Source organism: Polyodon spathula, chromosome 7, assembly GCF_017654505.1.
Source record: "Polyodon spathula isolate WHYD16114869_AA chromosome 7, ASM1765450v1, whole genome shotgun sequence".
Classification (NCBI taxonomy): Eukaryota; Metazoa; Chordata; class Actinopteri; order Acipenseriformes; family Polyodontidae; genus Polyodon; species Polyodon spathula.
Genome location: NC_054540.1, coordinates 42,002,856 through 42,147,034, shown reverse-complemented (window position 1 = coordinate 42,147,034; position 144,179 = coordinate 42,002,856). Strand labels below are relative to the sequence as shown.

The following is a 144,179-nucleotide window of genomic DNA, read 5'->3' as shown; positions in this document are numbered from 1 at the left end:
GCCAGTGAATCCCACTGCTGACACCACGTGTGGAAGGGGTGTGGGTAATTCACTGACCAGGAGACAGACAGGTGTATTTGGGAAACACCACACAGGTGCCCAGTTTTATTTTAGACCGGTTCTTATTTCTCTCCGGCAGAGGGCACTGTTGACCGTGGGCTGCCTATCAACGATGATAGACAGCACCACGGAAATACCACAGCTGGTACACGAACCGCAAATGCACTCGCAGGTGCTCAAAGAAATAATAATGAAAACAGAAGGCGAAAAGAACAAGGGAAAATAAAACAGTAATAAAACTACAAATAAAAGGTGCTGCACTCGGCAGCGTTATCCCGGTCGTCGCTACCCGCACGACCCGGATCACCGTCCTACTCTCTCGGCTATCTAGCCTGCTCTTTCACAATACGCCAGGGTCTGCCCAAGGGTTCCCCGCTCTCTCTCTCTCTCTGTCTCGCTGTGGTTCTTTATTTTTCTCCCGGCTGATTCCCGGTCCCGAATCAAAGCTTCCGCACCCTTAGCGCGTCTAAGTGGGCAGACCTGAGGAAACAACAGAGCGTTATTTTATAGGACCGACAATCACCCAAGACCCGCCTCTCGGCCATTCAGAGAGGGGGAAAGTCCACACACCCACTTTCCCACCTCCCCGTGTCACTGCCATGACTCACAGGCGGTTGTTGGACGACTGCCGCCCTCTTCCTGCAGCCCGTGAACACGCCAGCAGAGTCAGCACAGATCTCTCCCTGTTACATATCCTTCCCCTCAGAATGACACCACCGGTTCATTCGAAAATCTTACACCCCCATGCCTTCCCGAGAGAAAAAGTCTGCGTTTTGATGCAGCTTTCCTGCTCGGTGGACTACCCTGAAGGCATAGGGCTGCAAGGCCAAGTACCACCGTGTGATTCTGGCGTTGCTATCTTTCATCCGGTGAAGCCATGCTAAGGGGGCATGATCTGTAACCAGGGTGAAGTGTCGCCCCAGGAGGTAGTACCGGAATGACTCGACTGCTCATTATACCGCGAGACACTCCTTCTCGATGGTGCTATAATTTTTCTCGCGGGGAAGGAGCTTCCTGCTGATATACAGGACCGGGTGCTCGCTTCCCCGAACCTCCTGAGACAACACTGCCCCGAGACCTGTCTCTGACGCATCCGTCTGCAGGGTGAACCTCTTACCAAAATCCGGGCTGCATAGTACTGGCTTACTACACAGCCTCCGCTTCAAGGCGAGAAAGGCCCTCTGGCACGACTCCGTCCACTGAACCGTATTTGGGGCAGCCTTCCGGGTGAGGTCTGTCAAGGGAGCAGCGAGCGTAGCGAAACTCGGGATGAACTTTCTATAATAGCCCGCTAGTCCCAAGAAAGAGCGCACCTGGGTTTTGGTTGTAGGAACCGGCCAGTCAGCCAAGGCTTTCACCTTAGCAACTAGCGGTCTGATCTGGCCGCCCCCTACTCGATACCCCAAATACTCCAACTCACTCTTCCCAATGGCACACTTCTTTGGGTTAGCAGTGAGCCCCGCCTCCCGCAAGGATTGCAGCACCGCCGCTACCTTACACAGATGACTCGGCCAATCCTCACTGTGGATAACCACGTCATCTATGTAAGCAGCGGCGTACTGCTGATGGGGCCGCAAGATGCGATCCATCATCCGCTGGAAAGTGGCGGGGGCTCCGTGCAACCCAAAGGGCATGGTCCTGAATTGGTACAACCCGAAGGGAGTCGAAAACGCCGTCCTCTCTCTAGATTCCGGAGTCAGGGGTATCTGCCAGTACCCCTTCGTTAAATCCAGTGTCGTCATAAAATGAGCTGTGCCTAGACGCTCCAGCAACTCATCTACTCGGGGCATCGGATAAGCGTCAAATTTCGATTTCTCATTGATTCGTCTGAAATCAATGCAAAATCGAGTTGACCCATCTGGCTTATCGACTAAAACGATTGGACTGTTCCAGTCACTTTGGGACTCTTCTATTACCCCCAGTCTCAGCATTTCGTCAATTTCCGCTTTTATTACCTGTCTTTTACGTTCAGGTATACGGTACGGCCTCTGGCGAAACAGCGCCCCTGGCTCAATATCAATGTGATGATGGGCTACTCGAGTCTGCCCCGGGACGGAAGAGAACACGTCAGGAAACTCCGCCACCAGACTGTGAGCCTGACATTTCTGCGTTGGTGTCAGATTCTCAGCAATCTGTACCGATCCTTTTCTTGCCAACACAGAAAGATCAGGTCCCAGGTCCGTGACGTCATCTGCATGCGCCACTAACAACGCCTCTGGTTGTAACCAAGGCTTTAAGAGATTAATATGATAAATGTGTTTCTCTGTCCGTCGCTCCGGCTGGCAGATCTCATAGTCCACCTTCCCAACCTGGCGTGTAACCTCAAAGGGTCCTTGCCACTTAGCCAAGAGTTTCGACTCAGAACTGGGTAATAACAGAAGTACCTTATCCCCCGGCTGAAATGTGCGCAACCGGGCTCCTCGGTTATACTGTGTCTCCTGTCTGTGCTGCGCCTGCTGCAAATTGTCATGCGCCCATTTTCCAACAGACTCAAGACGTTTGCGCAGGTCCAACACATACCGGACTGTATTGGTCGAATTGTCCTGCTGCTCCTCCCACATCTCTCTGACCAGGTCGAGCACACCCCGGGGTCTCCGCCCATACAGCAGCTCGAATGGTGAAAACCCCGTAGAAGCCTGGGGAACCTCTCTGATCGCAAAGAGAAGAGGAGGAATCAGCTGGTCCCAGTAACGCACATCACTACGAATAAACCTGCGCAACATGTTTTTAAGGGTCTTATTAAAGCGTTCCACCAAACCGTCGGTCTGAGGATGAAACACCGAGGTCCTAATGGTCTTAATTCCCAAAAGCTTACATGTTCCGCGGATTAGCCGGGACATAAAATTGGTGCCTTGATCGGTTAGTATCTCTCTTGATCGGTTAGCATATGACATGGTTTATTTAGATTTCCAGAAAGCTTTTGACAAAGTCCCGCACAAAAGATTAATTCTCAAACTGAACGCAGTTGGGATTCAAGGAAACGCATGTACATGGATTAGGGAGTGGTTGACATGTAGAAAACAGAAAGTACTGATTAGAGGAAAAACCTCAGAATGGAGTGTGGTAACCAGCGGTGTACCACAGGGATCAGTATTAGGTCCTCTGCTATTCCTAATCTACATTAATGATTTAGATTCTGGTATAGTAAGCAAACTTGTTAAATTTGCAGACGACACAAAAGTAGGAGGAGTGGCAAACACTGTTGCAGCAGCAAAGGTCATTCAAAATGATCTAGACAAGATTCAGAACTGGGCAGACACATGGCAAATGACATTTAATAGAGAAAAAAGTGTAAGGTACTGCACGCAGGAAATAAAAATGTACATTATAAATATCATATGGGAGATATTGAAATTGGAGAAGGAATCTATGAAAAAGACCTAGGAGTTTTTGTTGACTCAGAAATGTCTTCATCTAGGCAATGTGGGGAAGCTATAAAAAAGGCTAACAAGATGCTCGGATACATTGTGAAAAGTGTTGAATTTAAATCAAGGGAAGTAATGTTAAAACTGTACAATGCACTTGTAAGACCTCATCTTGAATATTGTGTGCAGTTCTGGTCACCTCGCTATAAAAAAGATATTGCTGCTCTAGAAAGAGTGCAAAGAAGAGCGACCAGAATTATTCCGGGCTTAAAAGGCATGTCATATGCAGACAGGCTAAAAGAATTGAATCTGTTCAGTCTTGAACAAAGAAGACTACGTGGCGACCTAATTCAAGCATTCAAAATTCTAAAAGGTATTGACAGTGTCGACCCAAGGGACTTTTTCAGCCTGAAAAAAGAAACAAGGACCAGGGGTCACAAATGGAGTTTAGAAAAAGGGGCATTCAGAACAGAAAATAGGAGACACTTTTTTACACAGAGAATTGTGAGGGTCTGGAATCAACTCCCCAATAATGTTGTTGAAGCTGACACCCTGGGATCCTTCAAGAAGCTGCTTGATGAGATTTTGGGATCAATAAGCTACTAACAACCAAACGAGCAAGATGGGCCGAATGGCCTCCTCTCGTTTGTAAACTTTCTTATGTTCTTATGTTCTTATGTTCTTTGGGAATTCCCACCCGGGAGAAAACCTTCACAAGCTCGTTGGCAACAGACTTAGCAGACATAGATCGGAGGGGAATTGCCTCTGGATAACGCATAGCGTAATCCAGAATGACAAGTAGGTGGGTGTATCCTGCCGCACTCCTTTCTAGTGGCCCAACTATGTCCATCCCAATACGCTCAAACGGAGCTTCCACTAGGGGCAAAGGCACCAGAGGGGCTCGTGGAACGGCTCTAGGGCTGGCTTTCTGACATTCCCCACAACGCTCACAAAACCGCTTAACATCGCCATCCAGCCCCAGCCAGAAGAACTGTGCCACAAGCCTTGCTTTAGTTTTATCCCTTCCCAAATGACCAGACAGGGGAATAGCGTGAGCCAGCTGCAACAAATCCTCCTTAAAGGGCTGAGGAATGAGCAACTGATGACGCACTTCACCGGTCTGGGGTAATTTATCAACACGGTACAGTAGGTCTCGATCAATTTCAAAGTGGGGGTACGTGGCGGCGCGTCTGGGCTCGACCACCCGACCATTAACCACCGCTGCTTGGTCAAAGAGCCTGCCCAGCACGTCGTCACGCCCTTGCTCGAGTCGGAAGTCACGGGAGCGAGCTAAGAAATCAGCTCCCATGGCTTCCAACTCGGGGTCAGGTCGGTCCCGAGCAGAGGCAGCCGAGCCAGACCCCTGCGCTGGCTCCGCGACCTCCCCCCCCGGACTCTTCACCAACCGCCCCCACCTGAAACTTCTCCGACTCCCTCCATTGCCAGCCCTCATTCTTAGCGATCCGACGCTCCCGTTTAGTTTTACGGGGTTTAAATCTATGGCAAAACCATTCTGGATCGCGAAAGGGAAAAATCTCTCCAATTACTTCCTCTTTCTTAGCCAATAAAGAAGACGGGGCTGTCAGAGCAGCCAACCAATCTTTAAACTGCTCACAGTCCCGTCCCAGAACTACTGGTACCGGCAATCGAGGACATAATCCTACCTGCACCTGCGTCACCTGCTGGCCAATAGTCATACACACATTTATCTTGGGATAGGAGCGGACATCCCCATGAATACATTTAATATGCACCCGTCCCAATATACGTTTATGCCCCGGTGAGACTAGGCTCTCCTGTACTAGAGACTGACCACACCCTGAGTCCAGGAGAGCCTGGGTTTTTGTACCATCCACTGTCACAGGAATAACAAAACCCGTGTGCTGAAGCGACTGAGGTAATTGAACGTGCCTACCTGGTCGGCTGAGGTCACACTCCATCACGGGGCAGTCCCGGGAGAGGTGGCCCACCTCCCTGCACGTCCAACACCTCGGTGGGCTGGTTTCTCTCCCCGAAGTTTTGGAAAGAGGGGGAAACACTGGAGCCATAAAAGGGGCTCGCCGATAAGGCGTCCGCGCGAGACCCCGGTCCGACACTGCAGCAGCCCGTGGGTATCCCCACCCTGCCCCAGTACCCGGGCCGGGAGCTCCCGCCGACACCCCCCGACCAAATCCTGGACTACCCCTTCCCCCCAGTCCCTTCGCCCTTTCCGGGGCCAGTTGAGGGGACGATCCAGCAGCCACACTCCTCCCGGGCAGTTTCGCAGGCGTTGGCTCCGCTGCCTGGTACTGCTCGGCCAGTTCGACCGCCCGGGCCAGCGTGTCCGGCGCCTGCCGCTGGACCCACAGCCGAGGTCCCGAGGCTAGACACTCCAGGAAGCGCTCCACCACGATCATTTCCACCACCCTGGCTTTGGTGTTTAGGTCAGGATTCAACCAACCCATGGCGTAATCCTTCAGACGGTGGGCGATGGTTCGTGGGTGCTCCCCTGCCGCAAATTGCTCCTCCCGGAATTTCTTCCGGTAGCCCTCCGGTGTGGCCCCCACACGATTTAGGATGGCTGCCTTCAGCCGAGGGTAATCCAACATGTGCTCCGGGGACAGCGTCCTCGCAGCTGCTTGAGCCTCCCCGGTGAGTTGGGGCAACACATAGCTAGCCCATTGGGCTTGGGGCCATCCGGCCGAGATCGCCATAGCCTCGAACACTTCCAAGTAGGCGTCCGGTCGATCCTCGGCCGTCATTTTGGTGGGTCTCTGGATGGAGTGGTCTGGAGCTGCGGGTCTAGCCGCCCCCTGCACTGCCGCGGTGAGCGTCTGGCGCAGGAGGTCCATCATTGCGGCAAACTGAGTCGCATCCATCGCTAGTCTGCTCCTTCTATAGTTGCACTGCTTGGGGCAGTGCCAGTGAATCCCACTGCTGACACCACGTGTGGAAGGGGTGTGGGTAATTCACTGACCAGGAGACAGACAGGTGTATTTGGGAAACACCACACAGGTGCCCAGTTTTATTTTAGACCGGTTCTTATTTCTCTCCGGCAGAGGGCACTGTTGACCGTGGGCTGCCTATCAACGATGATAGACAGCACCACGGAAATACCACAGCTGGTACACGAACCGCAAATGCACTCGCAGGTGCTCAAAGAAATAATAATGAAAACAGAAGGCGAAAAGAACAAGGGAAAATAAAACAGTAATAAAACTACAAATAAAAGGTGCTGCACTCGGCAGCGTTATCCCGGTCGCCGCTACCCGCACGAACCGGATCACCGTCCTACTCTCTCGGCTATCTAGCCTGCTCTTTCACAATACGTCGGGGTCTGCCCAAGGGTTCCCCGCTCTCTCTCTCTCTGTCTCGCTGATTCCCGGTCCCGAATCAAAGTGTCTAAGTGGGCAGACCTGAGGAAACAACAGAGCGTTATTTTATAGGACCGACAATCACCCAAGACCCGCCTCTCGGCCATTCAGAGAGGGGGGAAAGTCCACACTCACACTTTCCCACCTCCCCGTGTCACTGCCATGACTCACAGGCGGTTGTTGGGCGACTGCCGCCCTCTTCCTGCAGCCCGTGAACACGCCAGCAGAGTCAGCACAGATCTCTCCCTGTTACAATGGCACATTGGCCAAAATAAATAGACTGATGAAACAAAACCAAACAGTGGATAAAGAAACAAGTACCCTGCTGGTACTTCCAGCACGAAATAGCAGTTGTTATTTTACTTTAAAGTTTACTCCCTACTTTCTCTCCCCCATTCTCCACTGTCGCCTGGGGTCACCGGTTCTGCTTCACCTGGGGTCGCTGGAACTGCTTTGTCTGGGGTTGCTGTCAGCACTGCTTTTCCGCAGGAAATACTGTGGCCGGAGCCCAACAAGGGGGAGCTGCCAGCTATGAAGAAGGGGGATTGGTCAGGAGACCACCCCCATGGACACCTATCCGGATGCCAGGATTGCCTTGGCCACTACAGCTGTTGTGGTGGGAGGAGTACCCCCCACCGTGGCCACCACCCTTGGTCCATTGCTGACCCTGTTCCTGGGCCGGGACGGTGAACCGGGACTTTGGGGACTGAGGGAGGAGGTGGCCTTTGGAGTCATGTGTGCTGTGCACAAGGGGGTGCATGTGTGGCAGAGTGTCCCGCCCCTTTGATTATTTTGCTATTATTATTATATTGTTATATTTATTGTTTTGAGACCGGCAAAAAGCCGGTCTTTATATTGTGTAGTCGTTGGGAATCGGTTAAAACCCCTTCCATACTACCCTTGTGGGAATGTGGCTGGAGCCTTAAGGTAATTATCAAATTAGGTAATTAAGGCTCCAGCCACAGATTATAAAAAGACACTGTGAGGCGAGAGTATATTAAATGGAATATCCAGACAGTAATTTATGTGTACAGAAATAAAATACTTTATTTTTATTATCTATACACAACAAAATAATTAAATAACAAAAGAAAACAAAATGGTGTGAGGGAAGGAGTGCAGGAGTGAAATCCAAAACAGACCGTGATAACTCGTCTTTAATCGTCTTCGTGGCGAACCATACATAAACAAAAAAAGACAAAAGAAATGTTAGTGTTTTTTTTTTTTAAATCCCGCTGCACCAAACTAGTCTCTCCCTCCACCCGTTACTCCTCCTATTTTACTTTCGGACCAACCCCGAACACAGTAGTACGTTCCCTTTAGTATGTAATGTCCCGCCTCTGTAGTCAGTGGAACACCAATCCCCAACTGACAAGTGTCCTTATCCTTCACCTGACTCCAGTGGCTGGAATTTACATACTCGTACTTCCGCCCCTCACCAAGGTGCCGCCCCTCAAAAGATGACTTTTGCTATGGTCACGAGATCTTGGTAAGGGAAGTCCCGAGTTGATTTGATGCCATCTACTGTCGGGAGGCTGAATCACAGACCGAAATCCCTTTGACTCATCACAGATGCACTCCATGCTCATTAGGGGAGAAGAGTGTCCGAGGAGAGACGCAAGTGTGGAGGACAAGAACAATTGCTAAGCGTGCTTGTTATTTGTGTGTTTATTTGTTTGGCCAATACCCCTTTTTGTTTGTGTTGTTGGTTTTGTTTAAACCTTTATTTTGTTTATTATTTATTAATAAAACACTGAGCGTCCCTGTGCCTTAGTTTTACTCGCTACTTCCTGAGTCTGTGTTTCTGGTCTGACGTCACCCCTGCAAAGCCATTCTGCTCACAAGCTGATAATTCATTTTTAATGATGATGCTTCAAATACAATGAATATAATTTGCAATGCCACTTCTATCTCTTAGGGACTGATTCAGTACAAAAATAAAGCACTGCTTTATGGCCCATGCAAGTTCCTAGTTATTTCAACTGTGCAAATCAGTTCAGTGTTATGAGCTGACAGTTTCCTTTTCTTACCCTACAGAATTTGTCAAGGCCTGGTTATTCAACACCTTGGCTCCACAGACTCATGAAAGGAAGGCAGGGCATCGTGGGGAAGAGGACTCTTCCTCACTGAAAAGAGCCTCGCTGAAGAGCTTGCTTTTCCCACAAGAGGAAACTGCCACTTCCTTCAAAAGGCTTTTACCCTTTAGTTTACATATCATGCCTTCCGTGTGTGTTTTAAATATTCATTGAATGAAACGTAGATTGCTGGAGGCCCTTTTTCAAGTAACATAAAGTATATCTAAACTATTTGCAGTCCTATACATTGTTTAAGAAGCACAGGCTACACCCCATTGACTACATTGCATATCATAATGATTTGAATTTGTTCCTCTTTGCTGAAAGACATTTCACACCTGAAAGAAACAGTGAGACAACTAATATTAACAATGATGCCTGTTGTGCTTGACATGGGATACTCTGTATAAGTAGACAATTGTAGAATTAGGCATCACTGTTATTGAAAATAGGTATTGCCTGTCTAGTTTGTTTACATTCTTCAGATTCTAAGCTGTGTTTTGCTCAAGCTACAGAGATATTTGTTTCATGTTCAAACATGCTGCACCATATTTTATTCCAAAGTTAAACCAGGAACCATTACATGGTCAGCACTGTATCAGCATGCTACCACCTTCTTTTTTTAAAAACCTATTACAATATTGTTATTGGATTATTGGTTCCAAGTCATGTAAACTCTGTATTTCAGAACTCTGCGATGTCAGAGCCAAGCCATTGCACCTTTGTCATTGCTGAGGGCAGGGCTACAGCTTGTTTATCTTCTGTTTCATTGAGCATAGTATTGTCCTTCCTCAGTGATAAGATGGCACTTCCCTCCAAGTTCTTTCATTGGATATTCAATCAATCAATCAATCAATTAATCTTTAGTTTATAAAGTGCCTTTCATAGTGAACCACCATCACAAAGTGTTTTACAAGATGCAGTAACGACAACAAAATCCATAATGCTTTAAATACACAGAAATGCATAATACATGATATAAAGTAAAAAACAATGCATAAAATGCATTAAATAGGGAAAAATGCATAATACATGATTGTGACAGGGCTAGGAGCCCTGCACATGAAAAGGGGGCAGGGCAAAGCCCTGCTGTTTATATGTGTTGCATTTTATTATTTGATTTAAAATGTATTGTTTATTATTTAAAGAAAATGATTGTTTATATTAGAATGGGGTACCCCACCCCTACATATTTTTGATGTATATTTATAGGACAGCAAAGCCGTGTGTTTGTTATTGTTTAGAAGCGTGGATGGGAAGCCCCATCCACACAAAAACCTTGTGCAGAAGGTGACTATCTCCGGAGTCAATTCATTGATTAATTGTTGCTAATCGGGAGATGGTCACCTGTATAAAAGCCTGCAGTGCTCTGTGTTACGGGTGGGTTGTTTTGAGGAGGAACGTATGTGAGAGAGACAGAAGAAGGAAAGCAAAAACAAAACAAACAAACCGACAGTAGAAACAACTGCTACGAGTGCTGGAAGCTCCAGCACTGTATTTGTTTAGTTACAATTATTTTGTGTTGACTTGTTTTTGTTTATTTTATTTTGCTCTGTGAGCATTTTTTTTGTTCAAATCTTTTATTTTTAAATAAACACGGTGCCACCTCGCCTTTGCACTACAGTACTTTGTCAGTTTATGTTCCTGCATCTGGCCTGACGTCACCACACAGCCATCTGTGTCACAATGATATAGCAGCATAATACATGAAATAGTAACAACAACACAGCAGCTAATAGCAGATATCAGGCTTAAAGAGCATGGAAAGCAAAAGAGAACAAGTGGGTCTTGAGAGTTGATTTAAAGCGAGCTACAGTGAGAGCATCACGCACCAAAGCTGGGAGAGAGTTCCAAAGAGTCGGAGCCATGAAGTTAAACAAGCGTTCTCGAAGTGTGGTGCACTTTTGCTTGGGGATAACATGCATGCCAGAGTAAGAGGACCTCAGGTTGTGGGCAGGGACATGGCAGGTCTGCAGGTTGAGGAGGTACTCAGGACCTACTTGATGATACTTGTACTTGATGGTATTGTAGGTGAGCAGGAGAGTTTTGAAAGTAATCGTGATGGGGTGGGTGATGTGTTCATGCTTTTTATATCTGGTAAGAGTCAGCAGCATTATGAACTAGCTGCAGTCGGTTTATGGTGCATACCGGGAGACCATCATAAAAAGAGTTGCAGTTGTTGAGTCGAGAGGAGAGAAGTGCATGACAAAGTATCTCTGCATCCGTGAGGGAAAGGTAGGGACTGACTTTGGATATGTTTCGAAGATGATAGAAGGAAGATTTGACCTATATTCTTAAGTTTTAGATCCTACTAGGAGTTCAGATTTGCTAGTGTCCAGCTGAAGAAAATTGGCAGACATCCATGTCTTGAATGCAAGCCGCGAGCTGGACCATGGCAGAGGGGCTTCCAGGGTCGAGTTTTAAGTAGAGCTGGTCTGTGACGGCTCTAGGGATTGACCTGCTCTACTGTACAGCATGTTTTCTGAGTCATTGGTGTGGCTAGTTCACTCTTTGGACACCAGTACAGGGTAATGACAGACCTTTTAGAATTTTAAGGCATCAGGTCTTAAATGGAGGAAAGAAATCATTGCAAAGGAGTCAAGCATGAGAAGAGGCGCTTTGCATATTTGTAATAATATTATATAGAGACTTCCATGCACTGTTATTATAGATGTTAGTTTTGGTTTCTATTTATTTTATTTATTTATTTTTAGTAGACACCCTTATCTAGGGAGACTTACAGTTATTACAAAATATCACAATACAAAGTATCACCTTACAGAATATCACATTACAATAAAAGCTGTTATAAAGTACAATAAAATCAGTAGAAAATAAGATCAAATTCAAATAAGAGCAAAGTAAAGAATATAGTATACATTTAAGAACGAGTTTCACTTTTAGCCAGCTTTCATCTTTCAGATAGCATAAAACAATGACGTTATATGTAATATGTAAATGACATTAGCACATGCCAATAACACAGTACAGAAGAATGACTGTATTTGACCCGTTACTTACTATTAGTATTGCCTGCGATAATGCTGCATAAGCACAGTTTTTTACTAAATCCAGGATTGATTGAAACTCACCCTAAATATCTACCTGACCTGCCATAGCTGCAATTAACTGAAGTTCGGGAGGTATATTCTTATGTAAAGGAGCAGAGGCTGGGTACAAGCTAGTGACTACATGAAAGAGCCAGACTCGTCTGCAGTTTGATTATCATAGAGCTTTCAACCTTGTCTCACCAACAGGGGTCTGAATTGTTATCAGTAGATCACAGAGCATTGCCTGTTACACAGAGCTCACAGAGCATTGCCTGTTACACAGAGCTCTAACAGCTCCCAATGTGGAATTCTCAACAGGGACACACATATTTGTATCTTTGTATCAACACTATTACAAGATGCTCCCAGCTTGCTGTAAACTCACAGGCCTGACTGTGTTCTAAAAACACCTTTTGTTGTATTTTTATTCTCAGGTGTTTTTTGTTTTGTTTTTGTTTTTTTTTCATGTGAGAAAACACAAGCTGACTCATAGTTAAGCATCTGTTTGAATAAGCCACCAAATTAATCTAGTACAAACTCTTCTAGAGTTATGAAAACAAATGATCGTTATTTCAGGCATGAAAAGCAATGACTTGTGGGAATAAAAATGTTTAACCCTTTTTACCTGTACATGATAAAAATAATAAAAAATGAAAAATAGTATACTGACCATAATTATCAATGGTTTATGCTGTTGTGGTCAGGTGCAGTGAATGAAGCAGGTCCACACAATCTTTCTCCCAAAACAGTGCTTGTTTTAATGATAACAAAAATAATAACAAAACAACAACACAAATAAGTCCACCCCTTTACCAGCAATGGCATTGGGGGGCACGCAGCAGCTCTTCTTAGTTGAAAATAAAAAGTAAACAAAAACGGGACTTTGTCTGTCCCCACATTCTCCGTGCACGCAGTGCTCTTGGTGCTGAGAAGCATGGTGCCGTGAGTGGTACGGTACGGTGCTGTGCTGTGCTGTGCTGTGCTGTGCTGTGCTGTGCAGGGACGTGCTCTGTGTTTTACCGGTCCGCGGCTCGCTCCTCCTCTGCAACACAAAACACACGTAATCCCAAAAACAAAGCAATACAGGCTCCAGCTGTCTATTTTCATTATCAGCGTAAGGGGATTTTTGACGTAGCTGCTCCCCTTTGTACCCAGCAAACTCCTCCCCACAGTCACCGCGTTGCCATGGTTTCCCTAATAGAGGGCTGCCCCGCAGCTGACTGCAATGGAATCGTCCTGAATACTTGTAGCTACACGCCCCTCCTAATATGGTCACCTTCCGGTTTCCACCTACCACCGAGGTGGCAGCTCTAGGAGGCAGCTTATCTTCCCCCTTACACAGTGCCCTTTCTAATCGGGAGGGAGATTTACAGCATTGATCTGTTCTCTCTCTATCACATATCTTACCCCCCTCAGAGTGATGCCGAAGGAACACTCAGCCAACTCTACATTCCCCAATCGTCCCCCCTCCCTTGAAAAAAAATCTGCATTTTGATGCTCCTTACCCGCACGATGTTTCACAGTATAGTGGAAGGGTTGCAGCGCTAGATAACACTGAGTTATCCGAGCGTCATTGTCCTTCATAGTGTGTAACCACCTTAAAGGAGCATGATCAGTGACAAGAGAGAAAGAACACCCCATCAAGTAATAGTGAAGAGTGTGAGTAGCCCATTTGATGGCTAAACACTCCTTCTCAATGACGGAGTAGTTAATTTCCCTAGGAGCCATTATTTTGCTCAAATAAATGATAGGGTTTTCCACTCCATCAACTTGTTGGGACAGGACCGTCCCCAGACCAATGTAGGAGGCATCAGTCTGAAGGATGAACTCTTTGCTGAAATCTGGTGAAATCAGAGCGGGCGCTTGACAGAGTCGCTTCTTAATCATGTCAAATGCTTCCTGACACTGCCCTGTCCATTTAACAAATTTTGGAGCAGCCTTTCGGGTGAGATCGACCAGGGGGTTGACTAAGGTTGTATACGCGGGGATAAAACGGCGATAATAGCCGGCTAACCCCAATAGGGATCTCACCTGTGACTTGGTTTTTGGGATTGCCGTCTCAACCAGTGCCTGGACTTTGGAGGCAATAGGCTTTACCCGGCCATTACCCATATTGTAGCCAAGATATTGGGTCTCTTGTTTGCCAAATGCACACTTGCCCAGCTTGGCTGTTAGCCCGACCTCCCTTAGAGACTGTAGGACGGCTGAAAGCCTAATAATATGCTGCTTCCAGGTGGAGCTAAAAATCACTACATCATCGATGTATGCAGCTGCGTACTGATGATGAGGAGCCAAGACCTGGTCCCTCAGTCTCTGAAAGGTGGCGGGAGCTCCATGCAGCCCGAAGGGCATGGAACAAGCCATCTGGGGTAGAGAAAGCAGTTTTCTCTTTTGAGCTCTGAGTGAATGGAATCTGCCAGTATCCCTTCATCAGATCCAAAGTCGAAATTAACTGCGCCTTACCCAGTCGGTCGAGGAGCTCATCCACTTGGGGCATTGGATATGCATCAAACTTAGAGATGGCATTAACCTTCTGGAAATCCACACAGAACCGAGTGGAGCCGTCCTTTTTGCCCACCATCACGATAGGACTGCACCACTCGCTCCGGGAAGGTTCAGTGACTCCAAGCCCAAGCATATCCTCCACCTCCTTGCGAACGGGACCCCTGCGACTTTTCGGGATCCGGTACGGTCTCTCTCGGACCCTGAAACCTGGTGGAGTAACAATAGCATAAGAAATAACATTAGTTCTGCCGGGCAAATCAGAAAAAACATCACTAAACCTTTCCACCAACTGGAAGAGCTCACGTTTCTGATCTGGAAGTAACTGTTCTCCCATCGGAATGTTAGTTGTAGCTAATGGATTGACAGTGGGACCAAAATCCTCTTCTAAACTGTCGCCAGCTATAAACAGGGCCTCCCTTTCGTTCCAGGGTTTTAGCAAGTTAATGTGATAAATTTCTGTCTTATTTCAGCGATTGGGTTGTTTAATTTCATAATTCACATTACCAATTCCCTGTATCACCTCATATGGCCCCTGTCATTTTGCATACAACTTAGACTCCAATGAAGGAAGTAGCAGCAGTACTTTATCACCTGGCCGAAAAGTTCGAATTCTTGCTTGTTTGTTATACTGCTGCTCTTGGCGATGCTGAGCTAGTTTTCTTGTGCCAAACGGCCAACCAATTCCAGGCGGTCTCTTAACAGGATTACGTATTTGACTATGTTTTTGGAAGTTTTTGTTTGCTCCTCCCATCCTTCTTTCACAAGATGAAGAATGTCCCGTGGTTGCCTCCCATACAGCAGCTCAAAGGGACAGAACCTGGTCGAGCTCTGAGGCATCTCTCTCACTGCAAACATTAGGTAGGGGAGGAGTTTAGCCCAATGTTTCTGCTCTTGGGTGACAAACCACTTCAGCGTCTGTTTTAAAGTCTGATTAAAACGTTCCACCAAACCGTCTGTCTGCGGGTGATAAACAGAGGTTTGAATGGACTTAATTTGCAACAATTTATACAATTCTTTCAAACATTGTGACAAGAAGTTTGTTCCGTGATCAGTGAGGATTTCTTTTGGAATCCCTACTCTTGTTATAATTTGTACTAGCTCTCGAGCAACTGCTGCGGCACTACTGGATCTCAGTGGTACTGGCTCTGGATATCTGGTCGCGTAGTCCACCACTACCAAAATATGCATGTATCCAGAGTCAGACTGGCTCAATGGACCCACTATGTCCATAGCAATGCGTTCAAAGGGAACTGAGATCAGGGGCAGTGGGACCAGCAGGGCCGGGCGAACCCGTCCCGGCGCTACTTGCTGACATTCCGGACACTCCGCTACATATCGCATCACCTCACTATAGACTCCCATCCAATATTACCCTCTACATCCTTCCCCTCGATAGACCGAACCTGCCCCCAGATGTGTGCCAGCGAAGGATCATTTTTTTGTTCCAACGCTAGGTCCACATCTCGGTCCCAGAACTTCGGGATATCGAGCAGAGCTACAGTAGCTTCAGCACTGGAGACCTCAGTAACCCGCCCCCGCAGGTCGCACTGAGTCCCAATTCCCTTTCCCTTACATTTAACAGACTCTGAAGTTTCCCCTACCAAAACCCAACCTTGTCTCATTGACATTCCTTCACATTTTTCGACCCTTCGCTCTTTTTTTGTTTTTTTTTTGGGCGAAACCGGGAATAGAACAAATCAGCTTGCAGTGGAAATATTTTCCCCAATAGTTTTCCCCGCTGCTCCCATGGTCTTACCGGAGACCTAAAATAACTGGATATGGCAACTTTGCAGCCACTGCCACGATTACGCGGCGGGTATGACATCCAATCGTCACATCTAATTTAGTGAGGGGGTAATCCTTGTTATCCCCGTGAATACAGGAAATGACCACCACCCTGCGTGACCACCAAGGTACCCCCGCCAACAGAGCTTCTTCAATTAAATTCTGCCCACATCCTGAGTCCATTAACGCGTGGGTACTCACATCACCAACCCATACATCAACAATGCAAGGCCCCATCCAATCATTACCCCCGGACTTACCTGATGCTGTTGGTAAGTAATGGGAGGCTGCACCACATTCCATCGCCGCCGGACAATTCCGCGCGAGGTGGCCAACCTCATGGCACCGGTAGCACGTGGGGTGAAAGGGCGCCCACGGAGCTTGTATGTCCCGCTGCCAATTTGGCAGTGAGGAGGGGTTCTCTGCTCTCACCCCGCTGGGGGTCGACCTCACCCTCCATTGGGTTTGGAGGAAGGCCGCCCGTGGGGTGTTGATGAGAAGGAAACCCGTGGGGGGAGGGGGTGAAGTGCTGTGGGGGTCCTGTCCTTGGATTCACCATCCGGGGTCGGTTGGAGGGAGGAGCGGGGGTAACTGCCATGGGAGCCGATGACGACGCATCCTCATACCCCTCAGCCAATCAGACTGCTGCCTCTAGCGTGGTGGGTCGATGCCTGGTGACCCAGTTCTGGGTGTCCGGCTCCAGCATCTTCAAAAACTGCTCTGTAACAATCAGCTCAGTGATCTTCTCTGCATTGTTGGTGCCGGGGCAGAGCCACCGGGTCACATGATCCACTAGTTGCTGGGCCACCACGCAGGGTCGCAGTCCTGGGGGTCGCTGGTACTCCCGGAACCGGCGGCGGTGTGTCTCCTCTGTGATGTCAAGCCACTGGAGAATGGCTGCTTCACCTGGTTGTACACCAGGGCTTGCTCATGTGTCAGGGCTTGATAGGCTGCCTGGGCCTCTCCGATCTAATTTGGGCCCAACTGGGTAGCCCACCACTCCCGAGGCCACTGAGCTGCTGTTGCCTGCCTTTCAAAGGCAACCAAGTAAGCCTCGGGGTCATCCTCCAGTGACATCTTCACTACCCTTACCCTTAGTAAGGGTACTGCTGGTTGAACCGCTGGTTCCCTCCCTCGATTGGCCTCCAGGAACAAGCCATGCATCCTCTCCATCATGGCCGTCAATGATTGTTGATGCCTCCGCTCCTGCGCCTCCAACAGCGCTGCCAATGAGGTTGGGTCCATTATAATCCCTCTTCTTGACACCAAGTGTGGTCAGGTACAGTGAATGAAGTAGGTCCACACAATCTTTCTCCCAAAACAGTGCTTGTTTTAATGATAACAAAAATAATAACAAAACAACAACACCTTCCGGTTTCCACCTACCACAGAGTTGGCAGCTCTAGGAGACAGCTTACCTTCCCCCCTTACACAGCACCCTTTCTAATCGGGAGGGAGATTTACAGCATCGATCCTTTCTCTCTCTATCACAGCTGTATATTCCTGGATTGCAGTAAAACAAACATATCCCTTTTCATGTTGTCTATTCTATTAGTCCTCCAAGCCTATAGTGGGTAGTGTCAAGCAAAGCCAATTAGAGCTGGAACCTCTTAGAGCTAAGTTTGATTATTAAGAGCCCTTGCCCTAATGCAAGGACCTGATTGATTGCTTTGGGCTGAAGCCCAGATTCCAGTAGCGTGGAGAGTTCCAGTGTGCTGATCACAGTGAATCATCCAGTGTCTTCTCCAACCCCCTTTTATTAACAACAGCAGCATTCCTCTCGGCTGCCTTCACACTTCTGATTTACCCAGTGCATCATCCAATGCTTTCTCATCCCCTTTGTAAAGCAGCATCTTTCCTCCCACCCTAACCCTTCTCACCCCCTTTATAACAGCAGCATCATTCCTACCCTAACCCTTCTCACCCCCTTTATTACCAGCAGCATCATTCCCACCCTATCCATTCTCACCCCCTTTATAACAGCAGCATCATTCCCACCCTATCCCTTCTCACCCCCTTTATTACCAGCAGCATCATTCCTACCCTAACCCTTCTCACCCCCTTTATTACCAGCAGCATCATTCCCACCCTAACCCTTCTCACCCCCTTTATTACCAAAAGCATCATTCCCACCCTATCCCTTCTCACCCCCTTTATTACCAGCAGCATCATTCCTCCTGGCTTTCCTCAAGCTTCTGATTCGAACAGCAGCATCATTCCTCCTGGCTTTCCTCAAGCTTCTGATTCAAATCCCCTGCTCTGATTCAGGTTGCGATTTGGTCGAGTACGTCGTCAGGAGAACATGATGTCACACATCGGCTGTCTGACTTAACCGTTTGCATTATGCGCCTAGAGTGTTTTTTCCCCTTTGTTTTGACTTCGGTCCATTGATGGCTGTCATTCGGACTCGAAGATAATATACCGTTTGAATACTATTGGATACTAGTATTATTTCTTTTTTTTTCTTTCCACGATTTTATCTTTAGATGACTCTTTTGGAACTCCTTGATTTCCCCTTGTATGCTACTGAACCAACACTTACTTGTGCAGATATCATACAGCTCAAATTCTGATGTAGGTGGTGCAGCAGAATAACGCTATCTTTCAAAGCAGAACCCTTACACTCAGAAAGGTTTAGGTTTCAATCTGCATTAGGGTTTCATGTCCACTTGCAATTCAGCTTTGACAGCCTCACCTGGGAGAGCCTGCAGGACCTCAATAGAATGAGGTACTCTTTGCAAAGCTAAGGGGCAGCTCTGACTAACAGGTTAAAGCTACTGTGAAAATAGCAGTGCAAGAATTCACATTTTATATATGTCAATTACAAATCAACCTTATGAATCTGAAAATGACCTACAATCTTTTTGTGGACGAACAGTCAATGTCTAATTTTGGCCTTTAGTGATAATAAATAAAAAAATAAATAACTTTCTAATAGTGGTTCTAACAGTCTTTGATTTTATGGTGTTGCCTAACAGTGGGCCAAGCACTGCAATCAGATGGAATGGTGATGTACTCTAAAGTCACACCCTGCGCAGACACTGTGATTACTGGGGTTTTCAGCACAGATCAGATTGCCATTGACTTCCCTTTTTGCTAATTGCAATTTATTTTACTTTTTTTAATTTCATTTATATAGCACTATGTCATAGAACCAAAGGTGCCTTATAGAAAACATAATACACACCATAATAAAACATTAAAATAGCATAAAAAAGATTATAGTAAAAATACAAAAATAAATACATTTCCAATCATGTATATTTAAAAAAAAAAAGACTATAATAAAAAGGCCTGTGTATATAAATAAGTCTTCAATCTTGATTTAAAAACAACAATACTCGTAGCTTCTCTGACAAAAAAGGGCAGAGCGTTCCATAATGTAGGAGCTTTATAAGAAAAGGCCCTTTCTCCCACACTATTAGTATATACCCTTGGAATAACCAAGTGCCCTGCATCCTGAGATCTAAGATTACACTTAGGAATGCATGGGATCAACAGCTCTTGTAAATAACTGGGTGCTAATCCATTAAAGTTAAAAATAAAATTTTAAAATCAATTTGAACCTGCACATGAAGCCAGTGTAATGAGGCCAAGACAAGAGTAATATGTTCACCTTTTCTGGTTTTAGTTAGAATTCTTGCAGCAGCATTCTGAATAAGCTGCAAGTGAGACATAAAATACTTTGGAATCCCGGAAAAAAAGGGATTCTTGATGAACCAAAGGCATGCATTAGCCTCTCACCACAGATACAGAAATAATAGATCTAAGTTTAGCTATATATCTCAAACGAAGAAAATATGCTTTAGTCATTTTTCTAATATGGGACTCAAATGATAGAACAGGATCAAAATGACCCCCACATTTCTTGCTTCAATTTTTAGTTCTGAGGAAGGCTGCTAAGATCTATTTTATAAAAATCAACATTTTTTAATTGGTGCTGTGAACCCACCATTATGACCATGTGCAGGGTACAGTACTGGAGTGCTGGTTCTCTGAACAGGATTTGTTTAAAGCTTACTGTATTTATCAACAGTATCTGTTATCATAAAATGGGTCTGTATTTGTACTTCCAAAAATACATTTAAAGTAGTGTTACACAAATAGAAAACCAAAATTGTGATGTACTCTGTGTATTCATTTAATCTGTGGCTGGTGTCAAAGCATCCAGTTAGCACTAGTCTTGGACTGCCTTAACCAGCTGTATAGATTAATATCAGTTTCTAAATATAGAGGGGCCAGATTTCCAAAGTTCAGAACCTGGACATAGATTAAAAATAGGGTGTGTATTTGAATATAGTGCTTTCTATCACTATTACTGTTTTCACATTAAAACTAATAAAAAACAACAACAACAACAACAACAACAACAACCTCTGAGTCTGACTACTGGACAACTACTTCCACTCTGTGGCCAGGCTACACTATATGTTATAACCTTATGTTTTGCTATTTTTCCCTTATCATTGTGCATACTTTTAATGTAGTGTAATAACTCTGGAACATATTGCTTTACACGTGAATAGGCCATGGTTAAGGCATTATAACACATACACTCTATGTTCCGCAGTAATTTTCACAAGAGGAGATTTTTAGGTCACTGTTCTTTCACTGCAAGTAGAGCAAGTGTATTAATCACTGTGGCATCAGTCTTGGTGTGAGCACAGTAAATCATTTCATCATTTAACTTGTGAATTATTTTCGATGTACAGTCCATCGACTTAAACCTCTGGTTGTGTTTTACAACAAGAAACAGGAATTATTTCTGTAGATCACTGTTAAGAATACATGTTTAAGTATTGACCAGTCTGTTTTTCTTGTTTCCTTTGACGTTTTTGCTCAATTAACCTTTAATATGGTGGTTTCACTCTGTCATCCGGACCTTTTGTTATTTTTTTGTAAGTTTCTTCCACTTCCATTGGTTATCAATCAATCAATCAATATTTATTTCTTATATTGTGCCTTTTGTGATAAATCACCTCAAAGTGCTTTACAGATTAAAAATAAATAAATAAATAATCATGTACCAAACAATTTAAAGTAATAGTAAAAGATAAGATGATAAAATATAAGGCGTGCTATCTGGGGCGGTTGCAAACTGGGAGTTTTTTAAGGTTTTGGGAAAAATGTTGGGACAACAGGAAAGTCAATGGGAAATGGAGACAGTCAAGCTGGGGATGTTTGGTTGTCCTTTAATAATGTAAAGCCATACATCATCATACCTTATCATAAAAAGCGTCTGATGCATGCAACTTTAGTAATGTATACCTCTTTCCAATATATCATTTTAAATGATGACAATAATCTCTCAGACAAAGCAACACCTTAACAATGCATTTCTATTTTAACTACAGTGTTCCCACACAATCCTATACACTTGTGTTTGGCATTCATCATTCCTTCTACCTTGTATTTTATACATCAATAAAAAAGATCACCTTATCACTAGGTTTACATCCAAGCTTCCATGTCATTTATAATAACTACAATACAATCTTGGTCTTTCACTGATCCAGTTACCACAATTACATATATTTTCTAATCATTTCTTCAAGCTGTTGATGTGTTATCTTTTATGATCATATTTTAAAACATTGAATACTATATGGAAATTGGTAAAAGAATCAGCAACACCTCAGTGTCGAATTGTTTGTGAATAAAAATATCAGAACCATTATGATAAACAAGGAATTGCAACAATGCAGTATAGTGTATAAGACACAACATAATGAGCAATTTCTTAATTGTTTTCAATAGATCATGCCCAGAAATTTTCTGACCATGATTGTTTTATGGTCTCTCATGGTATGGCAATGACTGGTTGTAATTTACTTTATAGTCTGATAATGACAATGGAAATGAGTTAAACATGATTTGGCTGCGGTGCCATATACTGTAGCAAGCATCGTCTAGCAACAGTTAATCATGCAAAATCAGTGCTGACCAGGTCAATAGTCTGTGGTTTAACCATGGAATAAACATGGTGTAGCATACTTTCAACATGATGCAATACGGACAGGGGCATTGTGGACATTTGTGGTTATGTCCGGTTAGAGAAGTTTGCCAAGCAAAATCCCTTTGTCAGGGTGAAAGATCTGAAATGATCCAGTGCCTGCTCCTCTCTTCAGAAAGGTCTACTTCTATCACAAGCATGTCTGTATTAAATAATTCAGTGCCTGCTCCTCTCTTCAGAAAGGACTACTTCTATCATAGGCGTGTCTATATTCCAATAATCCAGTGCCTGCTCCTCTCTTCAGAAAGGTCTACTTCTATCACAGGCATGTCTGTATTCTGCCTTGGTATTTCCACTTGATTTCTAAAGGGAACAATCAGTAAAAGTTACAATCACATTTCAAAGGTCAGACAGAATAAAACAAAGTAAAAATACATTCCATCACCTCCCAATGACATAAGCAGACTGAAGGACAAAATGCAATACTACAATCAAAGGAACATGACTCCGTCTAGTTTAAAAATATCTTGCAAGCTCATGGTAAAAAAATGAAATGTTAAAAAGCACATCCAGTAAAAAGGCAAGGCCCTTCCTGGATTTGTGACTTGCTTCCTGAGGTAAGACAGTGCTGGTTCATTACACTCAGAATCACTTAGCAGTATGTAGCTTGTTCTGCTACAGACCACATTCCTTTTGGGGCTTCCAAAGCAAAAACATTAACTGTTTAAAAAGAACACTTGTGTCCCTACAAAATAAGTCTTGTGTGCCTCAGAATTAAGTGTGAACTGTGCATGGTTGTGGGACAGTGCAGTTGAATGCCTGTCGTGGGAGAGGGTTATGCTTTGCATGCTTTATGACTGTACAGTTAAAGTGTTCTAAATCTGGAAGTTCATACTGTACTAAACAGATCATGCTGTACATTGATCATTAATGTCCTGCTCCAAGGCAATCCAATAACATGTTGCTGTGGAAGTCGCTTCATTTGTTGTGCATCTTACAGTTGATTTGAGAATGAATTGAAAAGCTGAATGTGTTCATATGCTAAAAAAAAAAAAAAAAAAAACTGCCTTGATTCGTGTTTTCATGGAGCAGAGTATATTGCATTTTGTCTCAGCTAAACTTGTATGTTGAAATTACCGATGACCTATGATATCTTATCAGTTAAAGTACAATGTGTAAATCGACTCTAACTTCACCCTAAGTGATAGCATGTTTGCTATTAATACTCTGCTCAGAAGAATGTATATGCTACTATCCATTTTTCCAGGACAATGACCCCTCAATAGAATCAAACCAGATGTAAATCATTGCATCTGGAATAAGCGAAAGAAATAGTTCTTCAAGTACAACAAACGTTTGAAGATTATTTAGGAAATATATCAACAACAGAAAACAGCACATGGTACAGATGCATATTTTAACTGATATGCAGTTACCCATTGATTGACGTTACCCACTGACTGGTTGGTACCCATTGAATTATTGGTACGCACTGGCTTTTTGCTCTTGTGTAAAGGTTTTTTTGCACTGCAGACTGCAACCTGCCTGCTGTCCTTTCTGTGTTATTTAAAATAATAATAATAATAATAATAATAATAATAATAATAATAATAATAATAATAATAGCGGATATTTTGCTGTCCTGGTTGTGCATTTTTCACAAGCCTCAACATGCTCACCAGCAGGTTCTCTTGTTTATAGATGTTGTGTGTGTGTGTGTGTGTGTGTGTGTGTGTGTGTGTGTGTGTGTGTGTGTGTTTGTTGTTATCTTATCACTTTTTATTGTCTTTTTGCATACGACTGTTAAAACATTTTATGCTGGCACTTTGATAAGAAGATTACAGTAGTTTTTACCAAAAACAAACAAACAAATACAAAAAGAAAACAAAAAGTATGCATAACTTTTATTCAGGCTCCTGTTCAGCAACAATAGATGAGCCCAAGAATCGAGCTCGTGGTGCATGTTGATTGTTCCCCTATCTGGAAGCATCACACAGGGGCTGTGATCTCTTTCCTCAGGCACGGAATTCTTAACTCCCAGGTGAATCACTTGTGAAGAATTCAACTTGCGTCTGGGAACTATCCAGTACTAGGGCTGACGTCTGACTACAGGTAGCAGACAAAAGTAATGACGCCACGAGGTCAATCTGGTTTCTGATTTGGCTTTGAACTGTGTTATGTCGCTTTAAAGATATTTAACAAAAAAGGTTTAAAAAACAAAAAATGCAGGTGTAACTTTTATGTACAACACAGCCATCAGAAAATGATCGCAAAAAGTGACGCAATCCACGGAGGAAGTTCAAAACCAGTTTCCTTTTAGCAAACTGGACATTCCTGATTTGATCGTCACAGATATCATCAAATGACTTTGTAGAATCCTGTACGCAAAAGAAGCGTTTTATCCAATGAAAGCAGGCATGGGCGGGACAGATTCCCATTCTTTTTTTACTTTTGTGTTCTGTTGGTAGGAGACGGGTGGAAGTTACTGGTGGAGTTGGAACGTTAACGGAATATAAGGGAAAAGAGTAAGATTTCATGTTTTTCTTATATAATATCATTAAGGGTGTGTATTGCGACTTATTTGGCAAAGGTCTGTTGCTTGTGTGCAGTGCAGCAGGCAATGAATCGGTGTTGGGGTACAGCAGGTATAGCATTCTTCATCTCGCTTTCTATGGATCACAAGTTTTTCCACGTCTCTTCTTTTGGTATAATAAGTATAGGGGGGTGTTGGTCTGCATAGCCAGATTTCTATAAATAAATCAAGAAATAATCCGAATTTAAAATATTACAAACTATTATTTAGTTGCATATACAGATAGTATTTTGTATGCGCTCCAATCTTGCCGTCTGACTGTAGTCTGTACTCAGTTCAGCGAGCATGTTGAAATTGATCAAAATGAATTTAGCAATCGGAACGTGTCAGCAGTAGCCTATACGGAATCCGTGCTTATATGTTAGGTCCTGTAATAATAAATATGTCTCTCTGTAATACATTTATGTAAAATGAAGAAAGCGGCTGTGTTTTTCTCTCAAGTGTGACTTTTTTTTTAAGTAGCGTGGTTTCGAACAGTTGATAAAATAGTTGTAGTTTGAGTAAAAACGTTGAAAGGCTCGGAGCTCTAGTACTGTACTGCAGTCAGCAGTGTGTTTGGGCTGCACTGTGTGTGTTTCTGACTTAATGCGTTCGAGAAAGTATGTTCCAGCGTACTGATAGTTTTGCAGTGCTATCTATCTATCTATCTATCTATCTATCAATCATGTCAGGGCTCAAAGTTGGCCAAAATCCTTAAGGCATCCAGCTCCTAGCATTTTAAATGTTTTCGAGGATCGTAAATTTACAACAGCGGTCGGGGGGGGGGGGGGGGGGGGGGGGGGGGGGGGGGGGGGCAGTTAAAAAATACTATAGTGACGCTATCAACACCCAACCCCCACCCCACCCACCACCCCCCACCCCACCCCAAATCTCTGCAGCCGCGCTTCACTTACTGCACCTTGACTGCTTCCTGCATACGCAAGGGCCGGTGTTGATCTAATAACAATGTGGTTGGTTGTGTTTCACGCTATTGCTTCAAAGGTTTACTTACAATTACTGTTTGCAGAGATTATGCGAGTTTTCCCTACTCTACAGTAATACTATACCGCTTTGCACCATATGTGCTGGTAAAGGGTGTTGCCTTGTGTGCTCTTTTAAACTCAGTAGGGAATATACGTCGCATACCTTTATTGTTGTACCCTTATGTGTGCTGTACCTTGAGTCAAGCATCCCGTATTACTGTACCAGAAAGCAAGTCATTCTGGAGGGTATTGCAATATTGACCACCCTGCAGAGTAAATGCTTAGTCGTTAGAAAGGTTTGCTACAGGTTGCTGTTTTAATAATGAAGATGTTTATTCTAGGTGAGTGCCCATCTGGCAATCTGTCAATAAAGCTAACTCTAATGTGTAGAAAGAAAGACTTTAGTGCTCTAGTGCAAAAGGTAACAGGTTACCATGAGAAGTGTTTTGTTGTGTGTACCTGTTTGAGTGGAGTTAATATAAAATAAGATCTAGTAATCTTCTGCTGTAGCGTGAATGTGACCTAGCAAATGCAAATAAGGGATGAACACAAAAGCACAGATTCCGTGTGCATACAGGTCTAGTCAATCCATTTACTCCAAATCCTGTAATTTCTGAGGTTGTTGTAGCTTTCTACTGTGATCGTTTATGAAAGTAATATCCATAAAAAACAGCCCTTTATCTAAATTCACTGCTGATACTGCCGTTTATTACGCTATCAGTAGTAAATAAAATAAAACCTGATAGCATCTTGGGAAATACTTGGTGGTATGCTAGTCTTAGTATTGTTTCTCATTTCTTTTTCTTCAGAAAAGTGATGGCAAAGGCTTTGATATCCCTAATATTAGGTTGTGTTGAAAAGTACCCATAGATGAAGTTAAATATCTGGTGCAATATAAAAATACATGCAATTTAAGAGTAAAATCATTTTTTGACAAATTAAATTAGGCATGCTTTATTACATCAAAATAGGCATTGTAACAATGTAAGTGTGTTAAGAATAGTACTAATGTAATAAATGGGTTATTCCATGGCTACTCAACCAGAAAATGGGCATTTTGTTGCCCAACTGCCTCAGATTTTGCTGGAAAAATTCACCCGGGGGTTTTCGGACCCGCTGAGTTGAGAAATGCTAATCTTTTTTTTTTTTTTTTTTTTTCCCTCAAGCTGTGACATGGCAAAGGTCAACCTGGAGTGACCCTGATCAGAAGAATCATCCTGGGCTTAACTTAGATGCTACCATCATGTATAGCACCTCGTTCCACCCGTAGTGAATAGGGCTGATGTTTAGTTTGTTCTGTTTGTAATTGTGTGTCTCAGGCCAGCCCCTTGTGGTTAAATGAACAGTAACACTAACCCTTAAGGATTGAGGCATGGGAAACCATGTGTTGCCAATGCCACAGCAGTTATATCGGTACTCTGTAGACATAGAACACACTGGATTATTTAGTTAAAATTTTGCAACATTAAAGGTTCGTTTTACAATTTAAAAAAAAAACAAAAACCTTTAAAATCTGTGTTTTTTTTCACAATTGTTTTATTTGTTTTTAGAGTCTTCATTCAAAATATGCATCAATCTGTCTGTCACCCTCAGTGAACACAATGACTTCCTCTATAAATCTTTATTCTAGCCTGCTTGCCTCCTATAGATTGTTTGACTTGCGATTGGGTGTAATCTGATGTTGCTGTTCTAATAATGACAGTGTGATGGGGTGCCTCTGTGTGTGCGTGCACTGCTTCTCTTTCCTGGGGCACAGCCGCATCATGTGTGAAGATCAGTAGCACTATGAAGTGCTGGAGTGAAATGCTGCCACACCCACAGATTAGTGCTGGAGTGCAGATATCTCCTGTAGACCCTGGAGAGGGATTTTGGGGTGGCTGGCTGTGAGCACATCTGCCATGTTTAAACAGTGTTGATTAATTCATTTTGAGTGCACACTGAACAAGTGCAGTTAATTCAGCTGGAGAAATACAAATAAGGATGCTGGCATGTGCTTTTTTTATATAGTGGTTACTTAGTTCCCCAGGGGTTGAACTTGGTGATTAGAAAGGACTAAAAATCGGGATCTGCCTAGCTACTGTAAAAGCAGATATTGTGTCTGAGATACAACATAAGAACATAAGAACATAAGAAAGTTTACAAACGAGAGGAGGCCATTCGGCCCATCTTGCTCGTTTGGTTGTTAGTAGCTTATTGATCCCAAAATCTCATCAAGCAGCTTCTTGAAGGATCCCAGGGTGTCAGCTTCAACAACATTACTGGGGAGTTGATTCCAGACCCTCACAATTCTCTGTGTCAAAAAGTGTCTCCTATTTTCTGTTCTGAATGCCCCTTTTTCTAAACTCCATTTGTGACCCCTGGTCCTTGTTTCTTTTTTCAGGCTGAAAAAGTCCCTTGCGTCGACACTGTCAATACCTTTTAGAATTTTGAATGCTTGAATTAGGTCGCCACGTAGTCTCCTTTGTTCAAGACTGAACAGATTCAATTCTTTTAGCCTGTCTGCATATGACATGCCTTTTAAGCCCGGAATAATTCTGGTCGCTCTTCTTTGCACTCTTTCTAGAGCAGCAATATCTTTTTTATAGCGAGGTGACCAGAACTGCACACAATATTCAAGATGAGGTCTTACTAGTGCATTGTACAGTTTTAACATTACTTCCCTTGATTTAAATTCAACACTTTTCACAATGTATCCGAGCATCTTGTTAGCCTTTTTTATAGCTTCCCCACATTGCCTAGATGAAGACATTTCTGAGTCAACAAAAACTCCTAGGTCTTTTTCATAGATTCCTTCTCCAATTTCAATATCTCCCATATGATATTTATAATGTACATTTTTATTTCCTGCGTGCAGTACCTTACACTTTTCTCTATTAAATGTCATTTGCCATGTGTCTGCCCAGTTCTGAATCTTGTCTAGATCATTTTGAATGACCTTTGCTGCTGCAACAGTGTTTGCCACTCCTCCTACTTTTGTGTCGTCTGCAAATTTAACAAGTTTGCTTACTATACCAGAATCTAAATCATTAATGTAGATTAGGAATAGCAGAGGACCTAATACTGATCCCTGTGGTACACCGCTGGTTACCACACTCCATTCTGAGGTTTTTCCTCTAATCAGTACTTTCTGTTTTCTACATGTTAACCACTCCCTAATCCATGTACATGCGTTTCCTTGAATCCAAACTGCGTTCAGTTTGAGAATTAATCTTTTGTGCGTGACTTTGTCAAAAGCTTTCTGGAAATCTAAATAAACCATGTCATATGCTTTGCAATTATCCATTATGGATGTTGCATCCTCAAAAAAATCAAGCAAGTTAGTTAGACACGATCTCCCTTTCCTAAAACCATGTTGACTGTCTCCCAGTACCCTGTTACCATATAGGTAATTTTCCATTTTGGATCTTATTATAGTTTCCATAAGTTTGCATATAATAGAAGTCAGGCTTACTGGTCTGTAGTTACCTGGTTCAGTTTTGTTTCCCTTTTTGTGGATCGGTATTACGTTTGCAATTCTCCAGTCTGTCGGTACCACCCCTGTGTCAAGAGACTGCTGCATGATCTTGGTTAGCGGTTTGTAAATTACTTCTTTCATTTCTTTGAGTACTACTGGGAGGATCTCATCCGGCCCAGGGGATTTGTTTATTTTAAGAGCTCCTAGTCCCTTTAACACTTCTGCCTCAGTTATGCTAAAGTTATTTAAAACTGGATAGGAACTGGATGGCATATGGGGCATGTTGTCAGTATCTTCCTTTGTAAAAACTTGTGAAAAGTAATCATTTAATATATTTGCTATTTTTTTTTCTTCCTCTACGATTTTGCCATTTGTATCTCTTAAACATTTAATCTCCTCTTTGAATGTTCTCTTGCTGTTGTAATATTGGAAAAACATTTTGGAATTGGTTTTAGCTCCCTTAGCAATGTTCATTTCTATTTCTCTCTTGGCCTTTCTAACTTCCTTTTTGACTTGCGTTTGCAGTTCTGTGTACTCTTTCTGTGTACTTTCTTTTTGGTCCTTTTTTAATGCTCTGTAAAGTGCCTTTTTTCGCTGAATATTTTTTTTTAATTGATCTATTAAACCATTTTGGCAATTTAGTTTTACATTTAGATTTGTCTACTTTAGGGATGTAATTGTTTTGCACCTCTAGTACTACATTTTTGAAGAACAACCATCCTTCTTCTGTGGGTGTTTTCTCTATTTTACTCCAATCTACTTCTGTTAGTCTCTGTTTCATGCCTTCATAGTTTGCTTTTCTAAAATTGTAAACCTTAGCTTTAGTCTTTACTTTTGGGGATTTAAAAAACACTTCAAATGAGACCATGTTGTGGTCTGAGTTTGCCAGTGGTTCTCTGACCTCTGTTTTAGTTATTCTATCTTCGTTATTTGAAAAGACTAAATCAAGGCATGCCTCCCCTCTAGTGGGTGCCTTCACAAATTGTGTTAGGAAGCAGTCATTTGTCATTTCCACCATTTCTATTTCATCCTTCGCGCTACCCACCGGGTTTTCCCATTTTATTTGGGGGAAGTTGAAATCCCCCATTAGTATGGCTTCTCCTTTGCTACACACATTTCTAATGTCATTGTATAACAGATTATTGTGCTCACCGTCTGAATCTGGCGGTCTATAGCATGCTCCTATTATTATGCCTTTTGAATTTTTGTCTGTTATTCTGACCCATATTGATTCGGTTTTATTTTCTTTGTCCAGGTTTAACACCTGGGCTTCAAGACTGTTTCTTATGTATAGCGCTACCCCTCCTCCTCCTCTTCTGTCCTGCCTGTCTTTCCTATACAGTGTATACCCACAAATATTAAATTCGTCCCCATCACTCTCAGATAACCACGTTTCTGTAACACCTATCACATCATAGTTACCTGTTAGTGCAGTAGCTTCAAGTTCTAGAATTTTGTTTCTGATACTTCTAGCATTTAGATAAATACATTTAATGGTTGTCTTACCTGAGTTGTTGTTCTTGTTTTGATGCGGTCTCCCTTCTGTTTTTTTGTTGATTTCTCCCCTCTTCCTTTCTAGTTTAAATGCTTCCGAACCTGCTTCCGAAAGCCAAAGAAATGGGTAGCAATGCACTTACTTCCAAGAAAGGAGCAGAGTTGGAGACGGCTACTGTAACTTTGATACTGTCAGGCTTAAAAACAATGTGTAGTGCAACAATACAACAGATGAAGATAATGCAAAACAGATCATTGTTTTTCAGCTGTTGATGTATTGCTTTCCTGAAAAAGGTCAACAAAACTAATTGCAGTAATGCATTACAGCAAGATCTAGACGATGATTAAATTGGGAGTCAGACCTCTGGGGGCAGGGCTGTCTGCTTAGACTTCACTATATTAATTTAAATTAAAGGCTGTGCAGGCTGAAGTTTCGATAGGCACAGTGACCTGATGCACTGTCCCAGCCATTGAGGATAAGTGCTGGTGTCACAGGAAATAAGTTACCGTTTGCCTTTTTTAGCCTTTCTACATATGCACAAATCTTAGAGTTTAAAGGAAATGTTTAAATGAACTATTTCTGTCTGTGAACAGATTATTACTGCAATCTTTCCAATGTATCTAGTTAATTGTTTTACTCTTAAAAATGTTGTCGGGATCTTTATTAAAAGCTACATTATATGTGGTAAGAATTGGAAAGACGTCGTTATAATATTAATAACATGTTTTTCATATTATTATTTAATAATAGGTTAACTTTAGGCTACGTAGTTTAGAGATTACATTTAATCGTTGGCTACTTTACATTATTGGTTTTCTTCCATATTTGCAAGTATTAGTGAAAGAGATAATTATAATACATGTATTATTTGGTATATGGGTTATGACATAAGCAGAAATAATTTGTCATGCCATTTATTTTTTTGTGCAATTATATTTGTGCTTAAAATGTAATTCTAATAGATCATATTATCTGTTATTTAATAATAGGTATTAAGTTTAATTCCCACTTTACTAAGACATGGCAAACTATCACCAGAGTTGTCATTTTAAATTTATAATCGGCACTGATATTTATAGTAGGTTTTCTTTGTACAAACAATACAGCTAAATGAATACATGTAATTGTATGTGTTGACACACTGTATCAGGAACCATTGTGTATTTGGCTTTGCATTTGCGATTTATTTTGATGTGCAATTATATACTGCGGTCAAGCTATCAGCCAGTTTTGAAATGTGGGGACTTTTATTTTAGCAGTGAGGATCAGAGCTTTTGAATGGGAGAGCTATCTGGATTATTAGTACGGCATTTAAGCTGTGTGAGTACATCCACCATGTCACCTAGGATTATAGATGTTCATATAATGTAACTGCACTTTAGGACGGTATGTATAGGACCTATACACCTTAAAACACCATCTTCCACTAAGAACATGCACATTTTCTATATTAAGAGGTTTAAAGATACTCAGTGAAGAATCAGTGACAATGTCAAAAACATTATTCTCTACATGAAGAAAAGTGTTTGTACCCACTTTCCCACTCAATTTATTGAAAAGGTTCAAAGTTACCAAGCTATTTACCATGAAAATAATATAACTATTAAAAGTGAGCGTACATAAACACTTTTAAACACTTATTTGCTTACCCCACAGTATATGACAGCAGTGTTTCTCAGGGTCTCAATTCCTTATTTATAGCCTGTATACTGTGCACCGAGTAACCCTTTTTAAGTTTAAGTTTTCTTATGCTAAAATGTATTGCAAAAACCATTGCCTGTGATGCCTGGAAGTTGGGCATCACAGGCAATATCATGTATTCTGTCAATTTAGGGTGGCCACGCCTTGACAATGATTCTGATTATATTGGAGTGGTCCAAGTAACTAATCTCCCATCATTTAAGTAAATCAAAATAGTTTAAATGAGTACACATACTGTATTTCAGCAGTAAACCCACGTCCAGTAGCTGTGGTTTTCTGTTTACTGTAGGTAATCAGTCATTGAACCTGTACTTCCATATCCTTCCTGATTTAACCAGACCGAACTTGTAGTACTGTCATGCATTTTTAGCTGCACCTGTGTTTCTTTGCCCTGTCTCTTTGAAACAGGTTTAAACAAGGAGCAGTGTTAGAAGCACAGTGTAATGTGATATTTACTGGGCTTCACAGTATGACTCTGCAAACTGGAAGTGAAATAGAAACCCCAGAGGTATGTCCATGCTCCAGACAGCAAATACAGTAGTGTGACACACGGAGAGTCAGGTTTCAAAGAAAAGGTGCCACCATGTTTATCACTTTAAAACACACTATTTACAATTGACAGATCCTGAGAGGAGCGCATATTAAGTCCTGGTTCTTTTAATACCACAGTCCTGTGCTTGACCAGTCATCAGCAGCTGTAACGCAGGAAACAGCTGTGCTTAGTCTGACAACAAAAAGCACAACGAAAAGTTAAGGCTTTTATCCAGCCCCCACACGCTCTCTCTCCTCTTGTCTCAGGAACAATGTCCTGACCGGTGGAGAGGCTGCCCCTTTTGTACACCTTGACTCCTCCCCATACCTGATTTACCTGGGCTTGGAACAAGGTGTACCTCGCTCCTCTCCTAGCAGACCGACACCTACAGAATGTTAACCCCGTAGTTGCCAGAGCCTGCTTGATGGACAGGTCCCCGCTGCTGCCCCTGCTGATGGGATGTGACCTTTTCACAGCAGGGGCTCTTATCTACCCTGTCACAAGTAGATATTTACTTACATGCCTACTGTTTGGTTGTGCGAATTTCAATACTGTAAAGATTCATAAATATAGAGCCTGGTCCTTGGTGCAAGATCACTTCTACTTATTGGATGCACACATCAAAGTAGAATGCTGTGAACCAAGTTTTCTATTGAAATACCTTAAAGGAGTGAGTGCTACATTTTCTTCATCAGTTCCTTTTAACACATACTATAGTATAATAAAATCCCATTCACTTGAATGTTTTTGTGTTTCTCGCAGGACAGTGGGTCCTATGCAATGATGGCAATACATGTTTATTTTTTGTAAGGTGGTGAGGGACATTGAGAGGAAGGGCTGCAGTGGCTGTGCGGGATTGTTTTAGTCCAATTCTCTTATCGCTTTGCAGAGGAAGCTGATGTCATGTTTGTGGTTCTTTTATTGTGGTGGCTGGAGAGCCTTCAGTTCTACTTCCTGGGCAAGAGCAGAGTCACGTGATAGTCATAGCAGAGCAGTTTTACTGACAGCAAGGCATGAGTTCATTCTTTGCACAATACCAGCCCGTTATTGTTAAAGTTATTTTTAGCAGTTGCGTTGTTTACAGTGGTAAGAAATTAGGACGTTTCTGAAAACATTCGTGTGTAATGTGTGATAACTCCAGACTGCTTCAGTCCTCCCCATGGGTTCACACTTGGACACCAGTTTGGGTGCAGTGGTTGACAAAAGGGGCTGTGTTTATTGGAAGCTTAATTAATGTAGACATTAACTGAAGCTGGGCGATGCAGTCCTGCTCTCTGTTAACCCCAAATTTTATCTGTTAAGCCTCCATCCTAACCCTATAGTACTGGAGTTCATTGTTACATTTTCCCTACTAAACCTGGAGTGGAATGGCCCTTCAGGACTGTGACCAGACACCCCTAAACCCCTTAGCTTGTTGCATAGTGTAGGCACAGTGAGTTTAGAGTAAATACCTGGCATAGATCAAAGTGCTTTGTGACACAGTACAGTCACAAAGTGTTGCAGTAAAGGGCTGCACTGTTTTTACATTGCTTGTCTTGGTAGTTTGTAGGAACAATAATAATTGATCATTTTAATATCTAGGTTGATTGGTTCTCTCAATAATAATATTTAAAATTGACGTTTCAAAGATATAGGATTTACTATGAACACACATTCACGCGCAGACACAAGGAATGGTTAATCAGTAGTAGTATTTTATTAAGTACACAAATAATAAACAGAAATCGGAAAAGTTAGAAAGTAAATCTGTTAATCTCTAATCACAAAACACAATTCCAAAGCTCTCACTACATTCATGCTTGACTAGAAGGCAGTTGAAATATGACACCACCTTTCCCCTAGAACATCAGCAGCAGGCACCTGTGACTTAGCTAGTATCTTGCTCACACACACACACACACACACACACACACACATGCCCCGAATCCAATGCACAGTACATCTGAGATAATGCAGACAATCTTAAGAATATATCACATTAAGCTTATTAAAAGAAATTGTTCATATAACAATGTGAGGTAGATTACTTAGTTCATCAAGTTTCACTAAAAGTTATTTCACACACAAGGTGTGCAAACTAAATAATTAATAGTTCAGTTCTATGTGAATGTGTTACAATTAATTAATTTAGTTCCATGAAAGGAAAATACAACTGGAATTATACTCAACGGTTCCTTGAAGCTTAGACTTTTGGTCCGCTGGTTTGGAAACTCAATCTGTTGAAGTGTCCACTACAAAACTCTCCTCTCAGCAACAAAGTCTCCAATCCCACTTTTGGATCAAACTCTGCAACAAGGTTTCAATTCTCGATGGAATCAACAAACAGCTGCAACAAAGTCTCCAGTGCTCGGTGTAGGATCCACAGCAGCACCCATCCACTCTGTCCTCTTAGTTGAATCTTTAGCTTCACATGTAGCAGGGCACAGTTTCTTTTGGATACTGTGGTGTTTAGGTGTACAGCAGACCCAGACTGGTTTGTCAGACAACAGTCTGTAAGTTTTACAGCAGTCTTCTTGTCGGGCCTCAGTCTCGTTGCTTGTGGTCGTTGACTCGCTTACAGCTTGCTTCCTCGTCTTGGGTCCGTTCCAGGTAGAGTCCAGTCTTGATTCCGTTTTTAGGCAGAGTCCCGGAGTTGCAGTTTTCCTTAGCAGAGTGACGGCACCTTGTACAGCATTCGATGTGGAGCGTAAAATGTTCAATTTTGATTTGATTTTTGTAGTCTCTTTCACTCTGCTGAGTAGCCACGTTCATGAGATCATTTCTGTATCTTGCCTTTTCAACTCACGAATCTTAGAGATTTGTCCATTATCTGCTTCCTTTCATCCCAGCTTGTTGTTGCAGTTGGAACTGGTTGACATCTATACTTTGTCTTCCTTGCACCAAACGTTTGTGTTTGCGGTTTTGCCGTCTCTTCACTGTCCTTTCAGCCTCACCCAGTCCAGATGCCCTCCTCCTAGCCCTGGTCATCATCATTTCAGTATTCCTGCCAGGAACCAAGAGACCCTTTTCTTAAGACACAGCAGTTTGCTCTTTTTCCTAAGATACAGCAGTTTCATTAATTAATCTGTTCACTGGAAATGCTGGCCCAGGCTAAGCAATCATGTCTCATATTCTTCTAAGTTAACCCTTTGCTGCCCAGTGTACAATGGATTTGACATTGGGTCAGTTTACTTGAGTGGCTTGTCTTGCGTCAATGGCCAATGCATGTTCATGTTGGCAGGGAAAGCTTGTGAAAGTGCCCTTTTTTAACGTCTTTAAAGTCTTATTTACCTGTGAGAATCACAGAAATGCTTTTGAAATCAAGGCCCACTCACACATGGAAACACGAGTGTCTCATGAAAATGTTAACTAGCTCACACAAGTGCCTCATCTGAAGCCACAGAGGAATACGTAAGTTACCATGGTCGAAAGAGGGCAGCAGGGAAGTTAATTTTTGGTTTGCAGTATTTCCCTTATCGGATTGATGTTGCAGATAACCCCACTTTTTTTCTTTGTTTTCCCTAAAACTTTGCATAATGCTAATCATGTATGGATCTACAGTGGCTCTCAAAAGTATTCACCCCCCTTGAACTTTTCCACATTTTATTGTGTTACAACATGGAATCAAAATGGATTTAATTAGGATATTTTGCCACTGATCAACACAAAAGTCCATAATGTCAAAGTGAAAAATAAAAACGTAAACCAAGGAGGTGAATACTTTTGAGAGCCACTGTAAATGTGTTTGTAAAGTATCATACAGATGGTATTTACCAAGTTTCTGTTTAAAACTATTACTAAAAATGTTTGATAAACTGCATCGTGGGTTTGTGAATTCAGGTGGTTACAGCTGCTGTACAGTATGGTGGTTACAGCTGTACTTAAGAATACACTTGCAAATAGTTCCAAACAACTGTCAGAATGACTTTATTGTAAAGTACCGCTAAATATTGTGTTTAAATGTGTGTAACTATACTGTCATGCAATTTCTCAGAGTTATGTGTGAACAAAACCCGTGTCCACCCTCCACTTACATCCGGTGTGACTCGGGTGTTAATATTCATAAGGGAAGAGGATATGATGAGGCAGCTTGACACAAAGCACAACCCACTCTGAAGTAACTTAAAAAAAATGATGGTGATTAAGTAGATTCAAGAAAATGCACAGAGTCCTTTTCTTCAATCAGTTGCCAGGTTTATTGAAATATGCAGGGAGTCTGGTCCCAGGTACAGGACAAACAGAATACTCAACATTACAATGTTTGCATGACATTAAATACCCTTCTGTATAGATGGTCCACCTCCCCTTTCTCTGACACTTAACCAATGGTCAAGGTAATTTAATTTATTGTGTGAGTGTGTGTGTGTGTCTGTTTGTGTAGTCTAGTGTGACAACCTCTAAACTCAGTGCATTCTTCACACTCCTGGAGAAAAAAGGTCCATACACCTGCCTTTTGTTGTCTTCTTGCGACCCATTTGATCCCAGTGGCATTATCTCTTTTGATCTCTGAAGTCTTTAGAACCTGTTCCCTTCTAGTCCACAGCATTGTTATCTCGTTAGCTTGCAGTCATTTTTGGGCAAGAGTTTGTAGACGCAGCGTCTCTATCAATGGTTAGCAGTACATGCAATTTGAACCAAACAGTCTGCTATCTGCAATATTAGTCTTTTCAGAAAAGAACACCAGTATAGCTCTGCTAGTCCACATGCGTAGCAAACTCCTAATCAATTCTTGATCCATGTTTTCCAACACACTCTCAAAATAAAATGTTGTGTGGAAATTTTCTGACTTATTTCTTGGGACTCCAACAATACTACTCAATTTTCCAATACTTTATTTTAGCAGAAGCAGTCATACAAGTACAGCACAAAAGATGATGCTCTATTTAGTATAAAGAGATACAAAATAAGCTAATGAAACACAAATGTGGTAGAAAATAAGTACACCATCAAGGTACAGAAATAAAGATAGCAGTGCATCTCTAATAGCAAGACCCTCTTCATATCGCTGTTGTGCAATTCTTGCTGGAAGCTGAGGTAGCTGTTCCTCTGCTTCGCTCACTGTCAGCAGCCACTGATGCCTGAACACCTCCTTACATCCGGGCACAGATTGTGAAGGATACAGCAAACTATAATAATTTAGGGAACAAACTTGTGGTTTGCTTCAGTAGTATCTGCCACCTCGCTTTCAAGAGCCCAAACACCTGTTCAACCACCACACGGATTTGGCTCACTTTATTATTAATAAAAATATCCCTCCCCTCACAGATGTGTGAAAAGCAGTGTGGGTGACAACACTAAAACAAAGTATTAGAAAAACAGGCACGATCCTTAAAACAAATCAGATCTTTAATAATCATCTGCATGCTTGATACTTGCATTCTCTCTCGTGAAACTGTTCTCTGCTCATATAAACAGTATTTTGGGGACTTTCACGGTAAACAGCACAAGAGTCGAACTGGGCCTTACGCATGGCTAAATTAAATATGACCCCCCCCTCCCCCTTTACTTCATTGCACTGCATTCTGGGAAAAGTAGGCATTTCCAGGAAAATTTGTCTTTACATGTAAATGCAGAAAGGTACAGAAATGTCTCGAGAAAAAGCAAACACTCATGTAAATAAACCCATTGAGAACATAGGCATTAAGTAGGTATTGGAGCATACCAAGGACAGTAAAGGGTTAAAGTGTAAAGATTTCTGTAGCCAAACTAGCCTTCCACTAATTACACAATTTAGAAAATCATCGCCTTCATCGTGTCTACTGTACCGTCGGTCATAGACTGCTCTGTTTCCTTTCAGATTGACACCCTAATGATGGTGTGCCCCTTTTAAACTAGAGGATGTAGGTGACCAGGCATAATCAGCTATTTATTTATTACTTTTTTGCTAAGTCTGCCAAGCAAGCATGACTCATTTGTAATTTTTGTCGCCTGATAAAACATGCTAGCTAGGCTTTAATTAAAGGTCTGATTAGATTAAATATGTTATCTACTTTAGTCATTGGTTTACGTAAATTTAAACAAAGACAGTATGGCCATGTACATCTATTTATAATCCATATGATTTACTAGAGCCGACTCTCTCTTGGGAGGTAGTTATTTTTGTATTTTATTTTTGTAACAGTCATTTTACAAAGTTACAGTCCTGAATGTGAAATGTGTTGGTCTTTTCAGTGTTGTGCGCACTGACTGGAGCACAACGAGAAACAAATCCCCTGCATCGAGGCACTTACAGCATTACAGCATTAGCCTATTTAAAGCTGTCCAAAGAAGGAAATGTAGGGTTATTTTTTAACAGAGATTTAACTTGAGGAGCTGTGCTTGATTTTGTGATCGCACAAGATTTGAGATTAGAACAAACTATAATGAAACCCTGTCAACAGCTCTTTCAGAGAGGTTGTATGACAGTTCAAATGTGTTCAGTGGGTAGATCAGGGTAATGCTCTCTCTCGTTGCAATTTTCAGGAATTCCCGTGAGTTTGACACCTGAACTTAAAGGAACCATATTCTGTACAAATTATTATTATTATTATTATTTTTTTTATTATATAGAAATACAGCAGTCTCTGCATATAGGAGCACCTTCTAAGAGAACACCCTTGTGGTGAAACTGATTTTTCTGTAAATGTGCCGCCTAAAGGAACATAAAGTCTGAATCGGACACAAGTTGCCGAGCAGTTTGGTGTTTTCATTTCTGATGAGTTGCTTCACCATTCTGTTAAATCATTTTCTGTATGTCTTGAATATTGCGCCTTTACAGGTATTCATAACTCATTTAGAGCTGCTGCTGCATTTAACCTGTGTAGGGGTGCTGTGTTCATTTAGTTTGACAGTTAGTTTCTTACCGTTAGTTAGTCTGTTACTTTATAGTTCATTAACATACACTTGCCTGGGGGTCAAGAAGAGCTACTTCCTTGTAGTGACCCCTGGGCAACGTCTCTGACGGCAAAAAGCTTTTAAAATCGAACTTACCGTGCAATGCTTAAGCAAAGCAGTGTTGGGCTTAGTTAGTACTTGGATGGGAGACCACCTGGGAATACTGAGTGCTGTAGACTGCATGTTAAGCTCATACGAATATATATATATATATATATATATATATATATATATATATATATATATATATATATATATATATATATATATATATACATACACACACACACACACACACACACACACACACACACACTTGCCTGTTGCTTTTCTCTGACTTGCTCTATTCATTTCATATGTTGATGCACGTGCATCATGACAAGTAATATATATTTATTTATTGATTCATAGTGTGTCTAGTGGTCAACTTCGTCTTAGAGAACACTTTGCCTACTTCCCAAGGGGTGTTCTCTTAGCTGGAAACGACTGTGCTTATATTTCTCATCGGTTTAATGACACTTTTTTGTAAAATTCTCAGTTGCTATTTCTGCCTGAATTATTATTTTGCTAGACTTACTACACAGATGGAAGACTTCTGTTGCATACTGTAGCAGTTTCACCCATTCCAGGTTTTAATATGTACTTGATTTGAAACAATGTATAAGGTAACAATCTCAGGGGTGTCTGTTAAACTCATTAAACCAGGAATGGATCCAACTGCTATGCAATGGGAGTCTAATTTCTACCTGTGTTACTAACCAATGTCCTTTTTCAACACGGGTGCTACATCTGAAAAGACTACTCATTTTTTTAAATGCTTGATGGACGTGGGATGAGGGTGTGAACCTGTAACCTACCCCCTCTAACTGCTGACAATCCTGATTTAACAGTGAGTTTGCAAATGGAAAATCTATACAAAACCAGAGTTTTAAGTAGGTCGAAAGATTGTTCGAGACAAGAATGGAATTTTTAACTGCACTTACGTGCCTTATTTTGTTAATTGCAGAAATACAAGAAAAAATGAGAACAAAAACCTAACTCCCATAGGAGTACTAACTAAACTTTTGGTTCTTCCTAACTAACTATCACACTGGACAGCTAAGCTGTTGACCAGTCACAAAACCCTTTATATTCAGATTACTAAACAAACGCAGACAAAAAAGATTTACACACTACTTTTAAAAAAAACAAACCGAAAAAACCCACACAGGTCACTTCAGTGACAGCCTGCCTTCACACAGACAGAACAAACATTTTCCTCTGTTTTTAAATACCTGCTACAGGCAGGTGACAATTAACTAACAGAAAAAATAATTACACCTGTGGCTGTGCAAACACAGCCACACCACATCTTTTTTGTGGCAGGGACAGAAATTAACCCTATCCCTGCCAAACTCCCAACACTTTCCTTCCAGGCAGAGATCTGATCTGCCACAGTAAGTAAAGAAGCTACAGCTGCATACTGCAAAAATGCATGTTCCTACATCATCTAAAAACAAAGTGCTGCCATTGTCACTCGTTACAAGCATAGCACAATGGAGAAAAAATAATTCATTCAAAATAGACTTGAATATTCAACCAAACAGAAGTCGGAAAAAATGAGGTTCAGACCAATAACAGAAAAATGTAAGGAGACTTTTTAAAAGAGCACGAAAACACAAAGAAAAGAACACTTGCTGATTGTAAACCTCAAAGTCATCTTTGCAGTCAGTGGGAGAAACAGAACTTCACCAGATACCAGAAAAAGACAGCATAGCAGCCGGGGCAGGGAGGCGTGGCCCTTGTGTGTGCCGGTATTGTACAGCAAGACATTGCACTGAGGAACATGTTCTAATAGAGCAATATCCCAGAACTAAAGAATACACTGTGTCGGCCTTACTTTACCCAGTGAATTAACTACTTATTTCTAGTGAATATGAACATCTGTTTTTTTGTATCCGAATGCATGTTAAAAAATATTTGTTCAGGTATTTGTCCCAATTTAGTGAATTCTGACCCAGACATTTTATTGTGAGAGAATAATATATTCTGACCCAGACCTTACCAGAGATCACGTTAATGCAAAATTTTGCATCCTAGATGCAAAATAAATCCATTGGACGGAAAAAATACTTTGTATTTTCACGGGACGCACAGAATGGAAAGGGACGCAGATATGAATATTCGTGGTAATCTATTACACTGCAGCAATGACCGTAAACTACTTACCTGTTTTAAAAAGAAAAACTCTTCTGTAATAACAATATCAAACTTTAGCGTCCACACTGAAGTATCATTTCATGTTTAGTCGGGCATAATGCTTGCACACAGTGTTATTAGAATAGTTTGGTTACAGTTCTTAGCAGCTGAATGAACATTGGAAATTAACATGATAGTACCTCATCATGCACTATCATTTATTGTAAAATGATGCGTTATGTCCCATATTAACAGAGGTTCATAATGCTAAGAAATAAAAGTATTTTTAAAAAAGTAGTGCAAACACACACACAAGTAGGGCTTGAAGTTTTCAGGTTTTTTATCAAGTGACAAATTTAGCAGATTCTGTTTCATAATTAAACTCCTCAGAAAAAGCTGATCATTGCTAAACAATCTTTGCTTTTACCTTGATAAGCCTAATTCTGGTCTCTCTTTTTAATTTTATTTTACAGAGCTGAGAAATTACTTGAATTGTTTATCCCTGATTCTACTTAGCTTTTCATTTTTCAGTTGCCTAATTTAACATTGTGCTTTTGTTATTTTCTACACTAGTTTAACAGGGATGCCCTTTTTAAACATAAAAATGAATAGCTGGTGCAGAGTGTACACTGACGGGAAGTCAGTTGTCAGTCAAGTTTTTTTTTTTTTTTTTGCTAAGTCAGCATCTTCAGGGGATTCTCATGAAGAAGTCGCTCATCTGCATCCCAGCCATCTGCTTCTGACTACGAGTACTGCAGTGACCGAAGCAGTTGCAAGCAGTAGTAATGCACAAAAACGCAAACGAAAAATACATTCTTATAATTTTGAATGAGAGATGAAGTATCCATGGTTTATCAAGACAGCAAGATGTACTTGTGTGAAATTGCTGCTGGGCAAAAAACAAACAAACAAAAAAAAAAACAGATGCACGGTTTTTTCAAGAATACGTAGATAAAGGCAACAACCACGGTTTGGAATCCTGTCTCGTCGTCATGCGAATGGTCTACTGTTAATATATATAACAAAGAAAGTGTGACTCTGTTTATGTGTGTATCTATACAAACACACACACACACACACAGATTTTTTGAACTTCTACATGCCATAGAGTTTAAACGTTCATAAAAATGTACCAAAATGCACATCCCTGGAGTTTATTAGCCTTTGTGTTAAAATGTATATTTGATGGATGGGACGCAAAATTTTGGGCATGTGCGTTTCAGGAACACACGAAAAGAAAAGTGAAATAATAATGTATTCTGACCTATACATTGTTACTGTGAGGTCATATATTTTGACCCAGACATTATTTTATTTATATTAAACGTGTGCAAAATTAAATGGTAAGAAAGTGCTGCCAAGAGAAAGGGCTCCTTTTAATTGTCATACTGTACCCTAGAGGCCACATGCTTCAGTGCAAGTACAGGTAAGATCAATAAGCCAGCTTGGAATGACTTGACTTGTCTAGTCTCATTAGCTGTACTCTGTGTTCAGACCAGCAGCAGGGTGGGCCCAGTGCAAGCATCCTTATGCTGCACCCCCTCAGCTAGGGAGTAACCCTTCTGATTCATGCATCACACTGTCAAACACATCTACAGCAATGTGACACCTTCAAGGAGAGCAGTTACAGAGTAACCCTTCTGAGTCATGCATTGCACTCTCAAACACACCTACAGCAATGCGACATCTGCAAGGAGAGCAGCTATAGTAGTTGGGGTGAGGGGGTATTGTGGTGTGGTTAGTAAACAGTGTAACTGTGATACTGCTTCTGCTGGCTACTGTCCACACCCGAGTTGGAGTCTGTAATGAGATGCATGCTGTAGTGATGTTGATTATGGTCTTGCATGTTTGACCTACTAACGAGAGGCCCATGCTTTATGTAATCCTTCCAGGTTTCAGCAGCATTGTTGCTGCATGAGCTCAGAATTGTGCAGAGTTTGAATCTGGTCATAAGTATTTTGGAAGCAGTAGCAGAACTGTCACTTTATTCATGTTAATAAAGTGTAATATATAGCCGAGTTAGATACCACCGGGCTGTCTGTATTTGGGATGCAGATTGTACATCAATAAATGAGAACTTGATAAATGATAAATAAATAAATGGCAACAACTGTTAGTTACATTTACTGGATCATCCCTTCAGCCACACTTTATTCTACACTTGGATTCACAAAAGATTACACATTTCTAAATAACATTTAGGTGAAAAAAAGTGTTCTTTTTGTAGACAAACAAATATGTCCCATTCACTTGAAACCTCGACATATCTGTGCTAATGGTACCCTTTCAAGTACGAAATGTGTCCATTACATAATGGGTTAACTTTGTTTACCTGAAGACTTGCCAAAGCTGTCACGCAGTAACCGGCAACGTCATCATGCCAGTCTTCGCCCCTCATGGAAGTTACTAGGCTCTGTGACGGTTGAGCAGCGCCATTTTCTTTTCAACCTGATTCAAGCAAGCTGCAGAGAGAGTCACCATTTCAAACTGATTCATCGAAAGCTTTTTAGGAATTAATCGCTGAATTATTCTGTAATTTAAGCTTTTTTCCGGAGATTTTGAGTGTTTTGTGAGCCCTTGTGGAAGACCGGGAGCCTACGGTTTCCCTGCGCTTCCTCCCTGCGGATCATTTCACCCTCCTTTCTGGAGATTTTTCAAGCTGTTTGGGCTCAGATAGTCTTGCATCCGTACTACGTAGTCTGAGCTCAGGCTAGTGTGTGCACCTGTGTATTGTGTATGGTATATATGATTTGTCTTGTTACTGTATTATTTTGTTAAACGCTCTTTGTGATTTTCTCCGCTGTTTTTCTTTTCCAGGTGCACTATGTGAGTTGCAGATTTTTTCAGGTGCTCAGCTGGCTGGCTACTGGCTGGCAGGAGCTGGTCTCTGTGTTAATGCCGCAGTGATGGGCAGCTTTTTAGCAGCACGCTGTGAAGGCTTTTTAGCTCAGGCTATCAAGCGGGCACACACAGGCTGGTCTGTGCCATTGCTTCCAGCCCCACCTGATACCACCACGGTTGCCCCAGCAGTGGCAGCCCATGCACCGAGCCGTGGCCGCACCAGCCTGTGCAGTATTTGTTAGTACCGCCAGTGCACCACACTGGGTTGCAACAAACTCGGTACCGAGCCGTGGCCGCACTGGCCTGTGCATTGTTCACCGGTACCGGCCGTGCATTGGCCCGTGCATTGTTTACTGGTACTGCACAGAGTACTGAGGCGTGCACGGTACCGGACATTCATCCTGTGCACAGCACTTAGTAGCAGTAGAAACTTAGCAGCAGTAGAAAAGCACCACAAATCCACAGACCTGCGCTTCACTGGCGACCCGTTCCACAGTGGCACCCCAGACCCCAGCAGCCCCCTAAAACAGTGCCGATCACACTTTCATATGCAAACTGCACAGTGCAAAAAGTTCATAACAAAACATAATGTTAGGTTATTACCATAACCCTGGTTCCCTTTCAATTCGAATGACAACCATTACCGAATGGGAAAGCTGTACCAAAGCTGTCGTGGCTCCAGATTACCGATAGTACAGCCCCACGGCAATAGCAACAGAGCCCACATGACGCCTAAGGGCATACCGCCTGCAAAACTCTAGAGCCCAGAGATGGTCTCGCTCGGTTTGTCACAAAGGCAGTAAAAACACACAAATGTCTGACTACCTGTCCATGTAGCAGCTTTACATAAATCATCTAAGGAGGCGCCATGAAAGAAAGCCCACGAAGTTGCCTGGCCCCTGGTAGGATGAGCGGTAATGTCCCCCGGGAACGGGGAGTCCATCTGTTCATACGCCAAGCGTATCGTATCTGTCACCCAGTGTGCTAGACGTTGCTTCGATAGGGCCTGACCTCTACAGCGGGACCCGTAGCAGACAAACAGCTGGCTGGACTGTCTCCAGGATGCCGTCCTATCCAAATAACAGCGCAGAGCCCGAACTGGACAAAGCGTGTGTTGGCTATGGTCCTCCTTAGACTCATACGGGAGAGGCCTGAAAGTTTCCAAAACCGCTGATTGGTTAATATGGAATGAGGATACCACCTTTGGCAAAAAGGATGGTTTTGTTCTTCATATTACCTGCGAGTCACTTCCAGTGAAAGCCATACATGTGTCGTCGATTGACAGCGCATGAAGCTCACTTACTCATCTGGCTATTAAAAATGCCACTTTTAATGAAATGGCGCAATTCTGCTGACGCCATGGGCTCAAATGGAGGATCCATAAGGGTCCGCAGTACCAGTTCTAGATCCCACTTGGGGACCATACTTTTCATAGGAAGACGAAGCCTCCGAGCCCCTTTAAGAAATTGCACTGCCAGGAAATGTGCCCCAGGGGACACAAAGTCAGTTTTGTCATGGCACACTGATATTGCTGCCAGGTATACCTGCAAAGTTCTGGTCACCTCGCTATAAAAAAGATATTGCTGCTCTAGAAACAGTGCAAAGAAGAGCGACCAGAATTATTCCGGGCTTAAAAGGCATGTCATATGCAGACAGGCTAAAAGAATTGAATCTGTTCAGTCTTGAACAAAGAAGACTACGTGGCGACCTAATTCAAGCATTCAAAATTCTAAAAGGTATTGACAGTGTCGACCCAAGGGACTTTTTCAGCCTGAAAAAAGAAACAAGGACCAGGGGTCACAAATGGAGTTTAGAAAAAGGGGCATTCAGAACAGAAAATAGGAGACACTTTTTGACACAGAGAATTGTGAGGGTCTGGAATCAACTCCCCAGTAATGTTGTTGAAGCTGACACCCTGGGATCCTTCAAGAAGCTGCTTGATGAGATTTTGGGATCAATAAGCTACTAACAACCAAACGAGCAAGATGGGCCGAATGGCCTCCTCTCGTTTGTAAACTTTCTTATGTTCTTATGTTCTAAAGTGGACACTGATTTTCCTACGTCAAACAAGTGTTGTAAGAAGGTTAATATCGCCTCAATCGAGCAAGTCACCGGATCGTGACCTTTGATAAGGCACCAGTCTTGGAAAACTTTTCATTTGTATGAGTACTGGGCTCTAGAGCTCGACGCCATAGCAGACGGTATTGTTTCTACTACTGCATCTGGCCAACCTCGTCTGAATAGACGGCTCCGTTCAACGGCCAGATCCAGAGTTGGAGCTGGGCTGGGTTTGGGTGCCATAATAGCCCCTCCGATTGGCTCAGGAGGTCCTTGCGTAGCGGGAGCTGCCACGGCTGATCCAACAACATGTCGGAGAGGAAAGCAAACCAGGGGCATTTCGGCCATCTTGGTGCAACCAGCAGAACCTGTGCTCTCTCCACCCTGATCCTCTCTAGTGTCAGGGGTATCGGTGGTAGCGGAGGGAACGCATACAAGAGCCCCTGTGGCCAGGGGTGAGCTAGCGCATATACTCCCAAGGGACCCCCATCTCTCTCCATGGAGAACCATAGGGGGCAATTTCAGACTCTTGCCGGCCGGCTTTGGAGACGGTTTTAGACAAGGTGGGTGGTGAACTCCTACGTCGGAGGTTGCGGATCGACAGACTCCCTAGGAGGGGAGATCAGAGTCTTCCGGGAATTGTCTGGGCACTCGCACCAGCCGGTACCGACCTCGGACCAGGTGCACCTTGAGCGTATTCACCCAGGCTTGAAGTGGGGCGCATAAGTCAGCAGATCACTTCACAGAGCTTTCTCGAAGAGTGCGGTTGTGATAAACAAACTGCTTCTATCAGGCATGTGGCTGCCATCAGCCCCAACAACCTTTGATATAGTTTGACCTGTAGTAGAGCGTCCTCTCTGAATAGGGAGAGTGTGGTCTGCAACGACTGAATCCTGTCTTCCGACAGTGAGGCAAGCATGCTGACAGAGTGCAGTTTGATCACCAGGAACACTGTGGACTAAGACGGTACGAAGTTGCTCTTCTGTTGATGTATGAAGAGCCTTAGCTTCGTCACATGTTCTATGACCTGTTTTGTGTGCGCCTCTGTGTATGCCTTTGACTGCGCGCAAGTCAACCAATCGTCCAGATAGTTCAGGATCTGAATATCCCGCAGCCTGAGTGGAGCCAGTGCTGCGTCCATGCACTTTGAAAAATTGTGGGGCACCAGCGGGAGACCAAAAGGCAGCATGCAGAATTCGTACGTGTTGCCTTGAAAAGTGAAGCGCAGATATTTTCTGTGTAAGGGATGGATCGGGACGTGAAAATAGGCGTCTTGCAGGTCGATCGATGTGAACCAGTCGCCCTGTTGGACGCACTGGAGGATATGCTGTGCTGTCAACTTGTTGAATGTCCTCTGTTTGAGGACAAGTTGAGGACCCTGAGGTCCATAATTGGTCTGAAACCGCCATCCCTTTTGGGCACCAGGAAGTACCTGGAGTAAAAGTCTCTGAGGGCATTGCTTGGACTTACCAAGCGTACAGCATTCTTCCTTTGAAGATTGGCGATCTCCTGGTGAAGGAAAATCGCCCACGCTGGTTCGACGGTGGTGAGAAGCACGGACCTATATGAAATTGTAGAAATTTGGAGAACCGGTTACCCCTGGCCTGCGGTGGTCCCCTACCGCTGGCCCTGCCTCTGCCTTTGTCTGATTTGTCTACTCTTTACCCCAGCAGGCTGTGCATTCCACCTTGGGCGCTGGCTGTAAGCTGGAATGCACAAGAACTTTGAGGTGACCTCCGTGGCCTTGTGGGATCTCTCAAGCTCCCCTGTGTCTGCCTCCGTGGCTCTGTCCTGCAGCCTCTCCGCCAACTGGCTCTGGTACAACACCAGTATGGACATGGCGTTTGCTGCTCGCACGGACAGCACTGCCGATGCGTATGCCTTTTTTTTTTTAGCATTGCATCCATTGTTCTGCAGGGCTTTGATGGGCATGTTGGGTCCTTGTCCCCCTTGGTAAAGGTGGAACCTTGTACCAGCACCATGACGGTGTCCCCGATGGTGGGGAATGCGCCTAGGCCCACTTCTTAAGCTCCTGCGGTGTGTAGCAGAGACTCTGCTGTTCTGGAGACTGAGGGCGCAGACTCTGGGTTGCCCCAGGAGGAGCGCATCAAATCCAGGAAGTCCTGGGATAAGGGGAGGGGGTGCTGTGGATGTCCTCTCTGCTGGAGGAAGTGGATCCCCTTTCCCTCCTGTTCCGCTGGCCATGGGACGTACGTGTCTGCAGCTGCCCACTGCATTAGTGCCCGGAACTCCTCCATCTGGGACACATGTGGTAAGGGCGGTAGGGTGCTCCCCACTGTGGCCTGCCCGACGGAGGTGGCTGGGTCTGACATATCCGACCTGGACGCCGTGAAGGACAGCTCGCCTGGGCTAGGTCGTCTAGGCAGAGGGGACGGGGAATGAGACTGTGGGGGGTGGGGTTTGCCTGGTGGTAGGGGGCAGTCTGCCCTGGGATTTTAATAGGGTCTGCAGCATAGTTTGCTGAGCCCTGACGGTCTCCGCCAGCTCGGCGAAGCGCTGTTCGCCAGAGCTTGAGCGCCTCCGAGGCTACAGCGGTGGAGAACGTCTGTGCCTGCATGGAGAAGGGGAGCGGCGCCTGCCTGGCAATCTCCTGCCCCCTGGGGAAGGGGAGCAGTACCTGTGCGGCGACAGTATGTCCCCTGGTGAGTGTCCCCTTGAGTGGTACCGCCTCAGTGGTGACCATCTCACCTCCCCTGAGAGGTGCCTGTGCCTCTGTACCGGTGGTGGGGAAGGGGAGGGTGACCCGGTTGTGCGGGAGAGTTCCCTGGTCAATGTATCGGGGTGGGGGTGGGGGGTCCTGGAAGACCTCTGCGGAGGCCTTGGATCACCGATCTCATTCTCCCCTGGCTTGAGGAGAGAGATTCTGCTGAGGATAGGGCTGCTCTCCGTCTCTTCGTTCTCCTTGAGAACTTCCTACAGGGAGAGCAGTCCAGCTCACCTGCCAGTGCCTTGGCCGCGTGTTCTGACCCGAGGCACCTGGCACAGGATCTATGTTTGCAGTTGTTGTTGTTCCAAACTGCTATGCTCAACGAGCAGCCTGCAGATGCGTTTTTTTTTTTTTTTTTTAAAACGATTCACGCATCGGTTTCTCCAGCAATGTGCGATTGTGTTTATTCCAGCAGTCAGAGGGTCGTCGTCAGTGCAATTAAATGCAATCTGGCAATCTTGCATTTACCAGTTACTATACCACTTCTGATAATCTTTTAAAACTAACTGAGTGTACATATCTGCAAACACTTGCATCTTATATTGCATTCAAACTTCTTACCATGTTATCCAACATACACCACTTTTAGCAATAAAGATGGGGGGGGTCCTACCGCGACAGGGTGGCCCACAAGGTACCCCGAGCTGCCTGCTGTCCTCTTCGCTGGGTATGAACTCTGTATACGCCCAAGTCTAAACTGTCATGCTGTGGTCATTACAATATGTTTAAGTATTTATCATGCATGATAGTTATTTGTCTCTTGTGTTTCAAGCTACAAAAATAATCTTAAAAGTGCATGTTTCTCCAACAAGGCTATTAACTCTTTAGCCAGTATTTGTACCATTTGTACTATTTAGTCCAGCAATGTACCCACCAAACAAACCAATCAATCCAAATACAATACTGATTGTTTGAATAACAATAAACCCACACATTGAACTGGTGACCCCGTGTTTGAATTAAGGCTGGAAAGGTTTGAACAGTAGATGGAAATAGCAATCTCAGGTGGCACAGTATTTTAGTAAAGGGTTAACGGAGAACAGGCTGTTTTATGAGGGTGTTGCTTTAATTTTTCAAAAGGTTTTATGTTTGGTAAAACCTTGATGTCTTTTAAACCACTGTGATTGAACCCTGCATGCGGTAAAAAGCAAGTTACATTTGAAATAAATACAGAAGTAAAATAAAGATGTGTATAAAAACTCAATCAAGTCTATTTTGTTCTTGAATGTAGGCCGGTGTGAGAGTTTAAATGTTAAAGGACGTTTACAGAAAAAGGTTAAAATGTTAAGTCAATGAAATGCAAGTTTACAGCACTGGTTTTACTTTTTTATGCAGTACAATGGGAACAGCAAGTTAGGAGGGTCTGTGTAGACTTCTGTACTCCAGCTGTCCAGGGCTCCTGTTTCTTCTCATGCCAGCTTCCCTCCCACGCAGCCCTCTTTAGGCTGTGCAATAAAGGTATTGCTCCACCCATTTGCAATGTGGTTATATGTGCTAAAATCTGATTTAGGAAATGTGACCTAAAATAAGCAGCAAAAAGTTTCATCCAAATGTTACTTAAAATCTAGAGGAATAATTGGTTTGAGTTATAAATGTTGGATTTCATGTTAATGCTATGACATTTCATACATGAAATCACATTTAAAATATGTGAATTGTGTGTCTGCCATGATGATTATTTTTTTTTTTTTTGCGCTGCAGTAATACCACATCACTTTTCATCACCTTTTAGTCTCCGGTTAGCTCCGTATTTATTAGTATTTGTATCACTGTTGGTTGAAGGCTAAGTATTGATGGTATGCGGCAAACTTTTAAGCTGATGAATATTTACGTCGCTTGGACTGGAGTCTCTAAATTCTACATTCATCTCAAGATGCAACGATCTGCAAGCAAGAGGGTACCTGGGAGTGGGGAGATCAAACCTGCTGTTTATTATTTAAGGTAACTTTTTCTTTTTTTAGTTGGCTTTTGTTAAAGGTGAGTTTGTTACACACTGCTGCCATGTCGGCCCTGGCCTCGGAGAAGGGAGTTCCACTGCTGCCATGTCGGCCCTGGCCTTAGAGAAGGGAGTTCCACTGCAGGCCACGTCGGCCCTGGCCTTAGAGAAGGGAGTTCCACTGCAGGCCACGTCGGCCCTGTCCTTGGAGAAGGGAGTTCCACTGCAGGCCACGTCGGCCCTGGCCTTGGAGAAGGGAGTTCCACTGCAGGCCACGTCGGCCCTGGCCTTGGAGAAGGGAGTTCCACTGCAGGCCACGTCGGCCCTGGCCTTGGAGAAGGGAGTTCCACTGCAGGCCACGTCGGCCCTGGCCTTGGAGAAAGGAGTTCCACTGCCGGCCACGTCGGCCCTGGCCTTGGAGAAGGGAGTTCCACTGCCGGCCACGTCGGCCCTGGCCTTGGAGAAAGGAGTTCCACTGCCGGCCACGTCGGCCCTGGCCTTGGAGAAGGGAGTTCCACTGCCGGCCACGTCGGCCCTGGCCTTGGAGAAGGGAGTTCCACTGCCGGCCACGTCGGCCCTGGCCTTGGAGAAGGGAGTTCCACTGCCGGCCACGTCGGCCCTGGCCTTGGAGAAGGGAGTTCCACTGCCGGCCACGTCGGCCCTGGCCTTGGAGAAGGGAGTTCCACTGCCGGCCACGTCGGCCCTGGCCTTGGAGAAGGGAGTTCCACTGCCGGCCACGTCGGCCCTGGCCTAGTTTTCTGTATCGTACCTGATGTGGCCAGTCATCGCATAACAGGGAGGTGTGGGCTGGAGAAGCTGCAGACGGGAACAGAGCTGCGCGCTGCATGCTTCAAGCTGTTTTCACTGTTGCAATGTGGCTGTTGAGAAAAGTTTGGCCAAAAAAGATAATTGTGTCAGCAAGTGGGAGAACAAAGAAACAAAAATTATTTTAACAATTTGGGCTGATTCTGAAACCCAGAAATCGTTAATGGGCGCTTTGCAGAATATACGTGTACTTGACGAAAGTTGTATATAGAGTGAAAACAAAAATAGTGACAAACGTTCTTTCAGTTGCAGCATTCATTGCTTGGGCAGTTTTTTTCTGAATGTAGTACTGTTATGAGTTTCTTTAAAACACAGCACAGTGTTATCCCACAATCCCCCAGTGACTTGGACACTGGATAAGAACTACTGAGGTTGGCCACGTTTTGTAAAAAACATTGCAACACATTTGCAGAAAGGTTGATGCTGATCTTAACTTGATACAGTACATGTACTGTGTACAGAAATGAGTGCTGGAAGTTTGTCTTGCCTTGCGCAGTTTGAGATGCTCAGTCTGTGTGCAATAACACCTGTTGTATAAAGAGACACCCAACACATGATGGTACACATTAACTAATTACGAATCACAAACAAGCATTGTACTTTAACTTGTATATGCAGTGTACACAGGATATGCCTGCTTAGAATTGTGCTGTGCTTTATGTTGTGTATGGGGAGATGTTTGCACAGGATAGGATCTCTTGGAATTATTACAAATTATTCATATTTTCCTGTGGCAAAGTGGCTGTAGTGCGCAGGTGTAGACGTGATGCGGTACACAAGTAATAAAAAACAAGTGATTGAAATGTCCTAACAATGTTTTATTTGGGGAGGGTTTGTAATCCAAGTCGTTTGTGACTGTCAACAATATTCCCAGGCAATACACAGCAATGTGTATTGTACTGTTTAAACAATGGGTTACAGTCCCAAAATAATGAACACCGTATTAAACACACACAAGACACATGCACAATCACAAGTCCACAGTGAGTGCTAACGTACAAGTGGTGAAATTACAATTTCTCTGTGTATAATGGTGAAGTGTTGTCTGAGTATATGCTGGCCTTAAGCGACAGCTCCGGATCATGTTAGCTGTCTAATAAATAACTAACAGTATAATTAGACCCAACAAAATAAACAAACCCTAAACACTTGCTTACTTTATGCTCGTCCTTCAGCTGTTCCCTCTTAGCCATAACAAAACGAACACCTCGCCACACCCCCTTTTGTACCGTCAGTCACGTCCCCTTGGTTAGCGAGTGCAGCCGTTTCTCCTTCAATCCAAGGTTGCCACATCGCTTCCCTTCTGGGTCGATGACTTCGTGTACCATAGCTCTGACCCCTTTCTATCTAGTTGGCTGACTTCCAACTATCCCTGGGAACGAATTGTCAGGCCATCCAGTCCGGGGCACGCTGTTCCCTTTACACAGCACCCTCACAGGTTGGGAGGGGAGATTTACTGTAAGATTCTATCTTTCTTTCTTTCTTTGTCACATTCTCACATACAATTTATAATGTGGAAGTGGAGTTCTGGATTAATGCTTTAGTAAGGATTAAAATTGCTTTACAGTATTTTCTCTGTTTGGAAGTCTGAAACTGCAGTACATGAGCTGTGTTCCTGACTGATTCCAGCTTGGCATTCAGCTTTTACCTGGCACTTACGTTGATAATTCAATCCCTATTTGGATAAATAGGACAAGTTGTTTTTGCAATTCTGTGTGAAATGGCATCAATTTTCTGTACTGACTATTCCAGTATTATGAGTTGTTATCCATTTAAGGTGGTTGGCCAGAGAATATGGGAATGAATTAGTCTTCTAGTGTAAGTGCTGGCTGGGGGATGTAGGAGCGTTCTTTTATTTGTTGTTGCAGGTAAATTAGAGTATAAGACACTGGGCACTGTTTAATGCCAGGAGCAGAATACATGGCTATAAACTACAATGGGGAAACAAAAGAAGTTACTGTAGCAATTGTATTATAATATAGACCTGTATTAAAAATTGCTATATAAAAAAAGAATAGCTGGCTGTTTAAGAACAATACATAGGTGTTTGCTTTAAATGAAAGTACATAAAACAAACAGCACTGTAAATATCACTTCAATAGACCCTCAACTAGTACACTTGCTGATTATCCAAACAAGCTGCAAAAAAGTGAATTCCGTGAAATTGAAACACAGTAGAGACTCCAGTTAGCCCTTTATCCAGCCCTGGGTTCCAGCCTGCTCTGAACTGATCACAATGATAGCCACAGCACACAGCACAGCACACACCACAGTCCGACAGTACATCGTGCTATGGAAAGCTACCTAGTGCAGGTCCAGAGATCATTCCCTCAAGCTGCAGGATGTTGTCTGCCCTCTCTCTCGTGCACTTATTGCGTGATGTCTGAGTCACTGAAGATCTCACTATTTTATGATTTGTTTGCCTTGTTATGCTGCTGGCCACTGCCCTCTTTTATTAGAAGCTTGGTTGGTTTTCATTCAGCTGTTTTTACCACACGTTTAACCGTATATTCTAGCTTATTTTAAGATCCCACAAGGACTAGTTTCACAGACCCGGATTATTCTGCTAGTACCTTATCTACAGTGTGGTAGCACACCAAGATAGGTGCTAATCGGCATCTGTGAAACCGTAGAACAATGGGGTGCAAAATGGGTTTTTCCCTCCTAGTTTCTACTTGTTTAGATTTTGTTTTGTTTGTACCAGAACTTTTCAGGTATTTCAACTCTGTTCATCAGGCTTCAATTACATTTCATTTGATCCAACAAAAATGTATTGATAATTGTAGTATACACTGTTTGTGGGCTTAGGAATGCTTGTGAATGCTGCTGTAGCTAGTTTTAGACCAGCAGAGACATGGAAAGGGGTGGGGCGTGGGTGAAACTGCAAAGTGTGGGATGCACATTTTCTTGTACTTTTTTCTTTGTATTGGAGGGGGAGGGTGGATGTGACAGTCTAAATCAGTAGGGCTGGCAACTGGCAATAAAGATCTATAAATATCCAACCACAGCATGTAATGTTCATTACATCTGTTCAGATAGAATTTTCACACACAGTCAGTAAATGTGGAAGTTAGTCTAGGTACAGTAATCTAAGACATAGTGGACTGTGGTACTGTGTGCTGTGTGTGCAAGATGAGTGTCTCGTTAAAGTTCAGCTGGGAGTAGAAATAAAAACAAAGCAAGCGGTAGAATGCTGCTGGCAGGAAGTGTTCTGGCTTGTCGACTGCGCTGGCCTCTGTGAGCCAGACAGGAATGCTGGGTTTTCAGCTAGCACACAGGGTGTGGAGACAGAGCGCTCACAGGACTGCGGCTAGACCCTCCATTTGTCATTTTAGGACAAATAAAGGGTCTAGGCTTTACATTTTCACAGCAAGGGTTGCTCCTGTGTGCAGGGTTGGGAGTTTTCTTCTAGGTGTTCTGCCTGCAGAACTGCAGATTTAATTGCAAACTGTTGAAGTGTGCTCCATTGCTTACAGTCTGGGGAGTGCACTCTTTCCATGCACCTCTTTACATTGAGTTTAAAGTGAATGATTTTATTTTATTTTTTTGTATAGTGTTGTAACATGTCTGTACCCATGTTCACAGGGTTTATTGTTAATGGAACAGTCATTTTAATGGGTTTCTGTAAATGACCTAGAAGTGAAGTCTGTTGAGTTATTGAGCTGGCGTTTGTCACACATCTTTTTTAACCTTTTTTTTTTTTTTTTTTTTTTTTTAAGTGATGCTGTAGATAAGTTCTGAAAAGGGGGAAAAAAAAAAACTTTTAAAATTAATCTTTCCTTGTTAACAAGGAGACACGGACACATTTCAGGAGGGTGGTAGGAACCTGACCTTCAGATTCCAGCAGTATGAATGTAGTTTGGCTTGTTCTGCTGCTGTGAGTGTGGCGAGGCCATGGTCCCTGACCATCTCGTGCTCTCGCTGGCTTGTTCTGCAGCTGTGAGTGTGGCGAGGCCATGGTCCCTGACCTCCTTGTGCTCTCGCTGGCTTGTTCTGTGAAGGTGTGGTGTGATTGGTGAGGCCATGGTCCCTGACCTCCTTGTGCTCTCGCTGGCTTGTTCTGTGAAGGTGTGGTGTGATTGGTGAGGCCGTGCTCCCTGACCTCCTCGCGCTCTCGCTGGCTTGTTCTGCCGCTGTGAGTGTGGGGAGGCCGTGCTCCCTGACCTCCTCGCGCTCTCGCTGGCTTGTTCTGCCGCTGTGAGTGTGGGGAGGCCATGGTCCCTGACCTCCTTGCCCTCTCCTTGGCATGTTCTGCTGCTCAGCACTTTACTGTCCTGGTTTGCAGATGCTTTGTGAAGTGGCGGGCACCTGCCTCTGTGCACTGTGGAACTGCTGAGGCATGGCATAGCTGTGGGATGAACTGGAGGCTTAGGCTTTGACTGAGTTTTTGTTATGGACCTGTAAGTATTTGGGCTGGGTCAGCTGATTTTCAGCCTGCTGGTCATGGGTTTTAATGATTGTTTTCATACATTTTACATGGAATTTAGTACAGGTCATAATCAAATTGATAGTGATTTGGTAATTGTACATAAACCCAATACTAAAATGGGACTTTCATTCCAATGGACTGTTGTTTGGGACAACAGCTATAATCTGCTCTCATTAACACCACTGTTCAATATGCAATGTTGTCAGTGTTTGTTTATAAACGTGCCTATGATTGATTTTAATACTGAATATTTCTAGTTTTCCTTTTCCTTACACAATAGAAAGGTGCTAGTGTAGTTCTCAGCGATTTTCTCCATTTTATGTTTTGAAACATTTAGTATGTTATGAATTAGTTACAGTATGCCTTTGAAATGCCCTTATGGTAACGAGCGGCACAGCTGCAGTTTTATACCAACACATTGACGTAGCATACCTGAAAATACTTCTGTGCAAAGCAGCCATACAGGTGCAGTGTGCTCTGTTCAGCTTGACCATCAGTGTTATCAGACACACTCTACTGTTACAGATTCATATTTCTCGCAAGTCCGTCCTCCCTCTATCTCCAGTGTATCTCCTTGTTTGCCACTCCTGTCTTTTTTTCAGTAAGTCTGTTTTAGCGGACTTTATTATTTTATTCAAGCAGCACATACAGTAGCAGCAAGCTGCAGTAACTGGTAGGTTAGTTAGTGTAAAGGATGTGATCTCTGTCGCTGGTAGGTTAGTTAGTGTATAGGATGTGATCTCTGTTACTGGTAGGTTAGTTAGTGTAAAGGATGTGATCTCTGTCGCTGGTAGGTTAGTTAGTGTATAGGATGTGATCTCTGTTACTGGTAGGTTAGTTAGTGTAAAGGGTGGGATCTCTGTCACTGGTAGCTTAGTTAGTGTAAAGGATGTGATCTCTGTCGCTGGTAGGTTAGTTAGTGTATAGGATGTGATCTCTGTCCAGCTGTTTTTAAGCACAGTGTTAAGTGGTTCTGAAACGTCTTCTAATAATGTTAGAATTGTGGGGGGGGGGTTTGTTTTGTTTTATTCAGACTGTTCTCAGTAATGAATGAATAACTCATCAGTTTGCCATATGTTTTTCATGCAGGATTTGCCCTGTTAGGGAAGTAAAGTTTATAACAGAAGGGCACATTGCAGGCTTTCAGTGAAGTATGTGAAATTACTATGGCAGGTAGGGCTGTGTACTGGCAGTATCTTCACCAGGCTGGATTCAGACCAGTTCATATCAGTTTATGTGAAACGGTCAGAAAACAAATGTCAATCCACACACTTGACTTATTTATTTGAAATGCAGTAATAATCTGATTGTGGTGAGTTTGCTATTTTATTTATGTATTTGAAATGCAGTAATAATCTGATTGTGGTGAGTTTGCTATTTTATTTATGTATTTGAAATGCAGTAATAATCTGATTGTGGTGAGTTTGCTATTTTATTTATGTATTTGAAATGCAGTAATAATCTGATTGTGGTGCGTTGCTAAAGACTTCACTCGGCTGGTGCTTTGGTTCACTTGTCACCTTGTTTCCAGGGATAGCTGACCCCAGAACTAGGGAATGTTTACAGCCAACCCTATCACTTCTGATTGGCTAGCTGTAGCAAAGGCCAATCTTCTGTTGGTTACAAAAAAACCCAGAAGGGGCTGCCAGGAGAGAGACATACATACTCCTATTTGAAACTTCTTCAACTTTGAGGGATTATTTAAATTGGGATAAAAATTAAATAAATAAACAAAAGAAAAAAGTAACGTTTACTGTTTAGAAGCTTTTCCTAGCTAAAATGTTTGTTTTAAACTGTATTCCAATTTTATTTATTTATTTATTTATTTTTATTATTATTATTAATAATAATAATTTGTTTTGATAACCTAGTTTGTCATTTACCGTCTGTACATAGTTTTTTTTGGATTTGAACGCTACTTTGGAAAATAAAAAGTATTACGCTTTTTAACTTGATTTGAACAGAAGCAATACAAGTTATTTATTGGACATGCTTGATTTGAAACTATTAGAACATGAAGAATGACATAAGTTTATAATTACACAGATAAAATGCTTACATATGATATTAGGCTATCCTATATTATTATTATTATTATTATTATTATTATTATTATTTGTAAAATAACTTACAGACTGTAATTGTAATATGTATGTATGTATGTATGTATGTATTTATTTATTTTTCAACAAACTAAAACCCCTGCACATCAGCAGCTGAAAAGGTGGGGGGAAAAATGGCAGAAGCTTTTTGTTTTTTAAACTATTTTCATATTTCAGTAACTCGAAGTATTATAGTTTTACTCTTTTAATATGTTACTGACAATTGCTGTGTTCCAAACTGCATTGAAAGAAACATTTCCTCAAGTCTGTTATAAATGTGTTGTGGTGAGGAGGGGTCGCGCGGATTTTGTGTATCTTGAATTTAGTGAACCAGTTAAACTACACGGCTAAATCTAAAAAAAATTATAAAAAATTAATAATAATACCAAAATAAAGCTACACAACTGCACAGCTTTTGGAAACAAATGTGAGAGAGTAGGTGTTAAAACTTCATGCAGATATTGGACTCCATCTGCGTTTCCTTCCATCTGATGTAGATGGCTGAAGTGTAATGCTGGCTTCAGGGATCTGCCTATTTTGCCTCCCTGGCGCATCAGCACACACAACGGCTGCAATGCTGGCTCCAAGGATCAACCACAGTGCGGCCTCCCCTCCCTAGTGCATCAGCTTGTCAACCGTCTGGACTGAGCTGACTACGGTACTTCTCTGGGGTCTTCAAATGGGCACCTTCCATCCTTGGTGTTTTGTCGACTAGCCCACAATGCCTTAAGAGGGATTAACAGTGATTCTGGCATCCCAGCATCACCCCCCCCTTCATCCCCCACTCAGCTAAGCCCAGCTTACTTCCCTCCCTTTACATCGACGTTGGTTTCTTTCTACGATGCTTGAGGTCCCCAACCAGAATCTTTTCATCTCAACCAGAGCCAGTTGCTGCTCCCCTCTGCTGCTTCAGAGAAGTTCTTCATTATGCATTGCAACTCTTGACCACTGAATCCGATGTCTCTGAGAAACCGGGTTGTAGAGTGTGCCACAAATCCTCGACAACCCACCTCCACTGGGTAAACCCGGACTCTCCATCTTCGCTGTTCCACTTCAGTAGCCAGTTGATCAGTTTTGCAAGAAATTCAGAATCTGACATGTTTAAAAAAGGAGTTTTCTAAAAGAGATTCATTTGAAACCAGATACTGTAGGTGAATGCTACCCTCTGTGGCTCTTGCATGACCTCTTGTTTTACATGCCTGTATAATTCAGGAGTAGATTCACTAATATAAGGACTGGTAAGAAGTGTGCACCTTGGCTCCAAAGTAAGTATAAATTAGTTTTCAACAATACTGTTGTTACGCAAATGTAATGCATTATGGACTGATAATGCTTTTAGCGCTCACAGATGCTTCAGAAAGTTTTTAATTATGTAACGTCTCCAGCGTAGGTTATACATAGCGAGCAGTAGACGTTGCTTGCATTGGCCGCTAGTGGTGTTGATGATGAAAATGATCCTATAAATGAATGTACTCTCGGTCTGATGGTGTTGTTTTTAAAATTTGTTATCTTACCTGAGTACCAGTACTCGATTCATTCGACTCTTAGCAAGAACCTAGAAGGAATTGGAATTGGTTTAAAAAAGTAAATTTTATTATTATTAGGGTTGTAGCAATAATGGTAATATTAGAATTATCTATCGAGTGGGACCCCACGATAACAAATCGATAGTATTTTTTTGAAATCAAATATTCCATGAAATTAAAAACTTGTCTTGTATATATTAACTTGCTGTCAAGAACGTAATCTGTGTTGTTGCTTCTAAAAGTTATTGAGAATATTCGTCTGTGAACAAATACAGGATGATGCTGCAGAGATAGTAACCTGCTTTTATTAATTTATTTTATACGTTATTTTGTTTAAAATCAGTCCCAACTGCAGCCATCTGTCTTGAGCCAAACTAACACTATTTAACATTACATGCTGCTGTTTCAGAAAAAGGTTTTTTTGTTTTTGTTTGTTTGTTTCTGGTTAAATACCAGGCGTAACCTGCTTCTCACGTGTCTGTCTGCATCATGGTATCGGAACAGGAGCTGGTGAGAAATCCAGGAGCAACCAAAACTAATATTAGGGAGCATTTTCGGTTCTGGAAAATCTAAAGGACAAGACGTGTACCTTTTACAAGTAAGGACAAGGCAGTGTGTGCAATATGCAAATGCAAAACTATCTGTCACGAAAATACAACTTCGCTGTACATCTGAAAAACAAACATCCAGAAAAAGTAGATGGTAAACAACAAAAAACAACAACCACACCAAAATGATCAACCAGAGAATGTGTCACTGTGGAAAGTTCCATTGCAGGAACGGGTAGGCTACCTCTAATGTACTGTTTGGAAAAATGTCCATATGGTTGTATTCACTTAAGATAATGCAAATCTAAGTGACTATGCAAAGTCATGTAAAGTTCTGATTAAATATGACAGCAAAAAGTGATGTGCATCTCTGCAGCCACAGCATACTGGCCAGAGACTGCTGCATGCACCAGAAGCTGGGCTTTGAATTCATAAATTGTAACCTCAACAGCAAAAAAAAAAAAAAAAAATAGAATTATTTCCATGTGAATAGGCCATAGTGTAATGTATTTTTTCTCCCTTTCAACAGTGGGATTGTTTTTTTTCTTAATTTACTGTTATGTTTACAATGCAAATTCATCATATTTTACACAAAACAATGACGGCTGGCATATGAAAATTCGAGAGAGCTATATTTAAATGCCAGTGTATTTATCAAACGTGTCTTAAAACATCGGGGTTTGTTTGAATAAGTTTTTTATATCATGCTGTATAAAAAGAGGACTTGTTGTTCCTTTAAACTGTTACTGTGAATTTTTTTTTGTTGTTTTTTAAAAAGCATTTTAACTTGATAATGATCAATAATCGTTGTTAGAATTTGCATGCTAATCAATGTCTGTCAGGGTTCTTAGCAGACACCCTTATTCAGGACAACTAAAATTGTTTCGAAGTATCACATTACAAAGTACCACATTATACAATATCTCATTGATGAATTTCACATTACAGATAAGAGCAGTTATAAAGTACAATAAAAATCAGTAGCAAATAAGATCAAAATAAAGAATACAGTAAATAATTACATTTAAGAGTGAGTTTGACTGAGGGTAGCTTAACTTATAATATAATAAATATTTGCTTATACAAGTAAAGTCCAGTAAGAGTACATAGTAAGTACGATAAATGGAAGAGAATGATTTCAAATAAGAGCATCAATAGAATTGATTTAAAAAAAGGAAATGGAATTGATTTTAAAATGAAATTGGAATTGATTTTAAAAAAGGAAATGGAATTGATTTTAAAAAGGAATTTGGAATTGATTTTAAAAAGGAAATTGAATTGATTTTAAAATGAAATTGGAATTGATTTTAAAAAAGGAAATGGAATTTATTTTAAAAAGGAATTGGAATTGATTTTAAAAAGGAAATTGAATTGATTTTAAAATGAAATTGGAATTTATTTTAAAAAAGGAAATGGTCTTGATTTTAAAAAGGAAATTTAATTGATTTTAAAAAGGAATTGGAATTGATTTTAAAAAGGAAATTGAATTGAAACACAGGAATTGACCCCAGTCCTGATGACAGGCAAGAGAAAAATCTGCTCCTGCTAATTGAACCCTTTTATACATTTCCTCAATCATCAAGAATCGAGAGCTATACTAGGAGCTGTAAGAAAATCATTTGATCAGCCCCTGAAGGAGAAGGGTGATTTATGTAATATGGTTTTTACTATTGCAGTCCTGTTTCATAGTGATTTTTTTACCAGCTGTCAAACTACGAGGCTCTCAGTTAGCATCCAGCCTCACTCAGTATTTTAGAGAAATAAGACTCAGAGGCCACAGAAATGCAGAATGTGATCACCGCTGATTTGCATTTGTGAATCTCTCGATAATAAACAGTAACTTCCTCAGTGTCTGTTCCTGCCTGAGTGAAATACCCAATGGAGACAGCCAGGATTAAGTGGAATAGCAGTCATGGGTGGTAACCTACATGAAAGCAGCATGCAGTGGGCAAACACAAATTAACTACTGTATTACGAAATACAGCATGCTCTGTGCTCGGAATATATACTGGGTGGAATTATTATGAGTGACAAAAGAATATGATGTTCAATAATTTGCAAAGCAACTTGCAAAATGTGCTAGCTACTGCTAGGTGGGTATTGGATATGTGCACGTTGTTCTCAAATGTGTTTTATTTTGAAATTCACGCCCCTATAAGCAACCGTGTTCAACTTGTATGAGCTTCACTGTTGAGTCGGGGCAGTCACTGTCATGCCGGCTCATCTCCTGGGTTTATGTTTCTGTCTCGGGTAGTTATTTATGTGAGAGAATTCCTAGGTACAGGGCTTATTGAAACAGTCAACTCATGGGTTTGCATGACAGTAGTCTTTGCTCATGTGAAAGAATGATAGGCTTTTAATTAAGTAAGCCGGTTGTTGAAGTAAGAGATGTAATTAAAGTTCATATGTATTTATACACATTATCCGGTGTAACAATAATGAATTGGAAATAAATAGTATATATCTACTTTGTTTAATAGAGGAAATGTTTAGTTTCTATAACTGGCTGTTTGAAAAAAGAAACAGGGACCAGGGGTCACAAATGGAGATTAGACAAAGCGGCATTCAGAACAGAAAATAGGAGGCACTTTTTTACACAGAGAATTGTGAGGGTCTGGAACCAACTCCACAGTAATGTTGTTGAAGCGGACACCCTGGGATCCTTCAAGAAGCTGCTTGATGAGATTCTGGGATCAATAAGCTACTAGCAACTAAATGAGCAAGATGGGCCGAAATGCCTCCTCTTGTTTTGTAAACTTTCTTATGTTCTTATGATTTCAGATTGACACTGTACAGCATGTGTAGCACAAAGGCAGTGAGCCCCACATTCTCGTCAATGGAGTTTTCCTTTAATATTTTGAACCCTGATGAAGGCACAGTGCTGAAGTGTTTGTCATAGTTTTAAATGAATGTGTGGTGCTTGTAAATCTTCTCTTTTTTATGTACACGCATTGTAATACAAGTGGAAACTTTTATCTTAAGATTTGAAAATAAATGGAAGAAAAGCCAATATTAGGCCAGCTGCTGCAGAGTGAGTGAAGCTTTGTTTCTTGCTGCTCACAGTCTCATCATTCTCCACAGGATCACTCTCAGTTTTGGAAACACGTCACAGGACCTTTTTGAGAGAGATGGCGGGCAAGATCTCAAAGGACGAGCTTGAAGAACTCCGAGAGGCTTTTGAGAAAGTTGGTGAGCATTGCCTTGTTGACATACAGAACTATTAAATTGCTTTACTGGAGTGGCTCTGGACATGGGCTGACCGTGCTGCATTGCTGACCATGGTGAGTGTTTCAGGGTATAGGAATGACAGGCTGTGATATACAACCACAAACTGAAACGCATTGGTCTGACAATGAAAATTAGTTGAATATCATTTGGTTGTGGGGCCATATACCAAGCACTGTCTGGCAAATGGCTCACCATGGGAAATAAGGGCAGAATGGTTTAGTAATTCAGTGAAAATGTTGAGAAAGAACATAAAAACATTCGTGAAACGATTTTACAATTCTTCTTAGCATTTGTACATATTCCAGCATTTAGTATTTTACAATTCTTAGTAGTGGTACATATTCTACCATTGGGTACTCTACATAGTTATGGAAGAAAAAACATGGTAACCTGAGAACCATGTCTTGGTACTGTTTTACACGGGTAAATACATGCTAGAATATAATAAATAAAGGGTACAGGCTTAAAAAAAAAAAAAAAAAAAAAAAAAAAAAAAAGACACTGCTACACTGCTAACTGTGTTGTGTTTCACTGCAGATCTCAACGGAAATGGCTTTGTGTGTGACTATGAGCTCCAGGAACTTTTCAAAGAGGCTAACCTTCCAATGCCAGGCTATAAAGTCCGGGAGATCATTCAGAAGCTGATGACGGAAGGAGACAAAGACAAAGACGGCAAGATCAGCTTTGACGAATTTGTATCCGTGAGTATTCCTAGAACGAGATGCAATATCAATGCACATGCATGGTGCTCTGTGCCAGAATTGGGTCACACAGGGGCAAGATGGTGTAGCTAATGGAAATCTCTTCCATTCCACTAATGCAGTGGGATCAGACACATCCAGGATAAAGAAAGTATTTCTGAAAGGGGTGATTACATGAGGGAAAGGGTTTTATAATAAACTACTGCAACTTTCCAGTTCCTTCAGTTCCCTACAGATGGAAGAATGCAAGGGTTTCCTGAGTCCTCGCTTTGGATTATGCACGTATGCTCGTTCATCTAGTGCTGGGACAAATATTCAAACGAATATTTTTTGACATACATTCGGATACAAAAATGAGATGTTCTTATTCGCTACAAATGGCAAAAATACCTTGCACTTATTTACCTTCTCACCAGAATTAGCACAACAGTTTCAAGAATGGCAATTAAAAAGAGCTCTTTGTGATATGTGAGATTAATTAATATATACACAGTGCCTATGGAAAGTCTACACCCCCTTGAACTTTTTTCACATTTTGTTGTCATTGCCTCAGCATTCCATGCATTTAATTGAGGTTTTATTCCACTTATCTACACAGCATACTCCACACTGTTAAGGGGAAAGGTTTTTATTGAGGAAAAAATTATATATTAAATACAAAACTGAAAGATCATAATTGGATAAGTCTCTACCCCCCTGAGTTAATACTTGGTAGAAGCACCTTTGGCAGCAATTACAGCTGTGAGTCTGTTGGGATAGGTCTTTCTACCAACTTTGCACACATAGATTTGGCAGTATTTGACCATTCTTCTTTACAAAACTGTTCAAACTCTGTGAAGTTCTTAGGGAGTGTCGATGGACAGCAATCTTCAAGTAATGCCACAAATTTTCGATTGGATTTAGGTCGGGGCTCTGACTGGGCCACGCAAGGACCTTTTTTGTTCCTTAGCCACTCCAGTGTAGCTTTGGGTCGTTGTCATGCTGAAAGATTAACTTCCATCCCAGTTTCAGCTTTCTTGCAGAGGGAAGCAGGTTTTCCTCAAGGACTTCTCTGTACTTTGCTCCATTCATTTTCCCTTCTATCCTGACAAGTACCCCAGTTCCTGCTGATGAGAAACATCCCCATAACATGATGCTGCCACCACCATGCTTCACAGTAGGGATGGTGTTCTTTGGGTGATGCACTGTGTTAGGTTTGCGGCCAACATAACACTGCATTTAGGTCAAAAAGTTCCATTTTAGTCAGACCACAAAACTTTTTGCCACATGGCTACAGAATCTCCTGAGTGTTTTTGTGCATACTTCAAATGCGATTTCAAGGTGGGCTTTCTTGAGTAATGGCTTACTTCTTGCTACCCTATCATACAGGCCAGGTGTGTGGAGTGCTTGGGATGTTGTCACATGCACACTTTGACCAGTCTTGGCCATAAAAGCCTGTACCTTTTGCAAAGTTGCCATTGGCCTCTTGGTAGCCTCTCTGATCAGTCTCCAGTTTGGAGGGATGGCCTGATCTAGACAGGGTCTTAGTGGTGCCATACACCTTCCACTTCCCAATAATCGTCTTGATTGTGCTATTCAACCCGGTAAGGGATTATAATATATATATATATATAGATTATATATATATATATATATATATATATATATATATATATAGTATATATATATATATATATATATATATATATTATATAATATATATATATATATTTTATACCCATCCCCTGATCTGTGCCTTTCAACAACTTTGTCCCAGAGTTCTTTTGAAAGCGCCTTGGTGCTCATGGTTGAGTCTTTGTTTTGAAATGCACTACCCAGCAGAGGGAACCTACAGGAACTGCTGAATTTGTCCTGAAATCATGTGAATCACTACAATTTAACATAGGTGGAGGACACTTAACTTGGTGTGTGATTTTGTAGGCGATTGGTTACACCTGAGCTAATTTACGATTGCTATTGCAATTTCAGTTTTTATTTTTAATTAATTTTCTACTAATTTCTAGAATATTTTTCACTTGGAAGTTGTGGGGTAGGATGTGTAGATAAATGAAGAAAAAAAAACTATTTTAATGCATTTTAGTTCCAGGCTATAAGGCAAGAAAAGGTGAAAATTCCGAAAGGGGTGTAGACTTTCACACCCGCCCCTCGCTATACTGCGGATTCGGATATATTGCGGTGCTGGAGTTTGCTCACCATTTTTACAGTCTAACTGCGCATGCTTAGCTGCAATATACATAGATAATTTAACTTTGAGAATTACTGTTTTATTTTGTACTGCACGTCACAAACTAAAATATACAAAATAATTAAAAACAAAGCATTAATATCATACTGTTATCATATACACGCGTATTGCACAGTAACACAAAGCAAATTAAATAGCTACTTGCTGAAGTGGTTTTTATTTTAGGCAACGAGGTGTTAACTTGTGGCAGCAGCAATACACTAGTAAAAGTCACAGGGAAGTGATGTCAGCTCCCTAGCAACAAGCCTCCTGTGTTGAGAATAGGATTCTTTCAATGCAGCGGGTTTGTGCATTTGAGAAAGGAGAGGAAGACTCATGAAATTGAACTGGAAACTGAAGTTGACGAGAAGCAATTACCCTTCACAGTATGAATGAAAATGTTGCACCGTTTTTTATACTAAAATGAGAAAAAGCGGGTGTGGAGAGGACTTATACTGGATCCTGACGCCTGCCAATAAAACAAGGGAGTGGTTTTTGTTATTAGCCTATTTGTTTTTCTATGGGTCTCTCGCTATATCACGACCCTCGATATATAGCGGATTTGTATTGGACCCCGACACCCGCAATGTGTGTGTGTGTGTGTGTGTGTGTATGTCTATATATACAGTACTGTGCAAAAGTTTTAGGCAGGTGTGAAAAAATGCTGTAAAGTAAGAATGATTTCAAAAATAGACATGTTAATAGTTTAGATTTATCAATTAACTAAATGCAAAGTGAGTGAACAGAAGAAAAATCTACATCAAATCCATATTTGGTGTGACCACCCTTTGCCTTCAAAACAGCATCAATTCTTCTAGGTACACTTGCACAAAGTCAGGGACAATTACTTTCCTGGATAAAAACCCTACTGTTGAAGGATCATTGGTAAGGCTGTGAATCTGAAGGAAAATGAAGACCAAAGAGCATTCTACAGAAGTTAGAGATAAAGTAATACAAATGCACAGATTAGGGAAAGAGTACAAAATAATATCCAAGTGTTTGGATATCCCAGTGAGCACAGTTGGATCAATAATCAGGAAATGGAAGCTGCATCACACCACCCAGGCACTGCCAAGAAAAGGCCATCCCTCAAAACTCAGCGCTCAGACAAGAAGGAGACTTGTGAGAGAAGCCACAGAGAGGCCAACAATCACTTTGAAGGAGCTGCAGAGTTCAGTGGCTGGGAGTGGAGTAATGGTGCACCAGTCAACCATATCAAGACTCTGCATAACACTGGCCTGTATGGGAGGGTGGCAAGAAAGAAGCCATTACTCAAAAAGTACCATCTGAAAGCACGTCTGGAGTTTGCCAGAAAGCATGAGAGTGGCCCAGCTGTGATGTGGGAAAAGGTTTTGTGGTCAGATGAGACCAAGATAGAGCTTTTTGGCCAAAACTCAAAGCGCTATGTGTGGCGCAAACCTAACACTGTCCATGCCTCAAGACACACCATCCCTACAGTGAAGTATGGTGGTGGCAGCATCATGCTGTGGGGATGCTTCTCATCGCAGGGACTGGGCATCTTGTTACAATTGAAGGAAGAATGGATGGAGCAAAATACAGGAAAATACTGCAAGATATTCTGCTTCAGTCTGCTAAAAAGCTGAAGCTTGGGAGGAAATCCACCTTTCAGCAGGACAATGATCCCAAGCACAAGGCCAAAGCAACATTGAAGTGGCTCAAGAACAAAAAGGTGAATGTCCTACAGTGGCCCAGTCAAAGTCCTGATCTCAATTCCATTGAGAATCTCTGGCACTATTTGAAAATTGAGGTCCACAGGCGTCGTCCAACCAACCTGAACAACCTGGAGCAAATCTGCCAAGAAGAATGGGCCAAAATCACTCCGACACTGTGTGCAAAGCTGGTACATACTTACCCCAAAAGACTTAAAGCTCTTATTGCAGCGAATGGTGGCTCTACCAAATATTAATGTGGGGGTTGAATACTTATGCAAGCAAGATATTTCAGTTTTTTTATTTTTCTTAAAAATATTTCCCAACATAAAACCAATGTCACCTTATAATAATTAATTTTGAGTTTCAGTGTTTTAAAATAAAATATCGAACAGAACGAAATTTCAATGTACCATTTAATTCACTAATATGAGAGAATAAGAACATAAGAACATAAGAAAGTTTACAAACGAGAGGAGGCCATTCGGCCCATCTTGCTCGTTTGGTTGTTAGTAGCTTATTGATCCCAAAATCTCATCAAGCAGCTTCTTGAAGGATCCCAGGGTGTCAGCTTCAACAACATTACTGGGGAGTTGATTCCAGACCCTCACAATTCTCTGTGTAAAAAAGTGTCTCCTATTTTCTGTTCTGAATGCCCCTTTTTCTAAACTCCATTTGTGACCCCTGGTCCTTGTTTCTTTTTTCAGGCTGAAAAAGTCCCTTGGGTCGACACTGTCAATACCTTTTAGAATTTTGAATGCTTGAATTAGGTCGCCACGTAGTCTTCTTTGTTCAAGACTGAACAGATTAAATTCTTTTAGCCTGTCTGCATATGACATGCCTTTTAAGCCCGGAATAATTCTGGTCGCTCTTCTTTGCACTCTTTCTAGAGCAGCAATATCTTTTTTATAGCGAGGTGACCAGAACTGCACACAATATTCAAGATGAGGTCTTACAAGTGCATTGTACAGTTTTAACATTACTTCCCTTGATTTAAATTCAACACTTTTCACAATGTATCCGAGCATCTTGTTAGCCTTTTTTATAGCTTCCCCACATTGTCTAGATGAAGACATTTCTGAGTCAACAAAAACTCCTAGGTCTTTTTCATAGATTCCTTCTCCAATTTCAATATCTCCCATATGATATTTATAATGTACATTTTTATTTCCTGCGTGCAGTACCTTACACTTTTCTCTATTAAATGTCATTTGCCATGTGTCTGCCCAGTTCTGAATCTTGTCTAGATCATTTTGAATGACCTTTGCTGCTGCAACAGTGTTTGCCACTCCTCCTACTTTTGTGTCGTCTGCAAATTTAACAAGTTTGCTTACTATACCAGAATCTAAATCATTAATGTAGATTAGGAATAGCAGAGGACCTAATACTGATCCCTGTGGTACACCGCTGGTTACCACACTCCATTCTGAGGTTTTTCCTCTAATCAGTACTTTCTGTTTTCTACATGTTAACCACTCCCTAATCCATGTACATGTGTTTCCTTGAATCCCAACTGCGTTCAGTTTGAGAATTAATCTTTTGTGCGGGACTTTGTCAAAAGCTTTCTGGAAATCTAAATAAACCATGTCATATGCTTTGCAATTATTCATTAACGATGTTGCATCCTCAAAAAAATCAAGCAAGTTAGTTAGACACGATCTCCCTTTCCTAAAACCATGTTGACTGTCTCCCAGTACCCTGTTACCATATAGGTAATTTTCCATTTTGGATCTTATTATAGTTTCCATAAGTTTGCATATAATAGAAGTCAGGCTTACTGGTCTGTAGTTACCTGGTTCAGTTTTGTTTCCCTTTTTGTGGATCGGTATTACGTTTGCAATTTTCCAGTCTGTCGGTACCACCCCTGTGTCAAGAGACTGCTGCATGATCTTGGTTAGCGGTTTGTAAATTACTTCTTTCATTTCTTTGAGTACTACTGGGAGGATCTCATCCGGCCCAGGGGATTTGTTTATTTTAAGAGCTCCTAGTCCCTTTAACACTTCTGCCTCAGTTATGCTAAAGTTATTTAAAACTGGACAGGAACTGGATGACATGTGGGGCATGTTGTCAGTATCTTCCTTTGTAAAAACTTGTGAAAAGTAATCATTTAATATATTTGCTATTTTTTTTTTCTTCATCTACGATTTTGCCATTTGTATCTCTTAAACATTTAATCTCCTCTTTGAATGTTTCTCTTGCTGTTGTAATATTGGAAAAACATTTTGGAATTGGTTTTAGCTCCCTTAGCAATGTTCATTTCTATTTCTCTCTTGGCCTTTCTAACTTCCTTTTTGACTTGCATTTGCAGTTCTGTGTACTCTTTCTGCATACTTTCTTTTTGGTCCTTTTTTAATGCTCTGTAAAGTGCCTTTTTTCGCTGAATATTTTTTTTAATTGATCTATTAAACCATTTTGGCAATTTAGTTTTACATTTAGATTTGTCTACTTTAGGGATGTAATTGTTTTGTGCCTCTAGTACTACATTTTTGAAGAACAACCATCCTTCTTCTGTGGGTGTTTTCTCTATTTTACTCCAATCTACTTCTGTTAGTCTCTGTTTCATACCTTCATAGTTTGCTTTTCTAAAATTGTAAACCTTAGCTTTAGTCTTTACTTTTGGGGATTTAAAAAACACTTCAAATGAGACCATGTTGTGGTCTGAGTTTGCCAGTGGTTCTCTGACCTCTGTTTTAGTTATTCTATCTTCGTTATTTGAAAAGACTAAATCAAGGCATGCCTCCCCTCTAGTCGGTGCCTTGACAAATTGTGTTAGGAAGCAGTCATTTGTCATTTCCACCATTTCTATTTCATCCTTCGCGCTACCCACCGGGTTTTCCCATTTTATTTGGGGGAAGTTGAAATCCCCCATTAGTATGGCTTCTCCTTTGCTACACACATTTCTAATGTCATTGTATAACAGATTATTTTGCTCACCGTCTGAATCTTGCGGTCTATAGCAAGATCCTATTATTATGATGCCCTTTGAATTTTTGTTCGTTATTCTGACCCATATTGATTCGGTTTTATTTTCTTTGTCCAGGTTTAACACCTGGGCTTCAAGACTGTTTCTTATGTATAGCGCTACCCCTCCTCCTCTTCTGTCCTGCCTGTCTTTCCTATACAGTGTATACCCACAAATATTATATTCGTCCCCATCACTCTCAGATAACCACGTTTCTGTAACACCTATCACATCATAGTTACCTGTTAGTGCAGTAGCTTCAAGTTCTAGAATTTTGTTTCTGATACTTCTAGCATTTAGATAAATACATTTAATGGTTGTCTTACCTGAGTTGTTGTTCTTGTTTTGATGCGGTCTCCCTTCTGTTTTTTTGTTGATTTCTCCCCCCTTCCTTTCTAGTTTAAATGCTTCCGAACCTGCTCGAGGATCTTTTCTCCGAGTAGACTGGTTCCCTTGTTATTTAAATGCAGTCCATCCCGTCTATACAGATAGTCCTCGTTGTAGAATGTGGTCCAATGATCAAGATAGGTGAAGCCTTCCCGTGTGCACCACGTCTTCAGCCATGCGTTTTGATTAATTATTTCCAGCTGTCCATATGGTCCTTTGCAAGGTGCGGGTAGTATACCAGAAAATACCACAGTTTTGGTTTTCTCTTTTAATTTCCTTCCTAGCTCTCTGAATTTGTTTTGCAGGGATTTTGGTCTGTCTCTTCCAATGTTGTTTGTACCAATGTGGACGACTACTACCGGGTCGTCTCCTGTTCGTTCTAGGAGCCTGTCCACGTTTTCAGTGATGTGCTTGACCGAGGCTCCCGGAAGGCAGCACACTGTTGTAGTAAGGGGGTCCAAACTGCGAATTGAACTTGCTGTGTTTCTCAATATGGAGTCCCCAACAATCATGACCTCCCTTCTTTTTGCTGTCTGGTCACCACTGTCAATAGGGTCCTGGATGTTGTTCCTTTCATTCTCTTGTTGTTGGTTCTGCTCATCAAAATTCTGAAGTGACTCAAATTTGTTGGTTGTTTTGATTTCTGGTGGTTGTGTTTGACAAAGTTTCTTTTTTTCCCTGCTTCTGCCTACCTGAACCCAGCTGTTCTGACCTTCTATCTCCCTGGTGGCTTTCAGTCTGTTAGGGGTGATGCAGACTTCCATGAATTGTGGGTGTGCCAGTTCCTCAAGATCCTGTTGCTGTCTCACTTCTTCCAGCTCCATTTCTAGCATACTTACTAGTTTATGCAAATCCTGGATCGCGCGGCACTTTACGCACACTTGGTTTAGCTCCGCTGGGTTTTCTCGGATTTCCCACATCAAGCAGGTGTCACAGATTACTGGCTTGAAGACCATGTTGAGGTTTTTTTTTTTTTTAAGTTTAGTTTCTTCTGCAGCCGTCAACCTGCTTTCAAACTGCTTCGAAACTGCTCTGTACTTTTCCACGCCTGTACTTCTCCCACTCGCTGTCGCTTCCACTCGCTGTCGCTGGGAAGACTGCCTCGTTTAACTGCGTTGTTCTGCTGTGCTGTTGGCTCCTCCCCTCGCCCGTGTCTCAAAACGGCGCTGAATTTGAATCAGCTGCTCAGAGTTTCAGCTTGTTTGTTATCAGAAAAACATACGCGGCTGTGTTGACTTTGAGCTGCTGTTGTGTTTCCCCAATGTCCTCTGTTTTCTGATTTAAAGCAATTCTATGAATGAGGGTTGAGCCAGGGGACTCTTAACCAGTCCCCAGGAACTTATGAAATATATATATAGATTAATAGTAATATAAGATATATATATATAGATATATATATATATATATATTATATATATATATATATATATATATTAGTATATATATAGATCTGTGTCGTGTTGTGGTGCCACGGAGATCTTTACAGTACTAGCACACACACACAATGCATTTTAATTCCAGGCTATAAGGCAACAAAAGGTAAACATTTTGAAAGGGGGAAGGCACTGAACATATAAGTTGACATATATATTAAAATATATATATATATATATATAGATATATAACGATATATATATATATATATATATATATATATATATTATATATTATATATATATAAGGGTCTATACGTTGTGTCGTCGAGAAGTCGGTTCTTTAAAGTTTTAGAGACTTATACCCTCTCCGCACAGTGAAGTTCATCATTAAGAGGAGGAAGATGCATCATAACACCCAGACACCACCCAGATCAGGTCTTCCTCCCAAACTGAGCAGCCGGGGAAGCAGGAAGATGGTTCAGGGTGTGAACAATGACCGTGCGAGATCTGCAAAGTTCTGTGTCTGAGATGGGAGTAAGTGTTCACACATCAACAATAAGCCAGTCCCTACACAAAGCTGGCCTGTATGGGCAGGTGGCAAGAAAGAAGCCATTACTCAAAAAGCCTCATCTTAAAGCACATAGATGATACTGCAGACATGTGGAAAAAGGTTTTGTGGTCTAAATTTTTCGGAGTGGGAAAAAGGCCAGATTTCTAAATTTTCGGTCAAAATTCCAAGCGTACATCTGGCGCAAGCCCAACACTACACATCACCCAGTCAACACCATCCCAACTGTCAAGCATGGTGGTGGCAGCATCATGTTATGGGGATGCTTCTCTTCAGCAGGGACTGGGGAGCTTGTCAGGATAGAGGGGAGAATGGGACGTACCAAATTTCTAGGCAAATCCTTGAGGAAAACCTATTTGAGTCAGCCAAGACTGAAACTGGGGAGGAAATTCACATTTCAACAGGACAATGACCCGAAGCACAAAACCAAAGCCACACTGGAGTGGTTGAACAAGAAGAGAATTAATGTTCTTAAGTAGCCCAGTCAAAGTCCTGACTTGAATCCAATCGAAGTTTTATGGCGAGACTTGAAGATTGCAAATGTAATACCGATCTACAAAAAGAGAAACAAAACTGAACCAGGTAACTGCAGACCAATAAGCCTGACTTCTATTATATGCAAAATTATGGAAACTGAAATAAGATCCAAAATGGAAAATTACCTATATGGTAACAGTATCCTGGGAGACAGTCAGCATGTTTTTAGGAAAGGGAGATTGTGTCTAACTTACTTGCTTGATTTTTTGGAGGATGCAACATCGATATTGGATAATTGCAAAGCATATGACATGGTTTATTTAGATTTCCAAGAAGCTTTTGACAAAGTCTCGCACAAAAGATTAATTCTAAAACTGAACGCAGTTGGGATTCAAGGAAACGCATGTACATGGATTTAGGGGGGTGGTTAACATGTAAAAAACAGAAAGTACTGATTAGAGGAGAAACCTCAGAATGGAGTATGGTAACCAGCGGTGCACCACAGGGATCAGTATTAAGGTCCTCTGCTATTCCTAATCTACATTAATGATTTAGATTCTGGTATAGTAAGCAAACTTGTTAAATTTGCAGACGACACAAAAGTAGGAGGAGTGGCAAACACTGTTGCAGCAGCAAAGGTCATTCAAAATGATCTAGACAAGATTCAGAACTGGGCAGACACATGGCAAATGACATTTAATAGAGAAAAGTGTAAGGTACTGCATGCAGGAAATAAAAATGTGCATTATAAATATCATATGGGAGATATTGAAATTGGAGAAGGAAACTATGAAAAAGACCTAGGAGTTTTTGTTGGACTCAGAAATGTCTTCATCTAGACAATGTGGGGAAGCTATAAAAAAGGCTAACAAGATGCTTGGATATATTGTGAAAAGAGTTGAATTTAAATCAAGGGAAGTAATGTTAAAAACTGTACAATGCACTAGTAAGACTTCATCTTGAATATTGTGTTCAGTTCTGGTCACCTCGCTATAAAAAAGATATTGCTGCTCTAGAAAGAGTGCAAAGAAGAGCATCCCAGAATTATTCCGGGTTTGAAAGGCATGTCGACCTGAAAAAAGAAATAAGGACCAAGGGTCACAAATGGAGATTAGACAACCGGGCATTCAGAACAGAAAATAGGAGAAACTTTTTTACAAAGAGAATCATGCTGTCTGGAAATGAAGTCTCCGTAATGTTGGTGCAAGCTGTACACACTGGGATCCTTCAAGAAGCTGTTTGAAGAGATTCTGGGATCAATAAGCTACCAAAAACCAAACAAGCAAGATGGGCCGAATGGCCTTCTCTCGTTTGTAAACTTTCTTATGTTCTTAGGATCCCCAACAAAATTCTCCGAACTGAAGCAATTTTTCCCGATGAAGAATGGGCAAAAGTTTCACCTCTCCTGTGGTTTGTTTTTATAGCATTGTTTAACCATAGAGATTTTGTGAAGGACAATAAATCGAGCGCAGTTATGTAATTGATCACTTGACAGTAAAATAACAGGAGTGCGACCATGAAGGTTTATGGAGGAAAATATTTTTTGATAAGACATTAAATAAAGTTGGGTCTGAAAATTTGACTTGGCACCATAGAGACTTATTTGTTGTGTGTGTGTGTGTGTGTTGTGTTCATCATTAGTGCACAGATACTTCTTTTAACCAATGGCTGACTTTCACTATCTTGAGTTGAATGTTTTAAACAAAGACACTGATGTACAGTACATTAGTTCATATTCAGTTGTTAAAAACTGTGCTATACAGTGCAGTATTTTTTTTAGGTTTGCATACTGACTGTGACGTTAAATAAAATATATAACATATCTTAGCAAATTCTGATATTCTGCTCCAAAATGAATAGGAGATTAAACTATAAAAAAAATCACAATATCAAAACCCTATGTAATTGCATAAAATAAATACATTCATTCAACTTGTAGGCGACGGACGAAAACGTAATATGCAGCACACACACTTGTATAACTGATTAGTTTTTGCCAGTCTGCAATCATATCTGGTCTGTCAATGGAAATGAACGTGCCTGGATGCAATACTCATTCAACTCTTAAGTGGCAGATGAACACATGGTATTAGTGTCTAGTTTCAGCGGGTGGCCACCTACTTTAGGACTCTGAGCCGGTACAGGTTGGCTGGGGCCTTGTGGGTCTGCTGGAAGTCTTTGACACTTTCGGTCTTCACAGTGAAGTCTGCAGCTCCAGGGAGCAGGGTTGGACTGAGGAGCCTTTCCTGAACATCACACTTCAAACACACTGCAGACAGCACAGGGGTATGTTAATAAGCACAACGCAGTACTACCATACCACAGCTTACTTAACAGAGAGGTGCCACAAACGATCTGTTTCAATAAAATTACTAATTCAGAAAGCCAAACCTAATAAAACTGTCCAGGCTGGGCTGCACAAAGCACACAACCCCAGCAAGCTCACAGGCCATGCTTGTGAAACCTTCCTGCCCTTTTTTGATTAAACGTGTCTGAAAATGAAACTGAGCCGATTGATAAGAGATTTCTGATGCAGCCATTTTAGAAACGAGTAGGTGGGGGCGTGTCATAGATAGCGGTGTTTCAGTGATTAACTTTGCATAATGCTGAACCTTATATAGAATGTGGCTGAGGGGTTGATTGATCAATTGTAGTATTACTGTCATGGGACGAGTCGTGGGGTTGAACCCACAAGGCAGACACCAAGTCTGAAAAACACCCCCCTTCTACCCACCCTGGCTTTTTGCCGTGTCATAACCGTCGACAAGACCCAGATGTCTTACATGCAATCCATTCGGTGCCAGACCGCAAGCTCAGGCGTGATGGGTCAGATGCATAAGGTCCCACGTGCCATGACTGAGCGGTCTGTCCGTTGGCACTCTTCAAACGGCGTGGACCGTTCAGGAGCTGCAGCTGGGTTAAAACAGTCTCCTGGGCCGTAAGTGGCTACTTGGACACTTTGCCCAGTCTCTAGATGAATTTCTCCAGAACATGGTGATCTGGCGCGCGGTGGGAATTCATGAACAGTGCATCAGCCACTGGTGTGGACCATGCAGCAACCGCACTGGGGTCCCCCGCCTCCTATATGAAGAACCGTAGGAACATGTCTTCGATTCCTCGGGAATGCAAGAGTATCTCTCTCGCTGCTGTGGGTGGGCATAGCTTGTTCACAGGCTCGTCTGAGCAGCTTGGGTATAGGAATATTTAGGTTTCAGTAATGGTTAAATTTTTAACTAGAAAGGGAACCTTTATTATCCAGATGACTTCATTGAGAACCAAATGATACATGTCACAATCACACCACCACGTCAAGAAGTCCAAATACATATAAGGATTAAAAAACCTATCAAAACTCAACATAAAACTGAGCAACAACTTAGCAGGTACAGATGTCAGTCAGTACAGTCACAAAGGTCTCCAAGTCCTTCAGTACTTCCCCAGCATGAGTTACAATCTCTACGGGTATCAAGGAATTAAACATTCTCTGTAATATCAGAAATCACTGAATATATGAATGGATGGAAAAATACTTGTAGCCTGCAGGCCATAAGCAAAACCACAACCACAACCAACCCTGCTAATTGGAAGAGTGAATTTCCTATTTATTCTTGAATTTGGTATTTCACAATACTTTGAGGGCTCATAATTACAAGCTTAAAAACAAGTACTGCAACACAAACTCTGAAATCTACCCAAACAACCAAATCCAACTTCATGGTCCTTTGCATAGTTTCAGTTTCATCTGGGATATTCATAGATTTTTTCAGTTTCCCATTTACTTAAACCAGGGTCATGATATAAAGTTTTTATACTCACAAGGACTGACCTCTGTAGCTCTCTCATAAGTTACTGGGTCTTACCGCAGTCCTGTTACATACTTTATAGTGACAGCATGAAACAGTATCCTATAATATGCAAAAATGGGAGCCTTGACCTCAAACTGAACAGAAACAGAATACACTGCTCCACGACCATACTAGTGGGCAAAATGGGTTTTTCCCTCCTAGTTTCTACTTGTTTAGATTTTGTTTTGTTTGTACCAGAACTTTTCAGGTATTTCAACTCTGTTCATCAGGCTTCAATTACATTTCATTTGATCCAACAAAAATGTATTGATAATTGTAGTATACACTGTTTGTGGGCTTAGGAATGCTTGTGAATGCTGCTGTAGCTAGTTTTAGACCAGCAGAGACATGGAAAGGGGTGGGGCGTGGGTGAAACTGCAAAGTGTGGGATGCACATTTTCTTGTACTTTTTTCTTTGTATTGGAGGGGGAGGGTGGATGTGACAGTCTAAATCAGTAGGGCTGGCAACTGGCAATAAAGATCTATAAATATCCAACCACAGCATGTAATGTTCATTACATCTGTTCAGATAGAATTTTCACACACAGTCAGTAAATGTGGAAGTTAGTCTAGGTACAGTAATCTAAGACATAGTGGACTGTGGTACTGTGTGCTGTGTGTGCAAGATGAGTGTCTCGTTAAAGTTCAGCTGGGAGTAGAAATAAAAACAAAGCAAGCGGTAGAATGCTGCTGGCAGGAAGTGTTCTGGCTTGTCGACTGCGCTGGCCTCTGTGAGCCAGACAGGAATGCTGGGTTTTCAGCTAGCACACAGGGTGTGGAGACAGAGCGCTCACAGGACTGCGGCTAGACCCTCCATTTGTCATTTTAGGACAAATAAAGGGTCTAGGCTTTACATTTTCACAGCAAGGGTTGCTCCTGTGTGCAGGGTTGGGAGTTTTCTTCTAGGTGTTCTGCCTGCAGAACTGCAGATTTAATTGCAAACTGTTGAAGTGTGCTCCATTGCTTACAGTCTGGGGAGTGCACTCTTTCCATGCACCTCTTTACATTGAGTTTAAAGTGAATGATTTTATTTTATTTTTTTGTATAGTGTTGTAACATGTCTGTACCCATGTTCACAGGGTTTATTGTTAATGGAACAGTCATTTTAATGGGTTTCTGTAAATGACCTAGAAGTGAAGTCTGTTGAGTTATTGAGCTGGCGTTTGTCACACAGCTGTTTCTAACCTTTTTTTTTTTTTTTTTTTTAAGTTTTTTTTTAAGTGAACGCCATCTATTTAGATAAGTTCTGAAAAGGGGGAAAAAAAAAAACTTTTAAAATTAATCTTTCCTTGTTAACAAGGAGACACGGACACATTTCAGGAGGGTGGTAGGAACCTGACCTTCAGATTCCAGCAGTATGAATGTAGTTTGGCTTGTTCTGCTGCTGTGAGTGTGGCGAGGCCATGGTCCCTGACCATCTCGTGCTCTCGCTGGCTTGTTCTGCAGCTGTGAGTGTGGCGAGGCCATGGTCCCTGACCTCCTTGTGCTCTCGCTGGCTTGTTCTGTGAAGGTGTGGTGTGATTGGTGAGGCCATGGTCCCTGACCTCCTTGTGCTCTCGCTGGCTTGTTCTGTGAAGGTGTGGTGTGATTGGTGAGGCCGTGCTCCCTGACCTCCTCGCGCTCTCGCTGGCTTGTTCTGCCGCTGTGAGTGTGGGGAGGCCGTGCTCCCTGACCTCCTCGCGCTCTCGCTGGCTTGTTCTGCCGCTGTGAGTGTGGGGAGGCCATGGTCCCTGACCTCCTTGCCCTCTCCTTGGCATGTTCTGCTGCTCAGCACTTTACTGTCCTGGTTTGCAGATGCTTTGTGAAGTGGCGGGCACCTGCCTCTGTGCACTGTGGAACTGCTGAGGCATGGCATAGCTGTGGGATGAACTGGAGGCTTAGGCTTTGACTGAGTTTTTGTTATGGACCTGTAAGTATTTGGGCTGGGTCAGCTGATTTTCAGCCTGCTGGTCATGGGTTTTAATGATTGTTTTCATACATTTTACATGGAATTTAGTACAGGTCATAATCAAATTGATAGTGATTTGGTAATTGTACATAAACCCAATACTAAAATGGGACTTTCATTCCAATGGACTGTTGTTTGGGACAACAGCTATAATCTGCTCTCATTAACACCACTGTTCAATATGCAATGTTGTCAGTGTTTGTTTATAAACGTGCCTATGATTGATTTTAATACTGAATATTTCTAGTTTTCCTTTTCCTTACACAATAGAAAGGTGCTAGTGTAGTTCTCAGCGATTTTCTCCATTTTATGTTTTGAAACATTTAGTATGTTATGAATTAGTTACAGTATGCCTTTGAAATGCCCTTATGGTAACGAGCGGCACAGCTGCAGTTTTATACCAACACATTGACGTAGCATACCTGAAAATACTTCTGTGCAAAGCAGCCATACAGGTGCAGTGTGCTCTGTTCAGCTTGACCATCAGTGTTATCAGACACACTCTACTGTTACAGATTCATATTTCTCGCAAGTCCGTCCTCCCTCTATCTCCAGTGTATCTCCTTGTTTGCCACTCCTGTCTTTTTTTCAGTAAGTCTGTTTTAGCGGACTTTATTATTTTATTCAAGCAGCACATACAGTAGCAGCAAGCTGCAGTAACTGGTAGGTTAGTTAGTGTAAAGGATGTGATCTCTGTCGCTGGTAGGTTAGTTAGTGTATAGGATGTGATCTCTGTTACTGGTAGGTTAGTTAGTGTAAAGGATGTGATCTCTGTCGCTGGTAGGTTAGTTAGTGTATAGGATGTGATCTCTGTTACTGGTAGGTTAGTTAGTGTAAAGGGTGGGATCTCTGTCACTGGTAGCTTAGTTAGTGTAAAGGATGTGATCTCTGTCGCTGGTAGGTTAGTTAGTGTATAGGATGTGATCTCTGTCCAGCTGTTTTTAAGCACAGTGTTAAGTGGTTCTGAAACGTCTTCTAATAATGTTAGAATTGTGGGGGGGGGGTTTGTTTTGTTTTATTCAGACTGTTCTCAGTAATGAATGAATAACTCATCAGTTTGCCATATGTTTTTCATGCAGGATTTGCCCTGTTAGGGAAGTAAAGTTTATAACAGAAGGGCACATTGCAGGCTTTCAGTGAAGTATGTGAAATTACTATGGCAGGTAGGGCTGTGTACTGGCAGTATCTTCACCAGGCTGGATTCAGACCAGTTCATATCAGTTTATGTGAAACGGTCAGAAAACAAATGTCAATCCACACACTTGACTTATTTATTTGAAATGCAGTAATAATCTGATTGTGGTGAGTTTGCTATTTTATTTATGTATTTGAAATGCAGTAATAATCTGATTGTGGTGAGTTTGCTATTTTATTTATGTATTTGAAATGCAGTAATAATCTGATTGTGGTGAGTTTGCTATTTTATTTATGTATTTGAAATGCAGTAATAATCTGATTGTGGTGCGTTGCTAAAGACTTCACTCGGCTGGTGCTTTGGTTCACTTGTCACCTTGTTTCCAGGGATAGCTGACCCCAGAACTAGGGAATGTTTACAGCCAACCCTATCACTTCTGATTGGCTAGCTGTAGCAAAGGCCAATCTTCTGTTGGTTACAAAAAAACCCAGAAGGGGCTGCCAGGAGAGAGACATACATACTCCTATTTGAAACTTCTTCAACTTTGAGGGATTATTTAAATTGGGATAAAAATTAAATAAATAAACAAAAGAAAAAAGTAACGTTTACTGTTTAGAAGCTTTTCCTAGCTAAAATGTTTGTTTTAAACTGTATTCCAATTTTATTTATTTATTTATTTATTTATTATTATTATTAATAATAATAATTTGTTTTGATAACCTAGTTTGTCATTTACCGTCTGTACATAGTTTTTTTTGGATTTGAACGCTACTTTGGAAAATAAAAAGTATTACGCTTTTTAACTTGATTTGAACAGAAGCAATACAAGTTATTTATTGGACATGCTTGATTTGAAACTATTAGAACATGAAGAATGACATAAGTTTATAATTACACAGATAAAATGCTTACATATGATATTAGGCTATCCTATATATATTATTATTATTATTATTATTATTATTATTATAATATTAATATAATATTATTATTTGTGAATGTCTGACATTAACATACGTATACAATACTATAATATATGTATGTATTTATTTATTTTTCAACAAACTAAAACCCCTGCACATCAGCAGCTGAAAAGGTGGGGGGAAAAATGGCAGAAGCTTTTTGTTTTTTAAACTATTTTCATATTTCAGTAACTCGAAGTATTATAGTTTTACTCTTTTAATATGTTACTGACAATTGCTGTGTTCCAAACTGCATTGAAAGAAACATTTCCTCAAGTCTGTTATAAATGTGTTGTGGTGAGGAGGGGTCGCGCGGATTTTGTGTATCTTGAATTTAGTGAACCAGTTAAACTACACGGCTAAATCTAAAAAAAATTATAAAAAATTAATAATAATACCAAAATAAAGCTACACAACTGCACAGCTTTTGGAAACAAATGTGAGAGAGTAGGTGTTAAAACTTCATGCAGATATTGGACTCCATCTGCGTTTCCTTCCATCTGATGTAGATGGCTGAAGTGTAATGCTGGCTTCAGGGATCTGCCTATTTTGCCTCCCTGGCGCATCAGCACACACAACGGCTGCAATGCTGGCTCCAAGGATCAACCACAGTGCGGCCTCCCCTCCCTAGTGCATCAGCTTGTCAACCGTCTGGACTGAGCTGACTACGGTACTTCTCTGGGGTCTTCAAATGGGCACCTTCCATCCTTGGTGTTTTGTCGACTAGCCCACGACACCTCAAGAGGGCTCAACAGTGATTCTGGCATCCCAGCATCACCCCCCCCCATCCCCCACTCAGCTAAGCCCAGCTTACTTCCCTCCCTTTACATCGACGTTGGTTTCTTTCTACGATGCTTGAGGTCCCCAACCAGAATCTTTTCATCTCAACCAGAGCCAGTTGCTGCTCCCCTCTGCTGCTTCAGAGAAGTTCTTCATTATGCATTGCAACTCTTGACCACTGAATCCGATGTCTCTGAGAAACCGGGTTGTGGAGTGTACCATAAATCCTCGACAACCCACCTCCACTGGGTAAACCCGGACTCTCCATCTTCGCTGTTCCACTTCAGTAGCCAGTTGATCAGTTTTGCAAGAAATTCAGAATCTGACATGTTTAAAAAAGGAGTTTTCTAAAAGAGATTCATTTGAAACCAGATACTGTAGGTGAATGCTACCCTCTGTGGCTCTTGCATGACCTCTTGTTTTACATGCCTGTATAATTCAGGAGTAGATTCACTAATATAAGGACTGGTAAGAAGTGTGCACCTTGGCTCCAAAGTAAGTATAAATTAGTTTTCAACAATACTGTTGTTACGCAAATGTAATGCATTATGGACTGATAATGCTTTTAGCGCTCACAGATGCTTCAGAAAGTTTTTAATTATGTAACGTCTCCAGCGTAGGTTATACATAGCGAGCAGTAGACGTTGCTTGCATTGGCCGCTAGTGGTGTTGATGATGAAAATGATCCTATAAATGAATGTACTCTCGGTCTGATGGTGTTGTTTTTAAAATTTGTTATCTTACCTGAGTACCAGTACTCGATTCATTCGACTCTTAGCAAGAACCTAGAAGGAATTGGAATTGGTTTAAAAAAGTAAATTTTATTATTATTAGGGTTGTAGCAATAATGGTAATATTAGAATTATCTATCGAGTGGGACCCCACGATAACAAATCGATAACATTTTAATGAAATCGAATATTCCATGAAATTAAAAACTTGTCTTGTATATATTAACTTGCTGTCAAGAACGTAATCTGTGTTGTTGCTTCTAAAAGTTATTGAGAATATTCGTCTGTGAACAAATACAGGATGATGATGCAGAGATCAAGAGTAACCTGCTTTTATTAATTTATTTTATACGTTATTTTGTTTAAAATCAGTCCCAACTGCAGCCATCTGTCTTGAGCCAAACTAACACTATTTAACATTACATGCTGCTGTTTCAGAAAAAGGTTTTTTTGTTTTTGTTTGTTTGTTTCTGGTTAAATACCAGGCGTAACCTGCTTCTCACGTGTCTGTCTGCATCATGGTATCGGAACAGGAGCTGGTGAGAAATCCAGGAGCAACCAAAACTAATATTAGGGAGCATTTTCGGTTCTGGAAAATCTAAAGGACAAGACGTGTACCTTTTACAAGTAAGGACAAGGCAGTGTGTGCAATATGCAAATGCAAAACTATCTGTCACGAAAATACAACTTCGCTGTACATCTGAAAAACAAACATCCAGAAAAAGTAGATGGTAAACAACAAAAAACAACAACCACACCAAAATGATCAACCAGAGAATGTGTCACTGTGGAAAGTTCCATTGCAGGAACGGGTAGGCTACCTCTAATGTACTGTTTGGAAAAATGTCCATATGGTTGTATTCACTTAAGATAATGCAAATCTAAGTGACTATGCAAAGTCATGTAAAGTTCTGATTAAATATGACAGCAAAAAGTGATGTGCATCTCTGCAGCCACAGCATACTGGCCAGAGACTGCTGCATGCACCAGAAGCTGGGCTTTGAATTCATAAATTGTAACCTCAACAGCAAAAAAAAAAAAAAAAAAAATAGAATTATTTCCATGTGAATAGGCCATAGTGTAATGTATTTTTTCTCCCTTTCAACAGTGGGATTGTTTTTTTTCTTAATTTACTGTTATGTTTACAATGCAAATTCATCATATTTTACACAAAACAATGACGGCTGGCATATGAAAATTCGAGAGAGCTATATTTAAATGCCAGTGTATTTATCAAACGTGTCTTAAAACATCGGGATTTGTTTGAATAAGTTTTTTTATATCATGCTGTATAAAAAGAGGACTTGTTGTTCCTTTAAACTGTTACTGTGAATTTTTTTTTGTTGTTTTTTAAAAAGCATTTTAACTTGATAATGATCAATAATCGTTGTTAGAATTTGCATGCTAATCAATGTCTGTCAGGGTTCTTAGCAGACACCCTTATTCAGGACAACTAAAATTGTTTCGAAGTATCACATTACAAAGTACCACATTATACAATATCTCATTGATGAATTTCACATTACAGATAAGAGCAGTTATAAAGTACAATAAAATCAATAGAAAATAAGATCAAAATAAAGAATACAGTAAGTAATTACATTTAAGAGTGAGTTTGACTGAGGGTAGTTAACTTAATAAATAATATAATAAATATTTGCTTATACAAGTAAAGTCCAGTAAGAGTACATAGTAAGTACGATAAATGGAAGAGAATGATTTCAAATAAGAGCATCAATAGAATTGATTTAAAAAAAGGAAATGGAATTGATTTTAAAATGAAATTGGAATTGATTTTAAAAAAGGAAATGGAATTTATTTTAAAAAGGAATTGGAATTGATTTTAAAAAGGAAATTGAATTGATTTTAAAATGAAATTGGAATTGATTTTAAAAAAGGAAATGGAATTTATTTTAAAAAGGAATTGAATTGAATTGATTTTAAAAAGGAAATTGAATTGATTTTAAAATGAAATTGGAATTTATTTTAAAAAAGGAAATGGTCTTGATTTTAAAAAGGAAATTTAATTGATTTTAAAAAGGAATTGGAATTGGAATTGATTTTAAAAAGGAAATTGAATTGAAACACAGGAATTGACCCCAGTCCTGATGACAGGCAAGAGAAAAATCTGCTCCTGCTAATTGAACCCTTTTATACATTTCCTCAATCATCAAGAATCGAGAGCTATACTAGGAGCTGTAAGAAAATCATTTGATCAGCCCCTGAAGGAGAAGGGTGATTTATGTAATATGGTTTTTACTATTGCAGTCCTGTTTCATAGTGATTTTTTTACCAGCTGTCAAACTACGAGGCTCTCAGTTAGCATCCAGCCTCACTCAGTATTTTAGAGAAATAAGACTCAGAGGCCACAGAAATGCAGAATGTGATCACCGCTGATTTGCATTTGTGAATCTCTCGATAATAAACAGTAACTTCCTCAGTGTCTGTTCCTGCCTGAGTGAAATACCCAATGGAGACAGCCAGGATTAAGTGGAATAGCAGTCATGGGTGGTAACCTACATGAAAGCAGCATGCAGTGGGCAAACACAAATTAACTACTGTATTACGAAATACAGCATGCTCTGTGCTCGGAATATATACTGGGTGGAATTATTATGAGTGACAAAAGAATATGATGTTCAATAATTTGCAAAGCAACTTGCAAAATGTGCTAGCTACTGCTAGGTGGGTATTGGATATGTGCACGTTGTTCTCAAATGTGTTTTATTTTGAAATTCACGCCCCTATAAGCAACCGTGTTCAACTTGTATGAGCTTCACTGTTGAGTCGGGGCAGTCACTGTCATGCCGGCTCATCTCCTGGGTTTATGTTTCTGTCTCGGGTAGTTATTTATGTGAGAGAATTCCTAGGTACAGGGCTTATTGAAACAGTCAACTCATGGGTTTGCATGACAGTAGTCTTTGCTCATGTGAAAGAATGATAGGCTTTTAATTAAGTAAGCCGGTTGTTGAAGTAAGAGATGTAATTAAAGTTCATATGTATTTATACACATTATCCGGTGTAACAATAATGAATTGGAAATAAATAGTATATATCTACTTTGTTTAATAGAGGAAATGTTTAGTTTCTATAACTGGCTGTTTGAAAAAAGAAACAGGGACCAGGGGTCACAAATGGAGATTAGACAAAGCGGCATTCAGAACAGAAAATAGGAGGCACTTTTTTACACAGAGAATTGTGAGGGTCTGGAACCAACTCCACAGTAATGTTGTTGAAGCGGACACCCTGGGATCCTTCAAGAAGCTGCTTGATGAGATTCTGGGATCAATAAGCTACTAACAACCAAACGAGCAAGATGGGCCGAATGGCCTCCTCTTGTTTTGTAAACTTTCTTATGTTCTTATGATTTCAGATTGACACTGTACAGCATGTGTAGCACAAAGGCAGTGAGCCCCACATTCTCGTCAATGGAGTTTTCCTTTAATATTTTGAACCCTGATGAAGGCACAGTGCTGAAGTGTTTGTCATAGTTTTAAATGAATGTGTGGTGCTTGTAAATCTTCTCTTTTTTATGTACACGCATTGTAATACAAGTGGAAACTTTTATCTTAAGATTTGAAAATAAATGGAAGAAAAGCCAATATTAGGCCAGCTGCTGCAGAGTGAGTGAAGCTTTGTTTCTTGCTGCTCACAGTCTCATCATTCTCCACAGGATCACTCTCAGTTTTGGAAACACGTCACAGGACCTTTTTGAGAGAGATGGCGGGCAAGATCTCAAAGGACGAGCTTGAAGAACTCCGAGAGGCTTTTGAGAAAGTTGGTGAGCATTGCCTTGTTGACATACAGAACTATTAAATTGCTTTACTGGAGTGGCTCTGGACATGGGCTGACCGTGCTGCATTGCTGACCATGGTGAGTGTTTCAGGGTATAGGAATGACAGGCTGTGATATACAACCACAAACTGAAACGCATTGGTCTGACAATGAAAATTAGTTGAATATCATTTGGTTGTGGGGCCATATACCAAGCACTGTCTGGCAAATGGCTCACCATGGGAAATAAGGGCAGAATGGTTTAGTAATTCAGTGAAAATGTTGAGAAAGAACATAAAAACATTCGTGAAACGATTTTACAATTCTTCTTAGCATTTGTACATATTCCAGCATTTAGTATTTTACAATTCTTAGTAGTGGTACATATTCTACCATTGGGTACTCTACATAGTTATGGAAGAAAAAACATGGTAACCTGAGAACCATGTCTTGGTACTGTTTTACACGGGTAAATACATGCTAGAATATAATAAATAAAGGGTACAGGCTTGACACTGCTACACTGCTAACTGTGTTGTGTTTCACTGCAGATCTCAACGGAAATGGCTTTGTGTGTGACTATGAGCTCCAGGAACTTTTCAAAGAGGCTAACCTTCCAATGCCAGGCTATAAAGTCCGGGAGATCATTCAGAAGCTGATGACGGAAGGAGACAAAGACAAAGACGGCAAGATCAGCTTTGACGAATTTGTATCCGTGAGTATTCCTAGAACGAGATGCAATATCAATGCACATGCATGGTGCTCTGTGCCAGAATTGGGTCACACAGGGGCAAGATGGTGTAGCTAATGGAAATCTCTTCCATTCCACTAATGCAGTGGGATCAGACACATCCAGGATAAAGAAAGTATTTCTGAAAGGGGTGATTACATGAGGGAAAGGGTTTTATAATAAACTACTGCAACTTTCCAGTTCCTTCAGTTCCCTACAGATGGAAGAATGCAAGGGTTTCCTGAGTCCTCGCTTTGGATTATGCACGTATGCTCGTTCATCTAGTGCTGGGACAAATATTCAAACGAATATTTTTTGACATACATTCGGATACAAAAATGAGATGTTCTTATTCGCTACAAATGGCAAAAATACCTTGCACTTATTTACCTCCTCACCAGAAGTTTCACAACAGTTTAAAGAATGGCAATTAAAAAGAGCTCTTTGTGATATGTGAGATTAATATATATATATATACAGTGCCTATAGAAAGTCTACACCCCCTTGAACTTTTTTCACATTTTGTTGTCATTGCCTCAGAGTTTCATGCATTTAAATGAGGATTTTTTCCACTTATCTACACAGCATACTCCACACTGTTAAGGGGAAAAAAAGTTTTTATTGAGAAAAAAATTATATATTAAATACAAAACTGAAAGATCATAATTGGATAAGTCTCTACCCCCCTGAGTTAATACTTGGTAGAAGCACCTTTGGCAGCAATTACAGCTGTGAGTCTGTTGGGATAGGTCTCTACCAACTTTGCACACATAGATTTGGCAGTATTTGACCATTCTTCTTTACAAAACTGTTCAAACTCTGTGAAGTTCCTTAGGGAGTGTCGATGGACAGCAATCTTCAAGTAATGCCACAAATTTTCGATTGGATTTAGGTCGGGGCTCTGACTGGGCCACGCAAGGACCTTTTTGTTCCTTAGCCACTCCAGTGTAGCTTTGGGTCGTTGTCATGCTGAAAGATTAACTTCCATCCCAGTTTCAGCTTTCTTGCAGAGGGCAGCAGGTTTTCCTCAAGGACTTCTCTGTACTTTGCTCCATTCATTTTCCCTTCTATCCTGACAAGTGCCCCAGTCCCTGCCGATGAGAAACATCCCCATAACATGATGCTGCCACCACCATGCTTCACAGTAGGGATGGTGTTCTTTGGGTGATGCACTGTGTTAGGTTTGCGGCCAACATAACACTGCATTTAGGTCAAAAAGTTCCATTTTAGTTTTGTCAGACCACAAAACTTTTTGCCACATGGCTACAGAATCTCCTGAGTGTTTTTGTGCATACTTCAAATGCGATTTCAAGGTGGGCTTTCTTGAGTAATGGCTTACTTCTTGCTACCCTATCATACAGGCCAGGTGTGTGGAGTGCTTGGGATATTGTTGTCACATGCACACTTTGACCAGTCTTGGCCATAAAAGCCTGTACCTTTTGCAAAGTTGCCATTGGCCTCTTGGTAGCCTCTCTGATCAGTCTCCAGTTTGGAGGGATGGCCTGATCTAGACAGGGTCTTAGTGGTGCCTTACACCTTCCACTTCCCAATAATCGTCTTGATTGTGCACCAAGGAATATTCAAGGCCTTTAGATATATATATATATATATATATATATATATATATATATATATATATATATATATATATATATATATATATATATATATATATATATATATATATATTATATTTTTTTATACCCATCCCCTGATCTGTGCCTTTCAACAACTTTGTCCTGGAGTTCTTTTGAAAGCGCCTTGGTGCTCATGGTTGAGTCTTTGTTTTGAAATGCACTACCCAGCAGAGGGAACCTACAGGAACTGCTGAATTTGTCCTGAAATCATGTGAATCACTACAATTTAACACAGGTGGAGGCCACTTAACTTGGTGTGTGATTTTGAAGGCGATTGGTTACACCTGAGCTAATTTACGATTGCTATTGCAATTTCAGTTTTTATTTTTAATTAATTTTCTACAAATTTCTAGAATATTTTTTCACTTGGAAGTTGTGGGGTAGGATGTGTAGATAAATGAAAAAAAAAAACTATTTTAATGCATTTTAGTTCCAGGCTATAAGGCAAGAAAAGGTGAAAATTCCGAAAGGGGTGTAGACTTTCACACCCGCCCCTCGCTATACTGCGGATTCGGATATATTGCGGTGCTGGAGTTTGCTCACCATTTTTACAGTCTAACTGCGCATGCCTTAGCTGCAATATACATAGATAATTTAACTTAGAATTACTGTTGTTTTATTTTGTACTGCACGTCACAAACTAAAATATACAAAATAATTAAAAACAAAGCATTAATATCATACTGTTATCATATACACGCGTATTGCACAGTAACACAAAGCAAATTAAATAGCTACTTGCTGAAGTGGTTTTTATTTTAGGCAACGAGGTGTTAACTTGTGGCAGCAGCAATACACTAGTAAAAGTCACAGGGAAGTGATGTCAGCTCCCTAGCAACAAGCCTCCTGTGTTGAGAATGGATTCTTTCAATGCAGCGGGTTTGTGCATTTGAGAAAGGAGAGGAAACCTCATGAAATTAATTGGAGACTGAAGTTGATGAGAAGCAATTACCCTTCACAGTATGAATGAAAATGTTGCACCGTTTTTTATACTAAAATGAGAAAAAGCGGGTGTGGAGAGGACTTATACTGGATCCTGACGCCTGCCAATAAAACAAGGGAGTGGTTTTTGTTATTAGCCTATTTGTTTTTCTGTGGGTTTCTCGCTATATCATGACCCTCGATATATAGCGGATTTGTATTAGACCCCGACACCCGCAATCTATTGTGTGTGTGTGTGTGTATGTCTATATATACAGTACTGTGCAAAAGTTTTAGGCAGGTGTGAAAAAATGCTGTAAAGTAAGAATGATTTCAAAAATAGACATGTTAATAGTTTAGATTTATCAATTAACTAAATGCAAAGTGAGTGAACAGAAGAAAAATCTACATCAAATCCATATTTGGTGTGACCACCCTTTGCCTTCAAAACAGCATCAATTCTTCTAGGTACACTTGCACAAAGTCAGGGACAATTACTTTCCTGGATAAAAACCCTACTGTTGAAGGATCATTGGTAAGGCTGTGAATCTGAAGGAAAATGAAGACCAAAGAGCATTCTACAGAAGTTAGAGATAAAGTAATACAAATGCACAGATTAGGGAAAGAGTACAAAATAATATCCAAGTGTTTGGATATCCCAGTGAGCACAGTTGGATCAATAATCAGGAAGTGGAAGCTGCATCACACCACCCAGGCACTGCCAAGAAAAGGCCATCCCTCAAAACTCAGCGCTCAGACAAGAAGGAGACTTGTGAGAGAAGCCACAGAGAGGCCAACAATCACTTTGAAGGAGCTGCAGAGTTCAGTGACTGGGAGTGGAGTAATGGTGCACCAGTCAACTATATCAAGACTCTGCATAACACTGGCCTGTATGGGAGGGTGGCAAGAAAGAAGCCATTACTCAAAAAGTACCATCTGAAAGCACGTCTGGAGTTTGCCAGAAAGCATGAGAGTGACCCAGCTGCGATGTGGGAAAAGGTTTTGTGGTCAGATGAGACCAAGATAGAGCTTTTTGGCCAAAACTCAAAGCGCTATGTGTGGCGCAAACCTAACACTGTCCATGCCTCAAGACATACCATCCCTACAGTGAAGTATGGTGGTGGCAGCACCATGATGTGGGGATGCTTCTCATCGCAGGGACTGGGCATCTTGTTACAATTGAAGGAAGAATGGATGGAGCAAAATACAGGAAAATACTGCAAAATATTCTGCTTCAGTCTGCTAAAAAGCTGAAGCTTGGGAGGAAATTCACCTTTCAGCAGGACAATGATCCCAAGCACAAGGCCAAAGCAACATTGGAGTGGCTCAAGAACAAAAAGGTGAATGTCCTACAGTGGCCCAGTCAAAGTCCTGATCTCAATTCCATTGAGAATCTCTGGTACTATTTGAAAATTGAGGTCCACAGGCGTCGTCCAACCAACCTGAACAACCTGGAGCAAATCTGCCAAGAAGAATGGGCCAAAATCACTCCGACACTGTGTGCAAAGCTGGTACATACTTACCCCAAAAGACTTAAAGCTCTTATTGCAGCGAATGGTGGCTCTACCAAATGTGTGGGGTTGAATACTTATGCAAGCAAGATATTTCAGTTTTTTTTATTTTTCTTAAAAATATTTCCCAACATAAAACCAATGTCACCTTACAATAATTGATTTTGAGTTTCAGTGTTTTAAAATAAAATATCGAACAGAACGAAATTTCAATGTACCATTTAATTCACTAATATGAGAGAATAAGAACATAAGAACATAAGAAAGTTTACAAACGAGAGGAGGCCATTCGGCCCATCTTGCTCGTTTGGTTGTTAGTAGCTTATTGATCCCAAAATCTCATCAAGCAGCTTCTTGAAGGATCCCAGGGTGTCAGCTTCAACAACATTACTGGGGAGTTGATTCCAGACCCTCACAATTCTCTGTGTAAAAAAGTGTCTCCTATTTTCTGTTCTGAATGCCCCTTTTTCTAAACTCCATTTGTGACCCCTGGTCCTTGTTTCTTTTTTCAGGCTGAAAAAGTCCCTTGGGTCGACACTGTCAATACCTTTTAGAATTTTGAATGCTTGAATTAGGTCGCCACGTAGTCTTCTTTGTTCAAGACTGAACAGATTCAATTCTTTTAGCCTGTCTGCATATGACATGCCTTTTAAGCCCGGAATAATTCTGGTCGCTCTTCTTTGCACTCTTTCTAGAGCAGCAATATCTTTTTTATAGCGAGGTGACCAGAACTGAACACAATATTCAAGATGAGGTCTTACAAGTGCATTGTACAGTTTTAACATTACTTCCCTTGATTTAAATTCAACACTTTTCACAATGTATCCGAGCATCTTGTTAGCCTTTTTTATAGCTTCCCCACATTGTCTAGATGAAGACATTTCTGAGTCAACAAAAACTCCTAGGTCTTTTTCATAGATTCCTTCTCCAATTTCATTATCTCCCATATGATATTTATAATGTACATTTTTATTTCCTGCGTGCAGTACCTTACACTTTTTTCTCTATTAAATGTCATTTGCCATGTGTCTGCCCAGTTCTGAATCTTGTCTAGATCATTTTGAATGACCTTTGCTGCTGCAACAGTGTTTGCCACTCCTCCTACTTTTGTGTCGTCTGCAAATTTAACAAGTTTGCTTACTATACCAGAATCTAAATCATTAATGTAGATTAGGAATAGCAGAGGACCTAATACTGATCCCTGTGGTACACCGCTGGTTACCACACTCCATTCTGAGGTTTTTCCTCTAATCAGTACTTTCTGTTTTCTACATGTTAACCACTCCCTAATCCATGTACATGTGTTTCCTTGAATCCCAACTGCGTTCAGTTTGAGAATTAATCTTTTGTGCGGGACTTTGTCAAAAGCTTTCTGGAAATCTAAATAAACCATGTCATATGCTTTGCAATTATCCATTATCGATGTTGCATCCTCAAAAAAATCAAGCAAGTTAGTTAGACACGATCTCCCTTTCCTAAAACCATGTTGACTGTCTCCCAGTACCCTGTTACCATATAGGTAATTTTCCATTTTGGATCTTATTATAGTTTCCATAAGTTTGCATATAATAGAAGTCAGGCTTACTGGTCTGTAGTTACCTGGTTCAGTTTTGTTTCCCTTTTTGTGGATCGGTATTACGTTTGCAATTTTCCAGTCTGTCGGTACCACCCCTGTGTCAAGAGACTGCTGCATGATCTTGGTTAGCGGTTTGTAAATTACTTCTTTCATTTCTTTGAGTACTACTGGGAGGATCTCATCCGGCCCAGGGGATTTGTTTATTTTAAGAGCTCCTAGTCCCTTTAACACTTCTGCCTCAGTTATGCTAAAGTTATTTAAAACTGGACAGGAACTGGATGACATGTGGGGCATGTTGTCAGTATCTTCCTTTGTAAAAACTTGTGAAAAGTAATCATTTAACATATTTGCTATTTTTTTTTCTTCATCTACGATTTTGCCATTTGTATCTCTTAAACATTTAATCTCCTCTTTGAATGTTCTCTTGCTGTTGTAATATTGGAAAAACATTTTGGAATTGGTTTTAGCTCCCTTAGCAATGTTCATTTCTATTTCTCTCTTGGCCTTTCTAACTTCCTTTTTGACTTGCATTTGCAGTTCTGTGTACTCTTTCTGCGTACTTTCTTTTTGGTCCTTTTTTAATGCTCTGTAAAGTGCCTTTTTTCGCTGAATATTTTTTTTAATTGATCTATTAAACCATTTTGGCAATTTAGTTTTACATTTAGATTTGTCTACTTTAGGGATATAATTGTTTTGCGCCTCTAGTACTACATTTTTGAAGAACAACCATCCTTCTTCTGTGGGTGTTTTCTCTATTTTACTCCAATCTACTTCTGTTAGTCTCTGTTTCATACCTTCATAGTTTGCTTTTCTAAAATTGTAAACCTTAGCTTTAGTCATTTCTTTTGGGGATTTAAAAAACACTTCAAATGAGACCATGTTGTGGTCTGAGTTTGCCAGTGGTTCTCTGACCTCTGTTTTAGTTATTCTATCTTCGTTATTTGAAAAGACTAAATCAAGGCATGCCTCCCCTCTAGTCGGTGCCTTGACAAATTGTGTTAGGAAGCAGTCATTTGTCATTTCCACCATTTCTATTTCATCCTTCGCGCTACCCACCGGGTTTTCCCATTTTATTTGGGGGAAGTTGAAATCCCCCATTAGTATGGCTTCTCCTTTGCTACACACATTTCTAATGTCATTGTATAACAGATTATTGTGCTCACCGTCTGAATCTGGCGGTCTATAGCATGCTCCTATTATTATGCCTTTTGAATTTTTGTCTGTTATTCTGACCCATATTGATTCGGTTTTATTTTCTTTGTCCAGGTTTAACACCTGGGCTTCAAGACTGTTTCTTATGTATAGCGCTACCCCTCCTCCTCTTCTGTCCTGCCTGTCTTTCCTATACAGTGTATACCCACAAATATTATATTCGTCCCCATCACTCTCAGATAACCACGTTTCTGTAACACCTATCACATCATAGTTACCTGTTAGTGCAGTAGCTTCAAGTTCTAGAATTTTGTTTCTGATACTTCTAGCATTTAGATAAATACATTTAATGGTTGTCTTACCTGAGTTGTTGTTCTTGTTTTGATGCGGTCTCCCTTCTGTTTTTTTGTTGATTTCTCCCCCCTTCCTTTCTAGTTTAAATGCTTCCGAACCTGCTCGAGGATCTTTTCTCCGAGTAGACTAGTTCCCTTGTTATTTAAATGCAGTCCATCCCGTCTATACAGATAGTCCTCGTTGTAGAATGTGGTCCAATGATCAAGATAGGTGAAGCCTTCCCGTGTGCACCACGTCTTCAGCCATGCGTTTTGATTAATTATTTCCAGCTGTCCATATGGTCCTTTGCAAGGTGCGGGTAGTATACCAGAAAATACCACAGTTTTGGTTTTCTCTTTTAATTTCCTTCCTAGCTCTCTGAATTTGTTTTGCAGGGATTTTGGTCTGTCTCTTCCAATGTTGTTTGTACCAATGTGGACGACTACTACCGGGTCGTCTCCTGTTCGTTCCAGGAGCCTGTCCACGTTCTCAGTGATGTGCTTGACCGAGGCTCCCGGAAGGCAGCACACTGTTGTAGTAAGGGGGTCCAAACTGCGAATTGAACTTGCTGTGTTTCTCAATATGGAGTCCCCAACAATCATGACCTCCCTTTTTGCTGTCTGGTCACCACTGTCAATAGGGTCCTGGATGTTGTTCCTTTCATTCTCTTGTTGTTGGTTCTGCTCATCAAAATTCTGAAGTGACTCAAATCTGTTGGTTGTTTTGATTTCTGGTGGTTGTGTTTGACGAAGTTTCTTTTTTTCCCTGCTTCTGCCTACCTGAACCCAGCTGTTCTGACCTTCTATCTCCTTGGTGGCTTTCAGTCTGTTAGGGGTGATGCAGACTTCCATGAATTGTGGGTGTGCCAGTTCCTCAAGATCCTGTTGCTGTCTCACTTCTTCCAGCTCCATTTCTAGCATACTTACTAGTTTATGCAAATCCTGGATCGCGCGGCACTTTACGCACACTTGGTTTAGCTCCGCTGGGTTTTCTCGGGTTTCCCACATCAAGCAGGTGTCACAGATTACTGGCTTGAAGACCATGTTGAGGTTTTTTTTTTTTTTTTAAGTTTAGTTTCTTCTGCAGCCGTCAACCTGCTTTCAAACTGCTTCTAAACTGCTCTGTACTTTTCCACGCCTGTACTTCTCCCACTCGCTGTCGCTTCCACTCGCTGTCGCTGGGAAGACTGCCTCGTTTAACTGCGTTGTTCTGCTGTGCTGTTGGCTCCTCCCCTCGCCCGTGTCTCAAAACGGCGCTGAATTTGAATCAGCTGCTCAGAGTTTCAGCTTGTTTGTTATCAGAAAAACACACGCGGCTGTTTGACTTTGAGCTGCTGCTGTGTTTCCCCAATGTCCTCTGTTTTCTGATTAAAGCAATTCTACTTCTCCCACTCGCAAGCATCTACTTCTCCACTCGCCCCTGAGAATTGGTCAGGGGTCCCCAGACTTTGCAAGGCACGTGTCTTATATATATATATATATATATATCTATATTATATATATATATATATATATATATATATATATATATATATATATATATATATATAATCTAGACACACACACACACACACACACACACTGTGCCTCTAGAAAGTGAACAATTGTTACGCATTTTAATACGAGGCTCCGGCAACAAAAGGTAAACATTCTGAAAGGGGTATAGATTTCTAAAGGCACTGTGACACATTTTATAATATATATATATATTATATATTATATATATAGATATATATATTATATATATATATATATCATATATATATATAAACACAGAATCAACACAGCAGCTCTTCAGCCAAGAAAATTTCAAAATCTCTGAATATCCCTCTCCGCACAGTGAAGTTCATCATTAAGAGGAGGAAGATGCATCATAACACCCAGACACCACCCAGATCAGGTCTTCCTCCCAAACTGAGCAGCCGGGGAAGCAGGAAGATGGTTCAGGGTGTGAACAATGACCGTGCGAGATCTGCAAAGTTCTGTGTCTCTGAGATGGGAGTAAGTGTTCACACATCAACAATAAGCCAGTCCCTACACAAAGCTGGCCTGTATGGGCAGGTGGCAAGAAAGAAGCCATTACTCAAAAAGCCTCATCTTAAAGCACGCAGATGATACTGCAGACATGTGGAAAAAGGTTTTGTGGTCTAAATTTTTCGGTCTAAATTCCAAGTGTTATGTCTGGTGCAAGCCCAACACATCACCCAGTCAACACCATCCCAACTGTCAAGCATGGTGGTGATTGCATCATGTTATGTGGATGCTTCTCTTCAGCAGGGACTGGGAAGCTTGTCAGAATAGAGGGGAGAATGAATGGTGTAAAGTACAGGCAAATCCTTGAGGAAAACCTATTTGAGTCAGCCAAGACTGAAACTGGGGAGGAAATTCACATTTCAACAGGACAATGACCCGAAGCACAAAACCAAAGCCACACTGGAGTGGTTGAACAAGAAGAGAATTAATGTTCTTAAGTAGCCCAGTCAAAGTCCTGACTTGAATCCAATCGAAGTTTTATGGCGAGACTTGAAGATTGCAAATGTAATACCGATCTACAAAAAGAGAAACAAAACTGAACCAGGTAACTGCAGACCAATAAGCCTGACTTCTATTATATGCAAAATTATGGAAACTGAAATAAGATCCAAAATGGAAAATTACCTATATGGTAACAGTATCCTGGGAGACAGTCTTCACAGTTTTAGGAAAGGGAGATCGTGTCTTACTAACCTGCTTGATTTTAATTTGAGGATGCAACATCGATAATGGATAATTGCAAAGCATATGACATGGTTTATTTAAATTTCCAGAAAGCTTTTGACAAAGTCCCGCACAAAAGATTAATTCTCAAACTGAAAGCAGTAGGGATTCAAGGAAACACATGTACATGGATTAGGGAGTGGTTAACATGTAAAAAACAGAAAGTACAGATTAGTGGAGAAACCTCAGAATGGAGTGTGCTAACCAGTGGATTACCACAGGGATCAGTATTAGGTCCTCTGCTATTCCTAATCTACATTAATGATTTAGATTCTGGTATAGTAAGCAAACTTGTTACATTTGCAGACGACACAAAAGTAGGAGGAGTGGCAAATACTGTTGCAGCAGCAAAGGTCATTCAAAATGATCTAGACAAGATTCAGAACTGGGCAGACACATGGCAAATGATATTTAATAGAGAAAAGTGTAAGGTACTGCATGCAGGAAATAAAAATGTGCATTATAAATATCATATGGGAGATACTGAAATTGGAGAAGGAATCTATGAAAAAGACCTAGGAGTTTTTGTTGACTCAGAAATGTCTTCATCTAGACAATGTGGGGAAGCTATAAAAAAGGCTAACAAGATGCTAGGATACATTGTGAAAAGTGTTGAATTTAAATCAAGGGAAGTAATGTTAAAACTGTACAATGCACTAGTAAGACCTCATCTTGAATATTGTGTTCAGTTCTGGTCACCTCGCTATAAAAAAGATATTGCTGCTCTAGAAAGAGTGCAAAGAAGAGCATCCCAGAATTATTCCGGGTTTGAAAGGCATGTCGACCTGAAAAAAGAAACAAGGACCAGGGGTCACAAATGGAGATTAGACAAAGGGGCATTCAGAACCGAAAATAGGAGGCACTTTTTTACACAGAGAATCATGTGTCTGGAATGAAGTCTCCAGTAATGTTGTTGAAGCTGACACCCTGGGATCCTTCAAGAAGCTGCTTGATGAGATTCTGGGATCAATAAGCTACAAACAACCAAACGAGCAAGATGGGCCGAATGGCCTTCTCTCGTTTGTAAACTTTCTTATGTTCTTATGATCCCCAACAAACTTATCCGAACTGAAGCAATTTTCCCGTGAAGAATGGGCAAAAGTTTCACCATCCTACTGTTTGTTTGTTTTTATAGTCATGTTTTAACCAATAGAGATTTTTTTGAAGACAATAAACGAGCAGCAGTTATGTAATTGATCCACTTGAAGTAAAATAACGAGAGTGCGACCATGAATGTTTTTATGGAAACTCTTTTGATAAGCCATCTAAATTGAAAGTTGGGCTGAAAATTTGACCTTTGGCCATAGAGACTTTACTTTTCGTGTGTGTGTGTTGTTATGTATATATATATATATATATATATATATATATATATATATATATATATATATATATATATATAATGTGTGTGTTTGTGTATCACACTTAAAGACAAATACATAGTACATATTTGCTGTTGGTTTTATCACTCAAAAAAAGCGGAAGTGGAAACGTGTGCAGGTTTTTCGTGTTTTTCACTTGTGCAATACATTTCAATTTGTTTTATTTTAAACAAAATGATCGAGTTGATTTGCGTGCTCAACTAAAAGGCACAAGTAAACCTAATTTTAATACTTTTTGAAAATGTGTTGATGACCACTGTTTACTGTGACAATGGCAAGAAATGAAAAAAAAAAGCATTGTCAAATTTATGTACTTATGTATTTAATTCAGGAATAAACAAAACAATGTTTAACTTGAACTGCTATTTGGCATCCTTTTTTTTTGTAGTTAATTCACTGGGGTAAAGTAAGTCCTACACAACTTTATTCTTTACTCTTGGAATATTTTTCTATTTTAACATTTTACATCTTGTAAGGTCTTTCTGTAAAATAAAGGCACACACACAGGGGCCACGGCCATGCCCCCTTCCCTGCTGCTATGCTGTCTCTGCCTGCGTTTAGAACAACATAATGGCTTTTATTACTTTTTGAAAACTTCCTTTTGTAACCCTTTTCATAACATGTTCTTCCTGAGGTGATTGTATCATCCGGGTTTAAGCTGTCCAATTATTCTGTTGTAAAATGAAAATGTGTGTGTTCTTTCAACCTAAAAATAAAATAATGTGGGAAGGCATGGCAATGCACTGACTGTTTAGGAATCTTTTGCTTTGCTTTGACAACTTTGAATACAAGAATTCAGTACCTGTATCTGTACCTTGAACAAAAACAACAGTGTGCAGCTTGTTTTCCAATGTCACAGTGTGTGAGCAAAGTGAACGTCCACCTGACAGATAGCTGCTCTGCTTACCTCAGACTCCTACTCTTCATCATAGTGTACTGCAACTAGTACATTCAAAACATTCCATAAGAAAGGCTCGGACTCACGGCAGTATGAATTTACCATGTGTTTACCATGTGTGTGTTATTGGTTTACATGTTAATATCCCTGACAGCAGGATATATTTCCTTGATACAGTGCTCAGGTACACAGTATTGAATCGTTTGTGTATGATGCTGGTGCTGACTGAATAATCGGAGTTGTAGAATTCCCTACTCAGAGTAAGCAGTCTGTAATTGTTTTTAATACAGTGTTGGCTTGAAATCAGCTTCTGTAAGGCTGTGGGTGGAGTTTTGGGTCAGTTCATCCAACTTCTCTGCAGATGTGTTTTAGTTCATTACTGTGTTTGTTTAACCTGCATAAAAATACCCAAGTGGCGCTTGGTAAAGGACGTGGTAATTATTATGAGAGGAAGTCCTTGAGTTCAGTCTTTATTCTAGGCATGCTATATGAGCCTGTCTTGTTTTGATAAAGAATGTAACAATGCAGTTTGTTGAATTTATCATGTTGGACTCCAGCCAATGCTTTAAGAATTTAAACTCCTGGACAAATACTGCAGGCACTGTATTCTCCTTTTTAAAGAGAATAGAAAAGCAGCTAAACGCTAAATATAACACGACCCCTACACACAGACAGTAATCTGGCATTGCGGCTAGAAGAGAGTGTTCGTTTATTCATTGCTTGCACTCTGTTTCAGGTTTTACATTACGAACAGGAAAAAGGTTTTTATTATTTTCTGTGGTAATGTGATATTGAATAGCCAGTTAGTTCACTGTAATGGGTTTTCCTTTACTCTACACGTCAGGAATGCTGGGATGTATCTAGGGACTGGATCTCAGCATGGGTTTAGGGTTCCTGAATTGAATTACTCAGGATCATAGGATAACAGAAAAAGAGCCTCGTTCTCATTATTTAGAACAGGTAAATGAGCCAATGCAAGAAGAGACGGAGACTTTGTGGTGTGGTTGAATGCGTAATGGATATGAGATGGTATAGTCCACAGTGACTTTACCACTTTGTGTAGTATAGGTTATGTACAATAATACAATGCATTGATTGTATGATTCAAACTACAGTAACGACATTTATAAATATTTAAGAGTCCTTGTCCCCTTCACCCTACTTTTAAAATGCACACATGTAAAAGATCTGGTAAAGTTGTCAGGCTTAACAGCACCTTCCTTGAAATGTTTTGTCACCAGCTCACCATAGAAACTAGCCACCCAGCACGACTGTAATTCAGTGTCACGGTTTAAGGTTGACACGCACCAGATGCGATGTGATTTTTTAAAAAATTGGCGACTAGGTACTTTCGCAGCAACGCGACCATACACACCAGAAGCGACACAGAGGCGATGCGCCAGGTTTGAAAACTGCCAAAATTGCAATTGACAAAACCGATCAAGGTGATACATATTCGTTAACATGATGTGGAAATTATTTTACGATATTTCAACACATGGCAATAAATCATACATCCTTTGAAATGGACTCCCATATATTAATAATAACCTGTATTTATAGAGCGCCTTTTATGCCACAAGGCCCATGAGTGAACTGTGAAAGCGGGTCGGGTTTGGGTCAGAATGTGAACTTTTTCGCGGTTTGTGGTTCCGGTGCGAGTCAAAAAAAAAAAAAAAGTTTCAGCGTACTCGTCCGTAACCCTTTCCAAAAAACGTATTAGAAGGTAAATGTACCAGTATTTCCAGCACTAAAGCAGCAGGCGATTAGAGAGTCTGCTTGGTGAAGCTGCTTGAGATTCTGGGATCAATAAGCTGCTAACAACCAAACCAGCAAGATGGGCCGAATGGCCTCCTCTCGTTTGTAAACTTTCTTATGTTCTTATGTTCTAACTCTTTGCCGAAAACACAGTGTCGCTCCCTTTCAACTAGTGGCAGGAAAGGAATAGGCAAGTATTTTATAGTAAAGTAAGTAGAGATAGTTAATGTTAAATGTTTAAATATATTCAGACCACTAGAAAAAGCTAACGTGCTGTATAACACTGTGTAACAAAAATTTTTTTTTTTTTTTGTTCCTGGGTAGTAAGTGTTATTTCCTAATTGCTTATGCCTCAAAAGTATAGAACATGGCTATTATTCCCCACAAACTTTGTTTTTGTGACCAGGACAGTGATATTTCGAAATATCACTATTTCCAATGGGAAAATGGGAAAATGTGTGTCTTTTCGTTCACATAAAGTCAGAAAAAAACAACATATGAATCCAAATTAACATGTATTTATACTAAAGTAATACAAAGTTGACTACAAAAGATTTAGAAGTGAGTAGTTTTTCGAGATTTACAATTATACTGTAAATACAGTATAATTGTAAAGCAAAGTTTGCGGGGAATAATAGCCGTTTTCTATACTTTTGAGGCATAAGCAATTAGGAAATAACACTTACTACCCAGGAACAAAAATTGTGTTGCATAGTGTAGTAGCCTACTGTATAAACTCAATCCGTGGAGAATGGTAGAGATATCTGTGTATGAATGAGAGCATGAAAGAGTTGGCGGCGCAGGCAGTAGGTTAAGGACAAACACTTGCGGGTTCGGGTCGGGTTGCAGGTCTTATTAAAGCGGGTCGGGTCGTTTACAATTACAAAGACCGATAATATAAAAACACTAACGGAGGACAGAAACAATTTATAAAACCATGTCAGAATAAAATCAGAATGCTAAATTTATAAAGAGAAGTCCTAAGCCTTGTTTTGAAAGTAGCCACTGTGGGTGAATCTGACATGATCAGGCAGAGTTCCACAGTGCGGAGCCTGAACACGAAAAGCAACCTCGCCTTTCTTCCTAAGCCTTACCCTCGGACTGCAGAGCAGGCCACTATCAGCTGACCGATAGGGAGACAGTGACTCTGACAAGTAATCTGATGCCATTCCATTTAGTGCTTTAAAAGTAAGCAATAGAATTTTAAAATCAATTCTATATTTCACAGTAAGCCAGTGCAGAGATACCAGCAAGGAGTTATATGTGCTCTCTCTTGTGTTCTGGTGAGAACCCTTGCAGCTGAATTCTGCAGAAACTGCAGCTGTGATAAGGCTTGGCTAGTAAGCCCAGCCTTATAACGCCTTATTTAAGGCGTTATAGTCCAGTCTAGAGCTATATCTTTATAATTGTGAAGACCTTTGTCATAAAGCTCTGGGTATTTTTCAACGGCAAGTATTATCGTTTCCTCCATCATTTTGGATGCTGCTTCACCCTGCTCGACCACATCCGTTGAAGCTGTTCTATGATTGTTCAGTGCTCTAGTTAATGAGTGACAAATCACAAAAAAAATAGGATTCAGTCCCGTTTATTTCACGTTGCTCCAGTGCCGCCCCGTTGCTGCTACCGTGTCGTCTGTGGTGTGAAAGATACTTATTAAAAGTACGGGTTCTATTCATTTTGTCGCCTCACTGCACAGTACCGCTTGCTTCATCACGTCTGGTGGGTAGCAGCCATTACTGTCCACAAGCCACTGTTTATTTTGACGTCTCCTCTAATGAGCCCTAACTAATATAATTTAGCAGCTTGTGCTGTGTGTGATCAGGCCTGTTGTCTTGTTATTGTTAAATAAAAAAAATAAAAAGCTGGCACTTCCTGTTTACGGCATAACTCCTTGCATTTTAACTTAGGAGTCTCATTTGAGTGCACATTTAGAATATTAATTTTAAGATACGTCGGTTGAGTTGCAGTGTTTTTAGTAAAGAAAAAAAAAACCTCTTGGGTATAAAAGTAACATATTGAATGACTTGTTCCAGATTTTCCAGGAGCTGAAGAGCAGTGATATTGCTAAGAGCTTCAGGAAGGCAATCAACAGGAAGGAGGGGATCTTGGCCATTGGAGGCACCTCGGAGCTGTCCAGCGAGGGCACACAGCACTCCTTCTCTGGTACAGCCGCTCTGCTACACACAGGGGATTCACACAGTTAAAGCAAAGCCACTCTGATTGTTTACCACACTGGTCGATAAGCCCTAATGTGGAGGGTATGTCGCTTGTCAATAAAAATATGAAATTAGTGCAGGTATCTTTTATTTTATTTTTGCTTTTCATCTTCTGTTGCACCTAATTTTTCTAGGTAATGTTTCTTTGTAATACTACTTCCCTGTATATCCTAATCTTCTCTCACAGGTTTAACTAATTTCACATACAATACGTGTTCGTTCACTCCCATGCCTCCGTCCGCTCAGATGAGCCTGGGTGTCCCTGGCGTGCTGCCCCTGAGTCCTACCCAACTCTGCTTATTGTTTCAATGCAGCTTTCCTGTTCTTATTTAATAGAGGAGGAGCGATACGCCTTTGTCAACTGGATAAACAAGGCATTGGAGAACGATCCAGACTGCAAGCATGTCCTTCCCATGAACCCCAACACCAATTCCATGTTTAAAGCTGTCGGTGATGGCATTGTGTTGTGGTGAGAATAAAAACATTTAAATCTGTATTTTTGTGTTTTATCTTAAATGGTTAAAGGTTATCTAAAATGCATTTTCTTTGGTCTCATTAGCTCTATTCCCATTATTATGAGCCCCCTTATTGTTTGTAAATATGTAATCTACCTTGTTATATGCTGTATGTAATGCTTCTTGTAGTATGTGTATTAACGCTATCCTTCGTTATTTGTTGTTCTCCAGTAAAATGGTCAATCTCTCTGTGGCAGACACGATTGACGAAAGAGCAATCAACAAGAAGAAGCTGACACCATTCACAATTCAGGTAAAACACAGTTAGGGAGGGAGGTTGGGGTAATGGCTGTACAATATGGATATCTTTATGCTAATGCTGGTGTCATTAACTCTATTGCTATTATTAAGCTTTTCAGATCCAGATGTTTGAATGTTTTACATGTTCTACAAACCAAACATGACGTTTGTGTTTCCATTTGGTCTAAGAAAACATTTGAAACATGCTGGGGCGAAGCAGACTCGTAGCAGCAATGCACTCCTCTTTCTCCCGTAGGAGAATCTGAACCTGGCCCTGAACTCTGCCTCTGCGATTGGCTGCCATGTGGTGAATATCGGAGCCCTGGACCTGCGTGAAGGGAAGCCTCACCTAGTGCTGGGCTTGCTGTGGCAGATCATCAAGATTGGCCTGTTTGCAGACATTGAGCTCAGCAGGAACGAAGGTGTGTTAACTGGAGTGCTAGAGGAGCCACCTAACTCCATACCCCCTCCGATTCACAAAGCGCTTTTTAAATAAAGCCAAATGTTTGAAAACGCATTGAGGAGAGCTCCTACAAGATGCAAGCTGCAAGGTCTGTCTGAAATCAGATTTATCAGCTCCACCCAGGAGAAATAGAGAGCTGAACTGGGAGTCCATTGAGGTTGAATGGGAAATGTGTTCTTTCCTTCTCACCCCAGCATTGTACTACTGGCCTAACCTAGCGATATCAAGCTGTTAAAAGTAGAATCCGTAGATGATATATACATCTACATTAGTATGTTCTAGATCACAGTAATAATACATTAAAGCTAACCTCTTTTGAAGTGAGAATCTAACATTTATTGCTTTCAGAGTTTAAACCCTTTTCTGTGCTCCATTGCTCTCTTGTACCAGTGTAAACCCTTTTCTGTGCTCCATTGCTCTCTCTTGTACCAGTGTAAACCCTTTTCTGTGCTCCATTGCTCTCTCTTGTACCAGTGTAAATCCTTTTCTATGCTCCATCGTTCTCTCTTGTTTCTGCTGATTTCATTATTTAACAGGCTTACCTACTAATACCCCTTTTTAACCACTGCCTCCTAAAAGCCTGCATGTCTGTGGCAAGGCTTTTTGAAAAATGAAATGTATTGAGATTTTCCATTTGCTACACACAATGGCTTAGTTATTTTACATATCCCTAATGTTTTTTCTAAACCATTATTTATTTACTATGTTTTTCTGAAAATAATATGGTTCAGGCAATATGATCTTTTGATACATACTCTTTTATTTAACCGGGATAGTACTCCTTAAGACCATAGCCTTATTTACAAGGCAGTCAATCAGCAACTCGGCAGCAGAACACCGAATCTAAAAACATTACGAAAAACACAACTGCGCTGTACACAAGAGTACGAGAAAAGCATCACCAGTGCTTGATCTATCAGAGATATCAAATGAACATTCATCACCAGTGCTTAAACTGAGATATCCAAGGATATGGCTAAATTAGAACACTAACAGATTTTAGATTTTACTAAAACTGAGCTCAAGTATGATGTAGCTGAACCATTCAGAACACAAGGCCTCACCAGTGAACAAATCTTTGTTATGCTAATGCGAACCATCCCAAACGAACGTACGTCAAACCAGAAGGGAAAAGAAGGGAAAGCAGTCCTGTGGAGTGATGGTGTGTGTGTTCTCAAGCCCCTTGCCAGTCCTGTGCAGTGATGGTGTGTGTGTGTGTGTTCTGAAGCCCCTTGCCAGTCCTGTGCAGTGATGGTGTGTGTGTGTGTGTTCTGAAGCCCCTTGCCAGTCCTGTGCAGTGATGGTGTGTGTGTGTGTGTTCTCAAGCCCCTTGCCAGTCCTGTGCTGTGATGGTGTGTGTGTGTGTTCTCAAGCACCTTGCCAGTCCTGTGTAGTGATGGTGTGTGTGTCCTCAGCTCTGGTGGCTCTGCTCCGAGATGGGGAGAGTCTGGAGGATCTGCTCAAGCTATCCCCTGAAGAGCTGCTCCTGAGATGGGCCAACTACCACCTGGAGAGTGCAGGCTGGCACAAGATTAACAACCTCAGCTCAGACATCAAGGTAAGCATGCATACCCCAGGAGCCTACCAAGGAGCAGGACCCAGGAGCCTACCAAGGACTCTGAGTGCAGCGTCACAATAAAAAAAAAAAAAGCAATAATACCTTGTGCCAGAGAATTTGTGTGTCTGACGAGGGGATAAGCTTCTATAAAGTCTGATTTAAGCCTAAAGAATTGTTAAGTAAGCGGTCTAACAGATTTGCTAGAAAGCGGTAAGCCTGGAATTGTATTAATACATTTCAAAACATCAGTAGATAGCCCCTGGTTCAGATGTTCAGAGCATTACCCTGTATCGGTGCAAAGAGTGAAGTATGGCCATAGGCTAGCCAGCTGCTACAGCATTAGTAACAATGAAACTGCCCTGGTAATCACCAGGCACAGTGAGTCTGATGGGGTCCTTTGGGAGCCTTAGTGCTTTGTAACAGGCAGTGTTGCATGATGCAATACCGCTTGGGATTAGGACCTTGCCAGTGCTTGTGCCGTTGGGCCTGGCTCATTTGCAGTTGTTAAGAAGCCAGTTTCAGTGTTTCCAGTTAGTTCCCAGCCTCCACCATGTCACAGCTGCAGTTGCTCAGTTTCATTGCTTTGCTGTTTTGTTTTTTTGTTTTTTTCTCCAGCTGCACTGCAAAGTGGTTAACAGACTTTCTAAGCATTGTGTGTTCATAGCATCTCTGATTTGTTTTAATGCACAGTCCTTTCCTGTTGCTGATGTGCTTGCACAACGTCTATTCATAGCAGACCACTTCCACACAATGCCGCATTTTTATTTAGTAATGCCCTGCGGCTGGAGATGTGTAGTTTATAAATACCATTAGTATGATTTTGTTTTGAACATTTAGGCTAAATAAACAAGAGCACTGAGGGACAGGCAGAGCAACCGGCGTGATTGACTCCAGCAAGGGAGCACTTGCTTCTAACCCAGAAAACGAGTGTGCTGTGTCTGGTACCCTGTCTTAACACACTGGGAATTGATTTCAATGTTTGGATTAGTATCCAGAGTGAGAATGCTGTAATATACAATTCACGTGCTATGGGTTGCTTTGTATTTTTATTCATAGTGACCTGGATTTTGGCCTTCTGGTATTTTAGATTTTTTTTCTTTCCTTTTTTTTTATGATTCTGAAGTGAACAGAAATGGCTATAGTTAGGAGGGGTCTCCTTATTGGCCAGGATTCTCATTGAGTGCTATCTCTTTCAGTGCTAAAAGTACAAGTGCACTCTTTGTGTGATCGCTGCCTCATCACATCCCATGAACATGAGGTCATTATTACGATATAGAAACACTTGCTGTTGATAAAGCAGTAAGTGAGGCATGTGAATGTTTTGTCCTAATGCCCTAGCTTCTCATTACTGAAGTTCTAAATATACACTTTGTTTTTGCTACATACCACATTTTGATAGTTGTAGGCTTTGTGAAATAATTTTACTGGCTGTACTCAAAGCTCTTCTCGCATATTATCCATGTGCCTTTTATGCAAGGTCATCCCCCCTCCCCCAACTGTTGTTCTGTGCTGATCTCCATGCTGTATAAAAATGTTTAACACTATATTCCTCCTTCTTTGTGCTTTCTTCTGCTCTTTTGAAACACTTGCTTTGGACCCATACTGTTATTTCTGATTGGGATCTAACCTTGTATTGTACACCAGCTGACAGACTTCAGTAACTCTGTGAAGGTACACAGATTTATTTATTTGTATACGTGCTGTTGTCTGATTCTTTGCATTTTCAACTCCATGTAATCCAATTGTCTAAGGTAAAGAGATAAGGTAATGTGAATGTTAGTTCATACTGTGCAGTAAGCCTACTGCAAACCAGGAGTATTTAAAAGAAGAAACTCTTGGGGGCTCCCGAGTGGCGCATCCAGCAAAGGCTCTCCACGCAGATGTGCCCTATAGTCCAGGCTATGTCACAGCTGACCGTGACCAGGAGTTCCTAGGGGACAGCACACAATTGGCCGAGCGCTGCCCAGGTAGGGAGGGCTTAGGCCGGCAGGGGAATCCAAGGCTCACCGCACAGCAGCGACCCCTGTAACCGATAGGGTGCCTGTGGCTCTGCAGCGGAGCCTCCAGATCTGTGTTGTCCTCTGGCACTATAGGTCTGGGGGCCTCGCTGTTGATCTGCAGTGTGGAAAATGATGGATAGGCAGGAGCACATTTCGGAGGACGGATGCCCCAGCCTCCATTCCCCGAGTCGGCGGGGGGGGGTTGCAAGCAGTGAGCCGAGGATACAGATAATAATTGGGCATGCCAAATTGGGGAGAAAAACCAGGGAACAAAATTGCAGACGTGTGGTCTCAAAATTGCTGTCATGTTGAAACTTAATTGTCTGTTTGATTTGCCTCACTCTCACAGGGGTTAAATATGTTTGCATTGTCTTGCATTCCAGTTCAGTTCAAAGGATTTAATAAGCTTGATCAGTGCATTTTTGGCAGCAGTGGAATAGAACCATTTCGTGAAACCTTCATTATCCCTGCATGAAAGTCTGTATTTGTGTTGGCAAAACCCCAGTTTGCATGCGTTTTTGTTTCCTATTCAGAGTATTGTGACTAAGTCATTGTGTCAGTATTTTTTTTTTTTTCCTCCTTGTAGGATTCAAAGGCCTATTTCCACCTCCTGAATCAGATTGCACCTAAAGGAACTAAAGAGGATGAGGCTCGCATTGACATCAACATGTCCGGCTTCAATGTAAGTCAATATTGTGTAAGCAATAAGATATGACACGGTGCTGGTTGTGCTAGAATAACCGCACACCCAAGTTTATTTTTTTCCTAAATATACTACACTAGGTAAAAAAAGGTTTCAATAAATGTAATAATTCCATTGAATTTAATAGATAAACAAATATGTTTAATAATAAATTAAATACATTCAAATAAATAAATTATCAGAATATTTTCAGCATGTGTCTCATGAAGCTGACTGTACCAGGGAATGTACAGTTTCCTAAATTAAGTGGCTGGTTACACAGTTGGGCAGACTGTGCAGTAGGTGGCACTGTTTGATGAGTATGGGAGTTTGTTTCTGCCTTTTGTTTACAAATTGATGACAGTACTGCAGAGAGGGTGTAACTCCAGGACTTCCTGTCTTTCTCAGCTGGTTCCCAATCGTTTCTTAAACTACCTTATAAAATGGATTGGGAGATATCTGTGCCCTGAATACCGATGACTTAAGTTTGTTAAAGTCTGTTTGCGATACAGCAGGGTGATGTGACTTGTCTTTTCGTTGTCGTGTGTAAGTTTTCAAGACAGAAATGAAGACGCTGTTTGCTCTTTTAAAGTGGGTATCTGAAATTAGGTTTATAGATCGTCCCACTATGGGAAAATTTAAAAAATGATTAAGGCCAGCTCACAAGCTTGTGTAGCTTCTAACTGAATACTGTATTCTCACGTCAGCAAAGAAACTTCTTAAAACAGTGTTTATTTCAGTCTTAGATGCAGTTTTCCAGTCCATATTATTTTTTGTTTGTGCTGACCAATCATTAAAAACTGACACAGCCCAAGCGGTTACTTTAGTATTTCGCTCTTCTTTATTGGCTTCAGTTGTATAATTTAAGCAGTACTGAGAGAGAGAGAGGTGTCTTGTACTACTACCGTACTCACGGTTTCATTTTAAAAAAAAAATTAATTAAAAATGTATTGCTGTCTGTTCCATTACCGAACTGTTACGGTCTCCAGGAATGTGTGGACATTGGAGTCATCAAACAAGTTCAAATTTACAGGGTGGAAGTCTGACATTTGTAGTACTGTTATTGGTTTTTATTGGAATGGGCGGCCAATTCAAAATATTTGTTTTAAACGCTCGGCGCAATAATATCTGTTTGTAAAAAGTTTAGTTGCTGGGAATTGTTCTTACCCGTTGTTGTACTGTAGTAATTCAATGGCTTTGAATTCCTATCAGCCAATCAGGATGCAGATAACTCCCAACCCATTTAATAATTGGAATTATTCAGCCTGTTTTTGATGGAGAAAATATAAATTGGATATTTGAAGATTCCTCCTATCATCACTTTCTGAATCTGTAGTACCTGCCTGCACTTTAAGAGGATGAAGATTCAGGGTTGGGGTGTAATCCAACCTGAGTCAGAATAATTGAGAAAACTTCAAGCCCAGCTGTTCTTAGCTTGCTGAGTTTCTGTAAAGCATTTATCTGCAGAGAACTGCTATACTGTGTCCCTTCTGGTTTTTGTTGTAGTTTATTTCTTCAGTGGTTTAAATGTTCTACACTGTTTCAATGCTGATAATGAGCCCTGGAGGTGTTCAACACACAAACTGACAAACCCCACTTTGTGAAGCCTCGCGTGCCAGTGCTTTAACGCACCGTTCTAAGACCCAGGTAGCGATCTTGGGAGTTTGGAGGACAGGAATGTATTGCAGTGAGTTAGCAGGTCCTCACTCTGACAAGGTACCATTATCCTTCACTTCTGTGCTTCTTATGTAATCCACTAGATTGCTTGTCATTTCAATACTGGCTTGAACTAAAACAGTTGCATTCTTTGCTGCGTAGTGCTTTTAGCAGTTATCGGTATCAATCTAAAACAATTGGAAGTTCCAGTAATGCAGTAAAATCTTTAATATTTAATCTTTACGTACACTATTGCTGACACCATGCCCCCCATCCCCCCACTGTGCTATTCTAAACTATTGTAATGCATGCAGTCATTTACTTAAAAACCATGAGCTGACCTCTAATGTGAAATGCATGGTGATGAAGGCTAGGGTGACTGCGGGTTAACAGCTGGATATGGATAGATGGATGGACAGATAGATATTTTTATTTTAAAAATGTCTTTATTATCATAAACAAACAATATTATATATTTAAATGTTATGTTTTTATTTATGTTTTTATTTTATTTTATTTTTATTTATTTATTTATTTATTTATTTATTTATTTATTTATTAAAAAAATCACACCCTCATAATTAAACTTCCTTCTTCCACTACACACACCACTTCACCAACAGCCCAGGCTGTTTGGAACAACTCCAATTCGCACTCTGCAAGCCACCAGAACTTAGAATTAGCCAATTTAACAACAGACTTAGTCCCCTTAGAAAAAATTAACCCCATATATGAAAACAACATGGGAGAAATTAATTCCTAAACTATTAAACAACTCGTCTAGTAAATTCATCAGAGACTGCAGTTAGTTCCTAATCTTAACACACAGCCTGTACAATGGTTTCTTTTCTATTGCTCCAAATTGCAGGCTGTAGAATGCTCCAAACTGTAAAATGTGTCCTGGGGAGTCAGCATCTTGATCGACAGCAGGTCTAACCCGAAGCTTAAAAACCTTGGGCTCTAAACCCTGAGAACTGTCCCCTTTTAAAAACTAACTCATAGCCTTCATGCCCTCAGTAGACAAGGCTGCCCACAGCTGTATTAAAAAACCTTTTATCATCCTCACCGATCTCACTCCCAACTCAGATGCAAGGACCTCAGGGCTTTTCCAAGCTCGCTCTTGCAGATCCACTAACTGCACACTTTTTATCAATCGTTTAATAGCTAGTAAACACTTAATTATTTGACTTTAAAACTGGGCATTTCAAATTAGGATTATGTATCAATAGCTCTTCTAAGAGCCAATACAACCCCACACACCTAAAATCTCATTGTACTCTAAATAGCATCCAGGCATTCAGCAGCCTCCTGTAAAAATCAGGTAAAACAGACAAGTCCAACTGTGCAGTATTCAATTAAAAACACCTATCTGCAGGGCTCTGTGTTTAGATTTTTAACTACTGGCCCCTCCGGCCACTGAGCCAGTGTTTTTAATGGCTCCGATGTAATTTTATCTGGCCAAATATATTTATATATTTTTTCATGATGGTTTTTATTTTCAGTATGTTTCTAACAGTGTGTGGTAACCAAAGAGAACCCACGTCTCAAAAGAATGTGGCTAAACGAAGCCTTTCAATATATGTTAATTCAGCCACTTAACATGTATATAACAAGAGTTCCTTGTTTTGAATTATTTACAGGTTACTGAACAAACAAAATAACTTGACTTCGATTCATCTGATGTCAGTACTTGATGGCTAGTTGTAATTAGTAATGTTAAACTATTGGAATATTGGAATGTATTTTCTATTTTGGAAAAAGGTTACAATATTTACACTAAGATTATGTTATAAATATTACTTGTTAGAATTAAACAGATGTAGAATATTTAGGTTGCTATATGATAGGTGTTATTTTATTCTGAATACACTACAGCAAAAATTATTATTTGGTGGTTTGCGCAATGTTATGTGACTGTTGCTTTAATTGGAAGAGATAAGCGCTGTGACGTTGCTGCTGTGAGTTGAGTTCTGTGTATTTTAATTCAGTAAACAAAAGAAAAAAACTTCTGCCTAAGGAAATAGGGTACAGAGCGAAGAAATCTTGTCTTGGACATTGTTTGAACACTTTGTGAACCCGGCTAAACTTTACCAGCTTACACTGTTATGCTGTCTGCTTGTGCACACGCATTTGTATTTACTGTTGTGTGTTCGGGTAATCGAACACACAGAAAGGTTGCACCCTGTGTATTCAAATAGGAAACTATTCAAAATTCTCATCCCTATAATAAAACACTATTAAAACAATATTCTTAATACAAAATAATAACAATCCTTTTCAGAGCGTTGTCGCTTGTATAGCCTCTCCCAAGTCAGCGCCAATCTTGCTGAGTGATACCAACGAGTCCTGGAAAGATTCTGAATGGCATTTTTGACCTGAACACATCGGATCCCAAATAAAAAAGTTAGACAATTCGATTTCGTATCTGGGTATCCATCGGGACATCTTACTGTGAGACTGGATATGATGTAAATGAAATATTGAATTCACAACAAATAAAGCTGCTGTTTTATCTGCAAGTCTGGGAAACTGACGCCAAACAAGACAAAACGTTACTTTATTTTTCTCTGTCATATTGAAGCCTCCACTCTGAATGTTCGTCTTCATTTTTTTTTCATAATTACATTCTTTATGATTTATTGATTTCATCGCTTTCCTTTTGGCTTATTGGTTGCTTGATTGTAGAAAATCCGATTTCTAAAAGATTTGCCGCAGGAACGAGTATCAACACAGCACTTCAGTACTATCAGATTCTGACTGTACAATAAATATGATGCTTGGCGGGAAAGTTAGGATTAGTTCATAGTTATGTTTTTAAAAAATGGTTTGTAAATTAATTCAGCTTTTTGACACACTGGCCGGTTTTCCTGGATTCATGAAACGGAAGCCATGCGTGCGTGCGTGCGTGCGGTGCGTGCGGTGCGTGCGTGGGTTACTAGTTAAATGTAACCGGCCCAGTCGGGCCTGTGGTCTTTCATAACTACCAGCCAAACTGCGCTCTCTACCGGCCCCCGGACAACCGGGCCATGGTTAATGTCAATCCTTGGTCTGTCAAAACCCAACTTCCCCACCCGTTTGGGGGGGGTTGAGGCCGTGCTCTCGAGGGGCAAGGCTCAGGAGCATAGAGCAACCTGTGTAGAGAAAGCAGACTAAACACAGCCACCTTACTCGCATCAACCAAGCCCTGCCCTCTCTCTTCAACAGGCAAAAACAGCACAGTCTGCTTTTATCCAGTGCAATCCATCCCAGAAAAAAATCTACAATCACTCTCTAGATCTCTTTTAATAACAATATTGGGGGGGGTCTACACATCTTACTCTGTGCCATAACATTGAGGTTACTAGGTTGTTAATCACTAAAACTCTACCTCCCTATAGGATAGTTTAGTCAGGAGCCATCGCCAGCTCTGCAGTCTACTTTTGACCTTATCTATCATCCCATCCTAGTTCTCTTTAGCCATCCCTTTCCCTCCCAAGAACACTCCCAGGTATCTAGAAACTGCTTGACTCCATTGTAACCCTGGGTGGAGATCTTGAGGCCTACTGCCTTCCCAATCTCCTAATAAAAATGCACTGCTTTTTGACCAGTTTGTCTTCACAGAAGACACTTCTCCCAACTATGTCAAGCAATCATTTAATATTTGTACATATTTGTTTCCCAAAACAAAGACTACAACATCATTTTACAACATCACCACTTTTATAGGCTCCATCGGTACATTTGAAATGGACAAGCCACATAACAAAGCCTTAATTTGTGGAGTAATGGTTCAGTTGAAAGCGAATATAACATCCCAGACATGGAATAACCCTGGCAAATTCCCCTCTGCACCTAAATAGGAGAGCTAAGCACACCATTGATTTTAAGTGTACTAAAAACATTACTGTAGAGTAACTGAATTTTGCCCAAAACCAAAAGCCTTAACTACATTTTAAATAAATACTTATTTCTAAGTGATCTACACGATGAAAAGCTTTCTCCTGATCTAAAGAAATTAGACCAGCTTAAAACCAAAGAGCTTGGAGGCTGCTATTTGATCATGAATCAGAAAGACATTATCAAACATTGATCAGCCGGGGACACAGTACGTATGATCGAAGTGAACCACACAATTCCACACTTTGCCCAACCTATTCGCCAAAGTTTTTGATAAAATTTTGTAATTAGTTCGAGACTTTAGATGCCAGTTCTTTATATTACGTAAGTCTCCTTTCTTTGGTAGCGAAGTCAGTACTGCATGCCGACAGCTCAAAGGCAGTTCCTCTTCCGCAATACTCTCAAGTACCACTTCAGACAAGTCTTTTCCGACTGCAGACCAGAAAGTCTTATAGAATTCCACCGGTATACCATCAATCCCTGGTGCTTTACTATTGTTCAGTCCCACAAATGTCCATTTGAGACATGTTAAGAAACCTTAGTAATATTTTTAATATACTGTTGACAAAGTAGTTTAATCTTAGAGACATCCCACCAAAGCCTTAAAGATAAATGACATTGTTGCCTTCTCCATCCTCCCCCCCACCCCGCCCCCCCCAAAAATAAAACATTTAATAAAATGATTGTCATTTAAAATCTTAGTGTTTAAATGCCAATATGAAGATAATACACATGGAGAAGGGATAAGCATGTTCAAATTAACCAAGCTATGTTCAGAGAAACCAGTAGGACATAAATCACAGGTAGTAAATAAATTTAAATTATGCCTAAAAACATAAAACCTATCAAGTCTAACTTGTGAAATATGTCCAGCACTCCCTTTCGCTCCCTTATACTGGCGAGCATCAGGTTTCATCAATCTCCACACATCCTCTAGATCATGCTCTGTTAAGACAGAGACCAGCTCACTGACTGACCTTGGATGGGGTTCAGAGCCATTCCTATCAACCTTGTTATCTAATGTACAATTAAAATCCCCACCCAATAAAACCACATCCTAAGGCTGACACTGTGCCAGTACTTTATTTATATTTTGGAAGATTAACACTTTCTCTCTCCCACCATTTGGAGCATAAACATTTAAGAAAGACAAGAGTCTTACTACAAATACTGACCTGGACTTTTAATAGCCGCCCTTGAACCTCTTCACTCACAAAGAGAGAGTCCGGTTTAAAATCCTTAGAAAATAAAATCGCGACTCCTGCACTGAAATTAGTGCCACGGCTCAGTATAACTTCCCCCTCCCATTGTTTAAACCAGTCTGCTTTATTGTTTTCATCTGTATGTGTTTCTTGAAGCTTGGAAACACTCATTTTCTTCTGTATTAAATATTCAAAAACTGCTGTTCTCTTTTCTACATCTCTCCCTCCATTGACATTTAAAGTACCCAAATTAAAAGTCTGCATAATAGGAGTAAGAGAAAGTAAACACAACAAACCAATAGACAAAGAAAAAAAGTGATGATTGTGCTTGTCTAAACATTTTTACTAGATTTAAAAGCACGCACTTTGCTCATTAAATTCTTCAATCGGTTCTTTTTTGTCAATTCCTATAACTGACGCATTGCGTACCAATTGCTGCGCAGAACTTACAAATAATTTAAAGTCGGGAAAGTGATCAACTACACTAATATTTATTTTACCTTTAATTAGCTCCAGAAAGCTATGAATACTTTCATTATGTACCCACCTCTCTTACGACTGACTAGCGGACATTTCACAAGTTACTGAGGAGTCAGGATCGCTCTCACTCGCAACATTATCAGCGTCTTCGCTTTCTTCCAGTTTCAATATACTTTGAGTTGCTGAGAGATTGGCAACATCTCTTCTCACAGCTAAACTATTCCCAGAGTCATCACAATGCAAGACTATAGTTTCTGAGCACACACTGTGTTTCGCTGAATTAATCTCCTTATACCGGGTTTACACTGCACAATTTTTGCTGATCGCCGATGAACTGAGGAGTCGGCGACTAATTTCTTAAAATCAGAGACAAAAGCGGTTGTCGAGGACAAAATGGTCGATAAGTGTGAGAGGGTCTACGATGCCCCGTTAATGGCTTCTGTGATCTCCCAACGCTCTTACGACGTCCCGACAAATTTCAAACATGTCAGAAAACTTTATTCCACACAAAGCAATTCGTGAAGTGTTTGAGGGGCTACGGGCCGATTTCTTGACGAATGCTGCCAGCAACCAATAGGACAAGCTAGCAACAATAACAATGAAGAGAAAGGTTGTGCACCTCTTTGACACCTGTGCACCTATCATGATCGCTCATTGAAGGTACCTGGTAAGTAAATAATTGTTATAACTTGTTAATGCCGAAGCAGATACTGTGTGTGGTAGTGTGTGCTCTCCTGGCAATCAATTTCTACAGTCACTCGTATTCGATATCCCTTTCAAACCCCTACTGTATGCTTGTATTGCTAATTTATTCAAAATACGAGGAGGAGGGGTGTGTGTGAGAAATGGAGAGAATGTGGATTACGTTGTTGCCTATTTAAACCTATAACAAACTTGTAGGAGCCTACTGTTAAAGTTGTATTCTAGTCTGTTCAAAAGCGCAACATAGTACAAAATATTTATTAGTTTAAAAGTCTTCAAAGTATTCTTTAGAATTAGGTATTCTGTTGAAGATCGCTTGACGGCCAATCTTCCACGCCAATCTTTTAATCTAATACATATTTTGTACTATGAGCGAGTGTTGCGCTTTTTGAACAGATTAGATTTTATTATTTTGGATGCACCTCGACTCCAGTTGCATCATCGGTCCGTACTGGCCACGTCTGTTAAGCCAATAGTGCATCCAAATGGATCTTCTCCGCGTTTTCTTTTTTTCTGTGCAAAACAATGCACAGACAACAGCGATCGCCTCCTCGCTTGAGTCCATGATTCTCCCGAATGATGTCTATGATTCTGCAACGAAAATAGGCGCAGTCCGCGACAAGATATCTCGTGTAGTGTGTGTAACTTGCAATCCCTGATCTACAGTGAGAAGTCGTAGCTCAGTCGGTTAAGTGTGAGTGGCGCTGCGTCTCCCGATTTTGCAAAAATCGTGCAGTGTAAGCCTGGCGCTCGTTTTTATTTTCCTCTTTTTCCCCAGGCATTTTAAAATCAATATTTGCATTAAACACCTGCCCACCCTCCTCCACTTCTTCCTCTGATCGTATATCTGCACTTTCACTATCCCTTCCAATCATCAGCAGACTCATTTAGAGACCCAGTTTCTTCCACAATATTATCAATTTCTTAAGCTCTTTGATCTGTCGACTGCCTTTTCTTTTTCAGCGACACTCTGCAGCTACAAATACGGCTCCCTCAGTCTCTCCCACACCGGGTATAACTGCAGTATTTTGAGCTGCAGAGTCGGCTGCCTTACTCACAGGCACCTCTCTACTCTCAGTCTGTTCACTAGTTTCTCCCCTTTCATTACCGTGGTCCTCATTGTTTTCACAGTTGTTTGCAGCGTACCCCTCACGCCCGCGAGTGAAACATTTAAAAATTCTGCTGAGGCAAAGATTACATAATCAGCGCCATCAACACGAAACCTGAAAGCTACGTTTAATTCCTCGTTAGTATTATTTAGAAAGATATAGACCTGCCCCCTGAAAGAAACAACGCGTTTTAATTCAGATTCTTTACAATCCAAAGGAATCATGGACATACATAACATTATCTGTCTGTGCCAGCTTAGTTCTTTTAACATCAGATCATTTTTTTAAATAAGGGGGAACATTAGAAATAGTAACTTTTTTAGCAGCGATCGCAAGAGGCAAAACAGAAACTAAAACTCCACAAATTACTAATCCCTGCTGCACTACCTTTTGAACTAATTCCTCATTACTGAGGAAAACCACTGCATTTATTCATCCTCGAAGCCGACTTAATGTTTCCACACCCAACTACTTTTTTGAGTTCAACAACACAGTTTTGCACCGGTACTGTAGCATTAACAATGATTTTAATGCTGTGTCTTGATAAATTTTCAAAATTGGTGCTTGAACCCCTCCCTCCCCCCGGTTTGGCCATAACGGCCGTCATTTTATAAAACTCAACTCTCAATCGGATTTAATAACACTGTAACAAGAATAAAAGATATATAATTAATAGAAGGAAAAACCGGGGAGATTGCATTTCTGTGGTGCTTTTTTGTAAGAAAATATTGCAAACCTGTTAGTATTCTCTCATCAGTATCCAAAATATTAGAAAGATCAGTGTATACTCCATTAGAAAGTTATTTAATAATTAACAAAATATTGTACAAGTTTCACTCCGGATTCAGAGGTGGATTTTCTAGAGATACAGTCTTATTCATTTTACAGATTATATTGGATAACTAAGGTAACTATACAGGCATAGCACTTAACCTACAAAAGGCTTTTGACACTTGATTAAAAGATTTTATGCGAGAAACTGGAAGCACCCGACGTAGGGTCGATTTTGTGGTTCAAATCATATGTTAGCAACAGGAAACAGTCAGTGCCAATGGTGTTGAATCAAAGTTTGAGTATTTATTGTGGAGTACCACAGGGAGGTATTTTAGCCCTTTGTTGCTCTTATGTTCCATTCATGATATGCCAATAAGTGTTAAATGCAAGCTTCTACTTTATGCTGATGACAGTGCTATATTAGTATCACGTAAAGATCCACAAGAAATTGGCAAAATATTAAGCTATGAGTTAGAATCATGTAGTCAATGGCTTATAGACAATAAACTATCATTGTATTTGGGAAAGAAAGCTATCATTTTCAAGCTATGTTAAATATCTTGCCATTATCCTGGATGAAATAATGTCAGGTGATACTATGGCGCATGAAATTATAAAGAAAACGCTCCTCTAAAATGTTTGTAAAGGCAAGCTGTTGTGGTTGTTTTTTTTTTTTTTTTTTTTTCTTAATGGAAACATTTTAAAAATGGTCTGTCATGCTTTAATTCAATGTCATTTTGAGTGCTCTTGTTCAAGTTGGTATTCAGGCCTTACCCAAAAAGTGAAGAATAAGTTACAAGTAGCACAAAATAAAGTAATTTGCTTTTTAAAAGACAGGGTCACATATTGGACAGAAATAATTAATTAGTATTGGACTTCTCAGTGTCAACAACAGAGTCAATCAGTTAAAACTAAATCATGTTTTCAAAATTCATAATAATTTGTCAAGTAATTATTTACATAACACTTTCACGAGAGCAGTGGAACAGCATAGTTATTCTACTAGGAATAGTATTTATAACTGTATTGTGCCAATGATAAATAGCTCAGCTATGGATACTTTTTATTTTACTGGCATACAGACAATGGACATTCACTTCCAAACCATATTAAGAGTTTGGGATGTTTTATTTATATTTCCAGACCAGCGTAAATGCTTTTAAGAAGGAGGTAGACAGTGGTTAACATGTAGAAAACAGAAAGTACTGATTAGAGGAAAAACCTCAGAATGGAGTGTGGTAACCAGCGGTGTACCACAGGGATCAGTATTAGGTCCTCTGCTATTCCTAATCTACATTAATGATTTAGATTCTGGTATAGTAAGCAAACTTGTTAAATTTGCAGACGACACAAAAGTAGGAGGAGTGGCAAACACTGTTGCAGCAGCAAAGGTCATTCAAAATGATCTAGACAAGATTCAGAACTGGGCAGATACATGGCAAATGACATTTAATAGAGAAAAGTGTAAGGTACTGCACGCAGGAAATAAAAATGTACATTATAAATATCATATGGGAGATATTGAAATTGGAGAAGGAATCTATGAAAAAGACCTAGGAGTTTTTGTTGACTCAGAAATGTCTTCATCTAGACAATGTGGGGAAGCTATAAAAAAGGCTAACAAGATGCTCGGATACATTGTGAAAAGTGTTGAATTTAAATCAAGGGAAGTAATGTTAAAACTGTACAATGCACTAGTAAGACCTCATCTTGAATATTGTGTGCAGTTCTGGTCACCTCGCTATAAAAAAGATATTGCTGCTCTAGAAAGAGTGCAAAGAAGAGCGACCAGAATTATTCCGGGCTTAAAAGGCATGTCATATGCAGACAGGCTAAAAGAATTGAATCTGTTCAGTCTTGAACAAAGAAGACTACGTGGCGACCTAATTCAAGCATTCAAAATTCTAAAAGGTATTGACAGTGTCGACCAAGGGACTTTTTCAGCCTGAAAAAAGAAACAAGGACCAGGGGTCACAAATGGAGTTTAGAAAAAGGGGCATTCAGAACAGAAAATAGGAGACACTTTTTTACACAGAGAATTGTGAGGGTCTGGAATCAACTCCCCAGTAATGTTGTTGAAGCTGACACCCTGGGATCCTTCAAGAAGCTGCTTGATGAGATTTTGGGATCAATAAGCTACTAACAACCAAACGAGCAAGATGGGCCGAATGGCCTCCTCTCGTTTGTAAACTTTCTTATGTTCTTATGTTCTTATAGTTATTCTACTAGGAATAGTATTTATAACTGTATTGTGCCAATGATAAATAGCTCAGCTATGGATACTTTTTATTTTACTGGCATACAGACAATGGCATTCACTTCCAAACCATATTAAGAGTTTGACCAGCGTAAATGCTTTTAAGAAGGAGGTAGACATTTTTACCTAATAGGAGACTTCAGATGTAAGAAACAATGTCTTCCTGAATGCCCTTGCAACCCATATTATAACATTTTCATTTCAATATGTCATTTATTTTTATATATGGTTTCCACCCTTTTCATTTCAACAGGACCCCAATGGAAATAAGCCAACTTAGTTGACTTTTTGGGTCATCCTGGGTATTGGGTCGACATGCTATCTATCTATTTTAAACTGTTTACATTTTATTCAGTATTCTGTTTTCTTTTTTAGGAACAATGCATGTGAACCTTTACCAAATAAAAACAAAGGCGCTGTACATAGCAGAAAAAAAGAAAACTCACAATAGATTATATAGCATGTCACACATACAGTCATAAATCAGACCATTTAAATAACAGTATACGCATAATACAAAAGCAGAAAATTTAAAGTTACATTAAAAACCATTAAGAAAAACATTTTATAAAAGTGTGTTTTTAGTCTTGCCTTGAAAACTGTAATGGTCCCAGCTTCCCTGACAAACTAAGGCATTCCGTAATATCGGAGCTCTACAAGAAAAAGTCCTACCGCCTGTGTTGCTTTTGTTGGCCCTAGGAATAACCAGCAGCCCCGCATCCTGTGATTTCAGAGTGTGGTTTGGAAGATGCAGGGGTCAGTAACTCCTGAAAATAAGTAGATGCTAATCCATTCAGGGCCTTGTAAGTAAACAGCAAAACCGTAAATTCAATTCTATACTGCACAGGGAGTCAGTGTAAAGAGGCTAAAACTGGGGTAATATGTTCACTTTTCCTGGTTTAGTCAGAATTCTAGCGGCTGTATTATGAGCAACCTGCAAGAGGGATACCACACGTTTTGGGACCTAGAAAAAGGTACATTACAATAATCTGCAAAACTATGCACTATTTAGATGTTATATCCTTCAACAAATAGATCTAAGATCTGTGCTGCTGTTATTACCATGAACAGGAGAAGGATGACCTGAAGAGGGCGGAGTTCCTGCTGCAGCAGGCAGACAGACTGGGCTGCAGACAGTTCGTCACCCCAGCCGATGTGGTCAGTGGGAACCCGAAGCTGAACCTGGCATTCGTTGCTAACCTGTTTAACAAGTACCCAGCACTGACCAAGCCAGAGAACCAAGATATTGATTGGAAACTACTGGAAGGTAAGTCTGTGACTTGAAAGGAAATGGCAAGATATTGTTAACCCTTTAAGGACCAAACCGTTTTTCAGTGAGTTTTTTGGCTGTATTTGACTCTTCCTTTAAAAATTGACTAAAATCATTTTTACAGTAGTGTTTTTTTCCACCTAACATATATATCTTTTTTTAACATTATTTTATTATCCTGTATTCTGACCACAGGAACCTTACAGTACTTCCTGTTTGGGGGAAAAGTCATTGTTTCACCTGAGTGATGATATAATAAATAATATAATAAATGTTTAATCCTCAGGGTCTTTATAAACAATAATGGACAATACTCTCGATTTACAAAAAAACTCCCGTCCCGCCTCCCCCCCCCCCCCCCCCCCCCCCCCCCCCCCAAAATATTTAGAAATAAAATAGTTTCTGAAAACGTGCCTTATAAATTTAGTTCTTGAAACATTGTCTGATTATACCACTCTTTTTTCGAAATGTATAAACGTAAAAATATATATTAAAACACATGTTCTAATATAGTTAAGTCAAATACATCAGATTTACAGTGTTTTCCTGTTTTTTTTTTGGGGGGGGGGGGTTGCGTGCTGCTGTAAACTTTCTCCGCACTTAAACTTTCTCCGCAATTAAATGCCTGTCTCGGTAAAGTCACAAGAAAAAAAGACAAAATCGGGATGTGACGTTCAGCCCCTCCCCTATACAATGATATGGGTGTGATCTACTCTAAACACCACACTCCAGCTGAGGCGTGGTGATATTACAGTATGTCACACACTCTGAAGTGCCTTATTGTGCATATAAAATAGGTTAACTACTAAATTGAAAACAAAAGTAAATAATTAATTAACAAAAGCCCTTTTTATTAACTAGCCTTTTGCCTAAAACTGAGCTAAGAAAAAGGTTAAATTAAAACAAACAAAAAAAAATGATAGGTGTTGACTTGAACATCTATTAAAAGTGCAATTTTTCTTTATTTGAATAATTATGCTTTTTGTAATTCTTGGTTTGTGCATTACATTTTAATATAAAATATTGCTGGCCATATTCATTATGACACAGCACAAGCACGCAGACCCATCCTCACAAGACCTGCAACAGTATCAGGTGACAGTGATATTTTTTCATTTTCTATATGGGTTTCTATTAATGAATTTGTTATTTTAATATTTTTAATCAAATAGTGGTTAAGCTGCTCTTTTGTCAGTGGTGTTACTCATACCAAAAATGCAAATATTGGTTAACCACAGTCTTATTTGTTATTTGTTTTTGCTCAACATGTTTAAGAAAGGACTGTCTTCTAACAATTGTAAAAGAAGATTTGTGTAATTATTATTATTGCATTGTATGCTGTTTATCAATTTGAGCTGGCCCATTTTTCCTCTAATTTAAACAATAATTGAATATGTTTCATCAAACTTGCATAAGTATGTCCTTAATATGTTGTCTTTACAAGCAGGCATATTGAAATGATGACTATTTAGGTTGTGGCATTCTTGTTACCAGAACATCAATCCTCGGTGCAGTAACACCACTGACACAATGTAACACCAATGACATTGGCACATTGTTGAATCAACAAACTTAATTAATTTATGAACTGTTATGAAATATATCAAATTTTGAAAGCTCATGTATTAGTTTTAAAATACATTAAAAATGAGCAATTAAGATGTTTTATTCTAACAATTCAATCGTTTAAAATATTTTGAATACATTTTCTAAAGGAACAACTGTGCCTGTATCTTTTTTGTTTCTCTGCTGCACTTAATTTTGTCTTATCTGACAACTCATGTGATAAGATATGGTTATGAAATTGCAATACAGTAATTATAATATATGATAGAACCATCTGGCCAACTCCTCTCATGCTTGACTTTCCTCATTCTTCTCGATCTTTCCTCCTGCTTTTGACACTGTCGACCACCCTGTCCTCCTCTCCACTTTCTCTAGCCAGGGCATCTCTGGCACACCCCTTGCCTGGCTACAATTATCTTTCTTCATGCACCTCTACCATTGCCTTCAATAATCTCACTTCTCCGCCCCCCTCCCCATCCCCCCCTCCCCCCTGACTGTTGGTGTCTCCCAGGGTTCAGTCCTCAGACCCTTTACTATTCTCCCTGTACACCTCACCCCTAGAAGCTATCATTTCCTCATTTAACTTCCCCCATCATTTCTTTGCTGATGACACCCAGATTTTCTTTTCATTCCCCTCTTTTACCCCTGACCTGGCCTCCCATATAATAGCCTGTCTGGTCTCTATCCAATCCTGTATGGCGTGCCGTTACCTCCTCATCAACCCATCAAAAACTGAAATCCTTTTCTTTCCCTCCGCCTCTTCTCCACCACCCTGCCCCACCATTTCATTCCCCCAGTTGTCCCTCATTCCAACCCTCTCTGCTCGTATATCGCATATCCGATTCCACCCTCTCCCTTTCTGACCATATCTCAGCCATAACACGCACCTGATGTTTTCACCTATTCAACATCCGCAGAATACACCCCTCCATCTCCTTCTACACTACCAAACTCCTAGTCCATTCTCTCATTTTCACCCAGCTTGGTTATGCCTTTCACCACTTCAACAAATTCAAAATGCTGCTGTCTGTATTATATTTAACCTCCCCCACTCCTTCCACACTTCCCCCCTCTTCCTCCAGCTACACTGGCTCCCTGTTTACCACCGCTGCCTGTTTAAATTCCTTACACTAATATATAGATCTCTCCATGCCCTAGCTGAACTAATTTCCTATTATATTCCTCCTCGTCCCTTACGCTCCTAATCCCTACTGTCCTTCTCTGCCCCACCCTTTCCCTGTGCCCAATTCCATTTCCGTTCCTTCTCTCTTCTTGCTCCCCTTCATTGGAATAAACTCCCACTCATCATAAAACAGTCACTAAATCTACGCAGTTTTCGGTCCTCCCTTAAAACTCTTATTTCTTCTCTAGTCCATCCTACCCTTACTCCTGGCCCCCGACCTCCTGTTATGACCTTGCCTGCCCGATCCTGACCTAGCCTCTGGCCCTTGCTTTTTTATAGCTATTAATCTCCTCACCTTACTCCAATAATCTTACTCTCTTTCTTCACCCATTTTTTCAGATTGTACAAATTCTAAACACTTGTAAAGTGCCTTGGTTAAATGCTAAATAAATAAATAAATACTTTTTATGTTGAGCATTTGTTTAGGAGCTGGATAATGTTTAAAAAAGACACAAATAGTCAGTGATCTTCCCCATTATCAGTGGTGTTACCAGCAAGACCGGTAACACTACTGATGGTAACACCATGGAAAAATCTGAGGAACGAGAGATTTTCCAAGATGAAGACCATAGCCTCCAAGATAAAAAGTTCATCAACCCTTTATGTACTAGTGAAGTATTTGGTGTATTTGATATTTTTGTAATTATTTGATATAATTACATTTTCCCAGCAATAAAAGTAGGGAACACCACTGATGCTTTTAAAGTGTGACACACAAAATAACCATATAGTTCATCAAATTTATGGAAAAGTGCAAGGTTGTGCTCACTCACCATGTGCTCATCGTGCAAGCCCCATCTCCAATGACCTTTTGCAACAGTAAGGACTTCTTGAGGAAAATTGAGAATTTTCATTGTGATAACACCACTGACGTTAAAGTGAGTGACAAATTTTAATTAAACATATTTAAATAACTATTGAAGGCTACTACTTCGCCACATATCTAAACATATATTTAAATACACTTGTTTACAACCAAGCTTTAAAAAACTATCAAAATATATTTTTTTACACTAGAAAAATGTCATAACACCTCTGCTCATAATATGAGTGACGGCCAATTTTCATGCTCTCACTGACTTTGAAATGTAAAATAAATTTTACATTGCAGCTAAAAGAGTAGAAAATAAGGTGAATATTCATAAAGACCTTAATTAAACATATCAAAAGTATTTTGGCATTATGTGATTATTTGCCCTTTTTATCTGAATTTAATTACTATAAAGGTGGATGACAGCATTTGCCACCGCATTTGTAGAATGACCCATATATAAGTCGTACCTTGTTATCCATACCAGATTTGTGCTACTGCTTCACAGTGGTGAGAAAGACATTGTTTGCATTACCTGGTTACTTATCAAACTGACTGCAGTTTATGGCTGAACAACGTGGAGAACTTATGGGCCTGTGTTAAACAATTTAAGACAATGCAGGGCACAGTAGAAGAGATGATACAATCATCCCTGGACGAACGTATGTGCAGAGAAAGGTACGACAGGTATTCGATGTGTGTCTAAACATCCATTTAACCATGGTCTTTTAAGAGTGACCCAAATCTTTTTAAAAAGCTGAACATTTAAGATATTTTTCAAAAACACTTTATTTTCAGAATGGGATATGGAAACGCTGTAGTTCAGGGAGTAGGGGCAGGGAGCGGTCAGAATAGCGAACTTTTAATTGATTTTCTATTCACTTTTAGTTTTTTTTTCACTTCTTTTAATATAATCATTAGTGTCCGATCTCAGACTTATTCAATATCTCACGTACACTTCAGTTTCCTAAAAGGTCAACATTTACATGAATCTTGTCCGTCATATTTATTGCAATTTAATTCCAATATGTCTGCCTTTTTCTTTGTTTGTGTTTTTTTTTCAAAATTCTAGTGGCATATGGATATCTAGCAGTGATTTGACTCTTTTTGAAGAGAAATGCCAACCCATGGTAATAAGCTGTAATATCAACACTCCCATTTGACCTGTTGTGACAAATCATTTAAAATACCCATTTTATAAGCGTAAATCGCGTATATTTGCCCAGAATGCCCAGAATGACACTTCGCTTCAGTATGATCATGTTAACACCATCACGGTCCTTAAAGGGCTTTAAGACCCTCTTTGTTTTTGTGACACAGAAAGGCTGCTTTGCAGCTCAAACGCTGTTGGTAAGCATAGATAGCGAGGATATTGTATTAGAGCAGTATCCATTTTGAGTTGTATTAATTGGAACCCACGAAAACTTGTATAATAGATCAAGTTTGCTTTCTAGCTAATGGCTGTTTCTATCGTATATTAGAGAGGCTTCAATCAGAAAAAAATTGCACACACGTTAATTGCGTGTTTAACGTAAATATTCAGTATGCAAATGTAACGGGGCAGATGCAGGGCGTGAACCAGCGACCCCATGGACCACAAACGAGCTTCTAAACCACAATGGAACAGAGCCAAGATTATCTGCCTTCATGGTTTTAGAGCTTTCAACCTCATCTCACCGACAGGAGACAGAATCCGTAATGGCAGAGTGTCACAGAGTGTTTTTTTTGGTTTTATTTGTTTGTTTTTAGTAATTGTATTGTAAAATCAAACAGTTGAGAGAGAAATAATAATGCGTATCCCAACAGCTGACGTTGATGTTATGGCTCCACCTAGAGGCTATTGGTTATATTGCACGTACTTAGGTTCATTTTCAAACATAAGAAATTTTGCCCTTTTTTTTCTGGATTCTAAATAACATTTGTTAAGCCTGAAAAAAAAACACATTTATCAATCTATTTTATATAACGCCTTTCATAGTGGACCACCATCAGAAAATGCTTTACAAGATGCAGTAACAACAAGAAAATCCATAATACTTTAAATACAGAGAAATGCATAATAAAAGTTATACAGTGTGTATGTGTGTGTGTGTGTGTGTGTGTATATATATATATATATATATATATATATATATATATATATATATATATATATATATATATATACAGTGCCTTGCAAAAGTATTCAGACCCCTGACCAATTCTCTCATATTACTGAATTACAAATGGTACATTGAAATTTCGTTCTGTTCGATATTTTTTTTTAAAACACTTAAACTCAAAATCAATTATTATAAGGTGACATTGGTTTTATGTTGGGAAATATTTTTAAGAAAAATAAAAAACTGAAATATCTTGCTTGCATAAGTATTCAACCCCCACATATTAATATTTGGTAGAGCCACCTTTCGCTGCAATAACAGCTTTAAGTCTTTTGGAGTAAGTATGTACCAGCTTTGCACACAGTGTCGGAGTGATTTTGGCCCATTCTTCTTGGCAGATTTGCTCCAGGTTGTTCAGGTTGGTTGGACGACGCTTGTGGACCGCAATTTTCAAATAGTGCCACAGATTCTCAATAGGATTGAGATCAGGACTTTGACTGGGCCACTGTAGGACATTCACCTTTTTGTTCTTGAGCCACTCCAATGTTGCTTTGGCCTTGTGCTTGGGATCATTGTCCTGCTGAAAGGTGAATTTCCTCCCAAGCTTCAGTTTTTTAGCGGACTGAAGCAGATTCTCTTGCAGTATTTTCCTGTATTTTGCTCCATCCATTCTTCCTTCAATTGTAACAAGATGCCCAGTCCCTGCTGATGAGAAGCATCCCCACAGCATGATGCTGCCACCACCATACTTCACTGTAGGGATGGTGTGTCTTGAGGCATGGGCAGTGTTAGGTTTGCACCACACAGTGCTTTGAGTTTTGGTCAAAAAGCTCTATCTTGGACTCATCTGACCACAAAACCTTTTCTCACATCGCAGCTGGGTCACTCTCTTGCTTTCTGGCAAACTCCAGACGTGCTTTCAGATGGTACTTTTTGAGTAACAGCTTCTTTCTTGCCACCCTCCCATACAGGCCAGTGTTATGCAGAGCTCTTGATATGGTTGACTGGTGCACCATTACTCCACTCCCAGCCACTGAACTCTGTAGCTCCTTCAAAGTGATTGTTGGCCTCTCTGTGGCTTCTCTCACAAGTCTCCTTCTTGTTTGAGCGCTGAGTTTTGAGGGACGGCCTTTTCTTGGGTGGTGTGATGCAGCTTCCACTTCCTGATTATTGATCCAACTGTGCTCACTGGGATATCCAAACACTTGGATATTATTTTGTACCTTTTCCCTAATCTATGCATTTGTATTACTTTATCTCTAACTTTTGTAGAATGCTCTTTGGTCTTCATTTTCCTTCAGATTCACAGCCTTACCAATGATCCTTCAACAGTGGGGTTTTTATCCAGAAAATGTGACAGCAACTTTAATGGTTCACAGGTGGAGGCCAATGGTAAGGTAATTGTGTCCTCGTTAGGGCAATTTCTTTCATCGGTGCAAACTGGGAGCTTCCACAGCACAGGGGTTGAATACTTATGCAAGCAAGATATTTCAGTTTTTTATTTTTCTTAAAAATATTTCCCAACATAAAGCCAATGTCACCTTACAATAATTGATTCTGAGTTTCAGTGTTTAAAAATAAAATATCAAACAGAACGAAATTTCAATTTACCATTTGTAATTCAGTAATATGAGAAAATTGGTCAGGGGTCTGAATACTTTTGCAAGGCACTGTGTGTGTGTGTGTGTGTGTGTGTGTGTGTGTATGTATGTATGTATGTATGTATGTATGTATGTATGTGTATATATATATATATATATATATATATATATATATATATATATATATATATATATATGCCTAAATACAGTGGAAAGTGCATAATGCATGATAGTAGCATAATACATGAAATAGTACATTAAATACAGTGGAAAGTGCATAATACATGTGGGTCTTGAGGGTTGATGTAAAGTGAGCAACGGTCGGAGCATCACGCTTCATAGCTAGGAGAGAGTTCCAAAGAGTCGGAGACATGAAGCTAAACAAGCGTTCTTCAAGTGTAGATAACAAGCAGGCCAGAGTCGGAGGACCTCAGCTTGCAGGCAGGGACATAGTGAGTCAGCAGGATGAGGAGGTACTCTGGGCCTGTGTGATGAAGGACATTGTAGGTGAGCAGGAGAGAATAATCCTGAACTTCACAGGTAGCCAGTGCAGCTGGGCAAGACAGGGGATGATGTGATCACAATTTTTACATCTGGTAAGGATCCTGGCAGCGGCATTCTGAACTAGCTGCAGTCGGTTTGTGGTACGTGCCGGGAGTGCACTACATAGAGAGTTGCAGTAGTCAAGTCGAGAGGAGACAAATGCATGAGATGTAGGCATCAAAGGAGTGGTTGCTTCGTACTGTGGGAGAAGTCAGCAGCAGAGTTTCCGACACTCATGGCAGCTATATTGAGATTCTTAAGCAGACTTTTAGATCCTACTGGAAGGAGTTCAGATTTGCTAGTGTTCAGCCGAAGAAAATTGTCAGACATCCAGGCCTCGATGTCTTGAATGCAAGCCGCGAGCTGAACCATGGCAGGGGGACTTCCAGGGTCGAGTTTTAAGTAGAGCTGGGTTTGTCAGCATAGGAGTGAAACATGAGGCTGTGTTGGCGGATGAGGTCACCCAAGGGAAACATATAGATGGTGAAGAAAAGGAGTCTGTGTGTCTGTGTAACACCCGACCGTGCGTCTGTGTGTTTAAGTTAAAATTAATACAATTGTATTAGTTTATTATTGTTATTACTTTATTTGGCAGGCGCTTTTATCCAAGGCAACTTGCAGGTGTTATAGGGCAATAAAAGGTTACAGTGTAAAACAATATTTTAAATAGTGTAGTTTACAGTAAGTGAAAACACTACTAGAATACAATATGAGAGTAAACTAAGATTAGGATTAAAACAATTTGTATCTACAATGACAAGATAGTAGTGCAATAGTGTAAGGATAGTGCATCAGCTGAGCGTCCAGTAACGTGGTGCTGAGGCCATGCAAGTCCAGTGCAGGGTACGAGGGGTAGATCAAGAGATGTACAAGTGCAGTCTAAACAGGTTGAGGAAGTGCCAGAAGGCACTGAGTGATGGAGGAGTGCTGAAGTTCTCCAGTAGCTGGTTCCCCCATAGGAGCTAGGAAGGAGGAGTAGTAGGAGCGGGCATGGGTGTTTGGAGAGTGAGGGGAAGGCATGACCAGTCGGCCAGTAGAGGAGGAGCAGAGAGAGGCAGGATCTTAGGATAACGTTTGAGGAAAAACTATTTTTCTTTGATTCAGCTTAACTTCATCTCCAGACAAACCAGGATGCATTTGTTATAAAGGAACTATTCCCAAGTAATGTTGTTGAAGCTGACACCCTGGGATCCTTCAAGAAGCTGCTTGATGAGATTCTGGGATCAATAAGCTACTAACAACCAAACGAGCAAGATGGGCCGAATTGCTTCCTCTCATTTGTAAACTTTCTTATGTTCTTATTAAAACTGTAGGTCAAGAAAACAGAGTTTCAACACTGTAGGTTCTTTCAGTTGATGGGGCTGTACTTTTAAACTATTAAAATGTGAACCTGGTACAGGCAGAAACAAACAGAAGAGATCAACATGCGTTGTTGGATGTATGTTTTTTTTCTGCAGTAGTTTCGTTTTTCGAATTTTTTTTTAAACAGTAGCAGTATTTGGATAAGACACCAGTTTGGTGAATTTAATAAACTGCACTGTCGACTTCATAATAGTTGACCCTGAATTTGTTTTGGTCCCCAGGTGAGACCCGAGAGGAAAGGACCTTCCGCAACTGGATGAACTCTCTTGGTGTGAATCCACACGTCAACCATTTATACAGGTGGGTCTCTTCCCCATCTCTGTACAGGGGAGTCTCTTACCCATCTCTGTACAGGGGAGTCTCTTACCCATCTCTGTACAGGGGATTCTGTTACCAATCTCTATACAAGGGGGGGGGTCTCTTACCCATCTCTGTACAGGGGAGTCTCTTACCCATCTCTGTACAGGGGAGTCTCTTACCCATCTCTATACAGGGGGTCTCTTACCCGTCTCTATACAGGGGGTCTCTTACCCATCTCTATACAGGGGGTCTCTTACCCATCTCTATACAGGGGGTCTCTTACCCATCTCTATACAGGGGGTCTCTTACCCATCTCTATACAGGGGGTCTCTTACCCATCTCTATACAGGGGGTCTCTTACCCATCTCTATACAGGGGGTCTCTTACCCATCTCTATACAGGGGGTCTCTTACCCATCTCTATACAGGGGGTCTCTTACCCATCTCTATACAGGGGGTCTCTTACCCATCTCTATACAGGGGGTCTCTTACCCATCTCTATACGGGGGGGGGGGGGGGGGGTCTCTTACCCGTCTCTCTGTACAGGGGAGAATCTCTACCCCATCTCTCTACGGGGAGAATGACAGGGGGGTCTCTTACCCATCTCTATAGAAGGGGGGTCTCTTACCCATCTAATATACGGGGGGGGTCTCTTACCCATCTCTGTACAGGGGGGTCTCTTAGAGATCTCTATACAGGGGGGGTCTCTTATCCCCATGTCTATAGGTACAGGGGGGTCTCCAGAGAATCTTACCATCTCTATACAGGGGGAAGGACATGGGGTCTCTTACCCTGTCTCTGTACAGAATGGGGTCTCTTACCCTTTCTCTGTACAGGGGGGGTCTCTTTACCCAGAGTCTATACAGGGGGGTCTCTTATCTCCCACCAGGGAAATGGAGTTTCATACCCGTCTCTCAAAGGGGAGGGAGAGATACCCATCCCTATACGGGGAATGGGTAGAGATATGCCCCCCCTCTATACGGGGGAGGTATTCTTACCCATCTCTATACAGGTAGGGATATGTCTACCCGTCTCTATACAGGGGGGGTCTAAGTACCATCTCTAATATGCAGGGGGGGAGATATGTCTCCCCCCCCCCCAGAGAATGATTTGAGATATTACGGGGGTCTCTTACCCTTTGCACTGTTTGTATACATTTTATTTGTATTCATTTGTTTTCTATTACAAGTGAATGGCAGAGGCACCTTTTACTGAGCAGAAGTGAATTTTCCCGTTTTGTGCCTTCAGGTTTACTTAACTTATGGTGGTATGTTTCTAATGGTGTGGTGGTGTCTTTCTTTTACATTTTCTTATGTTTCTAATGGTGTGGTGGCATGTGGTGGAATATCCCGCCCCATTGTTTATTATTATTTATTGTTTTGTCCGGACAAGCGAGACGCCGTCCGCCAGGTTATTGTTTTTATTTTTAAATACCTTGTGAGGATGCATGACTGATCAGCTACTGATTATTTAACTAGCTGACAGTCACGAATCCTTATTAAACTCGTGCAGACTCTAGCCGAGGGGTAATAATAAGGTAATTAATTAATAGCTAGTTAATCCCTCGGCCAGAATATAAAAGCCTGCAGCTCTCTTCACTCAGGGTTGTGTGTGTCAGAGGAGAGATGTAAGTCTGTGGAGTAAAGGAAACGATTGCTATACGTGCTGGCTATAAACCAGCATGATACTTGTTTTCTTGCTGTTTATTTGTTTGGCCAAGTCACCTTTTTGTTTTTGTTGGTTTTGTTTACATCTTTTATTTTCTGTTTATCATTTAATAAATATACTGAGCGCCACAGCTCAGTTTTCATCCGCCATTACGTGTTTCGGTTTCTCTGTTCTTCCGGGTCTGACGTCACCACTAGTCATCCTGGTCACATGGCATCTTTTTTATTTTATTTTTTTTTTTTTATTACAGTTTGTTTTTGTCTGTTTTGCAGTGACCTACAGGATGCCCTGGTTATCCTCCAGCTCTATGAAAAGATCAAGGTTCCAGTTGACTGGAACAAAGTTAACAAACCCCCATACCCTAAACTTGGAGCCAATATGAAAAAGGTGAGCTGGGTTCCTCTGCTGAGATGGTGGAGTTGTGAATGTTTTGGGAGTTATTGGTTTATAGCTGCTATGTACAGCCTATACATTTGTCATTTATTCAGAGAGGTGCAATCAGCAACCGATACAGGAAGTAACAGTGTCTAGACTTCCCAAACGCAACTCAAAATATGTGCATACATATTGTACAATATATTCATATAATCTAATCAATGCTATCAATCATAAAAGTAAAAAAAAAAAAATATTAGTGCTTGTTACATTAAAAAATATAGACAGTTCAGCTCCTATTGTGCATTGTTAACTTGGACCTTTCCTATACTTTGTTCATTACACAGTTTTCTTTTTTATGTTTTCTTTGTTAGGATATGTTGAAACAAAATCCTGTCTCTGCAGCAGTTGCTGCATAGAGTAATATTTCATAATGCTTTTAATGTAAGATTTAACTTATATTACAGTACATGACTGAGTGATACAAGCAGAGGATACAAAGCTTTCAGTAATTTTCAGCTTCCTTGTTTATGTTGAGTTGATTATAATGGATCAGTTCAGTTATTCAATAATAATAATAATCTTTATTTTTATATAGCACCTTTCATAGTGGACCACCATCACAAAGCGCTTTACAAGATACAAGACTTAAGATTTAAGGCTTATTTTGCATTTTAAAAAATGTATTGTATACCAATATATATACATTTTAGTAGTATTTATTAATTTAACTTATTGTTTACGTGTACGAAAAACCCACAGGTCTACTCCTTCCGGTCGCCTGCACAACTTTTTTTTTTTTTTTTTTTTTTTTTTAAATTTTCACTCCTGACTAACATTATCCGTTCTCTTGCAGCTGGAAAACTGCAACTATGCGGTTGAACTGGGTAAACGTCCTGCTAAATTTTCCCTGGTGGGTATTGGTGGACAGGACCTGAATGATGGCAATGCAACATTGACCCTGGCTTTGGTGTGGCAGCTAATGAGGCGGTAGAGTACTTTTTTCCCTTCTGTTCTGTGCCTAATGTGTTGCACGTCACGATTTGATATTTAAGCTGTGGCTGTGCACTTAACCTGTTTTTACTTAATAAAATGCAGACATAGGTTTTAATGGTTAAACATTCTTTTAAAATTAACAAGTATTCATTTTAAATAATTCGTACCATATTGCAATAAACCAAACCTCTCCGGAGTAAACAAACCCATCACATTGCCTTGTATTCATTCATTGATTAATTCATTCATTCATTGGTTTCCTTTGCATGATATCTTTTTACAGTAATTCTGTTTTATAAACTAATAAGAGTATTTTTACCATATAGTACATTTCAAGTCGTGTTTATTTTGAATATTTGGCCCATCACTGTTAATAAATGAAATATAAGGGCATCTGTTTTTGCATAAGAACATAAGAAAGTTTACAAACGAGAGGAGGCCATTTGGCCTAGCTTACTTGTTCGGTTGTTAGTAGCCATTTGGCTGTGTGGGTGTGTGTGCTTCTCTGTTAGCTGTTGGTGTGTGTGCTCTCTGTTAGCTGTGGGGGTGTGTGTGCTCCTCTGTTAGCTCTGTGTGTGTGTGCTCTGTTAGGTGTGTGTTTGTGTGTGTGCATGCTCCTCTGTTAGCTGGGTGTGTGTGTGCTCCTCTGTTAGCTGTTGGTGTGTGTGCTCCTCTGTTAGCTGTGTGTGTGTGTGTGCTCTGTTAGGTGTGTGTGTGTGCTCCTCTGTTAGCTGGAGGGGGGGTGTGCTCCTCTGCTAGCTGTGGGTGTGTTTGTGCTCCTCTGTTAGCTGTGGGGGTGTGTGTGCTCCTCTGTTGGCTGTGGGGGTGTGTGTGCTCCTCTGTTAGCGGGGTGTGTGGTCGCCTCTGTTAGCTGTGGGGGTGTGTGTGCTCCTCTGTTGGCTGTGGAGGTGTGTGCGCTCCTCTGTTAGCTGTGGATGTGTGTGTGCTCCTCTGTTAGCTGGGTTTGTGTGTGCTCCTCTGTTAGCTGTGTGTGTGTGTGTGCTCCTATGTTAGCTGTGGGTGTGTGTGTGCTCCTCTGTTAGCGGGGTGTGTGGTCGCCTCTGTTAGCTGTGGATGTGTGTTGTGTGAAATTTAATTGCTTTAAATTTAAAAGGAAGTTGATGTGGAAGTAAATAAGGCAATTACTTCACAGAGTAATTTTAAAAGGTCCTTTATTATTTCACACACACACACACACACACACGCAGTTACATACACAGGTGCTATACTGCGAATAACGATATCCCTAACGGGACATAACCCAACAAGGTTACATACAAAGATTATATTAATCACAGATCAATACAATCCATGAGACGCAACTGAACTAATTCTTACCCTTCCAAGCGGATCGGGAGAGCCCTTCGACCCTGGTAAGAGAAAGCAGCTGTCTCCAAGAAATTACCGAGCAGGACTGCGCGCTAATCCTCACGGCTGACTCTCATCAGAGCAGAGGAGAACCCCGTCCTTTAAAACTTACCAAGTTAGGCTTTTGCATGCGAGAGAGTAATTGGCCAGATCACTCCCTCGAGGCTCGGCCCTCTGAATAAACTATTCCTTTCCCTAGAACATTCTAACCAAAACAAGTTATAGAAACGTGACAAAAACAAGTTATATAAGATATGGGGTTATTGTAGGGCAAGGGCAAAGATGAACTCGAACGCATTTCTAGAACTTTCTAAAACACACTTTTTTTTTTATTACAATGTGTGTGCTCCTCTGTTAGCTGAGTGTGTGTGTGTGCTCCTCTGTTAGCTGTGGGTGTGTGTGTGTGCTCCTCTGTTAACTGTGTGTGCTCCTCTGTTAGCTGTGTGTGTGTGTGTGTGCTCCTCTGTTAGCTGTGTGTGCTCCTATGTTAGCTAGGTGTGTGGTCGCCTCTGTTAGCTGGGGTGTGTGTGCTCCTGTGTTAGCTGTGTGTGTGTGTGTGAGCTCCTCTGTTAGCTGTGGGTGTGTGTGTGCTCCTCTTTTAGCTGTGGGGCTGTGTGCTCCTCTGTTAGCTGTGTGTGCTCCTCTGTTAGCTGTGGGTGTGTGTGCTCCTCTGTTAGCTGTGGCTGTGTGTGCTCCTCTGTTAGCTGTGGGTGTGTGTGCTCCTCTGTTAGCTGTGTGTGTGTGTGCTGTCTGTGCTGTGTGTGCTCCTCTGTTAGCTGTGTGTGCTCCTCTGTTAGCTGGGTGTGTGTGTGCTCCTCTGTTAGCTGTGGGTGTGTGTGTGTGCTCCTCTGTTAGCTGTGGGTGTGTGTGTGCTCCTCTGTTAGCTGTGGGTGTGTGTGAACTCCTCTGTTAGCTGAGTGTGTGTGTGTGTGCTCCTCTGTTAGCTGTGGGTGTGTGTGCTCCTCTTTTAGCTGGATTTGTGTGCTCCCCTGTTAGTTGTGGGGGTATGTGTGCTCCTCTGTTAGCTGTGTGCGTGCTCCTCTGTTAGCTGTGGGTGTGTGTGCTCCTCTGTTAGCTGTGTGTGCTCCTCTGTTAGCTGTGTGTGTGGTGCGCCTCTGTTAGCTGGGGTGTGTGTGCTCCTGTGTTAGCTGTGTGTGTGTGCGCTCCTCTGTTAGCTGTGTGTGTGTGTGTGTGTGTGTGTGTGTGCTTCTGTTAGTGTGTGTGCTCCTATGTTAGCTAGGTGTGTGGTCGCCTCTGTTAGTGGGGTGTGTGTGCTCCTGTGTTAGCTGTGGGTGTGTGTGCTCCTCTGTTAGCTGTGGGTGTGTGTGTGCTCCTCTGTTAGCTGTGTGTGTGTGTGTGTGCTCCTCTGTTAGCTGTGTGTGCTCCTATGTTAGCTAGGTGTGTGGTCGCCTGTTAGTGGGGTGTGTGTGCTCCTGTGTTAGCTGTGTGTGTGTGTGCGCTCCTCTGTTAGCTGTGGGTGTGTGTGCTTCTCTTAGCTGTGTGTGAGCTCCTCTGTTAGCTGAGTGTGTGTGTGCTCCTCTGTTAGCTGTGGGTGTGTGTGTGCTCCTCTTTTAGCTGTGGGGCTCTGTGCTCCTCTGTTAGCTGTGTGTGCTCCTCTGTTAGCTGTGGGTGTGTGTGCTCCTCTGTTAGCTGTGTGTGCTCCTCTGTTAGCTGTGGGTGTGTGCTCCTCTGTTAGCTGTATGTGCTCCTATGTTAGCTGGGTTTGTGGTTGCCTCTGTTAGTGGGGTGTGTGTGTGTGCTCCTCTGTTAGCTGTGGGTGTGTGTGTGCTCCTCTGTTAGCTGTGTGTGTGTGTGTGTGTGTGTGCTCCTCTGTTAGCTGTGGGTGTGTGTGTGCTCCTCTGTTAGCTGAGTGTGTGTGTGTGCTCCTCTGTTAGCTGTGTGCGTGCTCCTCTGTTAGCTGAGTGTGTGTGTGTGCTCCTCTGTTAGCTGAGTGTGTGTGTGCTCCTCTATTGGCTGTGGGGTGTGTGTGTGTGCTCCTCTGTTAACTGTAGTGGGAGGGGTGGGGGGGTGCTCCTCTGTTAGCTCTGTGTGTGTGTGTGTGCTCCCGTGTTAGCTGTGGGGTGTGTATGTGCTCCTCTGTTAGCTGGGGGGTGCTCCTCTGTTAGCTGTGGGTGTGTGTGTGCTCCTCTGTTGGCTGTGGGGGTGTGTGTGTGCTCCTCTGTTAGCTGTGGGGGGGTGGGGGTGCTCCTCTGTTAGCTCTGTGTGTGTGCGTGCTCCCGTGTTAGCTGTGGGGTGCTCCTCTGTTAGCTGTGTGTGTGTATGTGTCTGTGTGTGTGCGTGTGTGTTAGCTGTGGGTGGGTGTGCTCCTGTTACTAGGGAGACAATCGACACCCACCCACCCCCACCCCACACACACGAGGACACAATCGACCAACCCCCCCCACCCCACAATGCGTGTGCTCCTCTGTACTAACTCTCCCATCATGCCCTGCAGATACACACTCAATGTGCTGGAGGACCTTGGAGAAGATGGGGCCAAAGTCAATGATGACATCATTGTAAACTGGGTAAACTCGACTCTGTCTGCGGCTGACAAGAAAACCAAGATCCAAAGCTTTAAGGTACAGAACTTGTTTGGAATCCTTGCATGTATGAAATATGGGCTTCAATTCTGTACTTCCCATCTACTCTCTGGATGGACTAAAATGTGAATTTCGTAGGTTTGCCTATTGGCATAAAGTTTATTGCATTACATGCATTACATGTTAATTGTTAATAATGCACTATATATATTTCGTTGCTAGTGGCACTATGCTCTAGATCTTTGGGTTTTTTGTGTCATCTTGTTTTTTTAATAGGATAAAGAAATTAGCACAAGTTTGGCTGTTGTTGATTTGATTGATGCCATCCAACCTGGCTGTATTGACTATGATATGGTGAAGACAGGAAAGCTTTCTGATGAAGACAAGCAAGAAAACGCCAAGTAAGTGTCTGCATAGTATTGGTATATTTGTGTACTTAGCATTGGTGTATGTGTTCAGCAGTTTTTATTGCAAAGAAAATACCTGAACATCAGATAGTGTGAATTCACACCTCTGAATCCTCTGCTAAGGACAATACCCATACAGTAGCAGGGAGAGAGTGTGACATACATTGGTCCATCTCAGAGTTTTAGATGTCTAGAGAACCACTTATTCTGTAAAACCTTGTTAGTACTTCTTCAGCATGGGTCATTGCACGGTTCAGACCCAAGGGTTTATATTGAGGCATCTGTATTTCGGACCCGACCTCACATGTCACAGGGATAGTGATAGTGATAGCTGGTGATGGAATGTGTTATTGATTTACTTGTCTGTGGGTCTTCACTCCCATAGGGACTAACGCAAGCCCTTTCTTCCCCTACAGGTATGCTGTGTCCATGGCCCGGAAGATTGGGGCCCGGGTGTACGCCCTGCCGGACGACCTCGTCGAGGTGAAGCCCAAGATGGTGATGACAGTCTTTGCTTGTTTGATGGGAAGGGGGCTAAAAAAGGTGTAACGCAAACTAAAATAAACAAAACTGCCTCTCTCGTCACAAGCAAACGTCTGGCCCATAAGCCATTTGCTGGTTAAAAGGCTTTTGGTTTAGGAATTAGTACAACCGTCATTTAAATATTAAAGGACATTTCTAAAAAGTTTGCAAGACAAGAAGTGTAATAGGGGATGCTTGGGGTGGGACAGGGGGTTATGTGAATTAGAAAAACAAAATGGCGAAAATTCTCTTTCCCCAAGTTAGTATGGGTTGATCGGCTAAGGTACACATTGAAATGCATTCATATCACAGTACGCAAGAACAAGCAAGTGCTCATATGTGTCACATAAAGCCATGTAAGCAAACTTATACATTTTTTTATTTTATGATTTGCATGTTCGTTTATCTTCGTTTAAGGTTTAAACTTTTTTTTCTCTTTTTTTTTTTTTAATTTTTTTTTTTTTTTGTTACTTATACACCAGTTTACCAAAAAATTATTCATTCCAGGTAGAGGCTGTAGTCCATTCTACAGTTATGAACGCATTTTAGTATGTATCTTGCGTATAAATGTGTGTACTTTAGACCTGCTTTTTACAAAAAAATAAAAACTATGCATGAATGATCTCTGCATTTTTATTTAAAACAATATCTGCTATGAAAAATAAACGCTTTTATGGGTGGGAGAGGAGAGGAAAGCCAAAGGTTTCAGGGGTTGGGTGGATTAAGAAAATGGTTGAATTTTACCATTTAGAATCGGAAGATATTTTTTACAAGTGTAAAGAAGTATTGTCTCCACAGGTTCAAACCCAACGTTATGGAGAGTGTTCTTGTTTGACTGGCTGTATTCTGCTGTGTAACTGCTGGATAAAACTGTACTCCATTAACCATATCCATTTTAAGGAAAACATGTAACACAGTGGCTGTGGGTAAACTGAAATAAAAACTATTTACAGCAAACCACTTGAGTATTTTCCCATTCAACCTAACTGACCTCCAGCTACAGTGCTTTCACCCGGTATACTGCTCTGCAAAGATTTCCCTTGGCTGGTTTTAGATGGGGCTTTTACTTTTGTGGATTTTAGTTAAATTTTCTTTGCAGCTGCAATTCTCACACTGTAGTTATAGTGAGGAAGTGGTCCTTCTGCCTACCAGCTCCACTCCACCTGACTGGCTTTGTACACCAGGGGTGGATGTCTCTGGTCTGGAGGGTCATTCTACTCCAGGTACCTGTACTACAAGGAGTTTATAAAGTACTTGTGGACCTTGATGGAGGGTGGCTCAATAAACCATTGAACATGGCTGGAATGGCTAACTTGATCTATCCCCATTCTAGTCCTTCACGACAGTGTGGTGCAGCAATCTGGAGTTCTACTGTATATACAAGACACTAGTTACCTGTCCCCCTGTTTCAGAAGAGGGTTCACATACATTTTCACTTTCGAGCACTGTAGTTTCCTGCAACTGACCAGGCAGACTTGCTTTGAAAACTGTACATGCGTTCAACAACATTTTTATCATCCATAACTATTAGTGGTGCAATCGGCAACCTAATTTCCTATTAGGTTATCGTGTAGGCATTTATCAACGATAATCAATGCATTGACGTTTTATTTTTTCAAAATAACAAATTTGTTTGTTTTAAGATCCAATAACTAAAAACGCTTGTGCGTAATAATTAAACATAAAGACACAACTTAGATTCAAATTAGAACATTTCCAATTACTAAAAAAAAAAAGAAATACAAAGGACTTGAAAAGAATGTGTGCGTCCACATTAGATGTCCGTTTGACATTGTTATCATAATAAAAAATACTATATTGTAACAGAAGTCATTTCTATCTGAATTATAGGTGTTCATTACTGGTAACATTTTCTGTTAATTTTCTAAGAAAAGAAAATTTTCTAAGAAAAACATCTGAATTAATTTCAAATCCTGACTAATTTGGCTTCTTTTTATATAATATTGCCCTAACCATAAGCCCCAAAAATGACCAATCTTTGTGAGTTTCTTCCATTTGAAAAAAAAATAAAGAAAACATTTATTGCCATTATTTTTTAAATCAAGAAAATATGAATACAATAGTCCTACATCTGATTTGGCTTGTCCATTGAAAATGTAGAGGCCTAAAGTGTGTATCCTAGCAACGCACAGACATTATCTACCGTACTAGCACTAAAACAAGCGAATTCTCTCACACTGAATTAATGAATTAATTAATTTTAATGCAAACTGGGTTCTAATTTGATGCATCGATTAATTGAAGCTCGGGAAATTTAAGGCCAGGTGATCAATAATTGATGGATCGATTCATTGTTGCACCACTAATAACTATACATTTAGAAATACCATATTACTTCAATTTGGCACTGCAGTGTTTATTTTAAATTGATCAAAATGACTGCGGCCCTTAAATGAGGACAGCGATTATGCGAGGGCGTCCTTTATTAATAATACTATGCTTTACAAACACTGCAATATTTTATTACAAGGCATTTTAGAAGCGGTGCTGTGAGAGGCTCAGATCTGCAGCACTAATCTCTTGTCTGTTTTTGGGGCTTGAATACAGTACATTTACTGACCTTTAACGAGATCCTATTAGGTTGGAGTTGGGAGGTCAGGGGAGTACTGTACCAGCGAATCAGTGTGTATTGGTTGCTATGGGGCAGGAAAAGAAGAGGAGAGAGAACGGTAGTTGAGTGTGATGCAATTGTTTTTCTTAATGAAAAATATTTGTGCTAAATAAACATCTATTTCATGTATTTAACTTTTTTTTTTTAAACTACCTTTTCAAACAGCCGTAACAAGAATATGTTTTAAATTAACATGTATTCCTGTCTGAAAAAAAAACAAAAAAAACATTAAATGCAGTGAACAAAGGGTGAAGTGGAGCTGGAGATACAGTACTGAGTGTCCTGTTGATATGCAGTGCCTTTTAAACCTGTTTTACTTTGAGTAAAATTACTTTTAAACAGCATGTGTAAAATAAACAGTGCGTGTAAAAATAAATTGGACCTGACGGGCCTGACAAGCGCTGAATAAATGGACCGCTAGGGGTTGATGGCCAAACACTCCTAGTTATGGTCCCGAGGTTCTTTTTGCTAATAGACAATATCGGGTGCTCTACTCCATCAACCTTTTGGGACAAGACAGCACCCAAACCCACATTTGACGCATCGGTGTGGAGGATGAATCTCTTGGTGAAATCTGGTGTGACAGGAGTGGAGGCCTGACAGAGTCTTCGCTTAACAGTATCAAACACCCCCTGACACTCTACTGACCACTTAATTAAATTTGGGGCACTCTTATTGGGAAGGTCAACTAAAGGGTTAACCAATGTGGCATATTCGGAGATAAAGTGGAGGTAATAACCGGCTAATCCCAGTAGTGACCTCACCCAAGTCTTGGTTTTGGGGAGCACCGCATCGACCAAAGCCTGGATTTTGTTGACAGTCTTGCCCCTCCATTTCCCATTAAAAATCCCAAATATTGTGTTTCTTCTGTCT

At 40.9% G+C, this 144,179-nt stretch overlaps 2 protein-coding genes across 4 annotated transcripts; both read left to right on the top strand.

Moving 5' to 3' along the window:
- Positions 1-24,563: 24,563 nt before the first annotated feature.
- LOC121318631 (plastin-3-like) lies at positions 24,564-64,943 on the top strand. 2 transcript variants are annotated; one of them, XM_041255516.1, is made up of 3 exons: positions 24,564-24,671; positions 63,988-64,095; positions 64,672-64,943. In XM_041255516.1, exons 2-3 carry the CDS (start codon positions 64,035-64,037, stop codon positions 64,926-64,928), a joined length of 318 nt encoding a protein of 105 aa, XP_041111450.1. In that variant the 5' UTR covers positions 24,564-24,671; positions 63,988-64,034; the 3' UTR covers positions 64,929-64,943. The 2 variants fall into 2 exon arrangements, with proteins under 2 accessions (XP_041111450.1, XP_041111452.1); XM_041255518.1 differs by lacking the exon at positions 24,564-24,671 and adding an exon at positions 56,614-56,701.
- A 15,292-nt stretch (positions 64,944-80,235) lies between these two features.
- LOC121318630 (plastin-3-like) lies at positions 80,236-141,631 on the top strand. 2 transcript variants are annotated; one of them, XM_041255514.1, is made up of 17 exons: positions 80,236-80,253; positions 87,574-87,681; positions 88,226-88,389; positions 104,362-104,491; positions 104,881-105,013; positions 105,231-105,312; positions 105,556-105,721; positions 107,178-107,320; positions 108,965-108,991; positions 109,907-110,002; positions 123,130-123,325; positions 132,718-132,796; positions 134,736-134,850; positions 135,695-135,828; positions 139,658-139,784; positions 140,022-140,146; positions 140,569-141,631. In XM_041255514.1, exons 2-17 carry the CDS (start codon positions 87,621-87,623, stop codon positions 140,699-140,701), a joined length of 1,911 nt encoding a protein of 636 aa, XP_041111448.1. In that variant the 5' UTR covers positions 80,236-80,253; positions 87,574-87,620; the 3' UTR covers positions 140,702-141,631. The 2 variants fall into 2 exon arrangements, with proteins under 2 accessions (XP_041111448.1, XP_041111449.1); XM_041255515.1 differs by lacking the exon at positions 108,965-108,991.
- Positions 141,632-144,179: the final 2,548 nt, after the last annotated feature.

Excerpts from the sequence above, each read along its gene's own strand:
- LOC121318631 (XM_041255516.1), top strand. The coding sequence starts at position 64,035 with ATGGCGGGCAAGATCTCAAAGGACGAGCTTGAAGAACTCCGAGAGGCT. Across the intron at positions 64,096-64,671 it reads AGAGGCTTTTGAGAAAGTTG|ATCTCAACGGAAATGGCTTT; the intron begins GTGAGCATTGCC and ends GTTTCACTGCAG.
- LOC121318630 (XM_041255514.1), top strand. The coding sequence starts at position 87,621 with ATGGCGGGCAAGATCTCAAAGGACGAGCTTGAAGAACTCCGAGAGGCT. Across the intron at positions 105,722-107,177 it reads TGAGCTCAGCAGGAACGAAG|CTCTGGTGGCTCTGCTCCGA; the intron begins GTGTGTTAACTG and ends GTGTGTCCTCAG. Across the intron at positions 135,829-139,657 it reads GTGTGGCAGCTAATGAGGCG|ATACACACTCAATGTGCTGG; the intron begins GTAGAGTACTTT and ends CATGCCCTGCAG.